Source organism: Podarcis melisellensis (assembly GCF_964234715.1).
Source record: "Podarcis melisellensis genome assembly, chromosome: 8".
NCBI lineage: Eukaryota > Metazoa > Chordata > Lepidosauria > Squamata > Lacertidae > Podarcis > Podarcis melisellensis.
The window spans coordinates 66601312-66743997 of NC_138540.1; the positions used below are offsets into that span (position 1 = coordinate 66601312).

The window sequence follows — 142686 nt, forward strand, 5'->3', positions numbered from 1 at the left end:
GTGCCCATCCCAATTATCACTGTGCAATGCGATCCTATGCACGTTTATTTGGAGGCAAATCCCATATAGTTCAATGGGAATTTGCTCCAGGTAAGTGGATATGATTGCATCTTTTAGCTGATGGGTAATCTACCAATATAAACCAATCTAAGCTTGCTGTCCTGCTGATTTATTTAGATGTATGGCTCTGCTAAGGATCAGGGGAGGCAAAGATCGGAGTCGCTACATAAACGCTGTTGTGTGTGTTGAAGCAGCAAAAGCTAAATCGTTATTTGGTGACCTTTCCATGACTTTAGTTTCTCCACCACTACTTCTGCTGTGAAATTAACGGGGGAAGTGGGGGGTGGGGGGAGAATGCGCTTTAACAAAACAATTGCTGTTAGCATCATACCCAAGAGGTATTATATCGTCCCAAAAGGATTATAAAGGTGGAGCGAGATGGGGTGCAAAATGCTGGTTTTCTGCCAAAAATGGAAACCCATATCCAGTTCCTCCGCTTCTCCCTAAGTATTTGGTTCTTGAATCTTTTAGGCTGCCACACTGTCACATCACTGCGGAGGAACAGACGACTTAATGGTGTCCACATTATAGTGTTATAGGTTTGTGGGGGCCAGACCACTGTTGTTGTTGTTGTTTAGTCATTTAGTCATGTCCGACTCTTCGTGACCCCCTGGACCAGAGCACACCAGGCACTCCTGTCTTCCACTGCCTCCCGCAGTTTGGTCAGACTCATGGTGGTAGCTTCGAGAACACTGTCCAACCATCTCATACTCTGTCGTCCCCTTCTCCTTGTGCCCTCAATCTTTCCCAACATCAGGGTCTTTTCCAGGGAGTCTTCTCTTCTCACGAGGTGGCCAACGTACTGGAGCCTCAGCTTCAGGATCTGTCCTTCCAGTGAGCACTCAGGGCTGATTTCCTTCAGAATGGAAAGGTTTGATCTTCTACCATCCCCAAATTCAAAAATCCCTGACCTTAGTGGCTGGGGCTGATGGGAGCTGGGGGCCAATAGCGTTTTGCCTTTTTAGTTTAGAGAAAAGGTGAGTAAGAGAGGACACGAGAGAGGTGTATAAAATTAGACTTGGCTTGGAGAAAGTGCATAGAGATTTTTATTCTTATTCTTCTCCCCCCATAGCACGATAACTAGTGGACATTCAATGAAGCTGAATGTTGGAAGATTCGGGGCAGATAAAAGAAAGGACCTCTTCACACATAATTAAGCGATGGAAGTCGCTTCTGCAGGGTGCATAATGCCTACCAAATTGCATGGCTTTCAAAGAGGATTAGACAAATTCATGGAGGATAAGCCTATTGATGGCTACTAGCCATGATGGCAATGCCCTGCCTGCCCAGTCGGAGGCAGTAATGCTGGTGAATACCAGTTGCTGGAAACCACAGGAGGGGAAAGAGAAGGTCTTGTGTTTGGCTCCTGCTTGCATCTGGTTGGCCACTGGGAGAAAAGAATGGGGCACCGGGGCACTGAGAGAACTAGATGGCGCATTGGCCTGATCCCGCTGGCTCTTCTTATGTCTCTCAACATTGGGAGAGGCACAGGTTTTCCAGCGCTGCTCTAAAAAGTAAACTGCAGGCCCAGGAGTGGAAGAGTCCAGCCTATCCTAGGCACCCGCAGCCAAGGAAGGTGCACATCCGAGAGTTAATTCTTTATTGACAAAAGCATGCTCCTGCAGTGCTCCAGATATGCACACATACACACTTCTAAAGGTGAAGGAACCCCTGACCATTAGGTCCAGTCGTGGACTACTCTGTGGTTGCAGCGCTCATCTCGCTTTACTGGCTGAGGGAGCCGGCGTACAGCTTCCGGGTCATGTGGCCAGCAGGACTAAGTCGCTTCTGGCGAACCAGAGCAGCGCATGGAAACGCCATTTACCTTCCCGCTGGAGCAGTATACCTATTTATCTACTTGCACTTTGACGTGCTTTTGAACTGCTAGGTTGGCAGGAGCAGGGACCGAGCAAAGGGAGCTCACCCCATCACAGGGATTTGAAAGATTCCATCAACAGTGTCTCTGAAAAATTTTACACATCACTTGGGAAGACAGGCGAACTAATATCAGTGTACTAGAAGAGGCAAAGATCACCAGTTTTGAAGCAATGATTCTTCAACATGAACTTCATTGGACTGGTCATGTTGTGCGGTAGCCTGATGATCGTCTTCCAAAGCAACTACTCTATTCTGAACTTAAAAATGTAAAGTGTAATGCTGGTGGTCAACAAAAGAGGTTTAAAGACTGTCTCAAGGCAAATCTTAAAAAATGTAGTATAAACACTGACAACTGGGAAACACTGGCCTGCAAGCACTCCAGTTGGAGAACAGTCTTTACCAAAGGTGCCATGGGCTTTGAAGACACTCAAACTCAGGACGAAAGGCAGAAATGTGCTAAGAGGAAGGCACGCTTGGCAAATCCACACCATGATCAACTCCCACCTGGAAACCAATGTCCCCATTGTGGAAGGATGTGTGGATCCAGAATTGGCCTCCACAGTCACTTACGGACTCATTGTTGAAACCATGTTTATGGAAGACAATCTTACTTGGCTACAAGTGATCGCCAAAGAAGAAAGAGAAGAAGCAGCAACGTCGACTGTTGGCTACTAGGGGTGGGCAGATCTGTCCATTCTGATTCTCTCAAGTTTCTGACTTTTCCCATCTTAAATTCCCTTCTGAAATACTTTGCTTTTTTTCCTTTTTTAAAAATACTCTCATGAAAATTCATCAGCATCTTAGTATGCCTTTCTCCTAATAAACACATTTTTTAAAATGCAGTTTTGACTACGGCACACATTTTTGCAAGCAATTGCCCCTAATACAAAGCATTTGTGTGTGCTATTTTCAATGTTGTTTGCATTTTTATGCATACTTTCATTTTCACCAAGGTCGTTTGCCTGAAGAACTGCTTTGCAAAATTCAGAGACGCTTACCATAAGTTTATAAAATCACTGTGTTTCAGTTCTTGCATTGTTTTGGAAAGCACAAATTAGCCAGCTTCACCTTTAAATGAGGGCCAGTTGAATTTCTTCCCTCATCTTTAGCTACAGTGGAATATTTCTTTCAAGGCTACCATTTGTGGTGTGTGTGTGTGTGTGTGTGTGTGTGTGTGTGGATGTGATGGGGGAGGGGGTCCCGTGGGCTCTAGGGAGAGCCTCTGTGGGCACATGTTAGTGACCCTTAGTGGTTCTGCCTCTTTCAACTGCAACGTGTATTACTCCGCGAGCTTCAAAATATAGTGATGAAGTTGCTGTGTTTGGGGCCCTCCCCTCCATTCTGCAGCCTGGGTTCCTGGGCTCTTGCCCCCAAGTCGTGCCCTGGTGGCACCCCTGGGAATGGGGAGGCAACTTTGGAAAGGGAAGACGTGCTAAAAATCATTTAGGGATCTAAGTCTTTTATGTTGAAATTAGCGGCAATTGGTGCCCAAATCAGAATGTACAAAAATAGAAATGATGTCATCAAAGTGTGCATATTTGTAGAGAGGGGGTCAATTGTGTGAGTAGCAGGTGATTGGAAACCTTCGAGATTGCTAAGGTGCAGAGTATTACATGTGGCTTTTTAATCTTCCCCAAAGTTGATTCAAGCATCTACACCTGCAGTTTGTCTCTTGAAAACACCTGTGTTCCAGCTCTTTAGCGACCCACGTCTCCTAATCTCAGATCAGATTCTTGGTGAGGCTGACATACTAAATGCAGCATAAAGACTCCTTCTCTCAGCTGCAGGCTTGAGCAAACTTATTTGCTGAGGGAAACAACTGTGTGCTGGGGGAGAGGGCAGCCCGGATTACGTGAGGGCTGTTTGTTCCCCATGCTTTTGTGAATGTGGGATTGTGTGTGACACCTGCTCATGTGTTTCCAAGATGCTCTTTTTTTTTTAGAAAAGTCAGCAAGCTTCTGGTCTTCATGAAGCTGAAGGGTTGTTTGAAAATATGCAGGGATGTGCGCGTGCGCACACACACACACACACGTTTATTCCTAGGCATTGTCACCTCTTTGGCCTGCAGAACTAGCGCTCCTTTTTCCTTCCTGACCTCTATTGCCACTTCATTGTTTACTGTAAGAAATTCAAAACCCTTTGGAAATTCAGACCCAATTGACCCAACTACTGTACAGTAATTATGTTTGACAGATACAGGCGAGGACCATTTCTTGTTGGGGTTCCCTTCCTGCCCCCCCCATGGAAGAACTTGCATAAGCGCACCCCACCCTGTTATGCCCCACCCACATTATGCCCACTTCCGGTTCCAAAAGGACCTGCATACTGGCGATCACATGCCAATTGGACGCACACAAAATGGTTGCCAGCTGTACAATTTTATGGGTTTTAGCCATACTTGGCAAGTTTTAACACATACAGATGAGACATATCAAAGCAAGTGATATAATAATGGTATAAGTTTGTGCAGGGCGGGGGGGGGAGGCTGCATGTTGAGACCCTTCTAACCCCTGGATCCAGAAAGTGTGAAATTGTAAGTCAGGCTAGATTCCTGGTGATGTGATCGCCTGGGTGATGGGCCATTAAGGCAACAAAGGAAAAGGGCTCTGTGTGAGACAGCAAACTTGTGGATGGCTGGAAGGACAAAGCCAGAATTGACATCGGAGTGATGTGAGTTAGAAGAAAAGCAGCAAATTGGAGAGTCCATTTGTATAAAAGGATGCAGCTATGGGGGAAGAAAGACCCTTTTGGGGTGCTGTGAACCCCTCAATAGTAAATAAGCCGTATATCATAAAGACACCATAGTCTCCACTGTGCCTCATTCCAGAAGGAAACACGAATCCTGGGTAAGTGCCTGGAATCTCACACCGCTCAAAGACTGCGGTGGTGTGCAACAATAATGATGTCACCTGTATCATGAGGCACTGGTGAGGCATATGTGCCATTTCCTCAGTTAATAACATTTGGAAGAATCCAAGGGGAATCTCAGGCTTGGGGAGACCAAATGTAATCCTCCAAGTCTCTTTAACTAGACCTCAAGGCTCTTCCAAGTCTGCACCCCCCTCAGGCCCTGCTTTGCATCTTCCTTGAGTGTTTTAGCCTGACTGCAATGTGTCCTTGAATTCTGATAATGCCTCTTGCTTGCTGGGATGGAGAATTGGAGATTGGGGTGTGGGTGTGTATGGAAGCTAGCTTACTAGACAAAAGCAAAAGTCGCATTCATTGCTGCACCTGCTTTGCTTCTGGCCCTGGCCACCACTGATATGTGGCCCCCAGAAAATTGCACAGAAGAGAATGTGGCCCCCTGGCAGAAAAGGCTTTCCCACTCTGGCTTAAATGTAGCATGCACACACAAACACGGTTAAAACAATGCAATAATCATCCAACCAATAGAAAATAAAAAGTTGAGTAGATTAAGAAAGAAATGTAAATGAGAAAGGATGGGTTTTAATGATTTATTTAACCAGGATAAAGAGACCTGGTGAGCCTGGAACTTTTTCATCCGTTTCACCGTATTTTTCCATCTATAAGACGCCCCCTATTTTGGGAGACTCTGATTTGGGGACTCCCCACTCTGCACTATCCATGTATGAGATGAGCCCAGATTTTGAACATAATTTTAGAACATTTAAAAAATAGTCTTATACATGGAAAAGTACGATAATTTTTTAAAAAAACTATTCAGTTGTTATGCTTTTTAATTGGCTTGTTTTATTGTATCTTCCAATACAGTGTATACATTAAAACACAGTGTTGCAATTCTCTGCAGTTCACATGGCCACCAACAGAGGCTTATCATGGGGGCCAGGGTGGGGGCAGAGAGGCCCTTCATGCAGTTTTAGCAAGCTGTGTGAAGTGTCTCGCCCCTCCTTTAAAGGGTTGTGGGGCTTGGGTTGAGCTTTGGGGGGATAGGTGAGGTGTAAAGGGAAGGAGGAGGGGCTGGTCAAGTGTGGGGAAAGAGGAATGAGGTACGTGGAATTTATGCCTGGGCAGTAGCCACTAGTATTTTAAATATGTGTGTTTTAATGTTTTAATGGAATTGTTTGTGTGTTTTAATTCTGTATATATTTTTATTATTTATCTATATTGATCTATATATTTAGTAAAAGTTAAACACCGCTTGATTGTAGAAACCTCAGAGGTTTACAAAAAGACAAAACAGTAAAAATCAAGAAAAAAATGCACAGCCCTATTTTAAAAGATACAAAATACTAAAAAAAAGAGGAAAAAAAATTGAAATTAACTCGACTTTCTAAGCATCTGGGTAGGCTTGCCCAAACAGGAACGTCTTTAACAGGCGCCGAAGAGAGTACAGGAAAGGCACCTCCTGGCTGATCTCCAAAGGCAGGGAGTTTCAAAGTGCAGGCTCTGCCACGCTAGACGATGGAGTCCTTACAGAGGCAGCCGACTGATTTTTATGCTTGGAAACGAAACGAATCCATCAACATCTGGAGACAGGGTATTTCAGCACAAGGAGCTGGGTCTGAAGAGGAGGGTGGAGAGAGAAATAGCAAAAGGAAGCAGGGTTTTTTAAAGAAAAAAAATATGTGGTTAGTGTTGAGAGTAGCCAGATGCAAACCAGGGTTGGGCTCTTGTACCACCTCAAACAGCTCTTTGGCATTCTACACAACTTTTAAAGTTCCTGGAGCCTTGCCCCCTTTTGCACCTGGCCACCCTATTTTGTGCTTCGTGAATGGAGAGGCCGCCGGCAGAGACGTCTGAAAGTAGGTGGGTCATATCCTCCCTCAGAAGGACTGGATTGACCGCAGGTTCCACTGAAAGAGAAGTCCCGAGCGAGCGCCACCCCAGCTCTCGCCGCTCCCTTCCGTCTCCGGAGTCTCAAAAAGCAACCCCGCCCCTTTCCCCTTCTTGCAGTAATACCCCTAACGCGCCAGGGGGCGCCCTCCTTTTAAGCCCGAAGAGCAGAGCACTGGTCGGCCCCGCCCGGGCGAACGAACGAGAGACCGGGCGAAACCACGAGGAGGTCCGTTCCCTGCTGAAAACTCTGACGCGAATTTATCAACAAAGAAATAACTTCTATTTAAAATTAAAACAGCAACCGATAACAAGCTGTAACTTTCCCTTCTCAATTCATTGGCATTCGCTCCTAAACGTGCTTCACCTCCCCGACCTACCACTTTAAAGCTCCCCCTACCCACCTTGGCATTATGGTACGCCCCGGCTTGTTCCCTTATAAAAAAAAATCAAAGAGGAGGCTTGGTTTGGGTGTGGTCATTTAAGAAATCTGGGTGGGTACGCAAATCGCGGAAGGTTATCAAGTGACTGACAGCACGGCCCGGCCAATGGCACTGGGGCTGGAAGACACCGGCCGGCCAATGGGGGCGCGGACCGGCGGCGGAGCAGGCGGGGCCGTCTTCAGTCAGCGCAGGCTGGGGCGGGGCGGGGAAGAGGAAAAGCTGTGGAATGGCGGCCGGCCGGGACAGGCCGCTTCGGTGCTGAGGAGTTCGGAGGGAGGCGCGGAGAAGGCGGCCGTGGGCGGGTAAGCCTCGCTCCGTGGCGGCGGGAGGGCGAGGCGCTGCCCTTTTCCGGGTGTCCGCTGGAGGGCATGGGCAGGAGCGGTTATTATGGGATGGGGCAGTTTTTTTGCCTTCGCCCTGTGGGAAGAGGCTGACACGGGAGAGACCGAGGAGCGGCGGAGGGTCGTGGCGCGGGCGGGGCCTTCGGGCTTTCTGAACAGGAAGGAGTGTGGCAAAGGTGGGTGGGGGATCCGCGGCCCTCCAGGTGCTGCCGGTCTACAACTCCCAGCATCCCTTCGCCTCGGCTGCGCTTGCTGGGGCTGATGGGAGTTGTAGTTCAACTTCATAGATGGCCGCAGGGTCCTCAGCCCCTGGTGCAGGAAGCGAGCTGGGATGGCTACCTCCTCCTCCTGCTGCTGCTGCCTTGGGTGTGTGTCTCGTCCCCTCTACCTTCTTCGTCAACGCCCTTCCTAGGCAGACCCATCTTTTTGTAGGACAAGTTGTTTCCCCCTTCACTACGAGCCACTGGTGTAACTTCTACTGATCGAAGTGGTTTTTATTCATCCCTTCGGCCAAAAGAAAGAAGGAGAGTTAGGGGGTTCCCAGAGTGGGTTACGAATCGCAGGATTAAGAGGGAAGTGGAAATAAGGAAATGTTTGAAAGTTTAGTTGGGTTCTGCTTTTAATAAGGGCTGCATCACCCACCGGTGGGGTGGGTGAGAGGGTTCCTTTCGAAAATGAGAAACGTTGGTCTAAGATGGTTTTTGTACTACAGAGCGTACAAGATGGTATACACACATGCACGCACGCTTCTAAACTGCAATAGCTTGCTCTCTTGATGAATTCTGAAGCAAAGCACTCTTTCTGTCATGCAGTCTTGCACTGCTTTCTAGGTGGAGGAGTTGGAGGTACAGATAGTATCAAGCAGATTACTTTGCTGCTGAAGCAAGAGATTGTTTTTTGAGAGGGCAATCCTGTATGTCCTTAAGCAAAAGTAAGTTCCATTGTAAGAACCAATGTGATGTAGTGGTTAGAGCAGCCTTTCTCAACCATGGGTCTCCAGATGTTGTTGGACTATAACTCCCATCATTCCTGACCACTGGGCCTGCTAGCTAGGAATGATAGGAGTTGTAGTCCAACAACACCTGAGGACCCAAAGTTGAGAAAGTCTGGATTAGAGTGTCAGTCTGCCACTGAGGTCCAAATCCTCATTCAGTCAGGATGCTCACTGAGTAATCCTGTTCCTGTTGCTATCTCTTAGCTTAACCTACCTGATACTAGGAATGTTGTCAAAGTAAAAAGGGAGAGAAATCATATATCCTGAGCTTCTTGAAGGAAGGGTGGGATAAAAATGAAATAAATCACAATATAACATTAATAGTTGTGCCCAGTACATTCTTGATCAATGTGTTTTGGATTGCAGCCTGAATTTATTGTCACCTGCCCAATGTAACATAGTAAAGCATTTTGCTTCTGTAATGTACATCACCGGCCTTGGCCCAGTATACCTGAAGGAGCATCTCTACCCCCATCGTTCAGCCCGGACACTGAGGTCCAGCTCCAAGGGCCTTCTGGAGGTCCCCTCACTGCAAGAAGTGAAGTTACAGGGAACCAGGCAGAGGGCCTTCTCAGTAGTGGCACCCGCCCTGTGGAGCACCCTCCCATCAGATATCAAATAAATAAACAACTATCTGACTTTTAGAAGACATCTGAAGGCAGCCCTGTTTAGGGAAGTTTTTAATGTTTGAAGTTTTATTCTGTTTTTAATGGTCTGTTGAAAGCCGCCCAGAGTGGCTGGGGAAACCCAGCCAGATGGGTGGGGTAGAGATAATAATTATTAATAATAATAATTACACTACCACCCATACAGGGCAGATGTAGGAAACTTTTGTCCTGCCAAAGGTTGCTGAACTACAGCTCCCCATCATCCTTGGCCATTGTCCATGTTTCCTGGGTATGATGGGAGTTACAGTTCACCATCTGCAGGGCTGAAGGATGCCTACACACCTCGTGTAGGAAATGCTGTTATATTAAAATGTAAAGTTGCTTTTTAATTGCACTTGGGGCATACTGGGTTGGCAGTGCAAACAATACAAAAGGGGAAAGTTCTGCAGCTGCAGAAAATTATTGCTCTCTTGGGAGCATAGGTATGAATGTACCCATTTGTGTGCTCCGCAACACAGCCCTTTTAGCTTATGGCAGGTTCTTGGGTTTGCCCCAAAGCAATGCATGTCCTTCTCCATCTCTTTCCACTTATCTGGTAAGCTTGTTTGGGGATTGGATTTCCTATCATTTCTTCCTTAGGGGTTCATCAGTTGCAAGTGATGGGGGAAACTGTTTATGAGTGAGGTGTTACAGTTAAATGTGTTGTGTGATAGGATGGATGTGGGTACTCTGGGACTGGAAGAAGGGCAGTGTGTTTTTGTGTTTATGATGGTGGAAGGTAGGACAACTGATATACTGTACAGTAGGTGGCACAGCTGGGTAAAGGCAATAAGAACAGGAAAGGGAATCCAGGAGGAATAAAGAGGACTTTGAATGCGGGTGGGACAGGCTTTTGACCATATTGAATGTGCGGCTGTTGGTGCAGGAGACAAAGTATGAAGCAAGTCTGCAAAGAGATGGAGACTGTCGTAGTCATTAAAAACAAAGATAGCTGTGTTCGTCTGTAAGGCGGAGGGGGGAACCAAATGCAAAAGCTAAAGTTGGGCAACTCCTTTTTTTTAAGTCCAGTACTTTTGGTTAGTCCCAATAAAGGTATTGCCCAGCTGTGGATTTTGTCATTTCAATTGTAGGACTCTTGGTAGGAGCATTGTAGATTAGGGAGTCTTTGTGGTTTATGTGGGGGAGGTGCCTAAATTGGGCCCTAGGATTAAGAAGTCCTGGTTTTTAAAGCTATAAAGTGTATGACAAATGCCGTAGGCATGGCTGGAGGTCTTGGGGTAGTGATCTATGTATTTGTAACCTTAAAGTGTCAGTGTGACATGGACAATGATACCTTTGAGAAAGGTGGTCATCCTGTAATAAGAATGGTATCCTTGCTCCTTATTTTAATTTCAGATTTATGCTCTGTTATAAAGGCAGTGGCTGGGCAGAGATAGAGGAATGTTTGCTTTGGGAGGCTTTTGGATTGTGAAATCCAGGGATACACTGAAAAGTGCACCTGCACTCGGTTGGAGTTGTCCAGGTACAAGACTGGATTTTGTAACGTTGCCACCAGCTTTGGGGCAATTGTGGCACTCAGTAGCAAGTAATGAGACTCTATGCATCTGCATCTACAAGTTTAGACTTTGGAAAGGGAAGGAAGTTGTGTGCCTGCGGTCTCTCTTCTTGTCCTCAACTTTCGCCAAGAAGATCAGAGCAGTACACATACAGTTTCCTGCATTTCATTCACACAGCAACCCTCTGATGTAGGATAGGCTGAGGAATTTGTGACAGGCCCAAGGTTGTACAGTGAGCAGTGTGACTGAGTGAGGATTTGAACCTGTTTCTCCTGATCCGAGTTCCATGCTTTGGCCATTAGGCTGGCAATGGCATGCTACAGTAGGGGTGCCAGTTCTGGAATGCAGGAATGTTTCCTTTATATGATGAAAGAATGATGAAGATCTCTTTAAGAAACAAAACAGGCCTTATTTCTCAAGGAAACCTGGTGGATATTATGATCGGCTTGCTCCTGAACAAACCAACAAAGTTTATTAGCATTTTTGTTTATGTGGTATCATTTTCTGTATGTACGTTGATGGAATTTGTTTCCGTGAAACTTGCTTTGCTTGTGAAAATCTCACCCTTTTTGTTGGCACATGCAGCCAGTTGCCCTTACTTGTAAAATCTATTATGGGTGGAATTGTTCTGGAATTTACTTGCATAGTAACCTTTTAAAATGCGTATCAGTTTTCACTGGTGTGCAGTATTGGCTGTGAAACAATTGTCTGCTACTTATTAATTGCCCTTCACAGGGAGCTGCATTTTGGGTGCTTTTCTATATAAAAATATGGAGATATATTGAATGCTCAGCTAATGTTTGCCTATGTATGTAAGTAGAACAGTGCATAGCATAAGATTGCTTCCTTTTGCCATCAATACTAATATTAGAAATGTCTGAATTCCTTATTTGCCCTAGTACTTTACTGTAAATATCGCTGGCAGCATTGCACCAGAACTGTCCTTGTTTTTAAGTTACCCCAAGATTCTTTGTTTACACAGCATTAATATCCTTTGCCTTTTTTCTATTTGTGTTATTTTATTTCTTAACGAGAGCCTTTTATAGAATCGTTCAATATAAATTTCCCAAGGACTGTGCAACATAAAACCACAACAATCCTATAACAAAAATACAGTGGTACCTCGGGTTACAGATGTTATGTGTTTGCGGGTTGCGCACCGTGCCGAACCCAGAAGTATCAGAACGGGTTACTTCCGGGTTTCGGCGCATGTGCAGAATTGCCAAATCACGCTTTGCACATGTGCAGAAGCGCCAAATCACGACCCACAGTGCACAGACGTGGTGCTGCGGGTTGCAAATGTGCCTCCCGCACTGATCACGTTCGCAAGCTGAGGTTCCACTGTACAGTTTAAACACACACACACAAATCAAAGCTAATAAATAAAATAGAAGTTTATGCGTTGCTACCCATTTGGAATACATGACTGAGCCATTCAAAAATAAATCCCATTTACCCACAAACATACCTTCCACAAACAGAAAAATAGGATTTGTCATGGTTCCCTCTTAAAGAAGGAAAAGAACTGGGGAACAGCTGGCCAGTGTCTGCATAGCATATCTGTGGAAATGAGTCATCTACAGACCAAATGGTCTCATACTAGTTTTATTAGAAATTCTATTTCAAGCCATATATAAAGTGTTTGTTATATTTAAGTTCTGAATGCTTTCTCCAATTATTAGTCTGCCAGAAGGTCTTGGTGCATAATAGATTCATCGCTTGAATTTGTGGTATACTTCTTGTGCAACTTTTCAAAACTGAGGCTGCAGTCTTATGCACACATACCTGTAAGTTCTGTTGACCTCAGTGAGTCTTAACTTCTGAGAGGATATATATTAGAGTGTCATGCCACTTTTAGGTTAATGTCATGTTGCATTGTATTCTGATAGGCATATGTTATACACTACCCTGAAATCCTTTCAATAAAGGATGGCATACAAGTGTTTTTAAACAGGTGGAACAACTGATTTATTCATCACACTTGACTAATCTCAATCTACTATGGTGTCACTCACATTGTTTATCTTGGAATCCCCAGTAGAAAGGAGTAGGGAGGAACACTGCTCGGGTTATTGGGTGTGGCCATGATTACTTAAGTGTAAAGGAGTGGAGAAGCTTTCCAAATCTAGAGTTGGGTGTCTTTATTGTTCTGTAATGAGAAATTCCAATTTACCTTTTAGCACAGCCTTTTAGATTTAGTTTAAAATTAAATACCTTTGAAATAAGCCTTCCTAAGAGGATGCGGGTGGCACTGTGGTCTAAACCACTGAATCTAGGACTTGCTGATCGGAAGGTTGGCGGTTCGAATCCCCGTGACGGGGCGAGTTCCCGTTGCTCGGTCCCAGCTCCTGCCAACCTAGCAGTTCGAAAGCACGTCACAGTGCAAGTAGATAAATGAAGTGAGCCAACTAACATTAAGAAAACTGAACCTGCCTATCCTTGGAATAAATACTTGTACCTCTTCAGGAAATCATGCTACAACATGAAAAGAAGCTGTAAGCGCAGTTTAAGAGGGGACTGACTATGGCTCTTAAGGGTAAAGGTAAAGGAGCCCTGGCAGTTAAGTCCAGTTGCAGAAAACTCTGGGGTTGCAGTGCTCATCTTGCTTTAGTGGCCGAGGGAGCCGACGTTTGTCTGCAGAGAGTTTTCCCAGGTCATGGGGCCAGCATGACTAAGCCGCTTCTGGCAAAACCAAAGCAGCGCACAGAAATGCCGTTTACCTTCCCGCCGGAGCGGTATCTATTTCTCACTATAAGTCATGGTTGATAACTTATTTTAAATGAGCAGTGTACCAATGCCTGCTGCTCCATCACACCCCCTGTGTTTCATCTCTAGTGCAAACAAGAGCAACAAGCCAAGACTTTTGGCTTGTCATTAATGTCCAAACACCAGCATTGTGTTTTATGCCTGTGTAACAAACCATGATCATGGTTTGTTCTTGGCTGGCGTGTTGTTACGTCCTGGTTTGGATGTCAGACTTCATGGCTTGTTACTTCTGCTTGCCCCAGGGGAAGAGCGAAGCAGAAGCAACTAGGCAAGCATGTACTATTACTCTGTTCATGCAAGGTAACCCGTTTAACCATAACTTATGGTGATGTGTGAACTAAGTTACCCCATCAGGAGGCAGACACTGGCTGTTAGTGCATTGCTTTATTTGTATTTGTATTTATATATCAGATTTGCGAATCCCAGTAGATGTTTTCTCTTTCTCGTGTTTTCAAGGCTTCTTATGTTTTGTTTTTGCTTGTATACAAAGTATATGCTGCTAAATCTCATGGTGCCTACTCAGTGCTTAATCAAACAAGAAAAGTTGAGTAGTGCCTAATGGATTGGTATTCCAGTTAATACAGGATTTGTCATAGCTTTAAAAAGCAGCTTAAAAATGTAAAACTGTGATGTGGCATGAATATCAAGTCCTCCTGCATTGCTACAGTCTTGGAAAAGCACACAACATGCTTATGTTACAATCGCATAGAGGTTTTTATATCTGCTTAACTGTTGTGGTTCCCCCAAATCTTAGAAATTATAGTTTGCTGATAGTGCTGCAGCCTTCTTCTCAATTTGGAAGTGGAGGTAGGAGGTATGAATCTCGCAGTTAAAGCATAGTGGTTGGGGATTATTCCCTCCTTGGCTCCAACCTGGAGCTGAGGTTAGGTCCCCTCTCACATTTGCCAAAGGGTAATGGGACACTTGTCTATGGTGATTGAAATTGTGGACTCCTGCTCTTACATCTCTCTTCCCCACCTGCACATTTAAAATGCTGAACTGGCACATGGTTTTATACATTTTAAAGAACCGCCGCCCCCCCCCCATTTTTTTTAGCACAGTGCTATTGGGTTAACAGAGTCCCTTAGACTGCACTTCCAACAGTACATCTGAAAAAATAATAGTAGGAATTTGCCATTGGAGGTTGTCTGCTTTTTTGTATGTCCTAGTCACCAGGATAGGTTTTCACTTACTTATTCCCTAGACACTGCCGCTTTCACAGATGATAAGGCTATTAAGGAGAAGCAGGGGTACAAGGATCCAGTTTTTCTCCTGGCATTCAATGTTCCTACTCAGGTTTTATTTTTATGTTCTTAATTCTCCCTACATTACTGAACTTTTGGATTCTGATCATCTGTTTATCTCTTTTTTCCCCCATGGGCCTGAATAAAGTCTGTGTGCAGTTTATTTTAGCCTTGTATCTACTATGATAGAAATAAATGTCTCCAAACAGATGACTCATAGAAGACAGAGTTGAGTTTTCTCTTGAGACATAGGCAAAAGGGGAGATGGGACTATTGTTCATTTAGCCTCACTTTGCAGCAAAGTTCCACATTCCCTGTAATAAGTATAGGATGTCAGGTATACAAGAAAATGCTGAACTAGTATTAAATGTCTATCTAGGATTAATAGACACTCTCATATTTGTTCTTCAGCTTGGTAGTAACCATTAGGTGTATTTTATTTTTTAGTTTCAGACTTGCTCAAAGTGAAGCTACTTAAAATGGAATTTAACTTAAGGATAGTAAGTGCAGTTAAGATGGTTTTGCTTCTGAGGCTGTTGTTCCCACTTGCTTTCTTGCATTCATTTTCTTTGATTCTCTGCATATAGTTTTGCAGGGGAAAACTTGATATTGTCCTTTGGCCTTCAAGCAGCTTTACAGTGAGATACTCCAAATTGCATCCATGGGCGAAAAACATTCCATGTGGGGCATGTTGCTATGGCTGCAACATGCGCAGAATGCAAGCAGTAGAGCCTAATTGGGAATGAGTGCTGGTACAGTGGTACCTCAGGTTAAGTACTTAATTCGTTCCGGAGGTCCGTTCTTAACCTGAAACTGTTCTTAACCTGGAGCACCACTTTAGTTAATGGAGCCTCACGCTGCCGGAGCACCATTTCTGTTCTCATCCTGAAGCAAAGTTCTTAACCCAAGGTATTATTTCTGGGTTACCAGAGTCTGTAACCTGAAGCATATGTAACCCGAGGTACCACTGTACTCTCAAGGTTCAACTAAAAAGACCTCTTAAAGTGGTGTAAGAGCAGAAGTGATAGTTCCCTTTTTGCACACATCTGCTTGTATATGCAACAGCTGGTTGCATATATAGCTACACACCTATAATATACGAGTTCGCTGGTGGGATTAGTCCCATAGCCCATTTAGGTTAGCACTGTAACTCAAATAAAGGCCTGTTGTAAGCCGTGTGAAACTCACAAGTAGGGGTATGGTGAAGGTAGCCATTTCTTATTTTTCTCTTGCCTTTGATAGTAAGAGGTACACTGTCTCTTGTCACACAATTTCCATTCTTAAGCCATAGTGAAAACCATAATTAGACCTAGCTTTCATGAATTTGTGTAATCCTTTTTAAATCACATAAATGCTAGAGGCCATCCTAACATTTTGTGCCAGTGAATTAAAGGTGGCTATGAGTTGAAACTGTCTGATTCTTTTCAGATATATCTTCTCCCCAATCATGAGGACTAGAATCATTCTTTGGGAAAAGTCTTGAGAGACTGAATATCTCAGAATGTCAAATCCTCTGCTACATTCTGTATTCTGTGAGGAGCATTTAAAGGTAAAAAGAATAAAGGTGACTCACAGCCCCGAGGATTTGACCTATTCTCTCTGACTAACCTAGCCAGTGACTTACAGCAGTAAAACATCTGAATCCTGTTCTGCTAATTCTAGCAGCTTCTGGGTCTGGTTCATTGGAGAAATCTTCTGAAGGCAACTTGCACAAAGGCTTAACTGTGCCTCTGAGAGTGCAAAAGCTGTCTGTTTCCCCAGAGAAATGCCCTTGACCTACCTATTTTACAAAGCAGCATTTAAAAAAAACCTTTGAAAAACCAGAACAGCATCAAGGGCATTTCTGTGAAACTTTGCTTTACGTAAGAGGCTTCAGTTAGCCCTCATTCCTGAGCAAGGCAGATATTATAAAGCCTTCACGATAAAAGGACATAGAATCTCAGGTTTACATTGGTGATGACCCTGGTGGTGTGTGTGTGTGTGTGTGTGTGTGTAAAACCACCTCTATTTTAAATTATTTCTGAAACAAATAAATTAAAATAAAACAACTAATTATAGCACTGGGGACAAGGAATGTGTATTTCCAGACTAAGAGCTTATATTAGTGGGTTACATAAACTGTTTTTGAATATATTGACATATAGGTCATTTGTGGCAATCTGCCTTCAATAGATGATAGAAAATATAACTATCAAGAAAGTGATCTACAGGCCTCTTGTAATCTCCTGGGTCTTTGCTGCTATATTGCTTATCAACAAATAGTCCCAGATATTACACAAAGCAGCATTGGGCGGATAGATACTTATTTTCACTGAGCAGCAAGCTGAGATTTGCAGTTGCTAAGGGTATATAACTTATAACCTTTAGGATAATAACTTTTGGTCTCATTGATTAAATCCAGTGATTTTCTATCTATGGGTGTGGTATGGTACCTTGTTCTCATAGTTCAGGCTTATGGCAAGTTCACCAGATATACTTGAACTACTTTTCCTTTTCAAACCTTCGCCAACACTGGCCAAATCTTACCACTGTGCATCACTTAAGTTCATCAGATTTATGATGCCATCGGTTTAAAAAGTGCTTTGTCTATCTTTAAGGCATGGAGATGTTTTCCAGGCCAGAGCCCCAAGTTTCTTTCTCTGGTTTCCACCACCCCCACTCCCTGTTCCCATAACGTAATGTCTCTTGTTTCTATTTCCCCCCCCCCCAGTGGTAAGAACCTAAATGGCATAAAAAAGTAGTAGCATTTTTAAAATATGCAGTATATCTGATTGATTTATCAAAAAGTTAAATCTCTCAAGTATTTTTAAGTTGTGGAAATTGCAAGAACTGAGACCTGGAAATACTGGTACCTAGGGAAATTTACTTATTAGCTAACACTTTATCATCCTGGAGGGTTTAAGTGAACCCAAAATATTTGCATTGGCTCTTGAAGTTGCTACTAAGGGTTAATTACAAATGAGAGATATTGGGGATGTAGCTGTAGCCAGATGCTTTCCCCCCATAGTTCCAGACTTTTAATTTGGTGTATAAATACAAATTTTGTTAAGAGCCGCCTTTGTCATTACCCACATCATTTCTTCAAAGGACATAAGAGGAGTCTGCTGGATAAAACCATCCAGTCCAGCATCCTGTTCTCACTGTGGCCAACCAGATACCTATGGGGAACGTGCAAGCAGGACTTGAGTACAGGAGCACTCTCCCGTCCTGCAATTTCCAGCAACTGGTATTTAGAAACATACTGCTTCTGACTATGGAGGCAGAACATAGCCGTCATGTCTAGTAATCATTGATAGTCTTCTGCACATATTTCTTATCCTTCTATAATAATCATAGTAATTTATTATTTATATGTCACCCATCTGACTGGGTTGCTCCAGCCACTCTTGGGTGGCTTCCAACAAATTAAAATACCAAACACAGTAGAACATCAAACATTAAAAACATCCCTATACAGGGCTGCCTTCAGATTTCTTCTGAAAGTGTGATAGTTGTTTATTTCCTTGACATCTGATGGGAGGTTGTTCTACTAGGTGGCATCTCTCTCTCTCATCTCTCTATCTATCTGTCTATCTATCATCTATATCACTGATCAATAGCTTCTTACTATCTCTGACAAGAAATAGGCATGGAAATGTAAGAAATGGGTATTGTGGAATTGGAGAAAAGCTCTATTTAGTCCTGCATTCTCTTTTCCACTGTGACTAATCAGTTGTTTTGGGGAAGCCTACAGTCGTGGAATCGGCAACAGTCTTCTCTAACTGTTGTTCCCAGCAAATGGTATAGAAATGTATATTGCCTCTTATTTTGGAGGTTCAATATGGTCATAGTGTATTTGATTTTTATATTGTACATTGATTTTGAGGTTTCTTGTTTGTATTATAGTTTATCTCTGTTTTGTACACTTTTTATATTCTTTGTTTGGTACTGGACCTCTAATTTGTACAGTGTTCTGAAATTCTGTTCTGTTTTTTCCCTTTTTTGAATATTTTATTAGTTGAATATAAGAACAACATATAATCAAATACAAGCAATCAAATACAGTTTTGAAATTTTGTTCTATTATATTTGATTTTTCTGTACATTGCTTTTGTGATTTTTTAAAAAATACAAAATAAATAAATTTTCTAAATAAAATCATGGCTATATGTCAAATGACCTATTTAATGACCTTTTAATGACCTATTGGCTACTGTCCATCTCTACCCATCTTGCCCGTGAATTCCATAAACTAATGGATGTGAGGGTACTTGTAGTTGCTTATTACTGCAATACTTTGAACTACCTCTCTATGTCCTCTCTGACATAAAGAACACCATCACTTCCAGTACATCCTACCCTTTTCTTCCTATGCAGCTTTTAACCAGGAATAAATGTTCCACTGACATTCTCCATTCCATCAGGCTTCTGATATTTTTACTTTATTGGTGGTCTCTTTTAGCATCAAGTGCTCTACCTCCTCAATCTTGCCTTGGTGGTTTCTAGTTGACTAACAGAATGCTTTAAGAACTGGTGGTAGTCAGTATATTTTAGCTCTTGCCTTTCTGTTACTCCTGGGTTTAGTGAACTATCCAGTTGCTTGGTTACACCAGAAATAACAACATCTGGACTACCAAGAAGCTGCTTAGGTTCTTGAATTCCTAGTTTTTTGTTTGCATTTGTTTGTTTGTTTGTTTGTTTTAAATAATCTTTTCCTCGGATGCAACTACTGTATTTAGCCACTAGTAAGCATGTCTGTATTTGTGCAACTAAATGTCTCACAAGCAAAGACTGGAGAAGAAGCCTAAGATGTTAATGAGGACAGGAGCTCAGATTGCAAACCCACTTTAGCGTAGCATGGTCACTGATGAGACCGGAAGGCGCCCCAAGATTTTTAACCTGGGTATTTTGTGAAGTTTTATCCTGTTCCCGTAACTTCTGTTTCTTAAACTGAATTTTATCCTGAGGGAGTGAAACATGAGTTTGAAGTATAGATTGCTAACAAAAAATATAATGTTTTCAGAGCTCAACTCCTTTTCTGCCTTGGTACCATTTGTATACAGGCATTCCTGGAACCCATGTATGTTAACGGAGTGTGTATAAGTCTGCCCCACCCAGTTATGCCTTCCCCCAGTTTCATCCCCTTTCTACCTTCTTCAGGGTTACACGTCAGTTGGACACGTGCAAAAATCTTTGCTGCCTGTATTCGTATTTGAAATGTTTGAGACAGTTTTGTTTTTTTGAAAAAAGTTGATTTCATCCAAAAAAATTATCTGTAAAAACATTTTAAGAAGATAAAATTGACTGCCATAAATTTTGTAATGTCAAAGGTTGACTTAATAATATGAATGCAGCCATGATTAATTTAAGATATTAAATCTATTCAGGCAAGAATGCGTGTACATATTGTAATGACTTCCTTTTCGTACAATTAAAGTAATTGGATTATATTTAATGAGCTATTTACATTTAATAATTAAGAAAAGACTTATCTTTCCAGTATTCCCTAAGTGCAACAAACGGAAGGGTGGGGGCATTCAGTACTGGGATATAATTAACAAGCCATAAGTTGAAACTGAAAGAGCTGCTGAGCTGCTGTGGAAAAGACTGCTTTATTCCTGTAATTTAGAATTGCTATTGAAAGAGCAGTGCATAATTTAGAATCTGCATTAAGGGAAAGCATTAAGGGAAAGAGAGCTGACTGCTTCTAGGGACTTTCTTGTATGATGCAATTTTGGGCACACATCCTGGAGAATGCCAACAGATAACCATTCCTAGCTAGATACAATGTGAGAGGAAGGAAATGTCTGTAAAGGGAAGATAAATTTTCTGCTTTTTCTGTAGGGAAGCAACCCTCTCTTTTGTAGTCTGGCTCTAGCACATGTAAATTTTAAGAGAGGAGAAGATGCAGGGTATTTCCCAGGTGAAGAATGCAGTATGCCAGCCAGGAGCAAATGAGAGTGAACTATCCTCAGATGTACTTTGATACTGGAGTAACTCCTTTTGTAAATAGGTGCATAAAGGTTCTGTCTACACTAGAGCTGGGCGATATATTGTCCCAAACCGGGTTAAAGGCTGTATTGTGATACTGGTTTCATAATTTTTGACCTGGTAATATATTTTGAATAGCAATGTGTGCTTGTGTGTGCTATGCAAAAATCGCAGTCCGGGAGAAACCATGACGCCAGCCAATGCCTCTACATAGCTCCATCCTTATTTCAGACATCAAGATATATTGGTATATCACAATGTTTAGCTGGTGATGAAAAAACAGGTAACGCCCAGCCTACTGTTCACCTCTACATATGAATTGAATTTATTATGGCCGTAGGCCCATACAGGTAAAAACAACACATAAGTAACAGCTTGTGCACGTGGGAAAAAAAACAGCCGCTAAAACACCACTATAACAATAAAATACTATAAGATAGAATGGCATACTACGCCTTAGTATCACCTCTACATAGTTCCACCCATATTTCAGACTTTGTAATATATCAATAAATTATGACGTTTAACTGGTATCACCCAGCCCTAGTCTACGCACACACAAACACACACACACACACACACACACACACACACAGATGCATGTATGCTAATAATTTGTGGAATATCTTTGGGCATGGAAGAAGAAACTAAGCAATTTACAAATGCTTTCTTGTCTAGTCACCTCAAGGTGTTTATTTGCCACAGGTAAGTGATGATTTACAAGTTTTCTTAATCTCTTTGCAACTGATGCTAGGATACTGCAAAAGCATAGGAGGGTTTTAAGGATGTGCCACCTATGGTACACCAGTTGTTTGTAGCTGCCCCATGTCATCGGAGTAGAGGTCATCCATTGTTGAGGAGGCTTGAAGTGTTCTCCCACCCCTTCACCTAGGAAAGTTCATGGCATAGTTTATTGCTGACCAGCGTAGAATCCTTTGTACGTCTTCTCAGCGATAAGCCATGTTGGTAAGTAGCCATGGAGTAATTGTTGCATCAATAACAGTTTGAATTCCCTGCTTGTATTTTTGGTGGTGTGGAATATGCTAGTGATGCAGTTTTCACAAATTAGGTGGGCAACTGAAACACACTGTAGAACAAGGAGTGTGGAACCCTTTTCAGCCCAAGGGCCACATTTCCTAATATGGATCTTCCGGAGGCTGCATGTTGTTGGTGGGCAGGACTAGAGGTGAAAGTTGTGGAGCAGTTCATGTGGCTCCTGCCTTTGTACCATAGGCTACATTCCAGCCAAACAAAAGTCAGAGGTTTCTGTACACACCACACCTCACCATCATCCATCCAAACAGTCAAGTAACATTATCACATGGATCAATTTTATCCAGCCAAAACCTATTAAGAAGGACATGGAGCAGGCCCAGTGAGGGGTGTAGTCTGCCATTGCCTAAGACACCTTCCAAGGACCAGATGGAGAGGCCTGGAGGTTTGCATTCAGTCCCTGGGCCTGAGCTTTCTTTCCCTTCTGTAATATATTTGCCAACTAGTCGGACTAGCATTAGGCCATACAAAGTGGCTTCAGTCTGTAGAATTGAATCAAAATCTCTCACTAATAACCTAGGGGGTAAACTAGGTTTCCTGTTTGAGGTTGCACCTCAAAATCTGGTTGCAATCACTGCACAACCAAAGGAGTCATAGATCACGCATGTAAACAGCCCCCAACTGCATTGTTTCACCTATTTGCAGAAAGTGTATGTGCCTCTGTGACCCACAAGAGCAAGACTAATCTGCTACTCACACAGTATTGTTATTAGCTTTGGGCAAGTGACTTACAGACTTAGAGGTGGTATAGGGTTAAGAAGAATCCCACAGTTTATATTGCCAAATCACCAACTTCTCTGGTTGTCTCCCTCTCCTGCCTATAATGAACTCACTGGCTGGTGATAGTGGTGATCTTTATTGGTCTTTATTATTGCAAATTAGAAATAAGTGAATTGGTATAGTTTGATTTTCTCATTAGTAAGACATTTGCTTCGGTTAGACTGGGGCATGCTGTATTTGCGAAACATGACCAGAAAACAGATAGACTCATTTTTAAAAAGCTGGTTAAAGAACATAAATAGCACTTTGGAGATGCAGAAGGTGCTGAAGGCATGTTCTCCTCCCTGCCTGTTTATTAGTGACAGTTGAAACATGCTGCACATGTGCACACTGCACCTTTTTATGTCCGAAAGATACCTGCTCTTAGAGCAGCTCTGTTAATTTATGGGCTTGAGTTAATATTTACCATCCACAGAAATGTGTGTACTAAAATGTCAGAATGGTGGGATGAGTGCCCCTTTCCAGAACACGTTCCTGGAGTCAAACTGGCATTGTGGCTTTGCAAAAGATGAATCTGAGAATGAATAAACCATTCTGTCATTCTTCATTTAAATGTGCATGCTTTTTTGAAACTTGCCGATATCCAAACATAACACATAAAGTAACAGTTAATCAACCCTTGACCAAGTCAGTCATTAGCTTGTTGACTTAAATTCCTGTGATACTCAACTTACTGGGATAGGATTTTTTCCATTGGAAGGAAATATTAGTTTTAATCTATTCCACGCTACTCACTCACTATAAATTATATAACCATTTATACAATGTGGGAAAGCTTTTGCCCCTTATCATTTCTCTTATCTATCATTTATTGCATACAGTTCTAATATTGAAGGTGCATAATGCCTTGGATGCTTGAATAGCTGAAACCAGCTTCCATGGTTGTAGCTCTATGTAGCAGGGATTGTACTGTTTATTGTAGAAAAACAAGCTGCAAGAATGAACATTGTGGAGTCATGCCATATTAAAGGGGCATGGGAGTGTGCCTTGAGTACATTCTAAGCCTCAAAATTATACAGCTTATAAAAATGGCACCTGTTGAACTAATAACTTGAAAGTTGGGATATAGAAGCTACCTGATGGAGTCTACCAATGTGCCAAATGATGACCTGCTCCATGTTTCCTAGCACAGTTGTGATTGATGGTACCAAAAAATAATTGTTAAAGCAGGTTTAAAGAGGCTACAACAAAAACTTTGCAAAACAAAACAACAAAAACACTATGCAACTTTGCATAGTGAAGATGATTTGCATGCAGAAATGGGTTGCTTAATCATTTACATTTCAATGCATTTGTTGGCCAGTTACTCTCCTCACTCCCAAAGGGCTCCTTCAGAATTTACATAAAGTATAAAGTTAGACAGTTGAGCTTACTGATCTTAGCCCCACACATTTTTTTTTCCTGTTGCAAGACAATGTTGGAAACGGACAGTTTAAATAAAGAAGAGCTGTTCTGGATGAAGATTTTCAGCTCCTCGAGAGAGGGAGGGACACCCAGCTCTTCCAAGACAAGCGAAGTCTGGATGCTGTCAATTGCTGTGTCGAAGGCCATATTTTCCCATGAGTACAGTTATCGGTAGCGCTCTGCCCATCACTTCATCTGCTTGCTGCAGTCTGTGATGGTCTCTCCAGGCAAAGTTTTCAGCGGTGAAGTTTTTCCAGCTGTTGTTCCAAAGGCTTTCTTCATGTCTTTGGACATTTTACCCTACAGGTACTAGAAATCTTGTCAGTTGGATGAGCGTTGGTTACTGCAGTTATCCAACTTTAATTGGTAACTTAGTATTTGAGGAATTAAACTTTTGTCTAGATATTTTCATTTGTGTATTAGTTTGCAGTGAGTAGCGCACGCACATACATTAACTGACCAAGTTTTGTTCAGGCAAGCATTTTTGTGAATCTCTTAAACAGATTAATATTTTCAATTTGTGGGTACCAGGATGAGGAATAGCCTAGGATTTTCTTAGTGCTGCATTTAAGCCGATTGAGCTGTGAGACTATTATTCTGCTCTGGGTTCCTCATGAGGAAAGAAATAAAACCTGTTACGAGGGTATAGTGAGGACCACACACGAGCTAACTTCCTTATGATTAGGAAATGTGAGAGGTCAGAGTTTTTGTTTTTTTATTTGTGGTGAATATCCAGGCCTCTTAGGGTTGTTGGGAGAAGAGGATCCTGTTCAAATCACTATAGCTGCCCTTTCCTACCAATTATTATTTGGCTGCTGGCTATAGCAGGGCAGCTATAGCCAGCAATGACAGATGAACCCATGATATTTGCGAAAGAATAAGTGCTCATTACAGGGAGAGAATAAGCGCTCATTACAGGCGGAAAGCAATAGCATGTGGCATCACGTGGTAGTTGCTTCATAATTATCACTCTAGTGCCGATTGCTGAGGCACCTCCCTTAGGTTGCCCTGTAATTCTAGTGCCCTGGATTTACAACATCCTTTTCTGTGAATATTGCTCTGGGCCCTCAGCAGAACTTTTTGCTGAACATCCTTTTTATTTTTTGGTCTCTGCATGTATTTCCAGTGTTGTTTTTATTACCTTTTCCCTGGCCTTTTGGAGTTTCGCAAGGCCAGACTTTCTGGCTTTTTCAAGGAGGAACTGCTACTGCTGAGAGACGCTTAAAGCTAGTTGTCTTTTTAGATGTTGGAAGGAAGAGTTGGCCTGTGTTGGCAGAATGAAACAGGACTTCTAGCTCTGTGGCCTGATGAGAATTTCAGATTTGATGATCCTTTTTCTCCCTTGCTTCCAAACCTGGTGTGTCTAATCCACCAGTGGGCATTCTCAAAAGCTATCCCTGAGGTTCTGCTTGGCTTTGCTGTTTGGGTTTGTAGGGTGTGTGTGTTGAGGGGGGGGGGAAATTTGCAACTACAGGCATCCCATTTACACGTGATCGACTTGAGTGTGACCGCGTATATGCGTGGAGCCAGGAAATAATGAAAGAATTCAATTCAAATCAGGAAATGGCATGAGAGAGCTGGAGAGTCCTTGTGGCTCATGAGGAGACTCTCCCCGAAGCCAGAAGAGGACATCAGTGAGGGTGGAGGAAGCCCTGAAGAAACCAGAGGAGCAGTGAGGCTTTGTTTACACTGTTCAACCTCCCTGTCTAACAGCTAGTATACGAGGTAGCGCAGCAGCAGCTGCTCTCTGATGTGTTCTCCAGCCTTCTGCCGGCCCCAGAGCTTCAATTCTAGTTGTGGATATTTTTGGATACAGAATTTATGGTACGGCAAAAAAAGAAAAAAGAAAAGTGGCAGAGAGGGCATTTAAAAGATGTTTAGGAGGTGCTCCCTGCTTTACATGATCTTCACTCATGTGCGTAGGACCCTGGAATGTAACCCCCAATGTAAGTGTGGGGGGGGAAGTCTCGTCTGTAGAAATGCTCCAGAAACGCTTGCCTTTGGTTCAGGGTCAGGTATCTGAGTTATTGCAAAAGTGCTCAGTTCCTAAAGATGCCAGACCTTTGGGGGGGATGGTTTGCTGCTAACAGACAGCCATTGTGGCTGTGCTAGCTTAAAGATGTTTCACACAGATGGTGTTTAGTAAAAGGTAATCTCTCACAGTAAAGAAGAAGTGAAATTGGTAAAGTCCATGTGTGGTTCCTCCCCACCCTTTTTGTCTTCACTCTCACCTTTAAGTATCAGTGCTAAAGCAGGCTCCCAATTTCCTCTGGCTTACTTGAAGTGGTTCTTACGGTTGTGTTGGGGAGGGTGGGGCATATGTTAGCTTCCTTCCTTTCTGTGTTCACAGCTTTAAAAAACAAAAACAAACACCCCCCCCCAACAGTTTGGTGCCAAAGGATTGCTGCCATGCGGTATCTTTTCTGGCAGGACATTTGTGATCTTTGGCACTGCGACTGTGTTGATCTGCTTTGTTTAGGGCAGTTCTCTAACTTTTTTCTCTGGGTCGCACTTTCAGAATATTTTTTTTAATTGATAGAAATGCAGTGGAAAACAAAAAGAAGCACCTCCTAGTTGTGCTTGTTTTGTAACATAGAACACAACTACAGCTCCACGTGGGCAAAATATTTCTGCATTGCTGGGAATTTGAGTAGATGACCCTTAGAGTCCCTTCCAACTCTGCAATTCTGTGATTCTGTAAAGCTTTATAACAGGCATAGGCAAACTTGGCCCTCCAAATGTTTTGGGACTACAATTCCCATCATCCCTGACCATTGGTCCTGTTAGCTAGGAATGATGGGAGTTGTAGTTCCAAAACATCTGGAGGGCGAGTTTGCCTATGCCTCCTTTATAATATGGTCATGGGATAGCCAGAAAGTAAAAAAAAAAACAATTCAGCTACATAAGAACATGAATCATTCTCAAAATACAATATTGATTGTCCTTGAATCTTCCCACCACAATTGCTATTCTCTCCTGCCACAGCCTGGTTTTGGGACACATTACCTGAGTACAAGCTTAGGTGTTTGGTGTTATGCAAGAGTGGCTTCTTCAGCTCATGTGGTAAGTTTGTCTGTATCATGTTTCGAGAGTGCTATAATTTATACTACCACAATCTTTATGAGAACCTATTTGGTAACGTTTTATTAAAATGTTAATGCTTGCATATGCACTATCATTGTTTTTATATGGGGTTTAATGTTTTTTATATTCTAGGTTGCTTTGGCGCACTGTCCTGTGCATGAAAAAAGGTTAATAAATATAAATAGATAAATAAGCAATATATTTAGCTGTACTTAGCATGTGGTTGCTAGTGCACTCTATGCAAGTGGGAGACTTCTGTCTCTGACATAGCTAATGTTCAGTGCTAGGAATAACCAGTAAGTTTTGTATGTGGGCCTTTTGGACCACATCTCAGCCATTTCTGTTTTCTGAAGCTTAAAATAACCACAACCCCACAGGATTATGTCAGCATTATGATTGCCACAGGTCAGGAAGGCTGCTATTGTCGGATCTCTGGTCAAGATACGTAACACAGGCAGAGTTCCTCCACCCTCATATTTTGAGGTTACAAAGTCATATGTTGGGAGGGTCCCACAGACACTCAGCAGTCCAAGTGGTTCTTTTCTTTACTATTGCCATGGAAGTCAGGCCTTTTCATAGCCTCATAGGTATGGAAGCAAGTGACTAATCTTGGAGTGCTTTTACATAGTCTTCTACAATTTCCACAGAACAAACCTGAGGTAAACTTTCAGAGAGCAAAACTTGTGAAGCAAAGATTTCATCTCTTTGTTCTGTTTCTATATGACTGGTGGATGATCTGTCTCCCTGCCCCCTTTTTTTGCTCTGTTGCTTGTGCTTGCACTTTTATTTCCTCTTCCTTCCTTTTTTTAAAAAAAATCCATTACAATCCACTCCTTCCCTTTTTGTCTTCCTTCTCACATTCTTGCTTAGGTATTTCTGATATGCCAAACTTGATTCTTAGGCTGATTCTTGAGTGTTCCATTTCTACCTCCTGTGATGGTGCGTGCAGCGTGCACTGTATTTTTCACTCTATAAGACGCACCAGACCATAAGACACACCTAGTTTTTGGAGGAGGAAAACAAGAAAAAAAAATATTCTGAATATCAGAAGCCAGAACAACAAGAGGGATCACTGCACAGCGAAAGCAGCAATCCCTCTTGCTGTTCTGGCTTCTGGGATAGCTGCTCAGCCTGCATTCGCTCCATAAGACGCACACACATTCCCCTTACTTTTTAGGAGGGAAAAAGTGAGTCTTATACAGCAAAAAATACGGCATTTCAAAGAATCACAGAATTGAAAGGGACTGTGAAGGTCATAGAGTCTAGCCCCCTGTTTTGCCCAATGTGGGGCTCAAATACATGACCCTGAGATTAAGAGTCTCATGCTCTACCAACAATTTTGCAGGAGTGACTAGATATCCCAGTGTGAGTGTGTGTTCATTAGTCTGGCACAGATTCTGGGGGAAAGGGTGTTCTGAAAGTTATCCTAGTCCATATCCCCTCTCCACCTCATCTGCTGTTAAATTTGATAAGATACATGGGCTTGTACCATGCCCATATTTTCCCCAGTGGGGCAATTTAGGATGGAAAATGGGCAGGAAGGAAAGCACCCCTTCCTCTAGAACTGCTATTCTGACCTAATTTACAGGCCTAACAGCTGTGTATTAAAATGTTACAAAAGGGTGGGGGCTTTATGGGGACTTGAGTCCTTCAGGAGATGGGTTTTGGGTTTTTTTGAGGCTTTGTGTTATGATTATGAGCAAAGAGTACTATTGGAAAACTCATGGACTTTAGAATATGTGGTTTTAATGCTTTAATAATCTTCTAGGTGGTGCATTTGCATGTGGTGTTTATGAATTGCATCACCATTAAACTGCTTAAATCAGTATGTGAGATTTTAAAACCTTAATAAACGTCAGTCAAACAATAATCAAATGTAATCACAGTAGATTCCAAATCACAATAAAAATGTAGAACGAAAAGGGTATCCCTTAAGGTGGAACAGGTATTTTTTAATTAGGCCTGTCACTTGATTAAATTTTAGTGGATGATGCATCCACCTTCTTACCAACTGATTAAATATATATGATAACAACAGCAATTGAGGTGACCTTTTCAGATCCTAAGTATGGTGTGAATTTTCATTTCTAATAGGAAAGGTCCTCTTTAGCGGCACAGAACATTAAATATCGTGTGTAGAAGTCTGTTTCCACCTTTGTGTGTTCATTTCTAATGTTTGTTATGTGGAAATTGACATGTTGTATCTTTGCTTTTGTACTGCAGTCCTGAATTCAGTGATAATTGGGTGAATTTTCCTTGTATTTGGAACATTAACATTGTGGTCACATGGGATGCAGCTTGGGGTGATGTCATATATCCACCTAAAGAATCGCCAGTGCATCTGAGTGACTTTAAACTGTTAGTATGCAGTATTCTGTAGTTGTCCTTGGCAGAACTGACATGAAGAAATCTGTTGCTCTGAGAGTGCCTTTGTACTTTACATAGCTAATCACATGTGGTCTTCCAGACTTTTCCTTTGGACCTCTGCAAGTTATGCTGCCTACTGCAGCGTTTGGAATCACTCCATTGTATGACATTGTGTATTGTCCTCCCACCCCGCCACCCCCAATACTGCAGCCAATGATGTGAGGGAAAACTCACTACATGATGATTGGCAAGTGATTCTCTATTTGCAGCATTTTGTGTAGTTCCGCCTTTCAACAGGAATAGAAAACTATTCTAATTGTAGTAATAAAAAGTCTGATGCTGCCCTTATGAAGAGTTAGAGTCAGATTCATGTTTAGCCAAGACAATGGTTGATTTTGAGCAAATTTTCTTTAGCCTCAGTTTTCCACCTCCGAAATAGGTTAAAGAGCTATGCTGCACACAAAAATGGACGAAAGACTTCAGTCATTTACAAAGTATACCAACCTTTCTGGCTATGAAAAATAGAAGTCTGTCCTTTTTATCATTTGTTGTGATTATGCATACAGCAAGCTGGCTGACCTCTACAGTATCCAAGCACAGGAAGACCCATTAAAAGGTGAATGTATTCCTGTCAAGTTTCGCTGGCGCTTCTTGGCTCACACTGTTAATTTCTTGAGATTTTTGTAACCTCATGTTACATATAAAACCTTGGATGCTGTTCTGTGCCCTCCAGATCTTGAACTCCTCTGCAGTGGCAGGTCAGATTTGGAAATTCAGATTTTTGACTTGGGAGGTAATTAGCAAAAGCTAATATCGGCTTCAGTCCCTTAACGCACTGATAGAAAAGCATCCAGGAATGACTCCTGGACCTCAGAGATAAGCTGCCAGCTGCCACAGAGACTATAAAAGGGTGGTTCAAAGTCAAGCACAAACAGCTGACTTTTAAAAATGATTCTTGGTTTGTTGCTGTTGGTGACAGGAAGTCATGTTCCCCAAGCTGTCAGCTTCCTGCTTTTATTTTTTCCATTCCATCCACAGCAGATCAGAGTCTTTGTCATAAGACAGCTGTCTCCTCCGGCGGAGCTGTTCACCATCTGACCTAGGAAGGGGTCCACCCTTTTCCTTCAAAGAAATGAGCAAATGAATTTCAGTGTACTCTATTTTCACTAGTTGGATATCTTTTTAATGCTTGTTTTTGTTCTCCAGTAGAGCTTAAATTTCTCAGAGAAATGCTCGCTTGAGAATGAATGACTTAGGCATATAGGCACTACAAATGGACTTTATATTTGCTAGAAACAGGATTATGTTTTTTGGTAATTAAGTGGAAAGGAGATATTGATGATCAGAATATTCTTATTGGGATGTGTGTATTTTATATTTTTATACTGGAATGCTGTAAAATGGGGGGATGCTTTCTTCAAGTGTCAGGTTAGCATAACTGCAGATTCTTTGATAGTATAACTTTTGGGAGAGCAGATCAGCACGATTCCCTGTCAAACCCTTTCAAACCTTGTACTTTAATTCCTAGAGCTCCAGTCTTTGTCAAGCTACCAGCTGCTGTATTCCTTTGTAAAACTACTAGTGTGCATGTATCTCTAAAACCATAGCTGCTTTAGTGGGAGAACCTTCCAACACAAGGGACTTGGGTGTGTGTGGGTGTGTGTGTGTGTGTGTGTGATGCAGACCTCAGACTGAGGAGCATTTGTTAGCAAGCTTCCTGGTCAGTTAAAAGTGCTTCCTGTTTTGTCCTGAGAGCCCAACTTGTCTGGTGTGATGGAAAATGTTTAACCCTTTCCCAACTGGACTTGGGTTGGTGCTTGTACTCCACACCCCTCCTGTTAGCCTTTAATAGTTTTGGCTAAATGTTTAGCAGTATTTGAAAGAAGTCAGCTAGATAGATTTGAACACATGGTTTGTGGGACAAATCACAGCAGCCCAGAGTGGGAAGCACCATACAGTGGCTGGCCCCAGCTTCTCTGTAGCAAGCCTTAAAACTGCAGGGTTTTTTATTTTAAAAGCCTAGTTCTGACAGGTGTGTGTGTGTGTTGTGTGTAGGGGGGGAGATGAAAGCAGTGATTTAGATAAAGCTGATTTCTGAGCAGGGAAACGAATGATGTGCTTCTGGTGATGCCAGCATCTGCGGCTGAGTAATCCTTTTCCTGTTTGCGGGATTTTTTTTCTCTTTTCAGAACGCCGCCTGAAGCTGGTCCACCATGCCATTAGTAACAAGGAACATCGAGCCAAGGCACCTGTGCCGTCAGACATTGCCTAGTGTTCGGAATGAGCTGGAATGCGTGACCAACATCACCCTGGCAAATGTCATTCGACAGCTGGGCAGCCTGAGTGAGTACCATGGCCAGCCTGCCTGCTGCCCTCAGGAGCTGCTAGGCTCTTGATTCAGCTGCCTTCTCTCTCTTCTTGTGTTCCTATTTCTCCCCCATCTGTCTTCCATGGGTAGTGCTAAAAGATCTTCCTATGAAACCTCCTTGAACCTTCTCTCTCCTCCTGGAATTTCTCCCTCCTCTACTCAACCAGTCTGTGTTGGAGAGGGATGAGCAAGGGATGACTGCAGCTGAAGCACAGCTGGAAGGAATACAAGACAGGCAGCCTCCATACAGAAGCGCTGGGCTAAGAACCTTCAATATGTTGAGCACATTATCAAGTGTCCCTCTCATTTGTTTTCAGTATTTAGTGTGCTAGTATTCCCTTTTATCAGATTCCTGTCATAATGCAGATGCAGCTACTTACTGATTTGAAGATTATGCATGTACCACATTGTATACTGAAATTCCCTCATGGAGACTATGAACCTGTCACTCTATTTGGTTTCTTCATGCTGTTTATTTCTGCGGATGATGAATACGTTTTGGCTTTTATTTAGCTGGCTTTGTAAAAGGGCAGGATTACTACATGGGCAGAGATTTAAAAAGAGAGAAATCGGCCACTTGGGTCTTTGTTACTCTTTAAAAATCATGATGGGATTGGAGTTGCATTAACTCTGTTTCTCTAGACTTTTTACTTTCTAAAATGCTTGCAAAGGGGTCCTCATATACTCTGTGAGGTAGATACTTGTTAGAGAGTGCCTGTTTAAAGCTATGTAGGGTTAAAGTTGAATAGCTGTGTGAATTGATTTAAATAAAGTTGTTTTTTAATGCACATATTTCCTGAACAAGCGTACCTGGTTGCAATTAGGCAATTAAAACAACTGATTTGCAACTTTTAGAGCTTTTTACAAGCAAAGAGCAAAATCAAAAGCTTTTTGGTCATGAAGATATAGGTCTTTTGCACTGAGAAGATATAGGTCTTTTGTTTGGTTTTCTCCATGTACATGCAAGGATACTAAGCAAGATCACTTACTTGATTACTTAATTGAACAAAATGGATCACATATGAGTAAACATTCATAAAATCAGCCTTTATGTATCCATATCTTTGTAGAAGCAAGGGCTAATACAATATGTATGCAGATGAGATAGAATCCTCCTCTTGTTAGGTGTCATCTGAACCTGCCTGTATCTGGGCTGCTGCTTTTTTCCTTTCCAGCATAAGAGAGACTGTTCAAAGAGGTAGGTTTGTGGGCTGCGTACCACTTTCTTTAATGTGGTTCCTTGTGGAGTTGCAAAATGTAGTGCGTCTGTTTCAACTGGTCCAGCATACCATGGCTGGAAAGCAACACAGCAAGCCCTCAACGTACACAGGGGTTACATTCCAGGGCTTGTGTCCAAAGCCAAAATCATGTATAGACAAAACACATTAGGTGCAATGGCAGGTGGGATTAATAAGAAGGATATTGACATGCTGGAATGCGTGAGGAGGAGGGCGACCAAGGTGCTAAATGGTCTGGAAGCCAAACCTTATGAGGAACAGTTTAGCTTGGAAAAGAGGAGACTAAGAGGAGATAGCCATCTTAAAATATCTATAGTGCTGTCACATGGAAGATGGAGCAAGCTTGTTTTCTCCTTCTCTAGAGGGTAGGACTCAAACCAATGGATTCAAGTTACAAAAAAAGGAGATTGTGACTAAGCACCAGGAAGAACTTTCTGACAGTAAGAGCTGTTTCACAGTGGAACGGACTCCCTCGGGAGGTTGTGGGCTCTCCTTCACTGGAGGTTTTTAAGCAGAGGTTGGATGGCCATCTGTCATGGATGCTCTAGTTGATTCCTGCATTGCAGGGGGTTGGACTAGATGACCTTTGGGTCACTTCCAACTGTACAATTCTGTGATTGCCGAAGTCTTTTATCCTGGATGCCTGCCCTCCTTCCCTTTTTAATCATTTTGCCAAGCATGTGAAGCTGAATGCACACAAGTTAAATGTGAGTAAGTTGCAGGCTGCATCCATAAAAGGGATGGCCTAGGAAGTCGGCAGACTCAGAAATCCCATCTCTGCTTCCCCAGGGAGAGGCCAGTTCCCTTGGGTGCACAAGCACCATGAGAAAATAAAATGTGTGTCAAATTCATTAGCAGGTGTTGCCATTTATCAAGGGTATGTGTGCTAAAATCAATGGGATGGCCAGGACTGCACCAGAATAAAGCACAGTTCCCACAGTACAGGGTTTCAAAAGAGCCATCAGATAATACTATTTGATAAAGAGTATATAGCAGTGCCTCTTTACTTGTGTGTTTTTCTAGACGCACATGCATAGACTCAGACTGTATATGAGTTGCACCAATAACTTAATGTGCAAATGTATAATACAGTATCAATGCACTCTTCTCTCTTTTCATGGTGAAACAGCTTGAAATGTAAGTGTGGCTATCCAACACTATAAATGGACTGGTTCAGTTCCATGAGAGTGGGAATAAATGTCCCTTCAAGCAGGTATGGGCAGAACATAGCTCTGTGGTTGAACACATGGCATTTAGAAAGTCCCAGGTTCAGTCACTGGCATCTCAATGTCAAGTGATCAGGTGGGAGATATTTGCCTGAAGCATTAAATTGCTGCTGCTTATCAGAGTACACAGCACAGGGCTAGAATTTATTTTGACTTTATGTAAGGCAGCTGTATCTTCGTATATACACAGAAACTGATTCCCTTGACAGAAGTCTAGTTGCAGTGCCGGCACCCCTTTTTGTGTGAGGGAATATACCATAAAAGCAAGTATTCCACAAAGCTGTTTAGGGGAACTCCTGCTCTTCATCCAGGTCTAACTAACAGTGAATATTGTTTAAACATCTTATGTGGTCTTGCTGACAATGAGAACCCACTGCTAGCAATACTAAAGAAAACAAATATTCTAAGTTATTTTGTTGTGCCCACAGCTTTTATGGGTGGGCTTTGAGGCTGGTATATCTCCGAAGTCTGGCATCTGTATACATTTTGTAGCTATTAGTAGCTGAGGCTTGATTGGTGGCGATGCTGAAACTGAATTGCTTTCCCAGAGTTTCTAGCAGCTGACTTGTAAGATTCCACTAGCTGGCTTCTGCTTTCAAGGCAGCATCACCTGTCTTGCTACCTTTGCTTCCACCTAAACGTATTGAAGTGTTTTTCATTTAAGACTATTTACAGTGGTCCTTCCGGTTGTGTAAACCTTGGGATCCGACCCGGAGCTCCGGAATGGATCCCGAGGTTTCAGCAACCGGAGGTGCCTGTTCTGCGCATGTACATGGTAGAGTGCTTCTGCGCATGCTTTCGCAACCTGAAGTTTACATTACCCGAGGGTACCATAAGCCGAGGTTCTGCTGTACTCACAAAAATGGTGAATTTTTGTACTTGTAGCCTGCCTTTCAGCCCTCTGGGACCTTCAGGGCTACTCACTAGATTTGACACTGCTTGGGGATGAGGATCTCTCTTCTTTAAATCCTTCCCTGATTTCCTTTGTGTTATACTTTAAGATTTACGTAATCCACTGTGCTTGCATGAGAAGTTGACCTGCAGAGCTAAACTGAATACTGAATGATTTACTTTGCTTTGTTGGCTTCTTAAATACACCAAACACTGGTTTAGGCTACTTGGGTACCAGTGGGAACTTCAAGTGTTCTGTAGTTTTGAATTTCATCTTTAAATTTTAAATTGCTTAACTTCAGGTTCCTTCCTTCAGAATACTTGTTGTAAGTGTCTAGTCTGGCAGGAACATTAACATCTCCCAACTCAAATTCGGAGGCATTGTTTTCAACCTTGAAAGCACCTTGCTTTTTTTGTGCTGCCACCTGCAAGTAATAAATGACTCTGTGCCTACTGTGAAAGAGAGCCGAGAGATGGGGAGTTTCTTTTGGCAGCATTTAATGAAGTGAGTCTTTTTGAGCTTTTAGAGGACAATGAAATGTAGCTGTCATTGTGTGTCTATCCAGTAGACCATCCTAGAAGCTAAAGAGATCACAGACCCACAAGATGAAGGCTAAATGCAACAATATCATCTGATTCATGGCTGCCCTCCTTCTTTATTACTTTATGGAAGTCTTTAAGTTTTCTGTTTCGCTTCCTTCCTTGTTTAATGATGCTGTGGAAGGGTCATGTTTAGCTAGATTGGTTTGTAGACTTTTCCCCTACATGATTTGCTTGTTACAAATGTCCCAATTAAGAGAGCAAAACGTGACTGTTTCCAGTCATTCCCTCCTGAGATAAGAGGACTAAAATATTTATGTATAAATACTTAGCACACCTATGCATGCACATATGATTTCTGGCACCCCTCTACCAATTGACATGTGGGGTACATAACTAAACTATAATGAAAAAGGAGCTTTTGCCAGATTGCTTTATGGCACACAGAGAGCAAGAAACTGTGCATTTAGAATTATAACATTCTGCTATTCTTTTTCAGGTAAATTTGCTGAAGACATATTTGGAGAGCTTTTTACTCAGGCAAACACCTTTGCCTTTCGTGTAAGCTCTCTAGTCGAGAGAGTTGACCGCCTTCAGATCAAAGTTACTCAGCTGGATCCCAAGGAGGAGGAAGGTAATGGTGCAAAATTGATACACTTTTAGGCCAACTACGCTAAATTGCAGCTGCGAAATGCTTGTGGACTTGGAATGAACCTGACACCTGCAGACTGTCAGAGTGTGGTCAGCTAACTTGCTCATCGCCCCATGGATGTGTGTGTCACTTGGTAGTAATGGCAAAAATGAGGACCTCTTGCTCCCCTGCTCTGCAGGTTTAGGAACACACATGCATAAGCCTGATACATCAGCAGGCACCTTTTTTTCCTTGTAGCTCCCTCCAAAGAGCTTCTGTCCTCTTCTCTTAAGTTGCACTGTTTAGTTGTTCCTGAAGGCCATGCAAGTTAGCTGCAGGGATTTTGAAGCAAGCTGAAATTGGAGGGCTTAATGAAGCAAAAATATAATCTGTAAGGATTCTGAGCTTTATTGGCCTCCAGAGATTTTTAGAAGGTGGTAGTTTTTGTCAATAACCATAATTCTCTGTTGTAATAAATATGTTCCAATACCTGGCTGCTATTTGACTGGTCATTAGACGAAAGAGGGGTTTTGGTTTTTTATGGGGGTGGGTGGAGGTGAACCGGTCAAAGGCCAATTCTACTTGGAAGTTTTTCTGAATGCATATAGATCTTCTCTTTGATTAAAGGGGGTTTGTCTCCCCCTCCCCATGTTCTGTTTTTGTGTGTATGTTTCTTTTCTTTTTTAAAAGGAAAGGGGATACTGTCTTGAAAGCTTTGTTGATGTGGCAGAAAGATCCCATGTTGTGACAGCAGAGAGTATTGAGAACTATAACTGGGCAAACATTGGCTTAGGTTGTGTTTGAAGTGGCTTTATTTTCCTTATTCTTTCATTTCTCTCCTCTTAGTGTCTCTGCAAGGTATTAACACCAGGAAAGCCTTCAAAAGCTCCACAACTCAGGACCAAAAGCTCTTTGACAGAGACTCTCTCCCTGTGCCTGTCCTTGAAACTTATGGCGTTTGTAATATGCCTCCACCTCTTAATATCCTCTCATCCTACAGGTAATGCAACTTATGCTTCTAGCTAAGTGGGGAGGCTGCCCATTCAGTTGAGAAGGGAATGGACCTGCTTTTAAAGGGCTTTCTTCTGTAAAGACTGTGGCGTGGTCCAGCTAACCCATAAGAAAACCCGCTGACTCACCAAGGGGCCAGCGGACCTTCTTTACAAAGGCTAAAATGTCTTGGCCTTTTTAGTTGAGAGAAAAGTTGATGAGAGTGGTGGGCAAAGACTACACAATACAGATTTGTAACATTAAGGAGATGGGGAAACTTTTTCTGCTACAGTACTAGAACACTCAGTTGAAATTAGGAACTGGTTTTGAAAAAAGAAGAAGCACTACTTCACACAGCATGCAGTTGACTTCTGCATCACTCCCACAGTAACTGGTGATGCCTTCTAGTCTTAGAAAACTGTTAAAAAGCGGTAAACAAATCTGTGTAATATAGGGCCCATCTGTGGTGGGTAGCTGTGATACGTAAATGCAACTCCCATGTTCAGAGCCTGCCTAGCCTGAGTATGCTGGAGATGTGCTGTGCATATGAGGCTCTAGAGCCAGCTAGCCAGTCACTGCTCAGCTAAGTGAGTCTTTGCTGCAATTCAGCAAGATGGTTCATAACATTGCCTTCTCTGCAGTGGAGGGATGTCTAATGCCATGAGCCTGCAGCCTGGATTTCCTTTAGCCAAACGGCTCAAGGGCCATATTTCTCCACCCGTAGCAGTAGCATAATTTCATGCTCCTTCTGCACACCCTTGCCAGATCAAGCATTTGACGGAACAGCATGTGCAAGGTGGAGAGTCAGAACAGGAGGGTTGCATGGTACATCCCTACCTTGCAAGTGCCCCTTCCAGTGGGAAATAAGAAGCTGCCCCTGCCAACGGAGGCCTTTTGCTTTCAAACGGAGGCTATGTCTGTCCATGAGGTCTACACCAGGCATGGGCAAGTGCTTACCTAGCAGCTCCCTATATTATTTCCTGATGTGTTTCCCAATGTGTTATGGGGAGAGGCTGCTATTTAGTGGTAGTGCTCACACTTTCCATGCAGCTGGACTCTGGCCTGAAACCACGGAGAACCACTGCCAGCCAGTGTGGAAAATATGGAGCTAGATGGCAGGGGTCTTATGTGGCCTGGAGGCCTCCATTCAGCTCTCCCTGCTACTGAGGTTATTTGTAACCTCCCTTTTGGGAATTTTGAGAATTGATGTGCTTTGAAAAACAGTTCAGTGCTTTGTGGTATAGATTTGTAGTCATAGCAGTAAATAAGTTCCTGTGGTGGCAAGCCTAGCATATAACTTTGGTGTTTGTTCATGCAAGCTCCTTTGTGTAATCTTGCTGTTCCTTTCTTACTCCCTTTGTGCAATTTGCAGTGCATACATTTGCACGTATTATTGCCTGAAGTGGGTGCAGACAGTTCTTCTGAAAAGTGTGATTGTCTGTTGGTCCTTTTGCATCTCCAGAGACTGATGCATCCTTGAGGAGAATGTGCCAGTGATACCAGACAGCTTTTCTTTGCTTGCCATCTAATTATGTCATGTCATCTTGTGAAGATAGTACACATGGTGCAATCGGAATGGGATCAGGGTTAAGAATACACATATTTACTCAGTCCCCATCAACAAATATCTTTTGAATAGGCAAAAAGTAATTACTGATAGCTGGAGGCAGCTGTCTTTGAGATGCGACTGCACCGCAGTGGAGGTGTGTGGCTGTGGGCTAGTGACTGAGAACCTGTTTCCTCTCCATGATCAGGGACTATGGGCTGTCCCATCCCCAGTTTAAACAGGTGTCTTCCTTCTTTCAGGAGCAGCCAGATGGGTGGAGTATAAATAATAAATTATTATTATTATTCCTTCTCAGCCTACTTATTAGAGCAGAGAATCTCTGCTCATCTTAGAGTGGGTGGGAAGAGTAGAGAAAGAAACCCACCTAATACTTAACACCAGTTTTAATATACTTCCAGGTGTGGCCTCTTCCACTTTTCCCCTCCTCTTCCTTGCTTGTCTTAGAAACCTAGAAGCTGTCAGCCCAAGTTTGGAGGACTTGCAGCCTCTTATCAGCCCCACACTTACTGAGCTGCAGCCTATCGTGTCTGATTGGACTACTTGTGAGAAAGCAACCAGTTTAGACTCTTTCCCACATGGGAGTCGTAGTCCAACAACATCTGAGAGGGTAACAGGTTCTCTAACCCTGATGAATACTGTGAAAAATTGCCTTCTGCACCTGGAAGGCACAGCAGATGCCCTGGCTAGTGCAGGATGGGATGGAAAGATTCAATCCTCTTCCACCTGCCCCAGACTGTTTTTAAAAGAGGTCGGGGGATGTTTTGGACCACAGCGTTTGCATCTGAAATTTGGTGCATCTTAGCTGGGCTTTAGGTAAACATTTGACTGTCTTGTGGTGAGTCAGAGTCTCTCTCTCTCTCTCTCTCTCTCTCTCTCTCTCTCTCTCTCTCTCTCTCTCTCTCTCTTCCACCCCCTCCTAGGGATGACGGCAAAGAAGCACTTAAATTCTATACAGATCCGTCATATTTCTTTGATCTTTGGAAGGAGAAAATGCTGCAGGACACGAAGGATATCATGAAAGAGAAGCGGAAGCATAGGGTAAGATGAAGGGTATCTTTTGCTCTTTGTGGGTTTTTTTATCCCTTAAACAGGGAAAGGCAAGATATAAGATATTGCCACTGTCTGAATCCAGGCAGCCCTTTTTTGAAGTGGACATGAACACACAACAGGGTTGGTTCTTTTTATTTCAGTTTAAGTAGATAAAGTGGAATCAAATCTGCATCATTGGGTGTTTGTGCTGCGACAAGTCATGCTATTTATTTACCTGTGGAGATAATATTTAGAGGCTCTTCACAAATTCCAGTGTGGTGTTAACATCTCTTCATTGAATATAGTGAGATTTGCATCAGAGTAAACACAAATACATAGGATTGGACTACAAGCTCTTTACTCTGAAGAAAAATCTGGCTTTTGTACTTATTTGTTGTAACTCATCAAGGCTATCTTTAACATTCTGGAAAATAATTAAGTGCATTAGGAACATTTTCCTCCCTTTCCTCTGCAGTGTGTCAATTGTGTTGGGATTGTGCTCAGATGAAGTTTTTCCAAAACTAACCCCTTTTCCCCTGATCTGAGGCCTGCAATCCCTGGGCAGGGCGGGGAATAAAGGGGAAGGACTGAAGCCCCACTTATTTACCAAAATGTCCATGGCAGAGTGGCAGGGTGGGGAGAGAAGGCAAATGGGCTCCAACACAATATGCTAAAAGGTGTTTTCTCTTAACCAAATTTTCACACTCCCTCTCCTTGATCTCTTCTGAGGCAAAGGGAGCCATGCTTCTCTTTTGCTTTTAAAGGAATTGTGGCTGTGCAGATTGTGGTTTTATGGCACGTGCATGAAGGTAAAGGTAAAGAGATCCCTGACTGTTAGGTCCAGTCACGGACATCTCTGGGGTTGCAGCTCTCATCTCGCTTTACTGGCCGAGGGAGCCGGCGTATAGCTTCCGGGTCATGTGGCCAGCATGACTAAGCCGCTTCTGGCGAACCAGAGCAGCACACAGAAACACTGTTTACCTTCCCACCGGAGTGGTACCTATTTATCTACTTGCACTTTGACATGCTTTTGAACTGCTAGGTTTGGCAGGAGCATGTGCATAGTTGCAGACAATTCAGTATAGAAGGAGTTTTTTGAAGGTAAGAAGTGAATGCTATTGGTCTCTTCCACCTGAGTTGCAGGTAGAGCCTTTTGGGAGCTGGGACACAAGGTTTGGCATATTAGTTGCTTCTATGTCCTATGAAGTCATGGGTGAGGGGCAGCACTTGGTCATCTTTGTGTCTTTTGTTCAACATCATTGCAGGTTATTGTGGTAACTCATAATCCTTTTTATATATTTTCTAGAAAGAAAAGAAGGATAATCCAAACAGAGGAAATGTGAACCCTCGGAAAATCAAAAGCCGGAAGGAAGAATGGGAGAAAATGAAAATGGGACAGGAGTTTGTTGAGTCGAGGGAAAAACTTGGACCAGGAGGGTAAGAGCTTATTCAGCAAATGGTCTGCTTGGTTGATCTGAATATGATCCACATAGCTCTGCTCTTCCTCTGGTTTAACATTTCAATGCTACTCTTATTGTGGCTTTTACATTCTACCAATAATCCATTTGGTGATGAGGTTTTATAACAAGTCCAGGAGTGAAACGTTTGTCATAAGTTTGCAACTTGCTGCATGTGTGTGGTGCTTAGGGGAGGTTACTTGAAATTGGCTGAGAGTCTTTAACAAAGTGTTTTCAGAATTTGATTATCCTTGGGCTGGCTTCAGTGCAAGCACAGCAGAAGTGCAAAAAACAAAAATGCAAGGAGCTTGAGGTTTCCATTTCTTGAATAGCAGCCCTGTGTCACATGGCAGCCCACGTGGAAACTGGAGGGGCTCTCTGGCTGCTTGTGATCTGGCACAGAGGTGGTCTGTTGCTCAAAGCAAAGTCAAGATTCGTATTGAGCATGACCCACCCATAGGCATGCCTGAAGCAGCTTTTCAGATCCTAGCCCAAGTCAGTTTTCTGTATCTCTGGTGCTGAAGTTCAAGAGCTTGGAAGCTGATTTCCCCACTTCTCAGATCTTCTCGATTTTGATAGCTGTCTGCAGGAGTCCTGTCTCATTCTGCTTTCACAAAACCCTCTCCCACTCCCAAATACTGCATGTTTATTGATTTGCATAATTCTGAAATGGGATAAAACGAAGAGGAAAATGAGCAGCTTTGTAATAGATGTTAAGTACGTGATAGTGGGTGCATGTAACTGCATGCTATACAGCCTGATGGATCGTCTTAAGGTAATAGCTGCTGAATTTGCATACTGGTGCTTGGAGCCATTGCAAGTGGTAATAGGGACTGAGGTAGCTGCTCCTGGTATGACTTACTGGAATTAAGGTCAGAGTGTGCTCTCCAAGCTGGCCATTCTTCATGAGGAACACAGCCATTTATAAGAAGAGCATTCTCTCTGCAGAATCCAAATTGAGGGTACTTTCTTCACCCAAACTTGGCCACAAGCTGTGTGTTCCTGTTTGGCCCCAGCTCATGACTGTAGAGGTGGCACTTCGGACATGGCATTCTGGCATTCAGAACAATTCCCAGCTGGTTAGCTTGGCAGCATTCTAGGCGGTAGCTTTCTACCCGGAGAGATAAGCACACAAGATGATTCTGGCTCTTTCTGATACTCTCTTAACAGAGAAGGGAGGGATTAGAAATGGAACCGTTTAGTAGCCTTTCTCCTTTTAGTTGAATCAGAGATTTAATGGAACTGTCCATTTCAAGGGTGAATGCCACAGCAGGTGGGGAGAAGATGGCAGGGACCAGGTTTAATGGCCACTTCCCCTATAAAAGAATGTGGCCTTCTGTTTTAGACCCATGTAGTATGAAGCTTCCACCCATTTTGCATTTTCCAAGCCTTCCTTTTAGGAAAAGAACACTCATTTTTCTTCCATACCACTTTCTTGTTTGTGGATTTTGCTTTTAGCTCTTCCCTTAGCTTCCACAGAATTGCATAATTGTAGTCTGAAGAACACCATTCCTGCCCTTTAAGTGAGTGGACTGGAAAGCTGTGTGCACTCAGGTTGTGGATACTTGTTTGTTCCTACTTCCTGTCCCTTAAAAACATTAAAAACATAGCTTGTCTAAAGCTGCTCCTAAAATTGCTAGCATTTCTGTTGCAAAAGAGAATCCTTTGGCTGTGCTGGAATGGAAGGATGATTGGCAAAGGTGTGCCCTTGCCTTGCCTCTTTTCCAGCAGTGCCTTCTGCTGGGCCCTGATCTCAAGGTTATTAGAAGGGAGCTGCCCACATTATCACACTTTTCAGAGTCCCTCAACATGTACCTGCTAGCGTCTGTTTTCCACACTGATGTGGTCTAGCAGTGAATTGTAAATGTCAATTAGATAACTTTAAAGGGTTTTCTTAATTGTTCAGGCAAGCAAGCGAAGCTTCAGTAACTGTGTATTTATGTCCATCACCTACAGCTGGTACCTGTCGGCTTGGAGACATATAGCAAATTTGTAAAAATAAATGGAGCCTATATCTGAATCGGGTGCAGCACTACAGACATAATGTTGGCCACACAAATGAGTGTTTGTGATTTGCCTGAGTTGGTGTGATCATGAGCAGGCTCCCAGGACTGCACTTCCCACCTTTGGCAGGAGGAGAAGGTTGTTTGTGTGAATTATTCACCAGTGCTTTATCTTAAAGCAGTTCCTATACTGGACACTTCACTATTTCTAACTGAATCCAATCTATATATGGCTAGATCACTTTCAAATGTGCAGGAAGGGACAGTTGGAGCTCCTAAAAATTGGTGGTCCTTTGGAGAAGACTTCCCAAATGTTCAGAACACACGTCGCAAATACATGTATGCACATATATTCCTTTCTAGCTTCTGCCTGAAAAAGTATGGAATATGCAGCCCCACCTCACTCTGATGCAATGAGAGCAATCTGGGGAGCTGGAGAGTCCCCTCTATACCAGTGTTAGAAACTGAGATGAATGGCACCTTTAAGATAGGTTATGGGTGCAACAACAGAATGTCTGTTGTTGTTGTTGTTGCTGTTGTTGTTTAGTTGTGTCCGACTCTTTGTGACCCCATGGACCAGAGCACGCCAGGCACTCCTGTCTTCCACTGCCACCTGTGGTTTGGTCAAACTCATGTTGGTAGCTTCGAGAACACTGTCCAACCACCTCGTTCTCTGTCATCCCCTTCTCCTTGTGCCCTCCATCTTTCCCAGCACCAGGGTCTTTTCCAGGGAGTCATCTCTTCTCATGAGGTGGCCAAAATATTGGAGGCTCAACTTCAGGATCTGTCTACCCCCTCTCTTCCAAATAAAAGCTTTATTTCAGTATTATATGCAATATCTCATTCTAATGAGTCAAATTTATATGTGGTGGTTTCCTTTTTTTAAAGCCACAATCTTTATTGAAATTTCAACAATACATAATGAAAACAAAATAGACGAATATGAAATGTTGACTAAGCAAAAGAACCTAACAGTGGGAATGTGCGTAAACACAGCTCATAGAACATGCAGTTGTAACAGTAGGGGCACAACTTGTATTTTAATTTTGTTTAATTAATAAACTCCATTATCTTGCTGCTTCACGTGTGCTCTCATAATGTTCCCCAGCTGCAGCTGCCCTGCCTTGCACACATTAGCAGGAGAGTCATTGGGATTGAAAGTCTTTTGACAGGGGCTGCTCTCTGACTCTTCATGGGCACACAGCACCACTCTGCTACTGAAAATGGTAGCCTCTTACTAGACTTTCAATCCAAATGATCCGGCAAGATGCTACAGTTTTCAGTACCAGAATGGTTCTAATCTTGATGGCATTGTTTGTATTTCTTCCTGACTTGAATGTTCTGGAAGTACTCTTTACTTTGGGTCCATTGAAGCCTTGGAAGGGAAGGGCTTTTATCTGATGTAGTCCATCTTGTCCTTTTGCTGATTTTTAGATACCCGTCTAATATGGTCTATCAGAATGGTAGCATTGGTTCCAATGAGAGTGTTGATGCCAACTACTACCCCCCGCCTCCGCAGCCAGATTCACCATCGCCTCCTTTGTTCACAGAGGATAGTCTTCCACCACCACCAATGGAATTTAGGTAAGCACCACTGAAGGACCACAATCAGTGGAATGAAAGAAGCAAGCTGTTGTTTTTTTCCCATTAAACAAGTGCTTCCAATAAGACCACAGTGAGCCTGTCATATAAACCCCATCCATGAAGCTTGTAGAGGTAGCTTGGGAGGAGAAGTGCCCATTGTTTTTTAAGCAATCCACAAAACACCTCACAAACAAGGGTGTTGCCCTGTGGTTTCTTGCCAGATACTTCTTAGGGTTGTGTTGCGCAGCATATTTGCCCTTCATGGAGGGATCAGATTTCCTCCATGTTAGGCTGCTATGTGCAACCCAAGTGTCTTGCCATGATTGTGCAAGTGACTGTCACCCACTGTGAATCCAGTTGGTGAGGAACAGCTGTAGTTACTCTCCAGACTGGGGAAGCGTTTTACTAAGAGGGAGAGTATACTACTCCTTAGGGGAGGTATGTGGAAGAGGGGGGGCGAGTTTAGGTGAGAATTCACATACAGTGGTACCTCGTCTAGCGTCCGCCTCGTCAAGCATCCGCGGCAAACCCAGAAGTACCAGAATGGGTTACTTCTGGGTTTGCCACTCATGCATACATAGAAGCACAAACCTCTCTGTGCGCGTGCACAGACTCGGCACTTTGTCCTGCATCCTTTTCCGCCAATGACCAGGCCTCTGGAATGGATCCCGGTCGCAAAACGAGGTACTACTGTATTTCTTTTCGTTACCACGAAATTGATGTCTCTCTCATCCTGACATCCTGACATTCCTATGCAATTATGTGTTAATGTGCCATATTCCTAAATCAAGTTCCGATGGGTTTCCTTCCCTCTTCAGGGTTGCTTTAAGAGTGCTTCCTGTAGCTTTCTTAGCTGGAAAATGCTATTGTGGAATGATGGGATTCCAAGGTACCAGCATTTGCTGGAGCTGGATTTAAAACAAACAAACAAACACACACACCCTGGCAACAAGAATTTTTAATCTTTTGAGCAAGCTGTGCTCAAATACTTTCACATGTGTGCATGTGTTGGAATACTTTCCAAAGTCAGCCGTTGGATGCTAAACAGAATATTGGAACATAACTCCCAAACTCCTGGATCTCTTAGCCAAGAGTGATCTAATAAATGAAGCAAGTTACTATCAGGAAAACCTGAGAAATAGCGCTTACCCTTTTTCAGTTTATGATATTTGCAAAACTCATGGGACATTTCCCCCCCCCCCCTGTCTCCTTCCCAAATCTCTACTTTCAACAGCTATCCAGCACAAAACCAGAGTGGTTCCGGAGGGCTGAGAAAACCCAGCCTAGTCAGCCCAAGCCACCCTCCACCAGCTCCGCCTATTGGCTCGCCACAGGGTGCCAGGCCAGGATTTGCACCACCTCCTGCACCGCCACCCCCGCCACCGATGATTGGTGTTCCTCCACCGCCTCCACTGTCAGGCTTTCCAACTGCAGGCATCCCACCTCCACCATCTCCACCCTCATTCCCACCTCACCCCGATTTTGCCGCCCCTCCTCCTCCACCACCTCCAGCAGCAGAATACGCTGCTGTGCCTCCACCACTGGTACCCCCGCCAACAGGAGGTGCACCGCCCCCTCCTCCGCCCCCGCCCCCTCCTGGTCCACCTCCATCGTCTTTTGGCGGCATGGATGGGCCAGAAACCCATCTTCCACAACCAGATTCGGGATCAGCCAAGGCCAAGTCTTCATTGCCTGCTGTTAGTGAGGCTAGGAGCGACTTGCTTTCTGCTATCCGTCAAGGTAAGTCTCTTCTCATTTTGCATATCCTAAGTTTTAATGCCTGAAACGAGACCAATGGATTGGGTACTTGCAGTCCTCCAGGTATTTTAGAGCGCCCATCAGCCTCAGCCAGCATGCCTAGTGGTCAGGGATTATGAGAGTTGTGGTCCTGCAATTCTGGACTAGACATTTTACTTGTGTGTGTGTATTTTGGTGGGGCTTACTGGAGCTGCTAGATGCCTAGTCATTTAGCAAATGTGTAGTGGGAGTACTTGCAACAAACAAACCTTCCTTTTTCACTCCAGTGGGGGCATCCTCTTTGAACCTTTGTAATTTAGCCTGTTTGTAACTGTCTATCACGTGTCCTAAGCTGAGAAAGCAGTGAAAGAGCCACACTTTTTTACTCTCATTTCCTTATTACTCATTTGAATTCTTCACTGCCAGTGATAGTTCCACCACCAAATTGGTTCAGACTATAGCTGTAGCGGAATAGTAGGACCAGTTGAAACTTTTAAAACTGCAAGTCGAAATAACTGCTGGTTTTTGTCTTTTCAAAGGGAGGCTGCTTGTTGCTGCTTTATCCCAATATGCTTTACTTCAACCTGAGATCCTTTGCCCTTGACATAATTAGTCTTCAATAAGCTTCCTGCGCCACAGTCTTCAGAGGATCATATATTAGGCCCCTGCTATGTCCTGCACCAGCAACATTTTAAAAAAACCCATCTCTCTTGAGATCTAGCTTGTTTTTGTTTGTTTGCTTTCAGTTGGCCCTAATAAAGGTATTTCATATTACTCCCATGTCTGCCCCTCCCCCGACACTGAGCAGCCCTTATGGGGCAGCCCCACAACATTACCAAAGACCACTGTTCCCTGGAAGGACCACCTCTAACCTTTTCTTTCCTCCCTTGATAGGATTCCAGCTCCGTAAAGTAGAAGAGGAGCGTGAACAAGAGAAGCGAGAAGTTGTGGGCAACGATGTGGCAACCATCCTCGCCCGTCGCATCGCAGTGGAATACAGCGATTCCGAGGATGATTCTTCAGAGTTTGATGAGGACGACTGGTCCGATTAAACACCAGCCCACCATTTGGGGGTGGGGGGAGTGGGTTTGAGAGAAAACTTATATAACTTCTGAGATTGCCAAAACCATTTCCCCCTTATTTTTCTCTCTCGTCCAGTAACCAAAGATCAATGTGCCCAACTTCCAAGTAACCACCGGCCTCTTTCCATTGTTGGGATTTGTGCCTCCTTCCAGCAAGAAGGAAACTGAAACTAACCCCAGATCTCCATATTCTCAGGGTCCTGATCAAAAAAATCTGCTCTCTTGGGGTTGGGAGATAATTTCGTAAAAACAAAACAAAAGAACATTGCCTGTCCTGTTGCAGTCAGTGTGTGTTGGTTAAGATGATGGGCATCTTGAAGGGCAATAAAACTTCCAGGCGATGCTCTTCCGCTTTACAGCTTTACAGTGTGCATTGGAAATACTCTGCAAGCAGCCAGTGATTTGCCTTATCCAGTCAAATCGGCAAATGGATTTGAATTTCTATTCCCAACCCATCCCATCAAAAATCTCCAGAATGCTCAATTCAAAATGTAAAGCCCAATGTTCATGAGAGTTGCACTATATACAGAACAGTTACTCCCCCCCAATTCCTGTTTTGACAGTCTGAGGTGTGACCCAGAGGTCATAGATCCTTTTTGCCCAGTTCCATATTGCCAAGCTGGTTTCACTAATGATAGAATTAGTGCCTGCTGCATGGGCAATAACTTTCTGCCATGTTCCCCAAATAGAAAGCAATAAGCACTGGGCATGATTTTGTATTGCAGACAATATAGCTGCATCATCTTGGTCTGTTGGGGGCCAAAAGTGGATCAGATTGGTTGCACATCCGTTTCAAAATTATGAGACTGTAACATCTTATATTAGAGGCTGAGCAGCAGCAATTTCAAGCCATTGGCCCAAGCTCTCTGTCTCTTCAGGCATCACATGGGGACTTTGAGGATTAAAAAGTTGGTCATCTCTCTACGCCTAGTCTGCTTCACTAGCTTGCGTTAATCCTTCAGCAGTTAGTTCCAAGGTCTGTAGCAGCAGCTTTAGATCCCCTTACCTCTTTTTAGACAGGTGCCTTTTTACATTAGCTTTTCTGGGTCAAGAGCTCTGGATACATTAGCTTCTCTGGGTCAGTTAGCTTCTTGGCCAAGAGCTGGTGTGCAGAAGGTCCTTAAATTTATCTGGGGATCCTGGTTACTGGAATAATGACAGCCACTCCCATAATGAGGGTGCTTGTTCTGGGTGCTAATTGGGAGCTCTCCTTTTTTTTAACCTGTTTGAAATTCTTTACCTTTCCCCATGCCTCTCCTTTTTCACACTGTGACATGCCTTGTAACAGCTTTCGTACACCAAAGGAAAGGTGTCATCTTGTTTCTTTCTGTCTCATGCTTCCAACCCTTTATTACATGTCCTTTTTTAAGGGTGTCTGATGCCAGAGCTTAGTGTTTTGTTTTAGCCAAGGGACCAAAGTATTAAAAGCAGGCACAAATTTGTTTCGGTCTGAGCTCAGAGTCCCAGCGAGGGAGTGGAGATAATTTGTATCTAAACTACACTATGAGGTTCCTTCAGACATTCCCTGATGGAAGGCTGGTGCTTTTTGCTTTTGGTGCAGAGCTGCTTTAAGCATATGTTTCCATTGTCTTGAGAAAAAGGAGACAATAGGCTCTTCACTGGTGGATTAGCACTCAATGTTAGAACACAGGATATTTGTATCATAAAAAGGCAGGGTGGAGACAGGGCGCTGCTTTCACATAGACCATGCATCCTGGAAGGTGCTGTGTCTGCTGTGATTTGGAACACTGAGTTTCTTGTTCAGGCACCAAGATCAGCAGCTGGCTTATAATGTCTGTTGTATAATGTGCCTTGCAGTTCTTCCCAGTCTTTGCTCTCAAAATCTATGCAACAGAACCTGCAGCTTTGCACTAGCGTAACTATTTAGAGATGGCATTTGTGTGTGTGGTGTTCTGTCTAAGGCAGTGTTGGCCAAACTTGGCCCTCCAGCTGTTTTGGGACTACAACTCCCATCATCCCTGACCACTGGTCCTGTTAGCTAGGGAACAAGTAATACTGTCTGCAAAGCCTAGTGTACACATTAAGGATCACTAAAAATTGACTGGTTATTCATGGACTTGCTACGCCCATTATTTTGTAATCAGGTCAGTTAGCATGGCAGTCCAGCCCATCCCACCCAGGGGAAGGTTGCACACTGCCTAGCAGCTTGAACCTAAGTTTGTAATTGAGTGAACAGAAATAGGAGTAGTGGCCATCCTTAATTGTGCAGAATAAACATGTGAACTTCTCAGCATGTGCTTGGACTTCTAAAGGTTTTATAGTGGTGGTGATAACTTTCTGCAGTCTTCAGATGTGGATATAACATATGCACAGAGCAATTCATTTTAAGAGTTGAAAAATAAGTTGCCTGTAACCAGTGCTATTTTTCTAGAAAAAGAGGTGCCGGAACTCACCATGAACACCTCCCTTGTTCTCTTATAATGCCAATGGTGCCCACCTGAGAGGTGCTGGAACTGAGTTCCAGTGAGTTCCAACTGAAAAAAAGTCATGCCTGTAACTCAGGTGCTCCCTGCTAAATCTGTGTCTGCTGTTGCTCTTTGAAATGGGCAGCATGATGCATTGGAGAATGACGTGCAACCAATGGGAGTTTAAGATGAACGGTTTAAAATAAGAGATTGTTTGCCCAGATTGTATCATTGAGGCTTGCGAACCTCTGGCTGCAGCCATGTAATAGGTGCTGTCAAAAGACTGAACAGCCTGCCCCATTTTTGCAGTTTAGTTTTGCAGTAGAAACAGGTATCAAGCTTTCTAAAACAAATCACACTGTCTCCTCTTGAAACATCTGCTAGTGTGTGCTGGTAACCAAAATGGAAACAAGATGTGTGTCCGGGATGGTTTCCATCAGTCAGTTGGCTTTTTAAAAAGCTATTTTGACTGTAGAATCACTTGTCTATCATGGGTGTTGTGCGGTTTCTGTTGATCGGTTTTTAACCCCTCCTTGAGGGTTCTTAAATTTTACTTAGCAGTCTTCTAAAGTAGAGTGATAGGGAACAGCCATTGTTCAGTTAAGTGAAAGGGGGGGGGAGCAGATTTCTTGAAAACCCTTATGCTTGATCCTTTTTAGGCCCCAGGACTCTTAAGCACATCCGCTAGAACTGTGGTACCCCCCCATTGCATTCTGCAGAAAGCTTGCCAGTTACTCTGCCCCCTTCTCTTTTACTTCACAGCACATTTGCCAGTCAGTCCTTTTTTCAAGCTCTTTTGGCCTTTGCTTTTAAAGTGCTCTTACTCTTCTTCCTTGGCTCCAATTTTCGACCACAGCCACCTGGGATGCAGAGTGTTCGGTCTTAACCCTCTCCTGCAGCCAATGAATTTCCCCTTCTTTCCTTGCTTCTCCATCACCGCTGACCAAATCCAAGGAGGAGGACCCTTGAATGTCCCAGAAGCCACAAGCAGCCTTTCAGCTCTCTAAAATGTGCCTCCTTTTGAACTACATGCTTGGGAAAAGGAGAGAGTGTCCTTTTTGACAAGCTGTTCATGCCTTCAGAGACTCTCAAGCTGTTCTGTGTTTGATTTTCCTTTGTATGTACCTTAAAAAAAAAATCTTTATAAAGTGTGGGGTGGGATAAGGGTCTGATTATATATATATTTTTTGTATTGCCGCTTTTAACACAATTCATTTTAAATGATTTTTTTAAAAAAAACTAACCAATTTCTTTTTGTTTCCTGTCTAGGATGATAGATGACTTTGATAAGTGCCTTATTTCGTATGTCACAAATATATTTATAAGAGTAATTATTTCATGTGTATTGCTAAGGGCTCACCTAAACAAAAGATGGAATGCTGAAAGAAACCACCTTTAATTCTCCCCCAGTTCACCCGGTGGATTTTACGGTAGAGAAACATCATTAGATGCGAATTGGTATCTGGGGTGGAAGCAGTTACGACTGGAGTTGTGTGATTCTTACTGGGGGCAAAATATTCCTATCAGACCAAGGGTTGGTTCACATGCTTCTGAGTGGTAGGCACAATGGTTGCTGCCATGTTTTCCCAGACGGATCATCATGTATATTTTCACATGCTTATTGAATAATGAGGCATGTGGTCAGACAACCATTTTTGTTGCTGTACATGCAAAACTTACTAGATGCCCAGAAACTGGCTGTTGCCATAGATCCAGTGGTTGTGTGAACTTGCCCTTGGGTGGCTCTAAGAAAATATTGTCTGATCTTACCAGAAAATGCTATTATGAGCCCACTGTTGTTCAACACTGAGGCCAGTAACGGCTCGATGGTGAGGTGCCACCTTGGGTGAGGAAGTTACCTTCAAACAGAATTTGGCCCTCCTTGTTCACCTGATTATTATTTCTGCTACAGTTCTTAATCCAGACTTTTTAAATAATTGCTTTTATAAACTCTTCCAGTCTTCTCTCTCTCTCTCTCTCTCTCTTTTCTTGAGGGACTTTTTGTAATGTACATGTGATTTTAAAAAAATACTTTTTACCATGTAAACTTTAAAGAAATGATAAATTCTTTCTAGCCAATCAAAAGTTGTGTTCATATTACTTGGAAGTGGAGGGGCGGATGATACGTTTGAGGTAGGAGAAGTGTAAGATGCTTTCTCCTTCATGCTCAGTCTGAGGATTGAAAAGGCTCTTAAACTGCTGTTGTGTCTATGCAAACTAAACCTAAAAAGGAGGTCACCTTCCTCAGCCTCCCTGTGCTCATAATGCCCCAAATAAAGAGCTAACCTTGTCATTTGTTTCCAGAAATTCTATCTGTCAAAGCAAAAATGGTCTTGCCAGATCAGATCAAGACTGTCACATCCAGCAGTTCATCTCCCAACAGTGGCCAGCCGGATACCTTGAAGTTCATGGGTAATAGCTGTGCCCTGTTTGCAATAAGAGTGCACTGCCTTCAGTCACAAAAGCTGTTTTTGGCTTTGTCATAGCTAATGCACATTGATAAGTCTATTTTCTGCACGTTTGTCTAATCCTCAACAAAAAAACAACCAACCCACATCAACCATATGTGTAGCAGAAATTCCACTTAGCCTGGTCGGTGTCTGTAAGATTGAGGGTGGTCCAAAGCTTATTTTAGGTGGATACACATAAAACGTCAGCTCATATTCAGGTTGTTTGTGCAACTCTGTTGAATCTGGGACTGGCACCTAGAAACAGACTTCAGTTATGCATGTTACCCTTAACACACACATCTCCCTAAAATATTTTTAAGAAGTCTGGAGTGAATCATGAAAGAGCCCTGGACTCTGCAAGGCAAACAGAGAGAATTCTGCATTTACAGAAGAGTATCCGTAGTGGTTTCCCAAGTCCAAAATACAACTGTTCATGTGCCTTCCTTGCCCTTGTCACTTTTCCTAACAAATCCTCGCTTGATTTTCTCTCTCCACCTGCTGCCCCAAAGTTTCAAATTCATTAGTTCAAGAAAAAATAGTGGTACAGAAGGATGCTATAGATGTGTTTTTGTTATGTTGTTGGGTTTTGCCAGGCAGTTTGGTGTCCTTGGCCTTCTGTATTAAGTATTTTGTCATGATTAGGCACTGGCCTCGCTTAATATTATTGTATCTTCCCCTCCCCCACCCCACCCCACCCCACAAAATAGTGGATTAAAAACAGTGACACAAAAATGGCAAAACTATTAAATCTATATAGCCATTGGCCATTTCAAATATCTAGAAGTTTAGAGAATGACTGCAAGGATAATAAGAGGTGCATTGAGACCAAGGTTTCAGTAGTGGGAAAAACTCTCACTTAAAAGGGAGTATAATTAGCTAGGCAAGATCTCCTTTCTTATTCTCAACTACTGGAGGGAGTCATCCCAGCAGCTTCTGATTTTCTCAGCCTGCACCAACTAAAGGCCACATAGCGCAAACATCTTTCTGTAATCTGAAGCAGGCATTGCTCAGCATGCCAAATTTCCTGTTGGATTGTGCATTTGTGTGGAAAAGCAGAGAGGGGAAATAATCATACTAAACAGCAAGCTCGTTCCCAGAAGACATCTGTTTGTAGAAGAAATACCAAAAATCCTTAGGAGAAGAAACCCCCAAGACAGGAAAAACCACCCAAACAGTTCACGTGGACTGAGTGTGCTGAGTAGCCATGGAATGCAGACCGGGAGAATGGGAATGGGGAAGGGAGCGAGAAGAAGGGGGAAATGGTTTATCCAGCAAAAGGCCAGGTCTGGAATCTTGAACAAGAGCACCCCACCATTTGTATCAAATATTTTTTAGAGTATTCAGTGTCCATGCTCACAGAAAGAAATTGGCCATTCATTTCAGGTTGCTGTAACACCATTTTCTATTTCCTTTTGCTGGAATTCTTCATCAGTATACTGCTAGGACCACCAGAGGAAGTGCCCCGGGCTGTATAGAATACGTGGTTGCACATGGCTCCCCCTAAAGAATGCTGGGAATTGTAGTTAAGTGTGGTGGAAGCTGCAGCTCTGCAAAGAATAAAGCCCAGTTCCCAATGTTCTTTGGGGGTGCCATGGCCTTTGTGCAGAGCCCGACCACCCATAAGGCAGGGTGAAGTGGCTGCCTTAGGCAGCGAAAGTGCCAAGAGGCAGCTCCCCCCTCCGCTTCTACCCCCGGCAGAATGCCCCCTCTCACCAGGAACATTCCAGCACACAGTGTTGCCACTTGTGTTCTCTGCCCCTGAAGCGGAGAAGACAAGCGTCAAGGCCTTATGGAACGCTCTCCCTCTTGCCGAGGGAGGGGTTCCAGCGGGCCACTTTGCCTCTCATCTTCCCCGCCCCTGGGGTGGCAAGGATGAGCGTTAAAGCATCGCAGAACGCTCCCCCTCTCGCCAAGTGTATCTGCCTATGTGTATCTGCGGTCATTAGTTAACAACTTAGGTTTAGTAAGGGCTGGCAGAACCAGCAATAATCAGAAGACTCACAGTGGTTTCAATCATAGAGAGAGTTTGGGCAGGCATCCACATGAATATTTCTGCCTCCATGCTTGTTTTCCTCACTAGAAGTGGATTGGACACTGCAATGTTGTTGTTTTCTGTCAACACAAATTTGGGGAGAGAAGTAAGAGGGAGGTTGATCGCTAAATGTGCAAGCTGCTTCTGGTGTTATCAGCTTGCAGGGAGATGCCCTGTGGTGCTCACATTTCAAACCCTAAGACTTTGGGCAGGGGTCATGAATAGGTGTACCGAAATATCTCAGTCCCTGGCCTGCCCCTTGATTCCAAAATGCACACAGTTGAGTCATTCCAAGCTTTTAAAAATAGTTGTTATGCTTCTCCTTGGCTTGCTGCTTAATTAAGGGGCTTAAGACATTTTGAGAACATTTGGGGAAAGAAGCAAGCCATCATGGTTTGAAAAAGAGTTGAGGAAAGAGTCTCAGTACAAGAAGCCAGGATGGTGTAGTGCAGAGGGCCAGACCCAGTAGGGAGGTCAGCGCTCCCAAGGGCCACTTTTGGGCCCCTGCCAATCATGACAGTTGATTGTAACATGAGACATGCCCCATGTAAGATTTCTTATGTGAACCTGGACCTACAAGTCATTCCAGAGATAAACCACTGGGCTAAATTCAAGGTTTTAAAGTCCTTTAAAAGCTTGGGATCAGAATACCTGAAAGATCATCTCACTGACTTGATCCCTGCTTCCTGCAGATGCCATCTTATCAAGAAATCTGTTCTGCACAATGTAGGAATTGGACTTCTAGTGTGGTGGCACCAGCCCTTTGGAATTCCCTCCCCTCTGTCTCTATTGTCTTTTTGGCACCTACTGAAGACCTACTTCTAACAAGCTCGTTTGCAGCCTGCATCTGTATTGGAATTTGGTTTTAGTTGTTTTGTCTCCTGTACGTTTGCTGCCCTGAGCTCCTTTGAGAGGAAGGGCAGGAAATAATAATAATAAAGATAGTAAATAATTTATAACCACCACCATCCCAAAAGAGAGAACAAGACCATGCTGAAAATGGGCAAAGGTTTGACTTTAGAAGTTGTGGGAAGAGTAAGGTGGGGAGGACTTGTGCAATGCTGGACCACCCTTGCTTCTGCCACTTAACTCCTTTCTTCTGGAGACCCTGAGGAGGAAGCCTCACATTTTTGTTCAGAGCTTCAGATCAGGCAACTGTTTGCTGAGGTGATGGTATCTGGTGGTGATATCGCAAAGTGAGCACTTTGCAGCAGAAAATGCAGGGGTTCACTCATTTGGAGGACCCCCCACCAATCCAGCAGTGCTGCTAGTATTTCACATTTAAGGTAAAGGGTAAAGGGAGCCTTGACCATTAGGTCCAGTTGTGGACGACTCTGGGGTTGCAGCACTCATCTTGCTTTATTGGCTGAGGGAGCTGGTGTACAGCTTCCAGGTCATGTGGCCAGCATGACTAAGCCGCTTCTGGCGAACAGAGCAGTGCACGGAAACGCCGTTTACCTTCCCGCTGGAGTGGTACCTATTTATAAACTTGCACTTTGATGTGCTTTCGAACTGCTAGGTTGGCAGGAGCTGGGACCAAGCAACAGGAGCTCACGACCTTCTGATTGGCAAGCCCTAGGCTCTGGTTTAACCCACACCCGTGCTTTAGTCATGTCCAAATAGGTGTCCAAACAAGATAAAAGTTACACCTTTCCATGTGGAAAAGGGGAGTAAGATGTTAAGACCACTGAGTGGGTATTTTCTCTTCCAGCTTGCAATTCTGCAACCATATGGGTTCACAAGATCCACTTCTGTTGGTTAGCACGTCACAGTATAGGCGTGCGAGAACATTTTCAAATACATGGGTTTTTAAAGTTAATGTATATTTCAGTTAGTTTTGATTGATTACTGCTGTTAATAGGAGCTGATTAGGATGGGTTGGTCTTCCCCTCCCCCCGTCCCTTTTCCATTTCCCCTTTTTTATTTGCAAAAAGAAGAATAAATGCTTTCCACATTTTGAAGGAAAAGTAATACAAATTGCCATGAAAACATGGTGGCAGTGCAAGACCATTAAGCCCTGAGTCTTAACATTCCTAACTCCCATTTCTGTGTACCTAACTCCTCTCTAATTAAGGAGGAAGATTGTAATCAGGAAATACTTCGTGGGGAGCAGTCAGGCACTGGGGTGCTTAGCGAAATCCTGCCCTCTGCGTATGCTTGGGGCTAGAAAGTAAGCTCATCTCAGCAGTGAGCTGCATTGGTTGACTTGGAGATGGTGGTGGTGACGGCTGCTCCTGCCAGGGGCAAATCCCAGCAAGCAGAAATATCACAGCTGCGGCTTCTCCCTCAGGAGTTTGCTGCTTTCCAAGCAGAGCTGCTAGCTGGCGTGTGAAATCATTAACCACGGAAACCTCGCTTTGCAGCCTCCCTTCTCTGAAAAATTAGAAAAGGGTAGCTCTTGTCAGTTGGCAAGGCAGGGAAAAGTTTTAAAGCCAGATCAGATTCTCCTCTTAACCTGGATTGATGAGTGACTGGTTGGTGGTTTCCACTGACCAAATCAAGCTTCAGTTTATTATTATTGTCTGTCTGTTTAACTGATGGGCAAAATCAGTGACATGGTTGAAAAACACTTTTGTTTATGGGCAAAAACTCTATATGGGTGTCTGATGATCCTAAGGTTACTAGATATGATTAGTTGCCATTTTAAATCCTGCAAACTGGACATCATAAAGCCATCCATCTTACATGCTGTTTATGTGTTAACGGCAACACTGCTCTGCTTTTCTGTCCTCTCTGCACCGATTGGCTAATAGTTGCCCATTGACTCATAACTTTTCTTTAATGCACAAAAACAGGCATGGTGGATGTTGTGGACTTTCAGATGCTGTTGGGTTGCAACTCCCATCAGCTTCAGACAGTATGACAATAATTAGGATGATGGAAGCTGTAATCAAGCAGTAACAAGGTTAGGTTCTCCATGCCTGTGCTAGAGCAGGGATGGAGCACCTTTTTCAGCCCAAAGGCTGCATTCCCTTTGTACAGTAGGCTAGTTTCTACATCCCTGCACCTCTGTCCGCCATCAAGAAGCATCATCAGAGTTCAATGACACATTCCAGCCAGGCAAAAACACAGGGGCGGGGGGAGGAAGCAGGATCAGTAAGGGGGGTGGCTAAGTGAGAGTTCCAAAGAGAGAAGGGCTGCTGGGCTTGAGGTTCTCCCCGCACTAAAGGAAAAATCCTTGTGCTTTGCCAGCCTGTCAGGGGGAGGTTGGAAGCCTGTCTTTCCCAGCCTTGTCAATTGTTTTTGATTCCATTGCACTTACTGGAGATACCCTTTTTTGGCCCATGTGAGCCCACAAAACAGCTATCCAAAGGATTCAAACAAGCACATCACTAAAGCAAATCCAGTCAATATGGGCTGAGCCACAATGGTTCAGGGTGTAGAGATTGCAAGAGGCAGGGCTTGTGGAAAAGGAATCTCGGAACGGCATTCCAAGATAAGCATCCCGTTTCCAACCAACTGAAGGCTGGTTTGAATTAAAGTACCGTAAGTTGTGGCACAGGTGGCAGGGTAGTTGCTCAGGTATCGCCAAGTCAGAGGAGATTCGTTGCGCTGAAAAGGGACAAAAGAGGGCACTGGCTGGCATAAAATGGGCATGTGTTCTTGAATATGTGAACATAGGAAGCTGTGGTTCCTGCATTGCAGGGAGGGGGTTGGAACAGATGGGCCTTTGGGTCCCTTCCTTTGGGTCCCACTTCTATGATTCTGTGCGGTACACAGAAACACAATACATCGCATAGTGGTAAAGACTGGTCTGTGCACTTGCCCAGTCTGCTGTACAGCTGCTACTAACAGTTGATGGGCAACTTCAGGGCCTCCTCTCTCTCCCTTCTTAGGGTTCTTTGCTCTGTGAACCAGCCTTGAACTGAACAATCTTTCAATCCAGGATTTTCTGTGGAAGGAGGTTGGTATAATATGACCGCCTAACTAAGTCAAAGGACGAGCGGCTACTGTTTTCCAGTACTCAAGGAGTTTTCCTATTGCAGTGAAGGACAGAAGATACCCGGAAGATCTTTTGGTCATAAATACGGCTTTCTGCCATGGAACAGATGCTTTTTTATTTTGTCGTTTTGGGGCTTATGGAGGGTACTTAGGATACACACAGCACAACTGTAGGCGTATCAGACTTACTAAGTTTAATGTGACTTATTGCCAGATATGTCTCTAGGACTGCAATTAAAAAGCTACCCTTTGGTATCTGCCAACATAGTTTGGTGTTGCATCACTTTTTAACAAACAGACACTATAAATAGCTGCTGAGGGGACCAATTAGGACCAATGCTGCCTGGTGTCCATTGGGAGTGGTGGGGTGGCAGGCAGGAAGACCCAACAGTAGGTGGCGCTAGAGGCAATGGCAGGCAGAGCTGCTGTTTGGTTGTAAGAAGATGGGCAGATAGGGACAGGCTGAAGTTGGTGAGGCAGTGCCCCACTTGCCCTTATTGACCGGCCTCCACTGATTAGGGGCATGTAGAGAAGGGTCAGAGCCCCAAATAAAAAGACTCTTCCCCCATGCCACCCCAAATCTGCTATCTGGCACTGGGCAGAAGCTGCTCTCAGCATTTCTGAGCCCCGCCACTGAATGAACTAAAAGGTTTAAATTGATTTAACCAGCTGATTAAACTAACAAATGCTTTTAGCCCTATTAAAAATTGATCGGCTCCCTAATGAGGGAATGCTCAAGGTGATTTACACAATTATTTAAAAACAATGAAACATTGCAATAGCCATTTAATACCAAAGCAGCCGCACAGAGAGCAGTTTAAAGAGTCTTTCCAAAGTGGCAGTTTTCAAAGCCTGCCCCAACTGTACGCCCCCCCCCCCAGCCACACACTTAAAGAGGGGGGGCAGTTGTGAGGAGCAGAAGCAAGAGCTGCAGGGGCCTCTAGTCAGATTGGCAGCAGACACTGTCTGCGCCACGGTAGGGGGGCAAACAAAGCGATCAACATGTGAGCCTCTCTGAGCCAAGGATGGGAAAGGTTTTTTTCCCAAATAACCTTCTGGGTAGCCTGAGGACCACATGCCAGCGGTGGGTGAAGCCAGAATGCAAATTCTACCTTCCTAAAGTAGGCCAATATTGACACATGCAAACACACCACTCTCTATCCTCCATCCAGACAAGCAAGAGGGTGTGTGGCCGGGGGGGGGCAGACTGAGGTGCCTAGAGGGCTGCATTTGACCTCCAGGCCTGAGGTTCTCCCTCCCCTGGGGACCCCTGACCGTTAGGTCCAGTCACGAACGATCCTGGTGTTGCGGTGCTCATCTTGCTTTACTGGCCGAGGGATCCTGCATACAGCTTCCAGGTTGTGTGGCCAGCATGACTAAGCCACTTCTGGCGAACCAGAGCAGCGCACAGAAATGCCGTTTACCTTCCCGCCGGAGCGGTACCTATTTATCTACTTGCACTTTGTGCTTTCGAACTGCTAGGTTGGCAGGAGCAGGGACTAAGCAACGGGAGCTCACCCTGTCGCGGGGATTCGAACCGCCAACCTTCTGATCAGCAAGCCCTAGGCTCTGTGGTTTAGACCACAGCGCCACCTGCGGTTCTCCTTCCCCTGGTGTAGGCCTCAGTTATTCTAATCTGCAATGAGCACAAAAAGCTTCTTTCATGAAGCTGGAGGTTTCAAAGGCTACTGCTCTGACTTCCTCGTGGCACCTGCTTACCTGGTCCAGGTACCCTGAAGGAGAGGCTCATTGCCCGCCAGCATTAACTTGTTCCCAAGCTCAACTGATTAGAGCCTGGTGCTGATAATGCCAAGGTTTCAGGCTCGATCCCCGTATGGGACAGCTGCATATTCCTGCATTGCGGGGGGTTGGACTAGATGACCCTCAGGGTCCCTTCCAACTCTAAAATGCTATCATTCTTCTCTGCTAGCTGTGATTTCTCAGGATGGAGCTCCTCACAGCTCCAACTGCCATGGGCTCTTGGAGTCAAGGAGAGTGTATGCATTTGTGTGTCCAGATGCTGCTTTTACAGGCGTCTGGCCTCCCAGGACCTGTTTAATTTTCTCCTTCCAAGGTGGTATTAGCAGCAACTGCGAGACAATGCTGCCGCCTTAACTCGGACAAGCGGGGACCGTCTATCCTCTCCGACGCTGACGTCATGCTCCTCCTTTCACCCCCTCCATCTTAATTCCCCCTCTGAGACGGAGGTGAGATGAGGTGCTGCCAGTGCCAATCAGCGTTAGCAGTGCAGGTCTGCCGCTGTCATCTCGGTAGCGTCGGCTGGGTGCAGTATTCAGCCATCCGCCGAGGACAAAGCAGTGGATGTTGCAAACCGTTAGGAGTGCGGGGTGGTTTTTCTGCGCAGGCTTCAAGATGTCCTGTTTATTGAGCATTGCTCCTGATTAGTTTGCAGGAAGATCAGGCATGGCAGGCTAATTAATGAGCGTTTATTCCGACTTGTTTGTGGAGTGGTTAGATTTTGTTTGTGTCAAAAGCAGGGGTTGTTCCCAGCACTTAACCTTATCACAGTAATTCTAGTTCCGTGGGCAGTGAGTTTGTTGCTGAAGACTTCCCAACCATCTCTGGCCACATACCCCTCATGCATTTAAAGCACATGACTTCCCTCCCAAGAATCCTGGGAACTGCAGTTTGCCTCTTTCAGAGCTACAATTCCCAGCACCCTTAACCAACCACGGTTCTCAGGATTATTTGCTAGAAACACATCTTTGCTATGGTATGTACATAATCTATAAACGCTGTTATGGGAATTGTAAGGTCTAAGATATAAAATAAATGTTCATAAATGTACCAGGCAAAAACATACATAAATATATAACCTACATGTCTGAAACAATACAGGAAAACATTCCTGAAACCATTTTGACTCTCCCAAATTGACCTCAAATGTTTCTCTGCAAGGAGGAAGGAAATGGGAAAAGCTTCCCATTGTATCTTTGCTCACAGGTCTTGTCTTAAGGGCGTATCTGTGTATGAATAGGGTGAGCCTGTGACCTGAATTCAGGAACTGAGTATTTACCAGAATGGCCAGGATGCCCAGGTAAAAACAATCAGTGACTATTATCAGGTATCCTGGCAGACAGATTTTTGCTGTAGACCACCCCTTCAGTGATGTATGAATGATGTACTGGGGGGTGACCTTGAGCTACAGAGTGGCAATTTCAAAAGTCTATACAGTGGTACCTCAGGTTAATTCGTTCCGGAAGTCCATTCTTAACCTGAAACTGTTCTTAACCCGAAGCACCACTTTAACTAATGGGGCCTCCCACTGCTGCCACGCCGCTGCAGCATGATATCTGTTCTCATCCTGAAGCAAAGTTCTTCACCCGAGGTACTATTTCTAGGTTAGCAGAGTCTGTAACCTTAAGCATATATAACCTGAAGCGTATGTAACCCAAGGTACCACTGTGTAAGAGCTTGCACACCAGTGTTCTGGGTTCCTCCTCCCTCCTGCATGGGGGCAGGGTGAGCGCCCTGTTGCAACAGTTAATAAAGATCAGGCTTACTAGCTGCTTTGCTCCTCAATATTCTCTGGTTAGCCTCTGTTATTTTCTCCTACCAGTAGAGAACCTACATAAGGATTCTCTATGGGCTCTTGGGTACCCCATAAGGGAAAAGGAGCAGTTTTTTTTAATAACAATGCACAACCTGAATTTCTGGGTGTGTAATTGAATCCCACCTGGATATAGCGGTGGTATCTGGAAATGTTCTGTGTTGGACTGCCATTTCAGTGACCCAACTTTTCCCTGTGTTGCTTCATGCCTCCCCAATCCCTTGCTATGTTGTGATTCTGCAGGCTTTTTTTTGTGTGGAAAGCCTACAAGCCAAGCTTTTAGAAATGGCTGACATTTTTACTGTTGACTCCACAGCTGGGTCAGAAGCAGAAAGGGCCTTTTAAGCCAGGAGTGGCTTTGTTCCTAGCCTCCCGTCCCCCATCCTCACTCCCCAACCTGTTTGCAAATAACTACAGGCTGCCACAGGAGGAAATGTGAACTCAAAGCTTCTGCTGCCTGGCAGTGTGTGAGGCTCAAACACTTAACAAAGGCCAGCTCCTACGTGCCGAAGGCTTAGAGCAGAGAGCTTTGTCAGATGCTGGGTCCACACAGATGGGCCAGAGCAATCTAGTGGCACAGCAATTAGGCAAGGCTGCATTTGCTCTCCTTCACTGCTTCCAGCACAAGCTCTCCCCTTCCGCCTTTCTTTTTTGGCAAATCAGGATTTTTTGGCTACCGAAGAGAGAGGCCGGATGTTACTCAAGCAGTTGCCAGATTCAGTTTAATCAGAGGACTATGTATACAAGGAAGATCTGACTGGGCCTAACATTTGCAACTGTGTTTACTGCTTGACCGTGGTCATAACAGTTATGGATGGCTTCTGTTGCTTCCCCTTTCCATTGGTGCAGATGGGAAAGTCGACCAATCATCTATCAAACACTCCAGATGTGGGCAAATGAAATATCCCTGTCCACCTCTCTCCACTTCCTGAACTGCCTCGCTGATATTAACAGGCAGAAGTACTGCCAGAAAGCTGACATGGAGGAGAAGGTACTGAGACTCAGTGCTGGGAGGCACCTCAAAGGTCATCTGTTATGACCTCCTGCCCAATGCAGGAAATCCACTACTGTGGGGTTGCCATATGTCCTCTTTTTCCAGGGCATGCCTTCTTTTCCATGAGTAGAGTTGCCATAGCGATCCATAGTTAAAAGTTGTTGTTGTTTAGTCGTTTAGTCGTGTCCGACTCTTCATGACCCCATGGACCAGAGCACGCCAGGCACCCCTGTGTTCCTCTGCCTCCCGCAGTTTGGTCAAACTCATGCTGGTAGCTTCATAGTTAAAAGTGGAAGTTGGCAAATCCGAAACCAGCATGATCAAGTATTCCAAAAGGACTGGAGTAAACTTAGACGATATTTGAAAGATTATTGTAAGCAATTAACATCACTAGCAGGGTTGTCTGAAGACTTGTAATGAGAAATTCTCTACCTTTCTATTTAAATTTTGAGTTATTTTGTAATGTATGTAATTAGAATTGGAAAATGTACAAAAATGCAATAATGAAAAGGTTAATTTTGAAAGCCATGAGGCAGGAGGGGAGGAAGTTGCCAGGCTCTAAAAAGCCAGGGTCATAAAGTGGAGTGTTATGATGTGAACGTATATTATCTGTCTGTCTGTCTGTCTGTCTGTCTGTCTGTCTGTCTATCTATCTATCTGCGCAAATGTGCTATTGTGATTAGTAGCCACGATGGGCCCAAGTCCCTTGATTTCAAAAGGCTTAGGGACAAACCACATTTCCTTGGGGTGGAGGGTGGGATATCATGCTGTTAGGCTCCTTCTGTTTTAATTAAAAAGAAAAGTAAGTTGGCTACATGAAGAAAGCCTCCTCTACAGGAAATTAATGTGATTGCCATCTTTTCCATAGGAAAGTACTGTTTCTTCTGCAGAGGTGTTTGGTTTCTAATCTCTCTCTGAACAGTTTGCTCCGATCTGGAGGTCTGGAGCCTATTCTGCGTGGAGCAGCTGCCTTAAAAGAACAGGAAGGACCGAACTTTCACAGCATAGGTACAGGATGAGGTCAGCGCTTCATCCCTCTCCTTGCAGGAAGGGCGATGTTTTCAGTAATCCCTCCTCCTCCTTTGGGTGATGCCCTGCGTTCCTAGTTGGTTTCTTTTTCGTAGGGTTGCCATATTCCCAAAAGTGAGAATCTGTTGATTCCCAAATATTTATCCCAAATATATTTAAGTTTTGGGGTTTGTTTTCAATTCTTAAAGCATTTTTTCCCCTTTAAAAATTGCCCTACTTGCCATACCTCTGGGTTTCCCTGGACATTTTGCCGATTCAGCGAAAATCCTCCCAGATGCCTTTTTAACAGTCTGATTCCCGGATGTGAATATGTGATATGGCAGTCCTATTTTAAGGGTGTTTTGGATATCCATGATGAGATACAAAATCAAATGCTGTTGTTAGTTTTAATAATTTTCAATATTTTAAATATGCTGCTGACTCTGCAATATTAGATTGCATGCCAAGATTAGTGCCACAAACTGGCAGGACTACGTGGAAAAGGAAGAGGAGGAAGATCCCAGCCAGGGGTTTAGCCAGGACTGGGACACACCAGGGCAAGCTGGGGGTGGGGAAGGAGATGTTAGTATAGGAAGTACTCACAGGGTGCCAGAGGAGGACGAGAGGATGGGGGTCGGTGCACAGAAATCAGAGCAGCAGGACCCATCACCAGAGCCAAAGGGGGCCCTGTTTCCACAAACACAGCAGGCTCTGAGGCGTAGGGAGCAGCGGGCAAGGTGCCCCAGGAGGCTGACGCAGGCAAGGGTCCACAGCCCAGCTCCCTAGCTGCCCAGGTGGGGCTCATTAGCTCTGGGAAGAACGGTGTGATTCCTCAGAAGGAGCAGGCTCAGAACAGGTGAAGGTCATCTGCCTCGTCAAGCCCAGATGCTGCAATCAGCATGCAAAGGGAGGCAGAGCTGATATGCTGTGTCTGCTCAACTGCCCATGTTGATGGACCTCGGCTTGGATATTCCTGGACCTCCATGGGACTGCACTTTGGGCTTGACACTGCACTGCATCCTGACTTCAGACTTGCATTGACACTGGACCTCCTTTCCTGACCTTCGGCCTTTCAGCTTGGGATCTTGGATTGTGGACTTTGCGGATGCTGATTTTGAACACTGTCTGGCTGCCAGGTAGGCCTGGGGGCTCAGGACAATTAGTGACTGAGTATAATCAGGTGGTTTCCTGGGACCACATATAGGCTGTGATTAGGTGTCAGGCTAGACAGAATCCTAGGCTCCATTGCAGTGGAATAGGGGTGAGGGGAAGAGTCAATGTATTTCATCTCTCTCCATTGAATCAGATTGCAGTGTTTTAGCTTACGCCCCCTCCTTGCCAGAGCAATGTTATACTGACACAGGAGCCGGTCTGAAATGTCACTCTAGAAGTAACTCTTTGTGTCCAAAGACAACAGAGTCTTACAGCATTGTGGACTAGAGCCCGTCTTCATCAGATGTAAGATAATATCTGTCTGCAAATTTCTTCTCTTGAGAACGTTTAACCTGCTCTTCAGCCGAAAAGGCTCCCAAAGCAACTAACCGACATTTGATTAAAACAAGAGAGGATTTTAATCTAAAAGATGCAACACAAAAGGGGATGGGGAGGGAAGAGGTGGGGGGGGGGACGGGACACAAATGCTTTAAGTTAAATAGTAGCTCTTATAATGGTCAGCTGCTATGGAAACAGTTCAGGGGCAGGAACAGCCCAGTGGAGCTGTTATTTTGATGAAGCTGCTTCTCATCACATGAGGCTGATGAATTTCCAAATCATCATACAGCTAAATCTTGTGCCATTGATGTCAATGACCTCTAAAGGGTCAAGTCTGTACCAAAGGTCCACATGTGTTAGCTTGGCTTACTTGTTGTTGTTTAGTCGTTTAGTCGTGTCTGACTCTTCGTGACCCCATGGACCAGAGCACACCAGGCACTCTTGTCTTCGACTGCCTCCCGCAGTTTGGTCAAACTCATGCTGGTAGCTTCAAGAACACTATCCAACCATCTCATCCTCTGTCGTCCCCTTCTCCTTGTGCCCTCCATTCTTTTCCAACATCAGGGTCTTTTCCAGGGAGTCTTCTCTTCTCATGATGTGGCCAAAGTACTGGAGCCTCAGCTTCACGATCTGTCCTTCCAGTGAGCACTCAGGGCTAATTTCCTTAAGAATGGATGTGTTTGATCTTCTTGCAGTCCATGGGACTCTCAAGAGTCTCCTCCAGCACCATAATTCAAAAGCATCAATTCTTTGGCGATCAGCCTTCTTTATGGTCCAGCTTTCACTTCCATACATCACTACTGGGAAAACCATGGCTTTAACTATACAGACCTTTGTTGGCAAGGTGATGTCTCTGCTTTTTAAGATGCTATCTAGGTTTGCCATCGCCTTTCTCCCAAGGAGCAGGCGTCTTTTAATTTCGTGGCTGCTGTCACCATCTGCAGTGATCATGGAGCCCAAGAAAGTAAAATCTCTCACTGCCTCCATTTCTTCCCCTTCTATTTGCCAGGAGGTGATGGGACCAGTGGATAGCCAACCATTATTTGTGATCACCACCAATTTGCTTCCCCCATATGCACAGGTGACTTGGGAGAGAGGCAGGGTCTTTTCTCATCTGAATGGGGTTGTGTGAAAGTAAGAAGCAGAAGGATTCTCTCCTACTGTTCAGAATGGGACTCCTGCAATTTCTTACCTCCTCAAAAAATGCAGTGGAAATAACACCTCTAGGGTGGTGGTAGGTCAAGTGTTCAGCTCACCAGTGGGTTGGGGGCACTTGGCTCCGATGTGCTGATTTGTGGATTGCTGGTCTATCAGAGTATGATCCAGTAGATCTGTTCAGGCTTTCAGGTGCAGTGGAAGACTCTTCCTTGTTTTTGCTGCAACACACTAACGTGACTAGGAGTTCCCAGGAAATGGTGGGCAATTTGGCTTTGCTCTGCTGGTTTTCCCACTCGGGACCAATGAACACAATCGGTCAAAGAGTGCCCTAACCCTATGCTCCCCTTTGCACAGTGGTGCAGCTAGGTCTGGCCAGGGCAACAAACTCTAGGGCTCCCCCACCCTGCAAGTGTCAGCACGGAGAGCAGCAAATGATCTGCAAATGATCTGCACTTGATCCAGCTTGGGCCTGTGCTGGGGCTGATCACCCCAGCTCCCTTTCTCCATCTTATATGGAATATTCTGTAGTTATGTAAATGGTTACAGATGCTCCTTTTCTTATTTTTCCTTTTAGAAATACATTGGCCTTTTCTACCAAAAAAGAAAGAAAGAAAGAAAAATGCTTATTTCTAAGACAAAGGGAGCTGTCGTTCCTCTAGCACGAGGATTGACACTTGTGCAATGGAACTCCCTGCTCTCCTCTTCCCCCTGCACATGCCCCCCTGCCCTCCCCAAACCTGCCCCAGAAGGTTGGGGGAAACTCCAGAACAGATTTGGGGGGGGGCACAGGGCAGGAGAAGCAGGGGAAGTTCCCTTACACACATGTAAATATTTGCATTGCTGGAACAAGTTACTCAGTGCTGCATTGGATATAATCCAGGTGGTTTTGTGTGGCCGAAGTAAACTGCCGTCACCACAATGCTATGATTTGAGAGAGTCTTAAATGAAAACGGCACATGCTCAAAGTATTTCTTTCCCCCCTCAGGGGTGAACAAGATCATAGCAGGGGTGAACAAGTAGTTGTGAAGCAGAGGTCCCATAACCTTTTGGATCTTGTGGGGATCTTTGCAAGCCAGAGGGACTGTTGTGGGCACCCCGCCACAACAAAGCACACCCCACTACCCGTTCTGTTAGCTCTAGTGGGATGTTAGTTTGAAGTCTTCAGTGGGAAGAAGCGTGGGGAGGGCCTCTGGGCGGTGCATGTGTGCCCGTGGGCACCACGTTGGCAACCCCAGATACTACTTGGGGAAGAGAAGGGCCATGTTAGTTGTGTGCTTCACAGCTTGAAGTAACACACATGGCTGTTCTTTAAAAGGGACCTTGTTCGTGGCCCATAAGACCATAAAATGAAGATCTGAATTTAACAACATGCCTTTGCATGTAATGCCTACATTCTCGGTGACAAGAATAGCTCTGTGCAGGAGGGTTGTGGCAATACTTTGCTGGTATTTGCTGTGACTCAACTCCCAGAGTTTCATATCCAAAATGAGTTTTTGCTCTCAAGGTGTTTTCAACCTGAAATGACTAAGCAGGCTGCTGTTTGTGGGTGCCAGGCAGGGGGAAGCAACAGGTTTAGGGGTGAGAACGCGCAGCATCGGCACAGGAGCCCTTTCAGTCTCTGCAGCTGGCCCTGGAGCAACATCTGCCATCTGCAAAACAACAACCACAACCCCCAAAAGCAGCAGGCAGCCACATGTATCACAAAATTATCTTTATTTCTCTGATGGCTGTAAACAAAAGTGTACAGTACTTCTCAACTCATACAGAGCCTTTTCTATAAGCTGCTCTGCAACACAGTAGTAAAAACATCAGATTTCCAAAAGTGCCTTGTTACATTAATTTCCTTGCCAGGATTTGTGCAAATTCAGAGGAGCAGGGGAGGAAATACAGTATATAGATCAGCTTGCCCCAGCCCCTTCCTGGATGTTACTCGACAAAAAACCCCTAGATGGCCAATGCTTAGGACAATGGGAGCTTTTGCCCAACAACATCCGGAGGGCACCAGGTTGAGAAAGGTTGATTTATAGACTATGTGATCCATGGTTTTCAATGTTGGCTGTTCTGTTTCCCCGTAGTCAGAAATGCCCCCCCCCTCTCCTGTGCATGACAGTTTCTAGTGCAATGACTGTGATCCTTAAATCACTTATTTTTGAGTATTACCTCTGAGGTTTCATGATAGCACAATCCTAGGCATGCCTACTTAGATGTAAGTCCCACTGGGTTCTGTGGGACTTGCTCCCTAGTAAATGTGTCTAGGATTGTAGCCTTAGCAACATATTAATCTCTTTCAACTCACATTGTTTATAGCTAATAGTTATACATTCCATTTGTTAATACTGGCTTTGCGAGACATGCAAAATAATCCTCCTCTCTCCCTTTTCCCCCACCTTCGTATTTTTATGTGCATTAAAACAGAACGAACACCAGAGGGCAGCAAAATACAGAACAGGGGAAAGTCTATTTTGTTTCTAAAAGCTGGAAAATACAAATAAATAATGTGTACATTTATTTTAGAAGCTGGCGAATTCCGGGTCTCTCTCTTCTTCCATCAGTTGGGTGGGGTGGGAGAAATAAAAGATGGAGAAGGGGATACAATGGAATTTGTTTAAATGTAGAAAAATATTTTCTGAAGATCTGAGGTAATTAAGGCTGTAGGAACTCAAAAAGCAAGGTCAAAAGGTCTTGAGGTTTCTTTCCCTTTAAGAAAATAATGCATTACAAAGATCTCAAACAAACAACTGACATCAGATTTTGAACATGTAACTAACACACAGACACACACACACACGCAAACACACAGACACACACACCAATCTGTCCGAAACACGTTTGTGTTTTTTTTTAATGTATGGATTAAAAAAATAAATGATATATATTTCTCTCTTCTTTCCCTAAGTGAAAAATAAATAAAAAGATAAAACGGCAAGTTCACTCACATAAGGGAAAGGACATTGGGAAGGGGAGAAAGGAAGGAGAGGGAAAGGATTTTTGCGAATTAGTCTTTGAGCAGCGCAGGATCCTTAGGAGTGGGATGACTCAGACGTCACTGGGAGATCTGGACCGGAAAGGCATGGTGGAAGAAATGCAGCCGCAGCAGATAGTCCACAACACTTTTTGGATTTCTTGGTTCCTGAAGGCATAGATCACAGGGTTGATCATGGAATTGTAGGTAGCCGGGAGTATCGTCATATAGGTGTAGAGAGCTGGGTACGTGTAATCTCCGAGGAGGCAGTAAATGGCAAAGGGGAGCCAGCAGGAAGCAAAAGTCCCCAGGATGACAGCCAAGGTGGAGATGCCTTTCCTGGTGGTGACGTAGTGCGAAGTGGCCAAGAAGTGTCTCTGGAGGGCAATCTGCTGTGCATGCCTGCAGACGATCTTGCAGATCTGCACGTAGAGCTGCAACATCATGGCGAAGACCATGAAGAAGGAGATGGAGAGGATGATGAGGTTGTTCTTGGTCAGGGGTTTGACGATGCTGCAGGTGGAGTCGTCCTTCAGGCAGTTCCAGCCCATAACGGGCAGCAGTCCGAAGCAGATAGAGACCCCCCAGGTGATGATGAGCATGATGTACGTCCGGGTCACCGTCCTTTCCGAATAGTAGGTCAGCGCATTGTAGAGGGACAGGTACCGGTCTATGGTGATGGCCAGGAGGCTGCCCACGCTGGCGGTGAAGGAGCACACCAAGAGGCCCACCGTGATGAGGTTCACCACCTGGGACTGGATGCAGTAAACAAAGGCAAAGTGGAAGATGAGGCCCAAGCCGGCTAGCAGGTCTGCGGTGGCTAAGCTCCCGATCAGGAGGAACATCGGAGTCCGGAAGGCAGGGGTGTAGAAAATGATGGCCACCACAATGGCATTCTCGCAGGAGATGATGGTCCCGGAAACGCAAAGCACCACGTCCCAAGGATTCAAGGGAAGAGGAGGAGGAGCTTCAGAGAGATACAGGGAATTGCTGCTGCCATTGCTGGGCAGGAACCAGCCGGGCTGCTGGTCTTCAGTGGCATTGAGGCGCACCTCCTCTTTCATGCTGTCCTCTGATGACCTGCAGTGGCACAAAAACACCCACTTAGCGTCCTCTGAGACATGATGGAAATCGGCAGGCGTTTGTAAGTGTCTGGGGACCAGAGGGTGTGTGTGTGTGTGTGTGTTGATGGAGGTGGGTGGGGTTTTTAGAACCAACTCCAGCCTTTATGGTGCTGGGAATCAAGGCAGAGGCAAACAGGCTGCCTTTCAGTGCTGAAGTTTGCTGCTGGTGGTAGGAGTGCCCATTAAAATGCATCCCTGTTGCACGTGATGGCTGCATGCTTCTTATCTATGGTCTCTGGATGGGATATTTCTGGCAAGGGCCTGTCATTGTTTGCCATCGTTCTCCCCCCCCCCCCCCAGCCCTCCTTTCTTTTTTCTCAAATAAAGCCATCAAGATAAAGGATAGTAAACAAAATGCCACTATTGTTTCTGGTCAACGTACGCTTCCCCGGATTACATCATCACTGCGTACCTGGCAATAATCTTCCTTCCTTACTTACTTCACCCCCTCCCTTGCCCAAAACACACACAGACTGAGCTCTCTCAAATCACCGACTTTCCCCAAAGTTTACGCAAGACTCTATAATGGAAAACTGTAAGACGGCAATGATGCCTTACAGCACAACTCTTAGGCTGATTACAGTCTTTTGGCATCAAAAGCATCACTGGTGGATTTGTAAGGTCTGGCAGCAGCCTGCTCATCTCAGCCTTTGCCACGGAGCTGACATTGTTATTACATATGTCAAAGACCCGGTTTTGCTCCCTTTTCTTCTTTGCTTGTCTGTTGTACTAACCCCCAACACTTGAGTCTATTTGGTCATCATGCCATGTCGTGCCTAGTAAAATTCAGGCAGTTATCTATTAGAAATTATTTCCCCTAAATTCACACTGCAGAGCTACATTCTGGTTTGCTTCCTGGAGACAGGGCTACGGTGGGGAATGCTATATGTGGGTGAGAAAGTGAGACAGAGGTTTGGGTGCTTCTAAACCCCTTCCTCTCTTTTCCCCGGGGGAATAGGAATGCATGCACACCATACCCTTTACAGTGCCACAATTCCCAGCACCCTTAACAAACTACAGTTCCCAGGAGTCTATTTTGGGATGTCCTTTAAATGTATGGCATGTCTGCAACCCTGTCCAGGTCTACTCAGAAGTCAGTCTCATTTAGTTCACTGAGGCTTCCTCCCAGGTAAAAGCATAGAGGATTGCAGCTCTAAGGCTTAATTTTTAAATGGATTTTGGGGGGGAGGGGTCTCACCTTTTGCATTGGGAAAGGGGCTTTGATGCAGAGAAGCTGGTCTGTCCTGAGCGTGTCAAATACTGCGGAAAAGAGGAGGGCGGCGATGGTGGCGGCGGCACTTACCTCGGGTGATGTTCCAGAACAGGAGGCTGCACATTCAATCGGGATGGAGGGGAGGGGGGTCCGCTGCCTTGCGCGTCCGATTGGGTGGCTGCAGGACAAGGAATCCGCCTCTCTCAATGCAGATGCCCGCGGTCCTCCTATACCAGGAGGGCTGCGGACTTCAGGCTCCGTTGCAGCTGCAATCCGAAGAGCAGCGAGGCTGGCTGGCAGGCAGACTGGCAAGGAGAAGCGCCGAGTTATACTTGAACAAGCCCCCTTTTTGAGGGTGACTCACACTTCAGGCTTTGGGGCTGGGGCGGCTCCTCACTTCGCATGTCTTTCTCCCGGGTGACGTCAATGGGCGGCGGGAGCCAATCACCTGGCTGCAGAGGATAGGGGCGCGCGCGCGCCGTGTGGCATAGTAAAGCTGGAGAATTCCATTCATAAAAAAAGGGAATGTATGCAAAATAACAATAATAATAATAGACAGCACCGCTGGGGCTCTTGATGCGTAACCAGCAGGTGCCTTCCCCCTCCTCCCCCTCCTCCTCCTTCCGCCCACCCTGCCCTTCCAAAGTCCTCTACGGAAAAGGAATTGTGAAGGGAGGAGGAGGGGGGAGGAAGAGGGTCCCCAGCCCCAGGATTCCCCGACGGGGAGCAGCACTGTGGTCCAAGCAGGGCCGGATTTCAGTCTTTCAAATATCAGCAGTACCCTCTGCTGGCTCAAAATTCTGCACCTCCCACCCTCTCGGCATGTCCTCTGTTCAATTCACTACGTCATAGTTGTGGCACCCGCTAGGCTGGGTGCCCAGTGCTGTGGAACCAGTCATGCTGCCCTAAATCCGCCTCTGGTCCAAGGACATAATGGAGGGAAGAGCTGGTGGTGTGGCTGGTTTATGATGCTCCAGGTTAGGTCTCTACGAGGACGAGGCATGAATGGGACAAAACATTTCAAGCCTCAGGTCCGACTCGCCCATGAGGCAAGGTGAGGCAAGCGCCTCAGGCAGCAGAATCCACCAGGGCAGCCAGTCCAGCCTCCAAGAAATGCATTGCCTGCTGCCACAGTGACAGCAACAGTTGTGGAATAACTCCTTGGAGGCCAGATCTGCTGTCCTCTTGGCAGCCTCCCTCTTGGCGAATAGGAGGTGCTGCCTCTCTTCTTCCACCCTTGTTCGGGATGTAGATCAGTATATAGAAGAAGAAGAAGAGTTTGGATTTGATATCCCGCCTTTCACTCCCCTTCAGGAGTCTCAAAGCGGCTAACATTCTCCTTTCCCTTCCTCCCCCACAACAAACACTCTGTGAGGTGAGTGGGGCTGAGAGACTTCAAAGAAGTGTGACTGGCCCAAGGTCACCCAGCAGCTGCATGTGGAGGAGCGGAGATGCGAACCTGGTTCCCCAGATTACGAGACTACCGCTCTTAACCACTACACCACACTGGCTCTAAACCAATCCCTAAACCTCATGCCCAAGCAAATGTCCCTAAACCTCATGCCCAAGCAAATGTGGAAGTCAGATCATGGAGATTCCCTATCCTTTTATCTCCCACCGAGGGCATTTTGATTCATCTGTCACACTGAGCGTTGTCCCTCAAGTTGAGAGCATGAACATCTCTCCATGGGATGGTTTTACTGATCAAAGCTTTACCTCAATTTACTCTGTACTTAGATGCTGGATTTCTACCTGTGCTCCTTGTCTGAAGTCTTTGGGTATAATTCTGCATGAGCCTGTGTCACACAGGTAGGGAAATTGTGGCTCTCCAGATGCTGTTGGAACCACAACTTAAATTACCCCCAGCCAGCAAGGCCTCTTAGGTTGAGTTGTAGTCCAACCACCTCTGGAAGACCACCTCTGCTCTGTTGTGGGACATCGTGCCTGAGTTGATTTTAAAAGGTTTTCTGACCAAATCTGGCCTTCTGAATGAGCCTTAAGCAAGAACATAAGAGGAGCCTGCTAAATTAGGCCAACAGCCCATCTAATCCTGCACTGGAGGAGAGGGCTGCAGCTCAGTGGCAGAGCATCTGTCTTGCATGCTGAAGGTCCCAGGTTCCGTCTTCAGCATCTCCAGGTAGGGCTGGGAGAGGTTCCCTGCGTAAAACCCTGGAGAACCAATGTTTGTCAGTGTAGACACTACTGAGCTGGAGGAGCTTCATAGATGTTCTTCATCCTGTTTTCACAGCTGCCAACCAGCTACCTGTGGGAAACCCTTCATATCTGTGGACATGTAAGGATCTTATTCATCAGTCTTCATAGACTCTAAATTGGACAGGCAAACTCATTTTATTCCAGCACCGTTCATCCATTTGGAGGTCCATTTTTAAATAGCAGCAGCAAGGGCTTTGACTAATTTGGAATCAAGGCACTCTGGCTGATAACAGTGTTTTGCAGAGCTGCAATCACTGCCTGATTGTGAATCCCGGTCTCCAGGTAATTTGCTACAGAGTTGTATTCCCCTTCATTAGCCGCATTACATCATTGTGCGGCTAAAGGGAAACGTGCTTGAATCTACATTTTCAGCCTCTCTCTCTTGGGCTACTAAAGACAGTGAAATGGGATGGTGAAAAGCCTGTTGGAAATCCAAAACTCATTGGTCTGGGGAAACCTTCCTTAATCTGGTGTCTCCAAATGCTTTGAACTACAACTCCCGTAATTCCTGACCATCAGCCATGCAAGCTGGGGTTGATGGGAGTTGGAGTCCAAAACAGTTCAGGATGCTGCGATGTGATTACTGACAGGAGTGAAAACTTGCCAGCATATTACACCTCTGCTCAGTGATCTGAATTGGCTGCTGCTGGGTGAAATTCAAGGTTTCTCTATTACTATATACAGCCCTTAACAGTTTGGGACCTGTTCCCTTGAAGAATTGCTTTACCCCATATATGCCCACTTTGACTGGCAGAAGTGGCTCTTTCACACTTGCAAGTGTGGCAGCACATACACTGTGTAACTCCCAGCCTATTGATAGAAGGCAGGCATCTTTGCTGTACAGTTTTTGGCACCTCCTAAAAACTTTTTTGTTTATGCGTGCTTGCCCAGGTAAACTTAAATAACAAGTCTTGCTCAGGTATGTAAATCTGACATGTATGTTAACACTCCCCCCCCCTCGCCCCATGCATAAACCTTATAGAAAGCTCAGAGGGGTTTACAGAGGCCTTCCTTGTGATCATGCCTCAAGGATTAGATCTGTCTACTTCCTACTCTGCTGGCCATTTGCCCATCTCCCCTTCTTGGGCAAGGTTCTTGAGCGGATGGTCACAGAACCAGATCCAGGTGCTCTTGGAGGAAACTGATTTTCTAGATCCATTTCAATCAGGGTTTAGGCCCAGTTCTGGCACAGAAACTGCTTTGGTCACCATGATGACTCATTTTGGGAGAGAGAGACAGGGGAAATGTGTCCCTGTTAATTCTCCTCAACCTCTCAGTGGCTTTCCGTACCATCAACCATGGTATCCTTCTGGAGTTGGGGATGGGTGGCCCCACTTTGTGGTGGTTCTGGTCCTACATGGATGGTCATCTCCAGAGGGTGATGCTTGGGGAGTGCCTTTCATCCCCATGGAGTCCTCAGGGTTCAATTTTATCACCTATAATCTGTAACATCTATATGAAACTGCTGAGTGGGGTTATCCAGAGTTTTGGAGTGCGCTGTCAGCAATATGCTGATGACACACAGTTCCACTTCTCTTTTGCATCTACAGGTGAAGCAGTCAAAGTGCTGTACCATTGCCTTGCCTTGGTAATGGACTGGATGAGAGACAACAATGTGAAGCTCAGTTCAGTTAAGACTGAGGCGCTCTTAGTGGGTGGTTCCTTAGACTGCATGGGTGGCAGGTTGCCTGTTCTTGTTGGGGTTACACTCCATCTGAAGGAGCAGATATGTAGCTTGAGGGTACTCCTGGATCCTCTGCTGTTGCTTGAGACTCAAGTGGCCTCAGTGGTGTGGAGTGTCTTCCATCAGCTTTGGCTGGTGACCCAGCTGCCCTTATTTGGACAGAGATAGCCTAACTTCTGTTTTCTACGCTTTGCTAACCCCTGGGTTAGATTACTAAGGTAAAGGTAAAGGACCCCTGACAGTTAAGTCCAGTCGCGAATGACTCTGGTGTTGCGGCGCTCATCTCACTTGACTGGCTGACGGAGCCGACGTTTGTCCGAGGACAGTTTTTCCGGGTCATGTGGCCAGCATGACTAAGCCGCTTCTGGCGAAAGCAGAGCAGCACATGGAAATGCCATTTACCTTCCCGCTGGAAGGTTACCTATTTATCTACTTGCACTTTGATGTGCTTTCAAACTGCTAGGTTGGCAGGAGCTGGGACGAAACAATGGGAGCTCACCCCATCATGGGGATTTGAATCACCAACCTTCCAAGACAGTTTGGAAACTTCAGCTGGTGCAGAATTTGGCAGCCAGGCTGCTCACTAGGAAAAGACAGTTTGAGCATATTCCACTGAACCTGCCTTACTTTGCCATGTGATAAGGCTGCCTCTGGGGTCTGAGGCCCAGAAAGATCTGGGAGGGACCATTTCTTGGTGGTACATGCTTTGCATGCAGAATGGTCTCTGGTTCAGTCCCTCCCATCTCCATTTAAAGGAGCAGGTAGCAGTAGTGGGAAAGAACTCTGCCTGAAGCCCTGAAGATTTGTTGCCAGTCCAAGTAGACGAGGTATGAGGAATGTTTGGCTCTCTATGACATACCTGAATGACAATATCCATCAGTCCCAGCAAGCATGGCCAATAGCCAGGGATGGTAGGAGTTTTAGTTCAGCAACATCTGAAAGGCCTGAATTAGAAAATACTGAGCTAGATTGAGAAATTGATTGACCTGTTATTTGGAACTTCTTAGCTTAACCATATAATTTACTTTCATGACCTTTTAAGATACCCACCCCAGGACAGACTACCAGAGTCAATCTGACCTTAGGATAGACTTCCTTTCTACGTCACATAAATCATTGGTGTGTGCCAATTCCTCTCACTACAGACATCTCAAGCAGAGTGGAAGCTCGTGCTTCAGTGTGAATGGGGTGGACAATCATCAGTTTAAAATAACTCCTTTTCAGAACTTTTCCTGGGGGTGGAGGTGGGGAATATCTTTCAAAATAGAACATCCTAATTGAGATTATGATGCATCATCTGTCTCCATCTTTTTATTTTATATTTTTAACTAGTGACTCTACCGCTGAAGCGAATGAAATGCAATATATCTCCCTTTTCTTCAGCTGGTGCTTCTGCCAGCAGAATATCAAACAGCACCAGTTATATAATAGCCCACTGCACACCATACATGTGTAATTAGATCCCACCAGAGAAAGCAGGCAGGCAGTGGAAGGAACACCCTTTGAAGTATTTCGGGATGATGATCTTGAGTGCTCCCGTATGCATAATGGATTTTTAATTTTTTTTGGCCTTGAAATAAAACAAGGCGTTGGTCACTTGATCCCGTTGTAGGTGTCGCCTGTGGGTCTGTTTGCAAGGCTAACAACAAACTGCCCCAGGATCTTGATCACTGCTGAAGATTCAAGTTGCTCTGCGAGGGCTACAGAGCAGGGAGCTGTCTGTGGTGCTGAATATCCATTCTTTGACCCAGCAACTCTGAATGAAAGGCATTGCTAGCTCCAGGGCTCACCTTACCATCAAGCAAAATGAAGCCATTGCTTCAGCTGGCAGATTTCAGAGCGGGAGGCTTCTCTTCCTGCCCCATATTCATCTCTCCACAACCCATTTTTCCCTTCTTTTTTTTTTTGGAAGCTTCTCGTTATCTCTTGGATATTCAGCCTCTTGGCTTCCTAGGGAGAGTGAATTTGGATATCCTTGGGTTTTTTTTCTGAGTTATGGGGAAACTTGAAAGCTCCAGAACAGACCTGGGGATAAATGTGGCCCCCTCGTCTTCTCTTTCTGGCCCCCAGGACTCCTTTTGGGTGCTTTTTACATAGCTGGAATATGCCCTTGAAATCAGATCCTGCTTCCTGCTTGCCGGATGGAGGATAGGGAAGGGTTTGTGGGAGTGTGGAAAAAGCTAGCCTTCTGTTATGAAGGTAAAATCCACATTTGTTGCTCTGCCCACTTTTTTGACCCTGCCCACCACTGACATGTGACCCTCCGGCTGAAAAGGATTCCCTGCATGGGCGTAGTCAAGTGGAGGCACCCCCCATCTAGTAAAACAATAGAAATACTTAACTAACTGGCCAATCATGTGAGTTCTGCCCCAACAAAAGTCCTGCCTCCCCCAAGCAAGTCCTGCTCCCCTAACAAAAATCCTGGCTACGCCCATGATTCCCTACCCCTAATCTCCAAACCAATCACAGTGCCGAGGCAATTTATTCCCTGAAATTTGTAGCTGAAAAACAGCCTGAGTGATTTGGAAAATAGAGTAGGGAATCTCTTTTTGGAGAGGGGGAACAAGAAATGAGGTGAAGTCAAGGGAGCTTTGGAAAGGAAGTTACAGGGTGGGGCAGTGAAAATCAAGTTGGGAATCTGGACCAGCCTTTACGGCAGCTTTCTTGCAGCTGATTTAGCCCTGCAGTGTTTTGCTGGAAGTGCATAAGAGAGAAAGATGAGGGAAGAGTGCAAGATTTAGAGGGCGACTGTCTTTGCTTAGGAGTTTTAACATACACACTGCTCTTACTTGTTCTTCCCACGTCTTTCCTGCTAGCAGTGACCAGTTCACATATTTTCACATTCTAATATGGCTTGTTGGGAGTGAAGCACACTGAACCACACTTTATTTCCAAAATTTGGGAAATGCTGTCTCTTTAACCCCATTAAAGTCTAGGAGCACATTGTAAGGAATGCCGTCTGCCAATGGCTCTCAACATGAAACCGGATTTTTATTTATTTAAAATATTTGTAGTCTGCCTTTTGGGATAAAGCCCTCCCAAGGTGCCCTTGAACACATACATTAATAATAGAAAATGCTAATGCGTCAGGAACATAGGGAATCTGCCTTATGGTGAGTCAGAACACTGGTCCATCTAGCTGTGCACTTTATACACTGGCTGGAAGTGGCTTTTCCAGGATGTCAAATGGGGGTCTTCCCAGCTATACCTGGAGATGCTGAGGACTGAGTCTGGAACCTTCTGCATGCAAAATGGATATTCTACCACTGACTGAAGAGCCTTCTTCCCCTCTGGTCTCCCTCCACCTCACTGTTGCCTTCTCTGTTCTCTTGTTTCATATAACTGTAGAGTTGGAAGGGACCACAAGGGTCATCTAGTCCTACCCCTGCAATGCAGGAATATTTTGCACAACATGGTATTCGAACCCACAACCCTGAGATGAAGAGTCTCGTGCTCTGCCTACTGAGCTATCCCAGGCAAAGGATGGCATAGAGGGAAAGAGTGGAGGACAGAAATCATAGAAGATGCCGTTCTCAATTTTTCACAAAAAGGAAATTAAGAAGGTGAGTGATGCTGCAGGGATTCACTTCATCAGTCACCGTGCACTTCTGATCCCCCCCTTTAATTTTCTTTAAAGCAACAATGCCAGTAAAGCAGCAAAAGCAGCCTTTTCTGATACAAGGTGAGTTGAGGATACCGGGTGAAGCCAGGTCAAAACAATAAAAGGAAATACAGCAAAAGAAATCAAGGAAGGGTGATTGTAAGGTTGTACCTCCAGATAAAGGCTGTGCACACATCACCAGCCTAAAATTGAGCAAGGTCATGTGTTCATATCCCCCACCCCTCTGCATTTCAAATTACATTTGCACATTAATCATTCATTCATTGGATGTATACACCACCTTTCTGCCAAGGCACTCAAGGCGGTTTACAATCTTAAAAGAATAAAATAAATGCATTATATAAAATGAAGACTGACTGTGGAGTGTCTCATGGCTTTCTTTGGAAAAAGGTCAATGGAAGCTAACCATGACATCACACTGACTCTCAATAATGAAAAAGAACAGCTTGCAGGAGCTTATGGGAATGGGAGTCCAAAACAGCAGGAGGGCACAAGGCTGGGCCAGAATCATGTGCTCATGTACAGTATAACATGCTCTGGGCCCCAGATATGGCAAGGGGGCTGAAGTAATCCAACACACACTGGTGACTTGGACCCAGATCTTCCTGGTCTGAGTCCAACATTGGTATTTGCTAAACTGTGTCACGCTAGCTCTCATGCTGGCACACAGGGCAACGCTATGTAACTGTCAGTCCGACACCCTCAATGGGAAGCCGAGCAGCTCTCCTCCAGACTGATTTGTATGGTGACGCTGCTGCACGCCCTCCCTCTCTCTCACATACACACACATTATAAAAGAACAGAGAGTGCTCTGGTTCAGGGTGTCCTTGACCCTCTTTGTGCATTGTCATGGTGCTATTGAGCTCAAGTCACAATACGCTCTTTGCACAGACTTGGCTGAGTGTCTGGAATCTACACAGCATGTACGAAGCAGGCGAGCTGGCTCTGCAAACACCATCTCATTAATCTGCATGAAGCTGAAGCAAAGCCTTTTGGTGACGGCTGCATCTCAGACCATCCCGCCATCACTAGGGCTGTCATGTGTGTGTGTGTGCTTTGACACAAATTATGGGGAAAGGGCAGGGAGTTAACCGCAAGATCTTCAGGTGTTTCTGCACCAATGCTGCAAGCATGGAGGCAGAGCATAGCCATTATGGCTAGTAGCAGTCGATGCTCTTGTCCTCCATGATCTTCTTTTGAAGCCAGTGTTGTTGAACTTCATCTCCTGTTGTCCCTGACCATTGGCCATGCTAGCTATGGCTAATAAAAGCAAGCTCCGACAGCATATGGAGGGCACCATGTTGGCTACCGCTGCAATTGTTCAAACAGGCAGTAACTAGAGTGTGGATCGCTGTGGCTTCGTCCAGGAACAGCCATAGCTGGAAATAGGCAAGCCGCACCACGGAAGTCCCTTGTGCTGCCACTGACAAGGTGAGCTGTAGATCAGCCTTTACCAACCTGGTGCTGCTCATGCAAAACAGAAAAGTACAGGTAAATGTGCTTCATCTGCATAATATATCCAGTTGCAAAAGTGGAGTTTTACCCATTGTTTCAAGCCTTTGCAGGACGACGCATTCTATTCCTATGCGGGAAACAGTTGCCCGTTTCTTTAACTCGCAACCTACCACCAAGCCAGATTAATTAAAGACTTTTGAGCGAAGAGAATCCGGTGCTTTATTTTCCCCCTTTACATCTCTTAACAAGTGTTTTGCTTCTTAAAATAGTAATGCCAACTTGCACCTGCAATTAAGTTGCTTCCCTTTTTGAGCCAGGCAGCTGATACTAATTGCTGAAACTTTCCAGGTGTTCATGTTTCTTCCTTTCCATTTTCTTTCTCATGAGGGATGCCCTGTATTCAACAACATCAGAGCTTAACGGGGAAACCTCCGCTAATATTATGTGGGATGCTTGTCTGAGAGAGACTTGCAGAAGGCCACACGGAGAGCTTTATGTCCGAGAGAGGATTTGAACCCTGCTCTCCCTAATCCAAATTCCACACTCTGCCAACCACATTGCTCTTGATTTTAAAAATTGCTTTATTGTTGACTGTCTTTGCTGTGGTTAATTGCCTTGGGTGCTTTGTGTCAGAAGGTGGGTATAAACTGAAATCAATCAATCACACCAGATATCATAGAATAAAGAAAACTGTAAACTGGATCATTCCTTTAATAGTTATAAATCAGGGACGGGGAACCTGTGACCTTGCAAATGTTGTTGGATTCCAGCTTTGATCAGCCTCCAGGCAAAGGCAACCTCGGCCCTTCAGATGTTTTGGGACTACAATTCCCACCATCCCTGACCACTGGTCCTGTTAGCTAGGGATCATGGGAGTTGTAGTCCCAAAACATCTGGAGGGCCGAGCTTGCCTATGCCTGCTCTTATCCCATACCTAGCGAGCATGGGTTTGAGTGGTTTTCCACTTGCCTCGCTCCTGTCCCAGGGAAAACCCACTCTTTAGTGCTGAATTGGAGCAAACGTCAATCCAGAGAAAACCCAAATTGCCATTTGCTCCACTTGAGCACTATAGAGTAATTTTCCCTGGAGAAAAGCAGAGGGACAAGAGGAAATCGGAATGAGCCCTCTGTCAGCATGGCCTGTGGTTGGGGATGATGGGAATTGTAGTCTAGCAAAGTCATAGGTTCTCCATCCCTAATCTTCAGCGGGAATCCCTGACACCACAATAAGACTGGGCTCCCTTCTTTGCATGTGGAAGGGAGATAGGGTTGCTGGTGCCAAGCTGTGCGTCTCACGTGAAATGTACACCAGGGATCAGCAGCAGCATTTAGTACATGCTGCTTTAGCTGTGCAGAAACACCCTTAACCAGCACAATGCAATGCTGGAGAAGGATTCACAGCAGGAACTGGATTAAGACCGTGTGGGTGTACATGAGGCATTGCATTGGCCTTGGCTTCCCTCATTTTGATTGCACCCCTCTCCAAATGAATGAGTTTCTCCCACCCACATTACTCCACACATCCGCTGGCCAGCAGCAGAGCAGAGCAGAGGCTGCTTGCAGCTTGTTAGTGCTGCTGGGGAAATCTGGCTTGGACCTAATGGCCTGTGAGTGGATGTCTGGGGGGGAGAAAGCAACAGGCTGTATATGTGAGCACAAATGCATGCACAGAGGCAAGTCTAAGAGAGTGCCTAAATGCTCAGGGAAGCACTCAGGGCTTATGACAGTGGGGCTGATGTGCCATTTTATGAATCAACATGTGTAGGCTGTACTGAATTGGTGACTCAGCGCACTGCAGATACATTCGCTTCGCTTCTCTTTCTCCTCCCCCCCCCCCAATGTTCTTGAGAGCACAATAGCTTTTGGACACCGTCAATTCCTGGTACTTTTGGTTCATTACCTGTCTTAACCTTTCCTGGATGCATTTGGGCATATTTCCCTCCCTCAGAAGAAGGGAGGGAGGCAGGAAGGGACTGAAGTTGATGTTTTCGATAGTCAGTGAGAATTCTTCCCCTCCTGCATAACCTCAGATGTGTCATTTAAGATACAAGGTGAGAGCTGAATTTTCTCCTGGGGGGGGGGGGCCCAGTTGCTTCTGCTACAGAATTGCCTGCTTTATTTCAAGGTAGGCTCCCTGTATGATACCAGGATGATTCCTAAGGTGGTCAAGGAAATTTCCTTATGTAAGCAGCAGAATCATTCATGCGATACAGACTGCTTTGGACTGTGTTGCTTCAGGCGCAAGCCGGTGCACCTGTGTGTGCCATGCTTTTGAATTCTCTCCTTGGGGTGGTGGGGAACCCTTCCTATGGAGAACATGCTAGCCTGTCAGGATGAAAGCCAGCCTATGAAATCCCTGACATGCTGGTTTCCTTTGTCCTGGGAATTTTCCTCTGCTCCCCAAGGAGGCATGCTCTACCTTGTCCTGCAGATGTTGTACCATCCAGCCCATGGAAATCAGTACCATATGATTTTGAGGCACCTGCATCTTGGTTCTTAGATGACATGTTGACCAAGCGAAGCAAGGCAAAGTTCAGTTTCCATTTAGGCAAAGTAAAGTGCTAGTTCCCAGGATGGCAAAAAAGCAAAGCTCAAGTTATAGGTAGCACACTGGATAGAGCTTCGTATGTTGCTCAGTCTCACAAGCCGGTTTGAATCGTGCTTCCACCTCATAGAAACTCAAGCAGAGCTTCAGCTTAGTCTGTTAGGAGCAGCTTCTTCCACTCACAGGGGCCTTGCTGGATTGCAACAGCTTTTGGCTCCGACAACATGGGGGAGACTGTGCCACCCCCACCCACATGTGCAAAACCTGGCTTTCCATGAATCATTGCTAATAGCACCCCCTTTTTTCTCCGCAGCCCAGTTCTGGTGACACAGTCCTGATTACAGTCACAGTCTGGTAATCATACCTCAGCAGCAGTGTTCAGTGTTGTTCTTTGTCAGGTATGAGTAACCTGTGCCTCTCCTGGGCTGCAGCTCCCATCACCCCTGACCATTGGCCATGCTGGGCTAATAGCAAGTGGAGTCCAGCATCATTTGCAGGGTCACAAGTTTCCCATCCCTGAAATATAATGTGAAAGTGCTGGAAATTTTAGACGGGGTGTTCCTAGTCGCCCAACCTCAAAGGCAGAAGGAATAACTATTTAATCATGGAATAGTCAATGCCGTGCCTACCATGCATTGCTGGGCTATAACTCTCATTTCCCCCAACTGCTGGCCTTGCTGACTGGGCCAAGGATGGGAGTCATAGTTCAACAACATCTGGAAGGCACCACACAAGCTGCTAGCCATGATGACCACGCTCTGCCTCCATGGTCAGAGGCAGTAATGCTTCTGAATGCCGCAGGAAGGCAGAGGGCTCTTGGGCTCAACTCCTGCCTGTGTGCTTCCCCACAGGCACCTGGTTGGCCACTGTGAGAGCAGGATGCTGGACTAGATGGGCCACTGGCCTGATCCAGCAGGTTCTTCTTAGGTTCTTAGTCCTGATTTAACCAGTTGACATCTGGGGTGTAGATAATATGCCCCTCTCTGCAGTAACAAACTGATGCTAAAATGTTCAAGGTAGTGAGCCAGTGTGGTGTAGTGGTTAAGAGCAGTAGACTCGTAATCTGGTGAACCAGGTTCGCTTCTCCTCTCCTCCACATGCAGCTGCTGGGTGACCTTGGGCTAGTCACGCTCCTCTGAAGTCTCTCAGCCCCCTTCACCTCACAGAGTGTTTTTTTGTGGGGGAGGAAGGGAAAGGAGAATGTTAGCTGCTTTGAGACTCCTTCGGGAAGTGATAAAGCGAGATATCAAATCCAAACTACTACTACTACTCCTCCTCCTCCTCCTCCTCCTCCTCCTCTTCTTCTTCTTCTTCTTCTTCTTCTTCTTCTTCTTCTTCTTCTTCTTCTTCATGTAAACATAACTTTGAGGGAGCCTATGTGACCCCTGGAATAATTCAAGGGGAACAGGACTGTTAACTGCAATTTGATTTGATGACTACTACTACTACGTCTCAGTGTCCCATTGCACCAGAAGCAGTTGAGTCCTGCTGGCCACATGAACTGGAAAGCTGTCTGTGAACAAACGCCGGCTCCCTCAGCCTGAAAGTGAGATGAGCGCCGCACCCCCATAGTCACCTTTGGCTGGACTTAACTGTTCAGGGGTTCTTTGCCTTTGCCTTTACTACTACTACTAATAAAACAGAACCTCCAGGTATGGAAGCAGGGACAGAGTAGGAGAAGACCACCATCTTCATCACGCCCTATTTGAGAGTACCCATAGGCATCAAGTTGGCTGCTTTTGGAATAGAGATTCATCTAGCTGGGCTTTTAAGTCTCAGCCAGCCAGCCAGCCAGCCAATAAATCCTACGTGCTTAATTAAACTGCTGTGTGGGCTACTGAGAAGGATGGGCAGGCTGATAACCTCTCAGCCCTACTGCCCTCACTGTGGGCTCTTTGTTTTTCACCTGTGCATCTTCCCCTTTAATTGCTTGCCTAATCCCCCCGCTTTTCCTTGTGGCCTGTTTTGGCATTGATCTGATCTGATTTGATTCTGGAGGAGATTGCGTGAGCCGGACTGTCTGTCAACCTCCGTAAGCCCTTGAGACCTTGGGGTCCTCATGGTTTATCGAAAGGCTGCTTTGCCGAGGTCTGATCGGCCTGGAGACTTATGTGCGGTTTCATAGCAACAGAGGGAAATAGCTGTGGAGAGGCTGGCGTGCGTATGTGAGAGACAGAGAGAGGGTCAGAGGGGGCTGCCTGGAATTATTGTCAGTGATGTGTTTGATTTAAGTTTTGAATCCTGCTAAAAAATCCAACCTGGGAAGCCTGTAAGCAGAGCATGAATGCAACAGCAACTCTCCTCACCTGTGATTCCCAGAAACTGCTATATATAAGAGACTCAAGGCCTCTGACAGTAGAGGAAGAACATCGCTGTCATGGCTAGTAGCCTTATCTTTCCCAGATTGGCCTGCTCCTCTTTTAAAGCCATCTCAGTTTGTGGTCCTCACAGCATCTTGTGGCAGCGAGTTCCATGTTTACTGTACTCTGTTTGAAAAAGTTCTTTCTTTGGTCTGTGCTGAGTCTTCCACCATTCAACTTCAGTGGATGGCCCCGGGGTTATTATAATGAGGGGAGTCAGGTGGAAACTAGGAATGCTCTATGGTGGAAGAATGTATCTGTGTGCATTAAAATACTCTGTTCGTTCAGCCCAAACACTGAGGTCCAGCTCTGAGGGCCTTCTGGTGGTTCCCTCACTGTGAGAAGTGAGGTTACAGGGAACCAGGCAGACGGCCTTCTCTGTAGTGGTGCCTGCCTTGTGGAACGCCCTTCCATCAGACGTCAAGGAAATACACAACGATCTGACTTTTAGAAGACATCTGAAGGCAGCCCTCTTTAGGGAAGTTTTTAAGTTTGATGTTTTATTGTGTTTTTAATATCCTGTGGGAAGCTGCCCAGAGTGGCTAGGGAGGCCCGGCCAAATGGGTGGGGTATATTATTATTATTATTATTATTATTATTATTATTATTATTATTATTATTATTATTATTATATTATTATTATTATTATTATTATTATTATTATTATTATTATTATTTTATTATTATTCACTTAAATAAAGCAAGCGGAGACCAGAGGGAAAAACCTGGCAGTCCTTCACTGAACAAAGGGAACACAAGAGCATATATAACTTGGGGAGAAAGAAGCAGAGGTGCTTTGCCTAATTGGGAAAGGCCTTGTTGAGAAAGGTTCAACCAAACTTCCAGAGGAAAGCTGCCTCAGAGTGGCAAAACAAAACAGAGCACGTACTGCCTCTTTGAGGATCTTGCCACTCTTTGGTTGCTAAGCAACACTGCTGCCACCTGCTTGGCCAGTGGATTTACTGACAACTGTGTTAACCCCTAAGTGACAAACTGAATGATCCCTGCTGTTGCCCTTCCAGAAGGTTTGTATATACCATTCCACCTTGCTACACCCCATCTTTCACTGGCTACCATGGTTTTGCTGGTGTTGCTTGCCTGAGAAGCCAGTCCTGCAGGGCTAAGGATGTGGGCTTAGGTGCCCTAGAAGAAACATGTGTCTCTGTCATTGACTCTTTGATTTGTGGGGGATGCAAAAGATGTCTCAAAGGTAATCTCCAAAGTAAATTTGCCAGTTCCGGCCATGCACCCACTGCCCGGTGAATCACTGCACAGGGATGGCTCACTGTATGCTATTTAGTGATATAATCCCATAATCATAAGAGTTGGAAGGTGCCTCAGAGGTCATCTAGTAAGACCATCTGCTCAGTGCAGGATCCGCAATGCAGGATGCAACTACAGCAGGGGCCACCCATGTAGCACCTATGGATGCTATGGCACTCTTGAAGTCTTCCCTTGGCACCTACAAAGTCTCTGAGCTTACACACACACACACACACACACACACACACACTGCCCCCTTGGTTATGAAGTGGTGAGGATGGGAACCTTTTTCATCTTTGAAAATCGCATAGAGCTGAAGGAGGACATTGGAAGAGAGCCACACTTTGCCACTTCCTCACTCAGCTTCATGTGCATTTGATGGCTCAGATTAATTCCACGGGACCTGGCCCTTGGGGAAGTGAAGTGTGTGCATGCAACACTTTCTCTCTGGTCTCTTGGGGCGCAGGGTGGGTGATCTGCGGAAGCAGAAAGAAAACTGACCAGAGAAGGTGGTGTCCATGTCACTCACTGACGAATGGCCTCAGGTGCTTGGCAACCGCTGAAGGAAACAGCATCCACGGCAGATGGTGTCCCAGCCTTGGACTAAATCCCTCCAGTGAAGGAGAGTACACTACATGTACACTAAATGTTGGCTGGCTCAGGGAAAAGTTTATGGAAGTGCAAGCAGCCCAATGAGGACCGAGCATGCTTGGCAACCACAGAATGCTGTCTACCTGGGGTGGTGGAATGGAAAGCTTAGGGAAAGGGCACGGCTTGCTGGCTGGCATCTTGAACAGGAGCCTCCACACTCAGGTCCCATCCATATCCATTTAAAGCACATGGCTTTACCAAAAATTAGCTGTCATTCCTTCATTGCAGTGGGTTGGACTAATGATCCTACAATTCTGATACTATATAGTTTGGATCTATAGTATTTGTAGCAGGTCATAGGTAAAGGTAAAGAGACCCCTGACCATTAGGTTCAGTCGTGACCGTGCTTTATTGGCCAAGGGAGCCGGTGTACAGCTTCTGGGTCATGTGGCCAGCATGACTAAGCTGCTTCTGGCGAACCAGAGCAGTGCACAGAAACGCCATTTACCTTCCCACCGGAGCGGTACCTATTTATCTACTTGCACTTTGACGTGCTTTCAAACTGCTAGGTTGGCAGGAGCAGGGACCGAGCAACGGGAGCTCACCCTGTTGCGGGGATTCAAACCACCAACCTTCTGATCGGCAAGCCCTAGGCTCTGTGGTTTAACCCACAGCCCACCCGCGTCCCTGTAGCAGGTCATAGAAGCATAGAATTGTATAGTTGGAGGGGACCCTGAGGGTCATCTAGTCCAACCCCCTGCAATGCAGGAATCTCAGCTAAAGCATCCATGACAAATGGCCATCCAACCTCTGCCTAAAAACCTCCAAGGATGGAGACGGTTCCACGATCGAACAGTTCTTACCAGATTCCACAGTGGGTTATTTTCTGAGCTTCAGCAAAAGTGAGGGAGCCCCTCTCCACCACCACTGCCTCCCGTCCTGCTTTCCTTGATTCTTGCAGGTGACCCCCAGATCGAAAGATGCTGATGCATGTGTCCGCTCACGAATGCTCACAATTGTGTGTGTACCCAGAAACAGGTCCTCTGCTTCTCAAGGAACCTTCTTGCCATTAGCCTTGAAAGGCTTCCATCCTTGAGGGAGTCGTCATTAGCCGTGGTAATTTCCAGAGCTCATAAAACAAGGAGTAAAAAGAAAGTGTGCGAGTGACGGAGAGGGGGGGGAGGAGGAGGAAACCCATTAAAGTGATTATTAATATTCCAGGCACCTATGCAGAGAAGCTGCAGAGTGTTTACGCTGCGATCCCTCGGCGCAGGATGAGGTGTCAGCTACACAGCGCAGGAGGGTGTTGTGGTCTCCAAAGGTTCTGCACTGCTAGGCTTACAATTCATCCCCTCAGACGCACAAATGTTTCATTCAGAACTGCAGCAAAAAGGAATCAATACTGTCATCTTTGAACACTGCAACTTCTGTAGGCATTCTGTAGGCATTTTAATTGCCCCCTCTCTCCCCAAACCTGGTAGACCCAGATAGCATCACCCTAGCATCTATCACACATGCTAGGGACATTGCCTTTCCCCCTCACCTGCCTGGGTTCCTGTGCCATTAGCAGCTTGCAAAACAGGTAGGCATTCAGCAGGTGAAGTGCACCTTCAAAGCAGCATCTGTTGAATTCTTACCACCTCCATGCCAGGAAAGATAAAGAGAGATGAGTCCTTTGGATTGCACAGGTTGCTCAGATTTCTTAAACAACAACAACAACAACCAACCCAACACCCCAAATTTATATACAACTGTAAAGAAAAATTCAGGTTGAGACCAGGCTCTACAATCCACACAATGGACAAAGATGTGGAATGCAGTGCTTAGGAATTCCCTCCCCTACCTAGCTGGATGGAACCAGCACTAGGAACAACTTGTGTGACAGCCGCACCTTACATTTAAAGCACATGGCTTCCCCCAAAGAATCCTGGGAGTTATAGTTTGTTAAGGGTGCTGGGAATTGTAGTTCTGTGAGGGGGTAAACTCAAGTTCCCATTATTCTTTGAGGGGAAGCTACCGCTGTTGAAGTCATATAAATGTAGTTTAAATAAACAGTGTGGATGTATCCATAGGAAGCTCCCTTGAAGCAGGTCCAACTTTCCATGTTGCCTGGTTGCATAGTTTACTCTGACCGGCAGCAATTCTCTGAGTAGGAGTTCTTTCCCATCCTGTGGTACCAGGGGTCTTTTAACTGGAGATGCCAGAGGCCATCTTGTAGCTCCTTGAAGACAGATATGCCTGTAGAGTTCTATGCATGCCAAGTTCTAAGCATGAAGGGTTTTGCCCAAAACTTACTAATGAACCCATGAAGGTCAGAGTACGCAATCCCTATCAAACCACTTCCACAAATTCTTAAACATCTGAGAAGGGATCTCTCTCATCACATCTACACCATACATTTAGACCACATGGCTTCCCAAAAGTACCCTCTGGTAACTTTAGTTTACAACCCGCATAGTGCTAGAGTTCCCAGCACCCTTACTAAACTACAGCTTTAAATGTGTGTTGGGTGTGTGTTCAGGGTACAGTGTGGGTGCTCTTCCCTTGTTCCATAGGGCACCCCCTGCTGGGTGAAGCAAGGATTGCTGCAATGGGTGGGACCTTCACTGAATTGTTCTTTCATCTATCCCTTCCTTGAAAAAGTGCTGGCCACTCAGTTGTGGTGCTTTGCTTAGAAAAAGGCATGTGTGTGCCTGAAAGACTCCCCCTGGTGACTTATGGTCACATGGATCCCTTCTCCCCCATCCCAGATGTGTGGCAGTGTTCATCAGCACATGCTCAGAGGGACTCTTTTTATAATTCACGACGGCCAGTCTTCTCAGTGCTGAGCCCTAGTGTTTCCAAGCACACTTCACAGAGGGGCTTAGCTTGAATGGAAACCCCCTTAGGTCACGCTCACCGCATGCCTGGCCTCCCAAAGACCACCCGCTCTCCCCCCCCCCGCTGCCTCTTCTCCTTGAGTCAGACTGCAAAGCAAAATTAGACGTGGCTCATTCTCCAGGGCCCAGTCAGCTGCCGCCTTTGATTAGGATTCTACGCACCGCCTCCCTTTCCCCACCTCTGATGAGCTGTCAGAGCAGAGTTGGCAGCAGGGAAGCATCACTGTGGTGGCATTGTTGTTGTTGCTGCCGCTGCTGCAGCAGTGGATTTTTCCTTTCCCGGGGATGAACGTCACCAAGCGAGGGTGTGGGGACCCCGTCACAGCATCCCTCCTTGCTGTTTTGGCTCTCGCACCGATTCCTAACCCAGCAGTAACAGCCCACTCATTAGGCCTACCAATTCAGCTCCGCTGCTGCTGCAGTCGCCAGAAGCCAGGTAGCTCCCCCATTCAAACCCAGAAGATTTGCTAGCAATGTCTTATACTCAGCCAGACCGCTTGCCCTTTTCAGCTCAGGGCTGTTGGCACTAACTGGCAGCAACTGCAGGGTTGGGGGCAGGGTTCACGCCCAACCCTACCTGGAGATCATAGAATTGTTGAGTTGGGATCCTGTGGACTATCTAGTCCAGCCCCCTGCAATGCGGGAATATGCAGCTGTCTCATACCATTTTGAGGAAGGGGGGGGGGGGAATCCTGTTTCCAAATAGGCATTTGTTCAAGCAGGACATCTGTAGCCAGTCTAAATAAGAAAGGGCATGCTGGTTTTCCATAAATTTGGAGCTCAGAGGTTAAACTTGGAAAGGAAATTTCTCCTGCAGGTTTTACTTAGCTAAAGCACAAACAACAACAACAACATATTATTATTTATACCCCGCCCATCTGGCTGGTTTTCCCCAGCCACTCTGGGCGGCTTCCAACAAAGTATTAAAATACAGTGGTCTGTTAAACATTAAAAGCTTCCCTAAAGAGGGCTGCCTTCAGATGTCTTCTACAAGTCTGGTAGTAGTTTCTCTCTTTGACATCTGGTGGGAGGGTGTTCCACAGGGCGGGTGCCACTACCGAGAAGGCCCTCTGGCTGGTTTCCTGTAACTTGGCTTCTCGCAGTGAGGGAACTGCCAGAAGGCCCTCGGCACTGGACCTTATATGTTTACAGCTCCAGTTCATTTGCTTCACATGTTCATTATGGTTATTTCCACAAAGGTGCTCCTCCTCCCATTTCTAGAGTCCTGACTCAGTTGCTGAATCTTCCATTGTGAGCCATGATAATCTGCTCAGGAAATTCCCATTCTCAGAAGGTGGTGGACTCTCCTTCCTTGCAGGTTTTTGTGATACAGGTTGGATGCTCATCTGTCCTGGATTCTTTAGCTGTGATTCCTGAATTGCAGGAGGTTGGACCAGATAACACTTGTTAACTCATTCAACTATATTTTATGCTGGGGTGGGGACTGAGTAGAAGGGAAGGAATCGCCAGATTCTGAAGAGAGCCATTGTGGTATAATGGTTAGAATGCTGGACTAGGACCTGGGAGACCAGAGTTCCAAACCCCACTCAGCCAGGAAGCTCACATTGGGCCAGCCACCATCTCTCAGCCTGACCCACCTCGCAGGACTGTTGTGATGATAAAATTGGGAGAGAGCCATATATGCCACCTCAAGCTCCTTGGAGGGAAGCTGTGGTGTAGATGTCATCATAATACAGAAAAATAAAAAAGTTGAGTGGCAACTTGGACTGATCAGGTGATGAGCCTGAGATTTGCCAGACCATATTAGGAGCTGATGGATTGGTGTGCAGCACCCCTATGTGGTGAACCACTGAACTGCATGTGGCAGCCTTCTTAGTGAAATACCTTAAGCCCCTGTAACAATCCATCTGGATCTCCATTGAATTCTGCTCTTTTTCTGCATGGCATGTTGATACTTATATTATCTCTTTTCCCTTTCCTTTGGATTTTATAATACATCACATATTATATACTATATGTGTATGTTCTTCCATGCAAGTCTCTTGGAGACCAGTTAGGTGACAAGCTACAAATAAGTTTAATAAATAACACTACAAAATAGATAAAAGATACCGAATCAACACAAACAGCCCTGCATCGTCCAGCCTTTGCCAACCTGGCGCTTTGGAAGAACAGCTCCCATCAGCCCCAGCTGGAGGGTGCAAAGTTGGAAAAGGCTGCCCTAGTCGGTGCATCCACTTCCATGCTAGCACACCTTCCTCCTCCTCCTCCTCCTCCTCCTCTTCCTCCTCCTCTCCCCCCACCCATGTGTCAGATCATGCATGGAAATACCCATGCAATCAAAACAGAAGCTGCCAATGCAGCACTGGGAAAAGGCCCCCAGGGAGCAACTTCAAGGCAGTGCCAGCTGCGCCACAAGTAACCTGTTATTAACCCAGGGAAAATAGGAAGCTGCCTTATACCGAATCAGACCATTGGTCCATCTCACTCAATATTGTCTACACTGACTGAGCTCTCTAGGGTTTCTGGCAGGCCCTGCTTAGAGGTGCTGGGGCTTGGGACGTTCTGCATGCAAGGCAGAACAACCAAATAATAAATGCAGGTATCTGAATGTGCTTAAATGTTACTTCAGTGGATGCCCTCTTTGCAGTTGGGGCCTATATGTACTCATGCTGGATGGCCACTTCAGATCCACCCTGTGACATGTGAACCTAAGAATCTGCCTTGTACCAAGTCAGGCTATTGGTCCATCTATCTCAGCATTCTCCATACTGACTGGCAACATCTCTCCAGAGTTTTGGATAGAAGTTTTTTCCAGCCCTCACTGGAGATGCCAGGGATTAAACCGGTGACTTTCTGCATTCAAATCAGATGCTCTGCCACTGAGATATAGTCCTTCCCCTGTTCCCACACACCACAGGAATCATGGAAAGTGGCTTTATGCCAAGTCGGACTAGCTAAGTATTGTCTATGCCAGGGGTTGGCAACCTTCGGCCCGCAGCCCGCCAGGCCTCCCCATTTGATATCAGGTGTGAGATGACGAAGGGTAAGGCAGGCGCTGCAATGGAACCACCAGGAGGTGGGGTCACAAAGGATCCTTCACCCTGGAACAAAGTGTGCTTTCAACTACCCATTGGAAGCCGATGGTGCGGTAGGTGCACACTTTGCACAAGGAGAAGGAAGTGGTTTGATGGAACTGCTTCTCTCTCCCAGTCTGCTTATATACCACCAGGGGGTGGGGGAGATAAAGGAAATAATTCTTTCTCCCCACCCCCGCAGCTGCCGCTCCTGCTCCTGGTGTAAACAAGAGAAGAAAGCCTAGATTTTTAAAACACTGGCTTTCTTCTCTTCCTCCTCCAGGGCAGGAGAGCCGCAAGCAGAGAAATCTTTCTCAGCTTCATTCCCTAAGGGATTTTGACAGGTAGCTGCCAATTTTGGCCCTTCAGGCTGATCTTGATAAGGATCTTGTCTGTGTAGCTGAAAAAAGATTCCCCACCCTTGGTCTACACTGGCTGGCAGTGGCTCTCCAGGGTGTTAAGCACAGAAAGATTTCTCGTACCACCCCTACTTGATTTTCCTTTCAGGTAGGTATCCGTGTTGGTCTGACGCAGTCAAAATACATTAAAAAATTAAAGAATTGTCCAGCAGCACCTTAGAGACCAACTAATTTTGTTCTGGGTATAAGCTTTCGTGTGCATGCACACTTCTTCAGATACACTGAAACAGAAGTCACCAGACCCTTATATAAAGTGGGAGGGTGGGGTGGAGTTTTTCTCAGAAGGGTAGTAAGAGATGGGTGATTGACTCAAAGGGTATGGTAAACCTGTTGATTGTTAACGACTGCAATTAGTCCTACAGGAAAAAGCAATGGATAGTATGCAGATGACCAAAAATAGCTTTAACATATGTAATGAGACAAGAATCCAATATCTCTATTCAGACCAGGTCTCTCCATAGTTTTCAGTTTAGTAATAAATTGTAATTCAGCAACTTCTCTTTAAAGTCTAGAATTTCAGAAATAGACTTGTCACAACTTATTACTAAACTGAAAACTATAGAGAGACCTGGTCTTGAATTTTTTTAATTTTTAAAAATTGATTTTCCTTCTCTCTCTTTCTTCCCCGATAAGGAGGTTGCTGGGGGTTAAACAACAGACTTTCTGTACACAGGGCACTGAACCATGGTCCTTCCCAGCTTATATGGTCGTCAGAGGTCTCTGCAGGCCCCTCTTCCAAGCCATACCCCTCATCTGCTTTTCTTGGTGTGTTTGCTTAACTGGTCCTTGAATTCTGATAATGCCTCTTCCTCACCTGGATGGAGGAAAGAGAGGGGTGTGTGGTAGAAACTAGGCTACTGTGCACATGTAGAATTGGCACCCATCTCTCCGCCCACTTTTGCTTCTGCCACTGCCACCAGCCCCTTGGGAGGTTACCCAGAAGGCCTGAGGAAACGTTTCCCACCGCTGAGGTAACCTAAGCTCACCTGATCACACACTTTTGGAGATAACTGGAAAACAACACTGCTGTTATTTATTTCTTTATGTGTTGAAATAATATTTTAAGAGGAGAGTTAAAACCCTGCTCCCCTTAACCCAGAACTATGAGACAAATAAAAATCTCCAGAAAACTCAACACTTGCACACACAAGGCATTATTTTGGCCTGGATTTTCAAAAGTGCTTCCCCAATTCTGGAAGTCGTGTTGCCATAGTAACAGTCTCTTGAGTGATTTATGGCTCCCCTGCGAAATGTTTTGGATATAGCAGGCCAACCAAAGGCAGGCTGAGACAATCCAACAGGAGAATACTAGGTGTGGGGGGTATTCAGTCATTTAAATGGCAAACCTATCTCATCTGCACTTTCCAAAACAATATGACAACCAAAACACAGCCGTGCTTTGAAATTTGTACTTAAATGAATTTTGCAAAGCAGCTCTCTGGGCAAGTAAACAAAGAGACGAGGCACAGAGTTGGATCTGGCTGGACTAAGTTTCCAATAATGTTGCTAATTCCCGCCCCCATAACTGGAGTCCAGAAAATATGTGCCCACAGGCTGCTCCACCATATGTGCCAATAAGTCCCTATGGCTCCACAGTGCCTCCGAAATTACTTACTCCTTGAGTTTTGAATATGTGCTATTTGCACAGGTGTGAGGAACCATCTATGAGCAATCTTCATAGCATGCAATTTTCTGCAAGTTGATAGAATAGTTTCAAAGAACAGGGTTTATTCCACCAGCTCCGGCTTTCATGCATCCAGGGACCATTCAGAAATTCATTGTGTGCCTCTCATGGTCATGCAGAAGGAAACTTTATCTACTTCAGTGGCCGTTCTCCAGCATTCCTGTTAGTGCCTCCTCCAGCCTTTGCTCTACAGCTGTTTTGAACTACCACATTGGGGTAGGCTGATTGGGTGTGCATGACTACTTGCCTGTGAGTTGGATCTGGGCTAAAACTTCATCCGTGGCTCTTTTCCCAATTGCTCAAACTCTGTAAGGTAGGCCAGTACACAATACTGTATGTACTAACTTGCCTGCTGACTTTGTCCTAGTAATCCACTAGGGGGCGATTTTAGCTAATGTTATTCTCAACTTGCATTCTTACAGGTTTTCCCAATTTAAGCATTTGTCTGGTGCTATTTTATGCATTCACTTTGCAGGTATGTGTGTTAAAGTTGCTAGGAAATGCTTATAGGCCAGCATGCATGATTAGAAGAGAGAGTTTATTTCTTCAGGCAGTTGTATGTGTTTACTTATTGTGATTGCACACAACACATGGCATTCTCCTAAATAAAACTGAGTAAGTTGAATGGATCAAATCCCTAGGCTCTTTGTGCCCTGGGTCTTGACAGGGGACAATGGGCATCAATGGAAAATTTGACTATCCCTTTCAAGCCTACAGCCACACCACCCTGGATGCACCCAATCCCGTCCGATCTCGGAAGTTAAGCAGGGTCGGGCCTGGTTAGTACTTGGATGGGAGACTATCTCTTTCAAAATCTGACACAGGTTCCCATACCAAGCATTTTTCTCTAGCTGAAAAGGGTCCCTGAACTCTGATAGTGCCTCTTACTTGTCCAGATGGAGGACAGAGAGGTGCAGGCAGGAGGGTGTAGAAACTAGCCTATGGCACAAAAAGGTAGTTTTTCAGTCCGCTTTTGCTTCTGGCCCCACCCACAACTGGCATGTGGCCCCTGGAAGGTTGTTCAGGTGGGAGTGTGGCCCTCCGGATGAAAAAGGTTTCCCACCCCTGTGGCCCTGCCCTTAACTGGCCTGCTGTCCTCAGGTGTGGTGGAAGATAATGTGACAGCTGTCCTTAAAGATCTGCAGTGGCTGCCTGTTTGCTACACAGGCTGATTTAAAGTGCTGGCTTTGATCTATAAAGCTCTATACCAGGCGTCAGCAAACTTTTTCAGCAGGGGGCTGGTCCACTGTCCCTCAGACCTTGTGGGTTGACTGTATTTTGGGGTAAAAAATGAACAAATTCCTATGCCCCACAAATAACCCCGAGATACATTTTAAATAAACACACACATTCTACTCATGTAAAAACACGCTGATTCCCAGACGGTCCGCGGGCCGGATTTAGAAGGCAATTGGGCCGGATCCAGCCCCCAGGCCTTAGTTTGCCTACCCATGCTCTATACTGCTTTGGCCCCAAGTACTTGAAGGATTGCATCCCTTCCTTCTGGCTGACCCATGCTGTAAGATCTGTGGAGGAGACCCTGCTCATAGTTCCACCTACAGCTACAGTCCACGGTGCGACTACATGCAGCAGGGCCTTTTAAGTTGCTGCACCCCAAGTGTGTAATCCCCTCCCCACAGGAATGCAGCTGTCTTAAACATTAGCTGTGTTATGTGCTGGATCAAGACACAGTTGTTTCTGGAGGCCTGACCTGATGCTTGTGGTGACATGGAGGTTCTTTTTAAAAACATGTATATTTTTTTACAGTTGTGGCACCGGTATTATAGCCTCATCTGTATTGGCTTTTGAAGGCATCTCTATTGACACAGTCATTCCCCTGATCACTCAGTGTCTTGTTTTAATTGCTGTGTTGTTTCAGTTGGATTGCTTTAGTTCATACTTTAATTATGGGTGTCTATATTTCAGTGTTTTATGATACTGCTATACTGCATATTTCCCAGTATGGATTTTTATATTTCAGTATTGTGCAATTTATTCTTATGCTTTGTGAACTGCATAGAAGCCTATTTTGGCATTAAGCAGTATAGAAATATAATAATAAGGGTGGCGCTGTGGGTTAAACCACAGAGCCTAGGACTTGCCGATGCGAAGGTCGGCGGTTTGAATCCCCGCGACGGGGTGAGCTCCCGTTGCTCGGTCCCTTTTCCTGCCAACCTAGCAGTTCGAAAGCACGTCAAAGTGCAAGTAGATAAATAGGTACCACTCCGGCGGGAAGGTACAGTGTTTCCGTGCGCTGCTCTGGTTCGCCAGAAGCGACTTAGTCATGCTGGCCACATGACCTGGAAGCTGTACACCAGCTCCCTCGGCCAATAAAGTGAGATGAGAGCCGCAACCTCAGAGTGGGCCACGACTGGTCCTAATGGTCAGGGGTCCCTTTACCTTTTTAAATATAATAATAGTAATATGAAGATGGGTGATGCAAAACCCATAGCGTTGTTAGTTAATTAATTAATATATACCACTTACATGCCAAAATTACTTCCGAAGCCAGCAACTGGATCCTTTCTGATTTTTATAATTTTAACTTTCGCTATTCGTATTTTATTTACATTGTTGCTTTTATCACCTTTGCATCGATGTGTGCATCTCATGAATGCTTTTCTGTAGCACTCTTTGGGTTAAAAGGCAGGACAAAAAAATAATGACATTTCCCCTAATTACTGCAGGTAGCAAAACCTCCAGGGCAGGCCTGTGATCATGTGCAGAGTGGGTGGGGGAGAAAAACACACTGCACGCGCGCATGGACACCTTTTTATTCATCATTACCGTATAAAACTTCCAGGGTGGAGCCTGCTTCTTAATTGCAGCAGCTCAAATTAAGCGGGCGAGCTCTTCGTTTTGGCGAAGGCTCTTTGGGTTCCGCTTACGCACGGCGGCTCCTCAGCATAAGAAACGGACGCGCGCCGCGGCGTGCGAGGGCGGCGAGGACCCGCCCCTCTCCGGCGGGGGCGGAGCTGCTATAGAGCCCCGCCGGCGCACCTGCCTGCCCCACCCCCTTGAATTCCTCCCTCGGTCCCCGCCCGTGCGCGCCTCTGCTCGCCGACTCGCCGCCTCCTCCTCTTGCTGCTGCTGCTCGGCTGCGTCCCCGGGAGCCCCGATCACTTTACAGGCGATCATTGTTCCCAAAGTGAAAAACAAGCGCCACTCTGAGCTGGGCGCTCGCTGCTGGCGCTGCTGCTTGCTCCGGAGAGGATCCAGACATGCCTCCTGCTGCGGCCCGCGCCTGGCACCTGCGGGCGGCGCTCCTCTGCGCCCTGATTTGCGCGCACGGCGGGGTCCCCAGCCAGGCAGGTGGGTGAGATCCGGCGTGGGTTTGTCTGTCCCCCCCCCTCGCCCTTCCTAAGCCCCATTTCATTCCACCCCAGCCCCCTCCACTGGGGGAGGTCTCTCTCGCTCTCGGAAGGGGGGCTGCGTGCGCGCGGGAAGTTTTGGAGCTCTCGCTTTCCCCCAGGTGGGCTGGATCGTGGGCCAACGGCCGGTTCCTCCGAGCCACTCAGGACCTAGCGGTAGGCGGGCGAGTTTGCTTCCTGGGACAGGGTTGGACCAACCCGACCATCGCTCCGCGAGAGACTCGACGTTACTTGCGGCTCTTTAGTGGGTAATAAGGCGTTGCTGTACTTTGATCCACGAGGAGCCTCTCCGGGAAAGGACTTGGAAGTTCTCTCCTTGGTTCATTTCTTAACCAGAGAGCAGCGCCTGCTCTTCTGAATTGCCGTTGCACGCGTGTTCGTTGGACTCCAACTCCCAGCAGCCCCAGTACGGCCGGGATGGTGGGAGTCCAGCAAAAGCTTGAGGGCCACAAGTTTTTTCATCTCTGCTTTTAGAAGAAGTCACTCTCATGTTGGCGTTCATGCTGTGTATATAGGCCATCATTTTGGTTTTATCCTTAATCTTGAACTTTGGAGGAATTCAGAGCAACATTCCTGCCGTTGTCCCCATTAATCCTCACAACAATCTTTTGAGGTGGGTTCGACTGCTGTATGTGTGTGTCTCTGAGAGAGAGAGAGGGACCCAAGCGCACTGAGTGGAGCCACTCTAGGTTTGAAACCAGCTTTCTCTTCTCAAAGTTTGATGCTTGATATAGGCCAAATGTATAGCCAGTGTGCAAATGGATGTTTAGCATTTGATTTAAGAGAAGCTTGGCACACAGGAATTGCTCATCCACAGACCTGGATAATTCATAGAATAGATATCCCTTTCTGTCACATTGGAATGAAAATATAGGCCTGCTATGTGGCAGGTGTGGAAACAGGCAAATTCCACGCTAGAGATCATTCCTGAAAGAATTGGAAATTAATAAGCTGATATCGTAATGCAAAGTACAATTCTTGCCACTTCTCGCCTCAAAAATGATCTTGTAGAGTTGGGAAATGTTTAGGAAAGGGCAACCAAAATGCTCAAGCAACTCCCCTATGAAGAAAGGTTGCAGTGTTTGCGTGTTTTTCAGTTTTGAGAAAAAGCAAGTAAGAGGCAACATAATAGGAATGTATAAAATTAGACATGGCGTGGAGAAGGTAGGTAGGGAAAAAGCTCCGTCCCTTTACAACTTGTGAATTCGTAGACATCCAGTGAAGCTGAATGTTGGAAGATACAGGACAGATAAAAGAAAATGCTACACAAAGTGAATAGTTAAACTGTGGAGTTTGTTCCCACAGGAGGCAATTATGGCCACCAACTTAGATGGCTTTAAAAGAGGATTATACAAATAAACGGGGGATACGGCTATCCATGGCTACTACACGTATTTGCTATGTTCTGCCTCCATGGTTCTGGATGTTGCTAGAAACCACTGAGTGGGGGCAGAGATTTCGCCTGTGCTCAGGTTTTGTTTGTGGGCTTCCCATAAGCTCCTGGTTAGCCCCTGCTGAGCCATGTGGGCCAATGGCCTGATCCAACCGACTCTTCTTATGTTGATGCAGGGCTTCTTAAACTTGCACATTCTTCTGCTAGTCACCCCAGTGCTAATTCAGGTGCAGGCTGGGATGCTGTCTGGGATGCTGAGTGGGCCCGAGCCTTGAGTAGTAGTAGGATGAAAAACAGGACAGGCCTTCTGCTCCTTTAGTAGATGTGTAGAAGAGGAAATCTGAGCAGATGTAGCTTTGTCATACAGGTTGCATTTGCAGAAATGTCATCATCTGCTTATTAAAAGTTCAGAAGCCCTATCCACCTTTGCACTTGGACACTCTGTGAAGGCATGCAACCACACAGAAAACTGTATGTGAGCCCAGCCACTGGTCAAATGGGTGTGTAATTTAAGGGAGTGGCTGTAGAAGGTGCCATGTTCAATCCCCAGCATCTCCAGGTAGGGCTGGGAATGCCACCCCCCTGCCTGAATCCCTGGAGAAGCCGCACACTGCCAGCCAGCATAGTAGGTCCTGAACAAGGTAATAAGAAGGAATCAGTAATAAGAGAATTTCCTGTGTTCCTAATTCAGCTAAGATCTGCCATCCAGCCATGTTCCTCTTTGGAGGGAAAGGGTTATGGGGAACGTCAGGCATTCATTTGTACATATGAATGTCTGATTTGCATCTATACTCACTTAACCTGGTAATAAGTGGAACACATTTGCATGAAACAGCCTGCTCTTAGCTTTGTGTAGGACAGTGCAGCTGTGAGTGTTTGAACTGCTTCCAAAAGCAGACTAATGGAGAGAAATTAATGTTTTCATCAGAGGCCTTTCTCTGGGTGCTGCACCTGAGGGAGGTGTACAAGGTGGTCTTTTCAGTGGTGGCCCCTGCCTGTGGAATGTTCTACCCAGGGAAACCTATCCAGTACTGTCTCTGTTAATCTTTATGCAGCAGACTGAATCTAGAAAGCTCTGAGAAATAGAAATAACTTTGCCTGTTGATAAAATAGACCACAAGGTATGTTCAAGGCCAACTTCCTTGCAGAGTATGTTACACAACTGGGGAGCCACCACTAAGTAGGCCCTCTTCAGAGTTTCCTCCACAGAAGATGCATGTTAGCATTATTTAGCTCTCATCCCTCTCAGTGTTCAATCTAGGGCATTTATTGCTTTTTAGTAATGTTGTAACCTGAGAAAAAAGAGCTCAAACAGTTGCTTTTCTCCTACTCTGGGTGGTTTTTCAGTCTGCTTTGCATGCAGAAGGTCCCAAGTTCAATCCTTAGCATCCCCAGTTAGGGCTTAGAATGTCCCCCATCTGAAACCATGGAGAGGTGCTTCCAGTCAGTGTAGGCAATACTAAGTTGGCTATGCCAATGGTTTGGCTGGATATATGGAAACCTCCTATGTTCCTTTGTTTGTATGAACAACCTAACATGCAGTGACCTCTCTGGTTGACATGTGCTCTGCAAACCTGTCACTTAAGGTTTTCCAGGATGCCTGTTGGCTGAGGAAGTGAATCAACACTTTATCTATGTGTCCTCTCTCACTATGGATCTGTACCACTGAGCCCTAGGTGTAACCTTGGCACCGAGCCTTTGCCAAGTTGCTGTTGCCTAATTAATGTTGTGAAGTTGTTGTTAGGGTGCCAGTGACAGTTGGATGCATTGTAAGTGTAATCTGAGTCCTTGGGGTTGGGACGGGAAAGGAGAGATGGTAAATAAATGACCTCTCAAAGAAGCAGAAAAGGCTTTAAAGCAAAGGACGACAAGTGTTGTACAAGTGTTTTAAAAATGCCCCGCCCTCCCAAGATCCCTTGGGCTCATCCCGAGAAAATTACCCCAGAAAAACAAAAGGCTCCCTGATTCTTCAAGGGGTGGGCCTCGTCTCAGTGGTAGAGCATCTGCTTTGCATGCAGAAGGTCCCAGATCTGCTTTGCATGCAGAAGGTCCCTGCCATCTCCCTCCCTGTAAACCTGGGGAGCCATTGCCATTCATGTGTAGACAGGACTGTACTAAATGAACAACTGGTCTGATGACTCCGTATAAGGCAGCAAACTACTGTATATTCCTTTTGGAATGCCTTGATGTTTGAGTTGACAAGGCCTTTGCCCTAATTTTCCCCCAAAAGCTCTTTGTAACGTGCTAAGATCTGTACAATCCTTTGCACCCATCTTTTCAGGGCCCCTTCAAGGAAGGTGCTGCTGTTCCCGTTTTGCAGAGGGGACCCATAGAAAATGGTTTGTCCCAGGTCACCCAGGGAAACCCAAGTCTACATTTCTGTGTGTTCTTTTTCCCCAGTGAGTTCCATTCAGTTGTCAGGCTGACTTTAGTAAGCAAGGATAGATTGGGGTGCAAGTTTCCTAGTTCAGTCCTTTCCCCACTATACTGCATGGAACACCTGTCTGGCACTTTTAACACCTGTATAGAAGTGGGGTGTCTCTGTTCAGCAGCTAGGGTAAGCACAAGTCATTTAACAACTACAGCAAAAGGGGTGGTCTCTCCTGGATCTTTTGCTATTCGACTTTACTTCCTTACATATGTGTCATTCCTCTGTGCTTGACTTGATTAGAAAGCAGCAAACTGTTACAGTTTGTTTTTAAAATGTGCAACCTGCTTTTCACAGGTGCCTTAAAATGACTTACAAAGAAGACAAAAGACAACGTACAAAATATAAAGCATAGATTGAAACATCTGTAGGAGGGGAGAACATCAGAGCTGCACTCCTGAAATAAAACCATTTTGGCGTCTGAAACTTCGCCAGGGCAGTGCCTGCCTGGTTTCTACTGGGACGGTGATCCAGAGATTTGGGCCCACTGTCCTGAAGGCTCATGTTGACATGAGTCGTGACTCTGCACCATTGGGAGCCACTAATAGTGCTGCCCCAGATGATAGTGGTGATTGGCCTGGGACATACTGGGCAAGACAGTCCTAAAGGTATCCTGAGCCTAAGCTGTTCAGGGCTTGCACTTCTTCAAGAACCTTGAACCTTGCTCAGTAGAAGACGGGAAGCCAGTGCAGGTCTTTTAGCACAGGTGTCATACATCGGCTGTAGTCTCTTCCCATCTCCAGACCAGATCCGAGGGCAGCCCCACACAGAACACATTGTGGTAATTCAGCCTTGAGGTTGTCAGTGCCTGAACTAATGTAGTCGGGTCTAAGCCAAGAGCCCAGCTCCTGCGGGGAACTGCAGGAGATTGTGGCAAGTGCAGGTTGCTAATGACCCAAGCGCAACTCAGGTGAAAAACTGCACTCCCTGGATGTCCCCCTTCTATGCAGGTATTAAAACTGCCAGAACTGGTTCTCCCTTAATAATGCATCTAGTCACTTGTTCTCTCAGGGTATCTGAATGTTCCATGCAGAAAGCAAGGCTCTGCTTTGAACTGGCATTTAATTGAGTGGAGATCTGTGACACTGCTGAGACCCTTGTCTCACTGCCGACTCGCAAGTCTCTTTCTCCCTCCTTGGTTTTGTAAGTAGCTGCATAGGAGAGACTAGCACAGCACAGGGCTATTTTAACTTTCAGCTGCAAGCATGCATGTATGGTCAATCAGCATCAGGGATCAACTTCTTTGAGCATCTCCCATGCTCCTTCCTTGCAGACCACCCACTGCTAACTCCCAGAGCCCCCTAACTGTGTCCTCCTTAATAAATTTTATTTACTTTGCAACATTTACACGCTGCCTGACTGTAATAAAACCTCCAAGCGGTTTGCAAAAATAAATTAAAAACATCAAGATGATCAAAACATGTATTTAAGGACATTCCAAAGCCGATTTGAATCAAGCAAAAATAGATTAAAACACATGTCACCACCCTAGATATCTGGATAGGCTTGCCTAAACAAACACAAGCAAGTGCTGAAAAGAGGCCAGCAAAGGTACCTGCCTGATGTCAATAGGCAGGGAGTCCCAATGTGTCGGTGATGCCATGCTAAAAAATCAACTTCTCACAAGTGCAGAAGGTGTATGGCACCTGTAAGAGTAGCAGTTTCACAGATCGCGGTCGGCATACATGGGGTAAGGCAATTCTGCAAGTGAACTCCTTGCAGGGATGGAGCATGCTTGACCATCCATCCAAATGTTGTTGGGACTCCATCTCTCGCCTACCTGACCCTTGGCTATATGCTGGTGTGAGTTGGGAGTGCAACATCCTCTCTGTGCTACCTCTTTCCCTCTCCAATTGAGGGAGTGGCAGCAGGGACAAAGGAAAGGAGTACCAGGTTCTGTTGCCTCACCCTCTCCTTTGGAAGCAGAGAGGGAGAGGAGAGCAAGGGTGTGGGTGGCAGCAGCAGCAGTAGCAGCAAAGAGGAAGAGGTAGCCCCCTTGAAGGCATCATGTCTGAAAGACTGGAGCCAACGCTGACCTGCCTGCCCCCATAAGAGCTGTTTCAATGCCCACAGTTAGTGATATGCCTCTGGTAGTGGGAGGAAACAATTGTGGGATAATTCCAGTTGCCCCAACGGAGCCATGATGATGTGAGTTTTCATTGATGGTAGGATGCAAGTCAATGTCTCTTCAATGGAGGCTAGTCCATTAGGGTCAATGAGGCACTGCCCCATCAACATATTCTCCCTTCAGCCAGCCTCTTGCCTGCCTTCTTCCTTACAACCATTCCATGGGGGTGGCACTCTGTGTTGGCCTTGTAAACTCAGGAGGGAGGAGGGTGTGGGAAATACTTCTCAATGGCTTTGGTGCCACCTGCTGCTGTTCTCTGTGCCTTCTGGCTTACCTGTCCCAGTGGGGACCCCTATTATTTATTAAATTTGTATACTACCTTTCGTCTGCAGATCTCAGGGCGGTGCACAGCAAGGATCCGGGGCAGTCAACATATTGCATTCCAAATAAATAAAACTCCCATCATTTCTTGCTATTAGCCACATTGTGGGGGTGGAGGTGGCTGATAGGAGTTGTCGTTCCCAACAACGGATGGAGGGCACTACCTTGGCTACCTTGAGAGTGAAATTGGAAGGTGCAACTCACCTTACTTGGAGCCAAAAGGCACATTCTGTAGACTCTTGCATTCCTTTGGTCTTTGCTCTTTCTGTGGATAGCACAGAGTCTCATCCAACTCTATAGATGAATGGTGGTGTTTGCTGAAAGTTTTGCAAGAGGTGCAAAGACCAGGCGACCAAGGAAGGTGCTGGGGTTCTTGCATGGTTTTCTATTTTTTACCAGCTGTGCAAGAAGAGGAAATTTCAGCGTGCGGGCAGTTTGCCCTGCAAGGTGATGAGAAACTGCCCTAACCAAAATTATTCTGCACACCTTTCAAAGGTACAAGGGCCTTGTCCTCTTATACCAAGTGAGACCATTGGTCCGTCTAGCTTGGTTTTGTCTACTGAACAGTGACTTCAGAGTTTCAGGAAGGGGACATCCCTAGCCCTATCTGGAGATGCCAGGGATTGAACTTGGGACCTTCTGCATGCAAGGCAGATGTTCTTCCACTGAGCTATGGCCCTTCCCCCATGCTTGCAAAGAAGTCCTGCAGCTCTCTCTGATGCCCGTTTTACCTCACTCTGATTTGAATAGGGTTTGCTTCCAAGTGCCTGCACGGAATTGCAGCCTCGTGGATGCCCATAACTGCCCACAGTCCTGCAGATGGGAAAGTGGGAATAACTTTCGTTAACGCTTTCCCTCACAGTGATTTGCTTATTCTGGGGGTTACTGTTTGAGGCCCCATCTGTAGTGTGGCTGAAACAGATTGAGAGAGATTTTGAAACAGCCGGTGCGCTCTCTACATACGCGCTCACACACACACACACACTCCACCCCCCCATGCCTCTTGCTGTCCGATAAAGCATGCCAGGATTCAGAGGAGTCAAGTAAAGCGTCTGATTTGTGAGCATCTTTCCTTTTGCCACGATAAAAATAACTCGACTTGTCGAAACCTGCCAGAAATCTGGAGAGCAAAGTCCCGCTTCCTGATTGGCTACAGTACCAATCCCTCACTGCTAGGCAAAGCTCTGTAGTCAGAATCCCGTATCCATGGCAATAGGCCCCGTCAGCTTTTGAACTTTTCCACCGTGGAAAGGTAATTGGTTAACTTGTATATTCGCATGAGCAGAAAAGACTCACGCTGACTTGAACACCTATCCATTGCTTGTTGACAAGTCAGCTCCAAGTGAGTGGGTGTCACCTGCTTACCGTTGCCTCTCAGTTCCAAATTCTTTCCTGTCCTGTGTGTGCCGACTCAGAAGTAAGCCCTGTGGGAGCAGGCTGATTGGCAGATTTCTTAGATACATCTCACCAGTGTGATTTTTTTAAAGGATATTTGGAGGGTTGGGGCAGCGCAATTTGACCTCTTCAGACCCCTCCTGCTCGCACAGAACTGCCACATTTTCAGCTCAGAGCAAGAGGTCATCTGGGCTCAAATCCCCGCTCGGTCATGAAGCTGTCACTGGGTGGCCCTGGGCCAGTCGTCCAGTCTCTGCCTCGCCTTGTAGGGTTGTTGTGGGGATTAAATGGGGAGGGGGAAGAGAGCTACATACAGCATCATGAGACCCTTGGAGGAAAGGTGGGATATAAATGTAATAAAGAAATAAAATGTGGTTGCATTCAAGGATAGGCAATACATTCTCTCATATTTAACCTTATGCCCAGAATATCCTTTAACTAACTGCTGTGTGGCTGATGTGTAAATTTCCACATATCAACAAAAGTATTCATCAAACAGAGAAGAAAGGCAGCAGGGTCTTGGAGAGGAGAACACACGAAGGCTGTGTTGTTCCCTGGCAACTGGTATTTAGAGAGATGGAGCCTCAGGTGGTAGAGACTTCATACAGCCGTGGTGACCAGTGGCCTTAATCTCCAGTGAATTTATCTTAAAGGGACCCCTGACCATTAGGTCCAGTCGTGACTGACTCTGGGGTTGCGGCGCTCATCTCGCTTTATTGGCCGAGGGAGCCAGCATACAGCTTCCGGGTCATGTGGCCAGCATGACTAAACCGCTTCTGGCGAAACAGAGCAGCGCACGGAAATGCCGTTTACCTTCCCGCCAGAGGTACCTATTTATCTACTTGCACTTTGACGTGCTTTCGAACTGCTAGGTTGGCAGGAGCAGGGACCGAGCAACGGGAGCTCACCCCGTCACGGGGATCTGAACCACCGACCTTCTGATCGGCAAGTCCTAGGCTCTGTGGTTTAACCCACAGCACCACCTGCGTCCCTGAATTTATCTTGCCCCCTTTTAAAAGCTGTTAGGCTGGCTGGTCCCAAATCACCCAGTGAGCTTCATGGCTAAGTTGGGATTTTGGCCCTGGTCCTGGTAAAACGCTGTTTAACATATGGCTAAAAAAACCAAACCCTCGAGCACCTGAGGTTTGATTAGAACAAGGACTTGTGCCCTAGTTGTCAAAATCCAATTCCCATCAGCCCCCGTCAGCAAGGTGGTTGGGAATGATGGGAATAAGAATCCAACAACAACTGCAGGGCCCTAACAAAAATTCAGCATCCTCAGAAACTGACCTCTTTTATTGCCTTCCCCAAACTAGTTCCAAACCTTGCTTTCTTTCGTATGTAAAATTATCATAGCATATTTTTATGACCGGGAGAGAAACTTGCCAGTATAAATCCTCTTTTGAATCTTGTTCTATTGGCATGCTGAAGCATAATCTCTGATGGGGGAGGGAAAAGAATTCTCTAGGTAGATTTCATAAAACAAAGCTACAGATTTGCTATTAATAAGCTGTGACTCATGGTTTTTTTTCTAGTTCGTTTTTTCTTTTTAAAAAATTGAGTGTCAGCAAGTGGATGTGGGGCGAGGGAGGGGGCTCCCATAAAGAGATGGCATTCCATGGTAATAGGATTTAGGATTAATGTATGTCATGGTAGATGGAAGGAATGTGGGTGGGGGAGTTTAACCATTCGTTCTTTCCCATCATCCTCCATCTATTCTAGTATAGGAGTCGCAAGTTTTAACTAAAGGAAACCATTGTTAGGACCAATGAGGCTAGATGTTAAGCAAGAAATCTGTAACTCTGATAGCAAGGGGAGAACCACGTATGCCACCTTGAGTTCTTTGGAGAGGAGGTGGGATATAAATTAAATAAATGAAGTGTTTATAACTGAACTATGAGTTGGTTATCTTAAAATGATTTCATTGTTTACGTGTTGCTTTTCGCAGGATTCTTTGAATGAGAACCTGGGTTGAAGGGTGGTCAAAAAATATAATTTAGGATTATAATTAAAAATGGGTACAGAGTGGAAGACCGACAAGGGTTTGGAAGCAGATATTAAAATCCTGAGCCTGCAGATTGCGCCAGCCCTAAGCTGAAATGGAGAAGTGTTGTGTGGGCTTTAATTAGATTCGGTCATGCTTGATGCAAAGTCGTATTGGGTTTCACCAAAGGCTACAGGCACTTTTGGCCACACTTGGAAGGGAAGGTTACACTGACGTAGCTGGGATCATAGTTCCTCTTGCAGCTAAGCTGCATTTGTGGCTGTGTGTGTGTGTGTGTAAAGTTTCTTGCTTGGAAGCTTTTTGAAAATTGTTTTAAATATGACAAGTGGGCCCTTTTATGGAAGGATAATAGAAATAGTTTGCTCTTGGCTGTATAACTGCTTTGCCCCATAATTCACTGCTGCTGCTTATCATGGTCAACTTAAAGGAAACAGCTGTCAAAAAAGAGAGACAGTGTGGTTTAGCAGTTAAGAGTGTTGCACTTGGCAGATCAGGGTTTAAATCCCCTCTTAGCTACAAAGCTCACCGAGTGATCTTGAGACAGTCATGAGGGCTGCCACTCAGTGGTAGAGCATCTGCAGTGTGTGCAGAAAGTCCCAGGTTGAACCCCTGGCATCTCAGGTGGGGCGGAGAATGTCCCCAGTTTGAAATCCTGGAGAGCTTCTACCACTCAGTTTAGCCAATACTGAGCTAGATGGACCAATGGTCTCACTCGGTATAAGGCAGCATGTTGGGGTAGCCAACATGATGTCTTCTAAACGTTGTTGGACAACAGTTCCCATCATCTCTCCCTGTTGGTTATGCTGTCGGAGACTGATGGGAGCTGGGAGTCTATCAATATCTGGAGGGCACTTTTTTGGCTTCCCCTATCTTAGCCTGGGACGCGGGTGGCGCTGTGGGTAAAACCTCAGTGCCTAGGACTTGCCGATCGTATGGTCGGCGGTTCGAATCCCTGCGGTGGGGTGAGCTCCTGTCTTTCGGTCCCAGCTCCTGCCCACCTAGCAGTTCGAAAGCACCCCTAAGTGCAAGTAGATAAATAGGTACTGCTTTATAGTGGGAAGGTAAACGGCGTTTCCGTGTGCTGCGCTGGTGCTGGCTCAGATGCAGCTTGTCACGCTGGCCACGTGACCCGGAAGTGTCTTCGGACAGCGCTGGCTCCCGGCCTCTAGAGTGAGATGAGTGCACAACCCTAGAGTCGGACACGACTGGCCCGTACGGGCAGGGGTACCTTTACCTTTATCTTAGCCTAGCCTAGCCTAGCTTGTGAGGGTTGCTGTTGTTAAAATTTGTATACTGCCCTATACTCAAAGGTCTCAGGGAAGTTACAACGTAAAATCACAATATAAAATCACAAAATGCATAATCGAAACAAAAACAACCCACTAAGATACAAGGGGCTGGGAAAGAGAACTATGCCTGGCACTGTCAGCTCCCTGGAGGAAAGTTGGGATATTGGTGTAGTAATAAAGCAATAGATAAAATAAAAGCAGGTCTATATGACTTAGCCTGTGTGAAGCAGATAACTTTTCAAAAGTTTGCAAATGGTATTAGAGACCCATCGAGTTTTCAGTGATGGGAGGTTTCCACACTTTGAAGTGTTTTGAATCCTTTTCTTCTTCTTTTTTGCAATAGAGGTTGCCAGCTTTTGGGTGGCCCTACACACCACTCTGTCTGGCCCTTGGAACTATCCCAGGCCATGCCCCTCACTGGCCCTGCTTCCCAGCCTCTTTGAGTGCTTTTGCTTGTCTGGAATGTGTCCTTGAACTCTGATAGCACCTCCTGCTTGACTGGAGGGAGGGTAGAGAGGGGTGTGTGCATTCATTGCTCCACCCCCTTTTGCCTTTGGCCCTGCCCAACACTTGCACGTGGCCCCTGAGAGGCTGCCCCAGGAGGGAATGGGGCCCTTGGTCTGCAAATGACTCCCTACTCCTGGTGTAAGGAAAGTCAGGTCACCAACAGTTTCTGATCTTCTCGTGTTCAACCGAAAGCCTTCGTCTCCCGAAGGCCAGCTGACTTATTGAGCATGGAGTGCAGAGGCAGAAATGTAATCCAACATTTATGGGTTTAATAAAAGTTGAATAAGCTTCCATGCGCTGCAGCCTTATCTGTGCTCCAGCATGCAGAGACTCTTGGCAGTTCCGCCACTGGCAGGTCAGCATCGATACATAAAACAGGCGAGTTTGGTGAGAGCTCATTCCGCATGTGTTGTGCATACAGGCAGCTCTTCTGGGTACGGTACATTCAGTGCAATCTCCTCCAGATACCTGGGTACTCTTCTAGCATGTTGCCACAGCTGTAATAGGCAGCAGCTTTAAAAATATTTCTGTATTTATAGATGATAATAGAATTCACAGTGTCTTGATATCAAAACTGATGGCGTTGGTGGTGATTTGTACAGCACCTAGCATTTTAGAAACATGGCACAGATGTTTTCCAGACTACAGCAGTCCCTGCCTGCCTGGGGGCTCACAGTCGGTTAGACCGGGTACTAAAGGGGGAAAGCAAGCAAAAATTTAAGTGCTAAAGTTCCAAAAAATTATGTGATTGTTTTTCTCATGGCTGGCTGGAATGGCTGCTGAGCAAACAGCATTTGGTGCCTGGTTGGCTGGTGGTTTGGGCCTCAGTTAAGAGATATTATTATTTTTTCCATTAAGTGGCATATGCATTTTATGAATACAGTGGTACCTTGGGTTACAAACACCTCAGGTTAGAAACACTTCAGGTTACAGACTCTGCTAACCCTGAAGTAGTACCTTGGGTTAAGAACTTTACCTCAGGATGAGAACAGAAATTGTGCAGCGGTGGCACAGCGGTAGTGGGAGGCCCCATTAGCTAAAGTGGTACGTCAGATTAAGAATGGTTTCAGGTTAAGATCTGCAGAACGAATTAAGTACATAACAAGAGGTACCACTCACATGAAATCAAATCAAACCATGATAGCTAAATAAAACTTCCATGTTCAGAGGCAGGATAGCACAGTATCAGATACCAGAGGATTCCATCTCTGAATCCTTTAATATATCTACGCTTGTGTGTGTGTGTATACAGTGTGTGTGTGTGTGTGTGTGTCTTTACAGTTTTTCTAATAGTGGGGGCTGTAGCATACAGGACCACAGGCAAAATGTGGGGCAAAGACTCCAGAAACCAACAGGCCGTTGGGTATCTATACAACCCAGACCACATAGTGCTCCGCTTCCTGTTTTTTGTTTTCTCTTGCAGCCTGCTCCAAAGTGGCAATGCAGGATTCATACTTGCCTGAAAACTCAGCCTGTTCCTTTTTTGCTGTTTTGCAGGAGAATGCAAAGAATTGGAGTCATGTGACAAGTGCATTGAAGGAGATGCTACTCTGAACATCACGAACTGCGTGTGGATGCACTGCCGAGAGTCTGAGGAGAAGCCAGGTGAGCTGCGACAGGTGGAGGCGGGGATGTTTGCCAAAAACTCAGTTCATACACCTTGCAAAGAATGGCCCAATTCTACACGGTCTCTGCAAAGTGGAACATACGTGCCTAAAGTAATTCCATTTCCCTGCCTTATCCTCCCAGTGCTTTGAGTTTTTGTAATGGCTTTCCTCTTCTCCCCCAGATGGTTGAAGAATTCCATCGTTGTGTGTGTGCTACATAATGCTGCCAGGTCCAATGATTTGCTCACCTAGCTCAGTATTGTCTGCTCTGACTTACCATCACTTGCCACCTCTTTTCAGTGGATGATGCATGTGCTCTGCCATTGCACTGTGGCTACTTCTTCAGCTCAATATTGTCTACTCTGATAAGAGAAACATGGAAGAGAAGAAATGGCTTGGGAGTAAGGGGCAGGCAGTTGGAGAGCTAGAGAGGATGGGTGCAGGTCATCAAGTAGAGCAGGAAGTGCGTCAAGTTCTTCCAGCACCTGAACGTCTCTTCATCCATGGAGTGGAAATGCTGTGTATATATCCAAAAGTGAAAATTGAAGTTGTTGAGTGCCCCCCAAATCATTTTGGGGCTTTTCTTTGATTTTTAAAGATTTTTTTTTTAACTAGCTCAACTTGTCGTACATCCGGGTTTTCTAGGACATTTTGCCAATTCAGCAAAAATCCGCCTGGACGCCATTTTGCAAAGTGATTCCCGGATGTGTCTGGGAGAACCCAGACGTCTGGCAGCCCTAAATATGTACATCTCATGCATCACTGAAACCAAGACAGTGTAATTTCCAGGTAGTCACCCATCCAGGCACTGACCAGACCCAAACCTGCTTAGCTGGTGGCTTTGTGGACCTTCAGACCATACCCTAGGACCAGGCCTTGCATGCAGAAGGTCTCAAGGTTCAATCCCTACCATTCGGTTCAATCCCTACCATTCGGCACCAACCAGATGATGGGAAAGACCCATGAGACTTGGATAGACAATACTGGACTAGATGGAGAAATAGCCTGACCAATAGCCTGACCGCTTCCCTTTGTTCCTCTGAGCAGTCTGCAAGGGCCACCCCACCTTACACATTACCAAGATGTGAGGAAGCCACAAAATGGTGCATCCAACCCTTTACTGTCTTCTCTGGCTGGTTCTGGCTCTCCAATGGGGCCACTGGCCCCTTCTCACTGAAGGTGCCAGAATCTCTGGCGCATATGCCTTCTCCAAGGACCACTTAGTCCCTGACTTGCTGGATGTGCAAGAGGCAATATGTCTCTGAATAAAAGTCACTGGGAATCACAAGTAGGGAAAGGATGCCTTAGGCCTGATCCGGCATCCTTTACATGGCCTTCTGCCTTCTGCTTGTCTTGCTTGAAAGCAAAAAGCAAAGGACCTTGCTACTTTAAGGTCTATTCCCTGGCTGATACTTGGAAATTCCTCCTTCCATTTTGCTGGGAGTTTGTGGCTACCCCCTGAGTGGAATCGCCTCAAGCTCTGCATCTGTGTCGGTTTGTGTACTTCGTTTGTTGCCATGACTGCCATCCCCAGGGGGATAGATAGATGGGAGCCACAAAGATACAGCCTTCTGCTCTCTGCTGGTTCAGAAACAAACTCCCATCTCACAACGTTGTCCTGGAAGCTCCTGCCGAAGTGCTTATCTTTGTATGGAGAAGGAACAGGGGGTGGTGTCTTGCCCCTTTCCTCGCTGCTACCTGGCCCTTTTGTCCACTTCATCAGGTGTGCAGACTACCTGGAGCCCTACTTGCTACAGCAGGTGGAAGAAGGGCAAGGCGAAAGATGTGAACTGGGATGGGAGAGATTTGGTTAGGAACGTAGCAACCTGCCTTATGCTCAGTCAGACCATTGGTCCATCCACCTCAACATTGTCCACACTGACCGGCAGCTGTTCTCCGGGATCCCAGACTGTGTTCTTTCCCAGACTGAGATGCTAAGGAAAGAACCCCAGGGCCTTCTGCATGCAGATCAGACTCTCAGCCATTGAGCTACGGCTGCTTCCCAATACAAGAAGCTGCCTTATACTGAGTCAGACCTTTGGTCCATGTAGCTCATACAGTCCCAGGAAGTATAGCCAATGGTGGGCGGGGGCGGTGCCCCCTGGGTGCCATCTCTAAGGGGGGTGGCAAGAAGGCACCCTGCGAGGGGCTTGCCCCACCTCCCTTGGGCGCAGCAGCGCAAGCTGCCAAAATCGCGCAGCCATCGTGTGCGGAGGATCCTCCACTTGTGACTGCAACAGCGGTGGAGGGATCCCACTGCTGTCCATATGGCACTTGAGCAGCGCCGTCGGCAAACTGCCCCACAGCGCATGCGCAATACCGCTCTATACTGTGCATGCTACGTACGGGGCACGCACATGCGCAGTATGTAGCAGCGGCACGCATGCGTCACACGTACGCCACAAGCACATGTGCCTCCAGGCTGTTTGCCGCGCACCCCCCACTGGGTGCTGGTTAGCCTTCCTTCACCCCTGTCTGGAGGGCCAAAGGTTCCCCACCCCTGATCTCAGGTGAAGGGGTTTTGGACAGCAGTTCCATCTCACACCCAGCAAACTCTAGAGTGGTTCCTTCTTTCAGGAAAGGTTTGGGTTGTCAAGATTTCCTCTGGTGCTAATTCCCCACTCCACATTCTTCACTATCTAGTTAATACAAGTTACAGGTAGGTAGCCGTGTTGGTCTGCCGTAGTCGAAACAAAATAAAAAAATTCCTTTCAGTAGCACTTAGAGACGAACTAAGTTTGTTACTGTATTGGTATGAGCTTTCGTGAATCCGAAGAAGTGTGCATGCACACGAAAGCTCATACCAATAACAAACTTAGTTCATCTCTAAGGCGCTACTAGTTAATACAACTGTGTATCCCTGTATAGGGAAGTTTTTAATGTTTGATGTTTTATCATACTTTTATATTTGTTGGAAGCCGCCCAGAGTGGCTGGAGCAATCCTGTGTTAAATCATGCTTGCTGTTGACTGCAGCATCCCTTTCCAGGTATGCTTCCCTCTTGCCATCACAATTGTGTGGTGAGGAGGGCAGCAGGGTGATGCCTACTTAGCTCCCCACACCATCTCTTGCACCTGCATCAGCCCCATCTTCCACACCCTTTGGGGAGGGGGAAGATCAGATAACCTGAGCCTGCTCTACGCAAGCAGGATTCTAAATCGCGCCCGGAGCCTAAGGTCCCATCTGCACCGTGCATTTGAAGCATTCTTAGACCAAGTTAACAGTCCTGGAGTCATGTTAAGAGTGCTTAGAATTGTAGGTCTTGTAACAAGCTGCAGTTCCTGGGATTCTTTGGAGGAAGCCATACAGTGTGGGTATGACCATGGAGGGTAGCCAACATGGCAGCTTCCAAGCATTGTTGGACTGCAACTCCCATCAGCCCCAGCCAGCATGGCCAGTGTTCAGGGATGGTGGGAGTTGTAGTTCAGCAACATCTGGAGGACCTCTCATTGGCTAGCAATCTATGTGTGACTCCTCTCTCCAGACCTTCACCCAACGTTCAGGGGTGGGAGGGGAGACAGCAGACATGGCACATGATGCCAGTCATGTGATGTGAACCCCAAAATAAGGCTTTTACTTTGTTTCTGGTTGTGTAGCCCTGTATAAAACTGGAGGAAATGTGTGTTTGTTTGGAGACATGCAGGATTTTCAGTGTGACTTGGTTTCTATCCTCAGGTTCCGGCACCTGTGTTGTGAAGGGAGAGCCAGCCAAGGAGAAGTGTCACTTTTACAATGTCACTTCCAGGTGTGAAGGTAATGCTTTTCTGCCCAACCACTGATCACTATCCTGTCCTTTAGGCCTCATCATCTGCCTCAGGACCTTTGCCTCTGCCTGTTCATTCTGCAACCTGGTCACCAGGACCTCCTCAAACATTTTTGTCGCTTCTGACTCTTGATACAGAAGCAAGAAAGAACTAGGGAGACGTCCTGTTCTGGGTGGGGTGGCACTTCCTCCCTGAAGGATCAGAAAAGTAGCTTGGGGGGGGGAGACTCCCTGGTCTGGAGGGCCACAGGTTCTTTATCTCTGACATATAGGACACTTTCACATGACCAGCTGGAGGAGTCCTCTTCAAACCATTTGCCCATCTGATCCAATATAGGCTGCCCTTACTTACATCTTATCAGGCATCTTTATGGAATTTCTTGCTATAAGGTACATAAGGGTTCATTCCTAGCTATTGATGTTAACAGCTGTTTATGTCTATTTATTCATGTTCTACAGCTGTCTAAATAAAAACAGCACTAAATAAATAAATAGTTAAATCACAAAAAGCAGATGCATTTAAAACAGAACTGAAACAATACAAAATATTCGCTCGTGGCAAACATACATTTATCCAGCTATGAAAGCTTGTCCTACCTTGTTCTGTAGTGTCCAGAAAGTACAGACATTGGGAGCCGTTTGTATCTTGACACAGGCAAGACGGTTTCCATTAAGATCTAGGTCTGTCCTGTGGGGCAGTAGATAACAAATCTTTGTCTTCTTCCCTTCAGGTATTTGAATGACTACTTTTTAATTAGTTTGCTCTAATCTACTTTATATAAATGTAGTGTGGCTTTTCTTGTCACCGAGTGTGCATAACCCTGAGTGTGCTTCTCGAATGTGATGATCTGCTTGGATAATGCAATGTGTGGTAGGGAAATTTTCTTGTAGGAAAGAGGTGTGGGTTGACCTCCCCCCCCTCACCCCTCTGCTAATGATGGTTCTTTTCTTAGCATCCGAAACAACCACCAAGCAACCTCCACAGCCAACCACCAAAGAGCCTCCAAAGCCAGCCACTAAGGAGCATGAGATCATCACACTTGGTAAGTGTGAGTCTCCTTATCTTTTGCGCATTGGAGAAGGGGAGGGTTTGAATGTTGGTGAGGTAGTGCTAGAGCATCTCCAAGTGGGGAATGCAGAGCGGCTTCTTGGTGGTCATATGTGCTCCAGGTGCTGTTTTCCTTAGCAGGCCCTTCTGTTGTGGTAAACACTTGTCACTCGGGGAACAGGACCAAAGCTTACCTTGAGACGTGAGAGCAAACATGGCTGATTGCATCGCCACCTTACCCAAGTAGAACTAGGATCTTTCCTATTTTCCTAAACCCAGAGTCTCAGTGTGAGGGCAAAGTGTGCTTCTCCAACAATTTGGACTTTTAGAAGACATCTGAAGGCAGCCCTGTTTAGGAAAGGTTTTAGTATTTGATTAATTATTGTATTTTAATACTTTGTTGGAGTGGCTGGGGAAACTATTATTATTATTATTATTATTATTATTATTATTATTAGGATTCAGGCCAGATTCTGCTTAGAATTTAGCTCCAGATCTTCCCACCTACAAGCCCACAACATGTTCCCAATCCTACACGGAGGCTCATTCAGACCTTACCTTTGAAAAATGACTGTGCTTTTAGCAGCAATTTAGAAGAGAGCAAGACTTCCCACCACTATTTCAGGTGAAAATTAAGGGGCTTTAATAAAATAAAACAGATCCTTTTGCTATTGCCAAGAGGCCTGGCAAGCTCTTGCTGTACAGCATTGCTGGTTTGGATGAGAAAGCTTAACAAGGCAGGCCAAAGGAACGGAAAGGGAAAAGCTAGCTAATAAAGAAGTGAAGGAGAGATGGATGTATGTGTTCTCAGAGAGAATGAATCTTCCTGCCGAAAAGAAGAGCAAGAATTGAAGAGCTTTGGGCTAATTAAAGTGAGTAACTCTATCCTGAATCCTTGTGAATTATTGATCCAGCGCAGGCTCCCGACGGGAAGTTGTATGCACTCATTTATCTCTGCGTGAGCGAAGGCTCCTGTTTTTCGGCTTCCACACCAGTCTTGCCCACACTGTGTTTAACTGCTTCCTCTGTTCCCTTGCAAAGTGCACCCCTTCAGTAGCAATGCTGCAGCATTGCGTGGCTGCTTTTGTGATGGAGATGCAAAACATGGGTAGTGAATGCACAGTCCATGGAACGAAGGGTTAAGTTCTAGCAGCTAAGCCTTTGCAATACAACCTGTACATGAGCTGACTAGCGTGGCATGGTGGAAGACAAAAAAAGAAGAAGCTTGCAACAAAATGATGCTTTTCGATCCTTACATCTTGTAAAGTGAGGTGTAAGGTTGGCCAGGAGGTGCCATTTCAGACACTGCCCGCCCAGTCACCTAATCTCTTTCACCATCAGGAAAGCTTGAACTGTTCCTTAAGGGGATTTTTGACTGTGAGCCATTAACATTGCTAGGGGGAGTTTTTGGCGAAAGCAGGAATTTTAGGCTGCAGAGGCTGTTGGAATTTCTGTGCAACAGATCATCATAAGACTTGCAGGGGGCTTGGTACCCCCTGTACGCTGCAGGAAATTCTGGAGATAACCAAGAGTATGTACCACTTTGGCAAGACAGTGCACAGGCAAAAAGATTCTCAGCCGGCATACCAGATGGAGCTGGTAGACAGCCACCCTGGATACAGAATTAACCTGCACCTCCATGGACAGCTGTGAGTCCGAAATGACTCCCAGGCTGCGCACCTGGTCCTTCAAAGGCACAGTTACTCCTTTCAGGACCAGGGAGTCCCCCATACCTGCCAGCCTCCTGCCCCACCAAAACAGTACTTCCTTCTTGTCAGGATTCAGCCTCAATCCGTTAGACACCATCCATCCTCCAAACGCCTCCAGACAGTAATAGTAACACCTTGAGCTTGGCAAATCAACAACTAGCACAGATCTCTGAGCAGAGGTGTTATATGGTCTGTGGCCAAGCCTCCATACAGGTCTTCGTCAGCTCAAACTTGAGAGCTCTCTTTAAAGTTAGTACAGTACTGATAACCTTACTCCAGGACTGCTCTCCATTGTGCACACAGGTCCATCTTCACTGTGCTGGAGGGGCTGCTGTGTAGTTGGTACATAGAAGCACATGTGGGACTGCTCAGAGGTGGCTGAATTTTTGAATAAGTTGTTAGCTGGGGGGGGGGGTTATGACGGAACTAATCATTACTCCATCTTTGGAACCTGTATATGAAAACAAAATCTTGTTGTCATTTTGTGTATTGTATACAGCCTTGTGGCATTTTTATGAAAAGTGCAGCCTATAAATGCTTAAATATTATTGTATAAGCGATTCAATACAAAATACACGCTTCCCCCTCCCCCCCCAAAAAAATCCCCCAGTTAATGGACTGGTAGGAAAGTCAAGAATATGATCTCTCAGTTGTAAACTCTTTTAAGAACATGCAAGTCAAACCAGCATTGTCTTCACTGATTGGCAGTGGCTCTCTAGTATTTTTTGTGCAGGGGTGTCTTCTGCATACGAAGCATATACTCTTCCCACATTGAGCTACAGCCTTTTCCCCTTTTGCCAAGTACCTTCACAACCCCCTTGCTCTTGCTCTGTCTCCCCCTAGGTACAACGGCCAGCCTTCCGCTAACTGACTCCCCGGAGTTCCACCCGCCAGGATTTGACTCTGCCAGCTTCATCGGGGGAATCATCCTGGTGCTCAGCCTCCAAGCCGTTGTATTTTTCGTGGTGAAATTCCTCAAGGCAAAGGACAGCACCTATCAGACACTGTAAGTTCCCTACAAGCAGCTGGGAGCGGGGGGTGGGGGTGGGGGTGGTGGTGGTGGTGGAAATGTGCTGTCCTCTGAGAAGCAGAGAGGGAGATGGTCTGTCCGTAAGAACATTCTGATCTTCATTTTGGGGTTGTTTCCAAAGCAATTGCTTTGTTTAGTCTGTGGCATCTTCAAAGACTGACAGCTTTATTATGGCATGAGCTTGGTGCACAAAAGCGCCTGCCCTAATATGTTTGATGGTCTTTAAGATGCCTCAGGGCCTTTTGTTGTTTTTCATTTGGTGCCCAAGCTATAATAGTTTAGACCAGGGTCACATCAACCCTGTACATTTAAAGTGCTCTTATGCTCCTTTGTCATGGCTTCCCCCCAAGAATCCTGGGAAGTGTAGTTTATTAAGGGTGCTGAGAGTTGCTAGGAACTAACAGAACTCATTTTTTGAGTGGTTTTACTGTCAACCACTCTTGTTAGGGAACTTAGGAAATTAGAGCTCCTACCTCTGAGCACCTTTAACAAATGACTGTTCCCAGGATGCTTTGAGACATGGAGCAGCCATGACTATAAAAGTGGTATTATGGTGTGGATGTGGCCCAGGGCAGTTAAGAAACTATATTCATTAAAAAAAAATAAGACAATGGGGTGGTGTTAGTGGGAAAGTTATTGAAACTGACTACTCACACATGAAGACCAAGAGCATCCATTGGGATGCAAAGCCTGCCTTCATGATGGTCGGCCATCTTGTATCACACAATAACTTTCTGTGTGTTTTCAAAATGGCTGTTCAGGCTGTGAGTTTCAGCTCTTTTGCTGTCTTCATTTCTCCACCCCACCCCCCAGTTTGTCTTCTGTGCGTTTTCAGGGGATAAAGCACGGCAGATCAGCTCTTATATCCCTCTAAACACAGAAATAGAGGGATCTTATGCTTGACAACCTTCCTCCCCTCTTCCCCACCTTCGCATTATTCCTGTGTCCTTGCACTCAGTTTTTCCCTTCGTTGCTGCTGTGCAATTCTCACATACATGCTACTGACTGTGTTCAAGGACTGGCAGTTCGACATGCCACTGAGCTCAGCACTCTTTGTGCCGAGGAAGGGGCTGGTCCAGCCTGCTCACAACACATAACTTTTGGTGAAGGCTCATTTATTTCCTCAACACAGATATTTGCAGTCTTCTCATATCCAACCCCATGACTGGCTGTCTGCAGTTCTGGGTTTCTCTGCCGTCTTCCTCCTTTGTTCTGCTTTCTCTCCCTCTACCCCCTGGCCACAAAACTGTGACTCACTTTAAATGAGGACTCTGGATCTTTAAGAAGGGCAGCAAAGCAAAGCTTTGAAATTTTAATTATTATTTAAAAATCTTTCTCACATTCATTGTGGTTGTGTTGTGATTACGGCTCTCTTTAGATGTTCCAAAGTGGCAGCAGGTAGGGGTGTTCACATGTTACATTGTGTTCACCATACCTGTGAACACAAATAGTTCAGCTGCACACTTGTACAGTTATTCACATGTAACATTCAACGAGTGTACAGTCTATGTACGCAGTAGCTGAGCTGTTTTACGCAAACACATGTGCCTGTGTAGAAACAGCTTGTACTTGTGTTTAGTGTAATGTGTGAACATGCCTTAAAACACTGATGTGGCTACTTTCACACACCTAGGGTCCCTGTTTTTATTATCTTTCTCATTCCTCTGGGTTGCTATTTTCATTGTCCTCCAATTTATGGAAGCCAACCGTCTGCAGCAGGGAATGGTTTCTCTCTGAAACAAAGAATAGCTCTGCTGGATTACACCAGTGGCCCATCTAGTCCAGCATTCTGTTCTCACTGTGGCCAACCAGACTTCCTTACGGAAGTCTGCAAACAGGGCCTGAGCGCAACAGAGCCCTCCCCACTTGCGGTTACCAGCCGCTGGCAATCGGAGGCATGCTGCCTCCATCAGTGGAGGTACAACACTTTTTGAAAAGCGTGCTTGAGCTTGGCTCCTTTGGGAGGAAGGGTAGGCTTCAAAAATTGGTATAAAAACCAATTGCAAAACACGCAGAGAAAATTAAATTATAAAATAAAAATAAAGGAAATAAATATAGTAATAGCCCTCCAATCTAGAACTCTCCTAATCCACATCAAGGCCTCACACCAGAATGGGGCCTTGTGCTATTTCCTAGCAACACCTTCCCACAAGCTGATATTTCCCTGTGAGGTTGGTGCTGTTTACTGTAAGCAGCACTTTCAGAGGGCAAATAGCTGGAGGGGGAGAGAGTGAAAGTGTCGTCTGTGGCGAACCAAGCCCAGGTGAGAGTACATCTTTGGGACTGATGCTTTATCCATATAACGAGAGGCCAGTTTGAGCATACTTTGCTAAATTGCGAAAGCTATAACTTGTGGTTTGCCCTGCTCAGAGTGGGTTATACTTTTGTCGGCAGGTGGTGAACAAAATCCTAGCCAAATAGCTCTACATCCCTGCTGTGTGTAACCTTTGGTCAGTGTTAAAGGAAATTTCAAATGTTCTGTGAGGGACTCTCCTCCTCGCATGCGCCCAACAATATTTCTGGGTTTCTCATCTGTATCTTCTGCTGCCATCTCTGTCTCTGACAGATCCTTTCAGAGAATCACCAGCTGGGTTCTCCTCCTCTCAATCTGTCCTTGATTTTCTTTCTTTCTTTCCTCCCACCCACCTCTCATAGGAGAGTGTGGGATCAAAAGATCTCTTGAAGCCTGCTTCACACAATGATGCTTTCTCCTACACAGGTACTCCACTGACATAGTCATGCGTGGATTATGGCATGAGCATCATCTTTTGCTTCAGTTGTGTGTGCAAGGAAGCCAGTTGGGCAGGGCCTGTTATGGAGTGAAGTGACTGCCTCAGGTGGCAGGTGCTTGGGGGCTGGCAGTGGGTGATGACGAGGGGTTGAGAGGCCAGAGCTGTGTCTGCAATGCAGCCTGGCCTGCACGCCCAGCTAGCCTGCTGTCCTGTGGTACGCTGGACAAGTCACCAGTGTTGACTTCAGTCGAAAGTCCAGTTGGCTTCTGAACATGGAATGAGGGTGGTGGTACCATATTGGTCTTTGCCTTGGAGGGCAGCAGTAACTGCACACACACACACTATACTCTTAAAGCACATGACTCTCCCCCCCCCCCCCAATAATCCTGCAAACTGTAGTTTGTTAGGGGTGCTGGAAAGTGCAGCTTAGTGAGGGGTAAACTACAGTCCCCAGGATTCTTTGGGGGAAGCGGTGTGCTTTAAATGTATGGTGTGTACACAGCCGCTGTCTTCAGCCTTGAAGTTGGATATATGTAAAGAAAAATACCTCTGTGTAGAAAAGGGCGCTCAAACTTCCCTCAGCAAACTTGGCTGGGTCTTAGTTGAATCTTTTTGCCCCAGTGTTGGATCTCTTCTCAGTCAAGGTTCAGTTTAAACAGTGGGCCAGCTAGGAACACATTATTGGGGGCCATGGAGGAAGAATTTGAGGCAAGATAAGACAGTTGTATCCCTTTGCCCAAAGCCTTGGACTGTATTTTCAGTTTTTTAAATAAAAAAGCTGTGCGAGCCCAAGCCTGCCAATGTTCCAGCTTTTAAAACATCCTTGGGCAGCTGGCTCCCTTCCAAAGCCAGTTTGGCAAAATCACTCCAGAAGCCTTGCTATTGAGGGCTTAACTTCCTTGATGATTGCAGCCATGCGTGATCCCCAAATTTTGACTGTGGGTGCGTTTGCTCATGCTGATTCCTGCCCTAAATCGTAATTGTTCAGGCACCTTGAGAGAGGGGTTTGTTTGGCATTCCAGCACTGGGGAAAGCTGCCGCTATTGGAGGTGGCTGGGATGTCAACCAGACAGTGATCGCTGCTGTTTTTTGTTTGCAGCATCCCTCTCACTCTCTTATTTCTGTTTGTGTAACAAATTGCTTAGCCCTAGGTTGATTCTATTCCCAATAGAACATTGGGCTCATTCAGGCTATCTTTTGCCCCATACTTTCCAGGCAAAGGCCTGTGCTTTAAAGCTTTGTGTCCTGGTGGGTTCCCCCCCCCCCCCGTCGCTTTTCCCAAGAAAACCCACGTTTTACAGCTGAATCAGAGCAGATGGCAATTTGCAGAAAACCGAGCTATTCAGTGTTGAAATGCAGGTTTTCTCAGGGATAGCATTGGGACAAACAAACAAGCACACTGAAGAAGTGTGCATGCACACGAAAGCTCATACCAAGAACTAACTTAGTTGGTCTTTAAGGTGCTACTGGAAGGAATTTTTTTTGTTTAAACAAGCAAACATTCAGACATGGGGCTGTAAAGCCCAGAACCGTGCCTAGTAACACGGCACAAAAGGTAGTTTGGATGAACCCATTGCTCCTGTCATTTTTCAGAACTCTCTGAAAGGCAGGTGCATCTCCCCTCCTGACACAAAAACAAATAGTGGTGCATTTATGAGGAGGACTGCCCTTGCTGAAAATTCAGAGTTCTTTAAAGGGAACAGAAGCTCTGCCCTTCTGGGGGTAACCCCCATCTTAATCTGGATCATAAAGTACAAATCTCTTAACACCTTATTCTCTCTTAACTTGGTCCATGCTATTTCTCTGTTCTTAACTGTACCCCTGTCCTTGGCTCCAAACTAAAGCTTATAATTTTGCCGTAGCTCTATTATGTCCATTCCTCTCCAGACCCCGTTAACCAGAGCACTAATGCTACCCAAGGGGAACCTTCTATTTATTTGGCGTATCAGTGACTCTCTACCAGAAATGTGTGTATTGGGCGTGTTTAAAGGGGCATTGTGCTTTGATATTGTCTCTAACGTCATGTCCCCAATTGCCATCTCCCCACCCCCCTTTTTTTTGTATCTCCCTTGCACGCTGCCTGTCGTCAGAGAGGACAACCAGCAGTAGGTGTAGCTGTGTGTGAAAGAACAGTGGGAAGTAATGGGCTGTCTCTGGAACCAGGAAAACCTACGAACCTTCTCTTAGACCCACTCCCTTCGTGGGGCTCTTTCCTCAGAGCCAAGAAAGGCTATTATGGGCCTGTTTTTATGCATTCAGCAGCATCAAATGATCTTGATTTTCCTGGACCATAGAACCTTAGCCTGCTGCGAGGAGCTTGCATGTTTGATTGTTCCTCCTTGCACATAGAAATGTAGCATGTCTTCAGAGAAAGCTACCTTGAAATCCCTGGCCTTTTAGTTTTTCATGTGCCAGTGATATTATATATATATATATATGCAGGAATATTCAAATGTGCATCCTTCTCTTCCATGCTGAAGTGGTACAGGCCAGGGAAATCGTTAACTCCTGGCTTCCGCTGAAGGCATAAAACTGTCTCTGGGGATCCTGCTTACATTTTGCTTTTCCCTTTTCCTGCATTCAGCAGAGGGATGGATGGAGAACAGGGACTGCTTTGAACTGAATACTGTTAACTTTCTGATTGATTGTGTGTGTAACGGGAATGTGCAAACAACCAGCTCTTGTTTGCTTTTGAAACTATGGGCCTTCCATAGGGCAGGGATGAGCAGTGGAGATGAGCTATTCAGAGCTGACCAGAGTTTGTCTCTCTCCCTCCTCTGCCCTCCCTTATTTTTTTGACTAAGAGCATGACCACATGTTACATTTGCCACGAGAGAGCAGCTGAATCTCAAAGGTTTTTCTACCAACTGGCGGAGAAACCGGGGGACACAGAAACTGCACACTGAGTGGCGTAGGATCTACTTGCTTGCTAGCATAGCCAATAAGAAAAGAGAGATGGGGAGACGGGAGGGGGAAATTGGGTCAGGAGATAAAAACGACCAAACAGCAGCTCCACTTTCATCTGTGTGTGCAAATTCTAACTCCTCCAGCCCTTTTCCTTAGGCTGAAAACAACGCATCACGTTAATTATGTAGTGTGCAGGTACTTCTTGAGGTTTTTTAAATGAATGCCTAGTGCAGGAGGTTGGGGAAGTTGCTACAGAGAATATAGTTTGCAGGGACTGTGGTCAAATCCTTCCCTCTCCCACCAGTGGAGGCTGGTCTGTGAGGGCAAATGGGGCACTGCCCCACCAGCCTCTGTGTGCCCTCAGCCTGGCTCCACCTGCCTGTCTTAGTACTTAACAAGCGGTCCAGGGAGTACCCTGAGACTGTCAGCCTCCTCCTTAGTCTCAGTATCGCCTTGTAGAAATGAGCAGGGAGGAGGGTTGCAACAAAACTAGAATCGGTTTGCTCCACCTGTCCCTGGCTCTACCTGCTGTTGGTCACCCTACCAGGCTGCTTGCATGCTATACCTTAAATTTAGGGAAGTGTGACCAGTTCGGTTCAGTGGAACTGGTTGCAGAGCCTTGGGGGGCAGTGCAAGATTATTTAGACTGGTGCGTGAGAGGCGTGGGGGCACCACATTTTGGCACCTCACAGGGCACGGCTGAGATTTGAGACCCCAAGGTATGCCACTGCTTTAAAGCACATTTGAAGTGCCTCCCACTCCAATAATTCTGAACGCTGTGGTTGGTTTGTGAGGTTGCTGCGAATTGTAGCCCTGTGAGGGGTAAACTGCAGTACCCAGAATTCTTTGAGGAAGTTGATGTGCTTTGAATGTGCTGTATACTGTCCAAGCAGCCCCGTTCCTAACAGGAACCAGTCACCACTATCACCCACTGAGGCCCCCATGAAACTCCTCTCCCCTCCCCAGCAACACACACAAAAGCATCGAGGGAAAAGCTCCCATTGCCCTAGTAAGTTTCCCCTGTTAACTGTTGCACATGTGTTCAGAAGCATGCAGACTGCTAGATCTGTGGGTGAATTCTGATAGGCCAGCAAGGGTTTTTGATTCCCAATTGTCTTAACAACAGCACCACCTTAAAAGGTCTCCTCACTTAAAAAAAAAAGAAAATAAAAAGTGTTGCTGAAATTTTGGGGTGGAGTGGGAACCAACCAGAAGTGGATTTTTTTCTGTGAAGGAAATTGTGAGCTCACTTCTGGTACTGATCACATCTGCTCAGAGGCGCCCTGTTAATTCTTAGGCTTGGGTACACATCACACATTTAAAGCACATTCCCCCCACCCCAAATTCTGGGAACTGTATTATACCGCCTCACAGAACTACAGTTCCCAGCATATTTAACTACACTTCGGTTGGGGGTGGGTGGGTATTGTGCTTTTAATGCATGGTATGTATGACGACATTTTGCATCTCAGTTTACACCTTAGGGGTCTAAGTAAGTAAGTAAATCAGCCTGAAGTCTGCCCACCCTGGGATTAGTTTATTCCTGTAGTGGCGAAACTTTAAGGAGCTCTCACGTGGCAAGTGTATTATGTGGGGGGTGTCCCAGTACATCCTGCTCAGAATCAAGGCCTCTTCTCCCTGTGCTTGTCCTATGGCTTCCCTGTGGTGTGGCTGAGAAAGTAAAGGATCGAAAATGTGAAGCTGTGGAGTCACCATGGCGACTACTGGATTCTATTCCCAGCTGGCTTTCCATCTCTTTTCCCTTTCCTTTCCCTCCCTTGTTTTTTGTAGCTGTTCAATTGAGAAATAGCTGTTCTCAGAGGGGGGCAAAGCAAAGACTTTGACGCCCTTAGTTAAAGTGTGGTATTATTATGCCCTGTTGCTTTTAGTTCTTTTCTCCTCCCCACCCCAAGAAAAGCTTTAAAAAGTGGCTTTAAAAAGTACACACCAGGAAAGAATAAATCGTGGATTGTAGTTGGTGGTATTCCTACTCAGAGTAGTCCTATTAACATTTATGAGCATGACTAACGTAGCTCCATTGGCTTTAATGGGTCTTCTTTGAGTGTAACTTTGTTGGATGCAACTCCATGTTTTTACACTTATGGGAACTTGATTTCATTAACAGTGGGCTCATGGGCCTTATTTCCTTGCACATACTAAGAGGGGCTTTTAAAGTTTTTATTTATGTATGTATTTATTTAAATAATTCCTATACCGCTTCACATTTGCAAAGGAAACAATCTCTTAGCAGTTTTGTAACCTGCCTTCAATAATCAAGTAGAACCTTACAAACTATCAAGCAGTACAAAAGAGAATCAGACACAATTACGGTACAATGCTGATCCACATTTAAAGAAGCATAATAACAAGAAAACAAAATATTATCCTAAACATTTAAAAAAACTTTACACATTTAAAAAAACAAATACAAAAATAAGTGCCTCCAGGTGATTAGCTGGGTGTAACATCCTGATTCTTGAAGAGTTCTTCCCATGCGCCCTTTTGCACCTTCAAATCTTATGCCTTGCTGTGGCATAAATTGATAGCCTAATTAGCCATCATTTGTAAGCCGCCACCACAAGCTCATTCATAGGTGGAAGCAGATCGTTTGGGCTGCAATCCTGGGTATACTTAAGTGCTATCTGCACCATAGATTTGAAGCACCATCACACCACTATAAATGGTCATGGCTTCCTCTGACAATACAGTTCCCATAGTGGTTTAACAATCAACCCCTCTTCCCAGGGAACTCTGGGAATTGTAGTTCTGTGAGGGGAATAGGGGGTCTCCCAACAACTCTCAGCTCCCTTAACAAACTACACTTCCCATAATTCTTATGGGAGGGAGAAGCGGTATGATACATTTAAAGCAGTATCATATTTAAAGCATTATCATGCAGATTGGCCCTGTATGTCCATCTAGACGAGTATTGTCTACTCTTGACTGGCAGTGACTCTCCAGGGTTCTGGGCAGAGGTCTTCTCCATCGCTACTGACCTGGTTCTTTAAACTGGAGATGGAATCTGGGGCCTTCTGCATTCAAATCAGGTGTTCTGCCACTGAGCTTCAGTACTTCCCTGGGATCTATGGTTGCTTTTTGTAATCCAGCCTGATACTTGCAGACCCTTATAGCAACCTCTGCTCTCAGAATCTCCCAACAGCAGAAATGGGGTTCCTTCCCCTATCATTTAAGTAACTGGCTGCTACTGGGACTCAGGAGTTGAGCACTGTGTCATTGTGAGGAGAGTAATCTCAATCAGAACCGATCAGTGTCAGCAGCCATTTTAGGTTTCCTTGGGAATCTGCTTAGCAACAACATTTCCAAACCACTGGCAGGTCTGCTGCCAGGATGGGAGATTTTTAAAGTTTGAGTTGATATTTATTTTTGTATTTGATTTGATATTTGTATCCCACTTTTCTAAGAGCATTGTGGAACTCAAAGCGGCTCACCGTAATAGTAGCATTAAAAACGGACAAACATTAGTACGTATAATCAAAAAGCACAATGAGGTAGCCCATAAAACAATTAATAGCAATCGGCACAAACTCACAGTGATTCAAAAAATCAGGAATGTCTGCTGCTGTCATCTTCCTTTTCCTCCTCCTCGCTCCCAAATCTCAGTGGTGCAGTTAGGTATTGTTAGACTTTGCTCTTATTCTCCCCATCTCTTTGCACAGTAACATAGGTTATGTCAAAATATGGTAAGCCAGCTTTTCTGTATCTGATGTCTCCTTAAAACCCTTCCTTGGTGGCGACACTGCCAAGTCCAAAAGCCTGCAGACCCATAGCAAAGGAATTATGGGGGTGCTCTCTAACTAGCTGCTTTCTCTACTCCCACCAGCTGAGGAATGAATTCTGTGTGTTCTTGCTGTGCCTTTTGTGTGTTTCCGTGTGACTTTAGTAGTCCTGGAGCCTTCCTTGGCAAGTGGTGGGCGGGGGGGGGGGGGGGAAGAGAGAGGGAGACTAGCCGAGTGTTGTATGCCACCTGGGGCACAGACTTGTGATCCTGACTTCTTCATTAAAGCTTGTGGGAGTTTGATTTCTCCAGGGCTCCAGTAGTGGTGTTGCTTGCGGTCTTCCTTCTGCAGTGTGACCTGTTTGCAGGGAGCACAACCTGAGGCTTGGGTCTCCCTTGGTGAGAAATCCCTACCCCAAAACAGTCATGCATTTTTCCAAGAGTAGCCTAAGATGAGCAGTGCATGGGGGGGGGGGAATCCTGCCTTGGGCAAAACCTGGTTCTCCCACAAGCAACAAACTGAAAGCTGTTGCAAAAAAGGTGGATCTGGGGCAGCTGGGGAGCCACTTGATAGTGGTTTAATAAATTAACCCTATTTGCGCCTGGAAATGCAAGGAGCAGGTTGATTGGCTGGCTGCAACCTCAAGCCTATTAGCGTGGGGGGGGGGCTACAGGGGCAATTGCCCTGGGCACAAAATTGTTAGGGTGTAAAATTTCAGCCTCAATACAGCTGGTAGGCACACCCTGGTATGTGTGACTTGTCATTCTCACCCTCTTAGGTGAATGAACCAGTAGCCTGTTGGCCATTATTGTGCACAGCATGCAATAGCACAAGGACCTATACTTGCTTCTGCTTAGATCCCTTGCTGCACTAATCAGTTATTTCCCATTAGTGAACACATCTGAAGTCTTAACATTCTTTAACTTGTGCACTGTTCAGGCTGGGGGAGGTGTTTAATAGGTGGAAAGAACAGGAGTAACAAAGAGCCCCACTTTAAGCAAGACCAATTTCCCCCCGTGGTGGTGTGCTTGTGCAGTCCCACAGATGCAAATAAAAGCCACTGAATTTGACCTCCCAGAAAAATAGTCTGTTTTTAAAAGAGAGAGAAAAGCAAGTAGGTTTCTTCATTTGCTTGAAAACATATGATGCTGCAGTCTTGGAAGCCTGGGGAATTGCAAACTTAAGTTTCCAGTGATTTGTGAGGTGGGGGGCTGCAGCACCCTGGCCCTTCCTCATTATAGCAAAGTTCAAATAAGTTAGGTAGAATCAGGCAGGTTTGCAAAATTATGCAGGTCAGTGTGTAGTATTTCGAGTCTTAGCACAATACTGTTTGTTGTGTGTTCGTGTGGTTTTGTTTTTTAAAAACCAAGGCAGAGAACACACCATCCCAAGTGATAGCACAGATGTTACAGGAGGAACAGGGAGCTGTTGCCCTCCAGAATATGTTGCTGGACTACGACTCCATCATCTCTGACCGCTGACTGTGCTTCCTGGGGCTGATGGAGTCTAGCCATATCTGAAGGGCCTAAGTTGTCCTTCCCTGAGTGATAAGGTGTAATCTGTGTGAATACCCCAGGAGTGGGTCTTGCTCTTCCCCTTCCTGGAGTGTATCTGTCCACCCACGAAACGGCATTTGCACTGTGAGAAGTGTCTAAACAAACACTGGACATTTACAGGATTTGGTCCTCCATGTGGGGGTGGAAACAGTGTCTTATTCTCAAGAGATGTCTCAACAGCAGGAGTGTCACCTCAGGTTTTCGTTTTGCTTTTCAGATGATGGGCTGGGAGAAAGGGGATAAGATTTATTGCAAAATGCAATGATCTCCTCTTGGATACTTTTTTAGCTGTCCCGAACAACAAGAACCCACAAACAAACCATAGAATTAATGATAATTTGTTCTGATTACCGTTTTTCATACCACAGAATACCTCAAAATCTCTTTGCTTATAAGGAATTTTTATATAATGTCTAAAATGGGCTGGGCGGGGGGGAGAAAGTGTGATTTTCATCAAAGCACACACACAGAGACTGTTCTGAATCACGGTTCAACCATTCTGGGACTGAACTCTGGACATCGCCTTTGAAAGTACCCAGTTCCTTTCACTCATGTTCATGAGAGTTACTAATTCTTAAATTAGATTTATACCCCATATCTCAGCCAAGATGGCTGAAATAAGCCCATGATAAAAATCCATTGTAATTATAGTCTCTGATGCGGCATTGCTGATCTCCCTCCACAGGTCTCTGCATATCTGTCTTGTAAGACCCTGTATTATATGGGTGGGTTTTTTTGTTAGTTTCCATTGCAGGTTTGGCTGGCCATTAGACACCCCCATGAGTACAAATTTTAACATTAGAACTGGTCTGAGGCTTTAACACTGTAATAATATGCATCAGGAGCACAACCTGTTGCCCCGCCCCCTCCCAATGTTGTTGGACTCTGCCCCCATCAGCTCCTACAAGGGATGGTGGGAGCTGGAGTCAGAGAGCAGCTAAAGGGGTGCTGGTTCCTGGGCCTGATAAACATCTGTTCAGAAATTAAGGCTGCAATGCTATACCCAGTTACCCAGGAGAGAACCCTGCTGAATTCAGAGATTCAGCGCATTCCTAACCATACCTCTTCAGAAGTGTGTTCTATTGAAATCAGCAGGGAACATCTTGGTAGACATGCTTAGGGTCGCTCTGCAAGTAGGTGAGTATAGAACTGCTGCCTGACAACAGTCTTTTGCATGTCTACTCAGAAGTAAGTCGCCTGGGAATAAGCTGCACTGAACACTGTTGGATGGAGCTAGTATGAACTGTGCTGCAAACTTAACTTTTCCTCACTTTTCAGAAACAAGGGGAAAGTGCCTCTTGTAACTTGAGAATGGCCAGCTTAGAGCTGAGATGGTCTTGTTCCCAACAATTTAATTCTTCTCTTCTGCAAAATTGAGTATCTAATTTGGTGCCCAAATGCCTCATATCTTGGATATTACTATGTATTGATTATTTTATTTGATGTTTCATATTTAACAGCATTCAGGGAGTGACATGCAATGGCACGGCACCTGATGTGGTGTATGTTTGATAAGATGCAATGGTGCATAGGTTCTGGTAATAGAGAGCCGTTCACATTTCATGATGCCTGCCTGCCTGCCTAACTAGGGCACAGGGAGCAAGGTGCTAAGAAGTCTGGGTTGCTCTAATTCTGCAATTAAAACCCCTAAATTTTCAAATTAAAGAGGTCTGCAAATAAAGATGTGAATGGTGAAGCTGGCAGTGCCGACACGTGCATGTCATGAAATCCAGCCATTCACAAATTACACAAGTTGCACCTTCCTGGTTTACCAGGTGAAGTTGTTTCCAGCGTTGATGAAAGCAAGGGAGAAGTCGCTGTTAGAGATCTGCCATTTTGGCTGAGCTAGGTGCTCCCCCTGCTGTCTGTTCTCTTGCCTGGTGAAGTGTTTTCCCCACCCCCCTGTGTCCCCCCCTTCTCATTTGTTCCATCACATTAGGATCTGATGGCTGATCTCCAGGGAGCTGCCTTGATAAGCGTTTCTCTTGCGGGAGGAGTTGCTGGAGAAGAGGAGGCTGACTGTGGCTGCATTAGGAGCCAGGACTCTTTCCCCCCCCCTCTCTCTCTCTTCTTCAAATGGAGCTGCTGAAGTGGGAGATCTGCTCCAGACCTAAACAGCCTATTGTCACGATGGGTGATGCTTGGCTCAGATACCTGGACCCTTTAGACTTGCTGCGGAAATAGTATAAATATATACATGAGATACTAGCAAGCTCAAGCTGCAGGGATCTGCTTTGTATGTAACTGTGTGAGGTTAAGGACAGCTTCAAATGACTGTGGGGTTTTCTTTCTATTTTCCCCCCTTCTGTGCAACCTGCTTTTGGTTGATTATCCTTATTCTAAGCCCACATGGATCCTGTTTCAGTACCTGCCGGTCCTGTATATTTGTTCTTAAATGCTGCACCAAAAGTGGAACGTCCAGTGGAACTTGGGGCTACTTCACCCGTGTGACTTCTTTCTCCCTCCACCCAATATTGTTTAAGGCAGATCACTTTAAAAGGTCAGAGTCTTATGCAGATGTCAAGACACTTGAGTCACGATGTTAGCTTCTTGCACAAGAAAGTTGGGGTGGGTCTCCTTCACACTCGTTCTTGCGAGTGAGTTTCCAGTAGGGGAGTTGCATCGAAGCAGCTGACTTGTTAACGCCGAACCCAACCGATGTTGGACTTCATTGGAAGTTGCCTGTCCATTAAAGAGTGGATCCTTCTAAGAGTCCAGTTCTCAGCTGCCTCCCTGGAAAAATAAAGAACACCCCTTACTGTGGAATGGCAGCAAACACAACGGGAGAAGACGCCTCTAAAATAAAACAAAATATTTGTGGAACGCATTTTGTGTTTTTGTTATTGAACAGTTCGTACTTCTACGCATTTGGGGATAACTTTGATTATAGCCACAATGTTGTAACCTGCCCTTCTTTCATCTAGTGCCATTGATATTTCGGACTCCCATCATCCCCAGCGAACATGGCTGATGGTCAGTGATTTTGGGAATTTTAGTTCAACAACGTCTGGACAGCACCAAGCTTGTGGAATTCTGCTGTAATATTTGTCAGCTACTGATTTTATAACATTATTCTGCTGGAAAATTTGTTTACTTGAAATATTTCTAAGCGGCTTTTCTGGGCAGCTTGCAAGAGTGAAAATTTATGCATAATGTAAAAAAGAAAAAAAACCTTCCACACACATATCTTCTTTGTTTCCCCAACTGTCCAAGATAAAAACCAATACATGTACTCATTAAACAACTCTTCACAGCACTCCTAGCCCAGAGTCCAAGGCAGGCAGGACTTTATCACCGTCCTAGTAACAACTACTTAATATTACTCTAGCTAAAGCTATTGAACCTGGGAGCTTCATATCGGATGATATGGAGGCAATGTGTTCTTGTTGCACGAGTTCATTAGTTGTGTTTGGCAGAGCTGAGCAAAGAATGTATGTGCTGGACCCTCCCCCCGAGAAGCAGAGGCACAGTGAAATATAGCAACTTGTTTCTTATTTCCTTTAAAGAAAAGGCTGTGCTCAGAGTTGTTTACCTTGATTATTTATTTGCAGTCTTCAGCCATAATGGCTCTCAAAGCGGTTTCAGGATAATAAAATCAGATTTATAGGTGGTCCCCGCCGTTCTCGCTGTGATGCATCCCTGGAAATATATGCAAGCACTGGAAAAGGTACATTTCTAAAACAGCATGATGGCTCTGGTCTGAGAGAGTACCAGAGGGGAGAGGTTAGACCTTAGCAGCAGGGATGGATTTTGCAGGGTGGTGGGGTTGAGGTGCCCATTAGTAGGCTCTGTCGAGCTTTCACAGGGAGGGAGCAGCAGCAGCATCCTGAATGCTGGGAGGTTGAGAGCCACTGTTTAAATTTTCCATAGTGCCCTGAATTGATACTTTAGGATATGTATGTTTTTCTCTATACATATATGCATCCTGAGCACTAACACTCCAACAGATCTTGCATCCCCATTAGGTTTCCAGGGGGGTCACCAAAGTCACAACTCTGTTTCTCCACGCAGAACAGTTTCAGCTTCTCTGTGTCTTTTAAATGCAAACTGGATCAGATTTGTCTCTCATCCCCAGTGCTATTTTTCTAGAAAAAGAGGTGCCAGAGCTCACCAGGAACACCTCCCTCATTCTCTTAGAATGGCAATGGTGCCTTACCTGAGAGGTGCCGGAACTGAGTTCCTGTGAGTTTCCCCTGGAAAAAAAGCTCTGCTCCTTCCTAACAGAAGCCCACATATGCACATACTCATTAGTAGGGATGGGATTCGCAATCACAGACTGACGTGACAAGTCCCCCCCCCCCCCGCAATTCCCTAGGACAAACACTATTCATTTTGCAAAATGGTTCATAAAAACTCAAACAGGGAACCTTTGGACTGTTCTTATCACCTAATTGGCTTTGATTCTTCGAAAAATTATGAGCCCTGTAAATGTAAAGCTTCTCATTACCCATTAACACCATCCATTTGTATGCCCCCAGAGGTATTGAATTTTATCTTGAGTTGTGCACAATGTGAAGTCATCAAAACGCAACGTCCATTTCAGTTAGTTTTTACAGAATCATACCCAGCTTTTTTAAAGTGTGTATTTGGGTAGAGGAAGTTACTTGGGTGTTGTTTCTGTGAGTGTATCTATCTATCATCTATCGATATATTATTTATATATTATTTGCCACAAGAAGACTGGGAAAGAATCAAAGTGAAACAAATCACTTGCACGTTTTGCTAGGAAGTAACCAGGATTGAACTGGATAGAATTAACTGCAGAATAAACATGCATTGGATCAGGATAAATGTTCTCCATTTCTAATTCATTCTCTCTTCTCCTCACCCCACGCTCTCTTTCCTTCCCCCCTTCCCTCCTTTTCTCTTTCTTCCCTTCCCTGCACTTGGAGGCCAAGCCCCCATGGTGTTCTCTTGGACTTACTGCTACGTATAGCTGCCATAGCAAACCTCATCCTCTCTCTTCCTCTCCAAACCTGCTTTTAATAGTCGCCACTCCATGATTTAGAATAGATTCACAGGGTGGTGTTTGCCCACAAGTGATATAGAAGTCAATGGGTATGGCTTGAGACACTCAGACTAACACAGAAGTCTTGACTTTCCAGGCCAGGGTATGCATTGTATTCATGAATTCTGTGTCTTTAAAAATATGCTATTTGCTCAATATAGAAAAGAAACACGAGCCTCTCCCCCCCAAAAAAATCCAGTAACATTTACATTTTAGGTGAAAATATTTACTGCCTGTCCTCCCCAATGTTAAAAAAGGCTCTGGGTTGTTTCCTCTTTCATGTGAGAAATAAATGAAAAAATCACATGATGAACTGAGGGCGAGAAATGAGAACCCTTGTGCAATTAAGGAATGACCTCTGTTTTCTTTATAAAGCTAGGCTTGAACCAGTAAGCTTTACGACCTCCCTCCGCCCCCAAGTGAACAATCCTGTCCTCATGCACTGGAGAGACAAAACAGATAAGAAACACGAGAACAAATGTTAATGGCTCCTTTAGCACCTCCATAAAACAGAGTTCAAGGGAATACACAGTTCGAGAAACAGTTGCAACATTATAATGCCATCTTCTAAACAGCTGCCCTTCAGTTTTGGTTTTTTTGGATTTTGTGTGTGTGTGTGTGTGTGCTGCAAAAAAATCTCCTGTGAAAATGCCAGCAGTCACTCAAAACCTGATCGGCTCATGAACATGCAAACAAGGAAAAGCTCAGTATCAAATTTGCCTTTTCTGAATGTTGTTTTCACCCCTACTCGTTAGGCAAATAGAAGGGGAAAGTCTTCTGCACAAAGTGAAGTTGTGCGTGCTACAGTTTCCTTCAAAGGAAGAAAGAGACTATTGATTTGAAGTCTGGCACATGTTATGCTGTTTGGGTGAGGCAAAACATGACCTCTTCACCACCTCTACACATACCCTCTGGGAAATTAATAGCCAATAATAGTTCTTTATTGCTGCTTTCTTGACTTGGAACCATGTTGGGAAATCTTCCCAATATAAGCCACCTGGAGTATCATTGGTCCCAACGAGTATATAAGGAGAGCAGGACAGGGAGACAGTGAATTGCACAGAGGAACAAGGAAGCCATGCATCTGGAGCTGTGTTGCAGGGTTTTTGCAGTCTTGCTCTGTTTTCCCACCTGGATGGAGGCAACTGGTGATTCCAACAAATGCGCAGGTAAGAGATTTTAATTTCTTGCCAGTAACTAAAGCCATTTTATACCATGTCAGGCCAATGGTCCTGCCAGCTCCATATTGGCAGCTCTCCATGATTCATATGGAGGGCGGGAGGAGAGTCTTCCCCAGTTGTACTCGGAGATGCCATGGTTGAGCCTGGGACCTTCTGCATGAAAAGCATGTGTTCCACAAATGAACCATGGCCTCTTCCACCCTTGGAGAATGCTGAACATCATACAAAGCTCATGATGGGAGGAGTGGTTTCTACATTTTTGTGAGTCGTTTCTACATACTTAAAGGTCGGCATATCCCTGGGTACACAGAAATATATATGCCTGTAAATTATTGTTTTTAAAAGCAAAACACCAAATGGTTTGAGGACCTTTGAACTTCTGAAAGCATTCAGGTGTCAGATGAGATTTTGTGGGAGGTGGAGACGGAAGAGAGAACTGGTGTGCTCAAGCCCTTAATAGTTTCTGGTAGATAAACTAGGGTTGGAGGAATGTGAGCTGAGAGGCTAAATAATTCAGCTCCCAGAATTATTTCAGGAGGATGAAAGGGGGGCATATTTTCCAGCTGTTCAGAACACCCACCCCAAGATATATAGCAATAGGTTTCAATCCTGAGTCCTAGAAAGGAAGGCATTGGAGCCTGGGAAAGGGGAAAGATGACTGTTTCCCTTTCCTGAAATCTATCTCTCTCTCTCTCTCTCTCTCTCTCTCTCTCTCTCTCTATATATATATATATATATATATATATATATACACACACACATCACACACACACACAATGGCTATAAGGTTTTCTGAAGCCCTGAGCAAAAGCATTCCTCTTAACAGGTGGGGATACACTGCAACATTTTGTTTCAGGTACCACCTGATATTTATAGCTACCTTTTTTCAAAAAAAAAAGTTGAGTTTTTCTTTCCCACTTGATTTCCATCCCCCTCTGTGGAGTTGTGCTGTCCTTTGAACTGTGACACTGGTGCAGTGCCGACTACTAGTAGGCAAAGGGAGGTGACTGCCTCAAACAACAGATGTTAGGGCAATGGAAGCACCTGCCTGGCTGCATTCCCCATGTCCCGCTGGTTGAAACTTTCTCCTGTGATAGAGTTGTCAGTGTCACATGGCCTGTCCTATACCCCTATACTGTATACTAAGCAGCCAGTCCTGGATTGTGGTACTCTGCATAATGCCCAGGGGTGTAAGTTTTTACTGAACATAGCAGGGGTAAGGAACTCCTGGTCCGTGGGGCAATTTTGGCCCAGCACAGGTCCCAGTCTGGCCCGTGGAGCCGTTTTCCCCGAACCATACCCACCTGGGCCAAAATGTAACATCAGGTGTGGAGCAGGTAGGGATGCAGCTGGCACGGCTGCACATGCAAGTTCCCCATGGATAGCACAGCTGATCCTTGCAGAGAGAAAGCTTGCTCGCTGCTTGTCAGCTGATGGGCGGTGACTTCAAGCCTGCTGCATCAGGGAGGAACTGGATTGTGCAGCTGATACCTACAGAAATGGAAGTGTTGAGCATATAGGGACGGCCAAGTTCCTTGACCTGTGGTTCCCAATGACAGAATATCATGGTGACCTGAAAATGGGCGGTTCAAGGACACATTCCAGCCAGGCATAAAAGAAGGTGTGTAGCTTGTTGAAGACTGATGAGGGCCAGAAAAGAGAGGTCTCGGGGGCCACATGTGAGCCTCCCCATCGTTGAAACAGGGTCTAATTTCAGGTGGACAGTGACATTAGCACAGAGGGTGAAATACTACATTTCCTATCTTTTCCCACAGAAGTGAAGATTGTGGGTCTTTCGGGTGATGAGCAGCTTTGCCTTCCTGAAGGGATGTCCAGGGTTTCCTGGAGCGGCAGGAACCCCTGAGAATCCTGGGAGCTGTAGTTTGTTAATGGTGCTGAGAGTTGTTAAGAGACCCCAATTCTCCTCACAGAGCTGCCATTTCCAGAGTTCCCTGAGAAGAGGCATTGATTGTTAAACCACTTTGGGGTTTCTAACTCTGTGAGGGGAGTAGGATCTGCCCCACCTCTTAAAAACAAACATTCCAGATCCTAGATATGCCATGAACAGAAATAAAGAGAAGCATGGCAATCTTCAGTGTAGCAAAGCCAGGGATTGATTTTGGATGGCAGGTGTGAAACTTGATACCTGCAGCACTTGTTGGGAGGAACTTAGCCTGTAGACTCCCTTCCGCCTACCAGCTGACCTCATGGCTACAACATCAACCTAAGTTTTGTACACTTTCCCCACCCCCCTATTTCCCTCAACTCTCTACCCCACCCTTTATGGGTGATATCTGGAGAACTGGAAAGCGTGCCACAAATTTGTGATGTTTGGTGAGTCCTAATCAAGGTATTGCCCAATTGTGGGTTTGGGATTCATTTCGCCTTCAGTGTATTGTTACGATTTGCTTAGTAACAACTTTGTTTTCTCTAAATATCAGGTGATCGAGGAGATCTTTTGGCCCTCTGCCAATCCGGTGAGTTTCTTTCTTGCTTCTCTTGGGAAATGCACCCTCTGCCATCTAGTGGCTCAACTTTATAATAATCCTCAAACTCTAATAATATAAAATCGCAAGGATGTTGTCGCTTTGCAGTTCAGTTTGCCCCAGACAGGTGGCGCTGAGAACTACAGTGTGACGAGCTACTGGGCAGGTGGACCAACGGACAGAGATGCAGGTCAAGGTAATGTGAGGAGGAGAGGCAGGTGGGCAGCTCAGGCGATTAACCCAGGTGAAGCAAAGGGGAGGGATCTGGAGAACAGAGATGACGGTGGGCAGCCCAGGGAAGTGGCCCAGGTGAGGAAAGGATGAAGGAGGACAGAGATGCAGGCAAGCCAGCAGGGGGCCCAGGTGAGTTGCAGAGACCTGGTGAGGTCCAAGGTTTTCTTTTGTGAGGTGCAAAGGGAGGGAGGAGGGGTTGGCCAAGGAAGGAAGGGGTTGTTGTTTAGTCGTATCCGACTCTTTGTGACCCCATGGACCAGAGCACGCCAGGCACTCCTGTCTTCCACTGCCTCCTGCAGTTTGGTCAAACTCATGCTGGTAGCTTCGTAAACACTGTCCAACCATCTCGTCCTCTGTCGTCCCCCTCTCCTTGTGCCCTCAATCTTTCCCAACATCAGGGTCTTTTCCAGGGAGTCTTCTCTTCTCATGAGGTGGCCAAAGTATTGGAGCCTCAGCTTCAGGATCTGTCCTTCCAGTGAACACTCAGGGCTGATTTCCTTAAGAATGGATAGGGTTCATATTTTTGCTGTCCATGGGACTCTCAAGAGTCTTCTCCAACACCATAATTCAAAAGCATCAATTCTTCAGTGATCAGCCTTCTTTATGGTCCAGCTCTCACTTCCATACAGTGGCGTAGCGTGGGTTGTCAGCGCCCGGGGCAAGGCAAGTAATTTGCGCCCCCTAACCCGTGGATTTGCGCCCCCTAACCCCCAGATGTTGCGCCCGGTGCGGCTGGCCCCCCCTGCACCCCCCACGCTACGCCACTGATTTAAATATACCTTTGTTAAGAAACCGGAGGCCTTCCTCTTGGGCATTGTCGGCCAGAAAGTGTTAAAAAAGGACAGAAGTTTCTTTATGTATGCGACAACAGCAGCAAGAATACTTATTGCAAAGTATTGGAAGACACAAGACTTGCCCACACTGGAAGAGTGGCAGACGCAATTGATGGACTATATGGAATTGGCTGAAATGACTGGCAGAATCCGAGACTTGGGAGAAGAAACAATGGAAGAGGACTGGAAGAAGTTTAAGGACTATTTACAAAAACATTATAAGTTGTATGAATGTTAAGTATTTGCACGATTTAGAAAATATCAGTTCCAGCAAATAGACTTTGTAAAATAGAAAATTAAGTTATAAGTAAGAAAAGGTCGAAATTTAAGGCAACACTACGTTTAATTTTAAGGTATGAGCAATTGATAAAAATTGTTTTAAATTTAGAAGTATAATATTTGGAAAGTACAAAATAAGGTATGAAACAAGGTAATAATTTGCTGACATTCTTATTATAAATAATGCAGGGTAAGGAGATGTGAGGAAGTCCAATCAGTTATATAAGAAAAGTTGTACTGAATGGTTGGTTATATTTTTCTCTTTTTTCTTTTTTATTTCTTTCTTTCTATATGGCTCTTTGGTATTTTGGTTCTGGCTTTTTGGTGTAGGGATCTTGTATTATGTATTTGAAAATTTAATAAAATATTTATAAATAAATGAATATTTTTATGGGTGTGGACAATGAGGAGCGTTTCTTATGCTTAATATCTGCAACACATTGAGTGCTCGTCCAGAAAAGTTGAGACTCACCCTCCAGTGCTATGCTCATGAGGCGCTTTCCTTCTCGTTGCTTAGGACTCCGTAGCAGCGGGGGAACCGCCAAAAAAGCCCCTTCGGGCGCACGGGAGGAGCGAGCCGCCCGCTTTCCCGCCCTCGCCGGCCTCCTGGGGCGCACGCAGCGCTCGCGCCCTCCGCAGCCCGCCCAAACGCGCGCCAATGCCGGGCGACGCGCCCCCTCCGGGAAGCGCGACGTAGGCGCCGCTCCTGCACCCGACGGCCTTTTCTGCAGGGCTTCTAGCTGCAAGCGAGTGTGCGCGCAGAAGGCGGCGCCTGGGCTGGGGAGCGCGCAGCCTCGTCCTTTCCTTCGCAGCCAGCACTGTGAGAGAGAGAGTGAGCCACCAGGACCAGGTAGGGGCAGAGAGCTCCGAGTGCGCCCCCAAAAATGTTGCGCCCGGTGCGGCTGGCACCCCTTGCACCCCCCACGCTACGCCACTGCTTCCATACATCACATAGTACACAAAGACAACAGTGTACTATATAATGATCCACAAACTGCCCCCAAATACCTACGCCATGGGTAGTCAACATGGTGCCACCAGGGATGATGGGAATTGTAGTCCAGCAGCATCTGAAGGGCACCACGTTGCCTACCCTAATTGCTTATGTGACAGTAGTTCCTCAGGACTGCCACAATAAGGAAGCGAGCCCATTGTGAGCTCTTCAAAGCCTCCCACAATTCTCCTTTCTTCAAAGGCATATGCGGACTTTGAAATCCCCCAGCTTTTCTTCCTTCCTTTCATTCATTCATTATATATGGTTTAACATTCCCTTTTCGTGGTACGAAACTCGACTGAGCTGCTGATAAAATCCCAACATCATTAGGCAAAGCAGGGGCTGCTTCTAAATGCTTCAAAAGCCCCAGTGAATGAAGTTTCACACGCCTTATAAATGTAGAAGTGTTATAAAACGTGGAGATAAAAGGATGTCTCTTTTACCCAAGGGCCAGTTTAAAAATGTGGAGTAAAATTTGTAATCTGCATTAGCGACCTGTAGGAACACTTCTAGGCTAAAAGCAGACAGACTAAACAAGATCACTCTCACAAACACAAATAGCAAAATGAGAAACCCAGCTTTGGTGTGGACATTTTATAGTCTACAATGTGAAAAAGGTGAGCTTTAAACTGTGTCGTAAGCAACAGTAATATTACATTAAACCAGAAGCTCCCAAACCCTTTTGTCCACTGCCCCCTTGGTTCCCCAGTGCTCCCTACCCCACCCTATCAAAATATTTATTCAGAATATTTTTGGACAGCCCAATAGGGAAGATAATAACATAATAAAATTCACAACAGTCCCAATTAATTGCACATTCATTCAAAATCCAATTAAAACCAATTAGTTAGATAAAACCAATGAACTTGATCCAGTGATACCAGCTTTTCAAAATCTCATTCACACTTCCAGCACTCCCCACCCTAGGTAATCCGCCCCCCCATCCCCCCAGGGGTGGTACCACCCTCTTTGGGAA

At 45.5% G+C, this 142686-nt stretch overlaps 4 protein-coding genes and 1 long non-coding RNA gene across 8 annotated transcripts in view; 3 read left to right on the forward strand and 2 right to left on the reverse strand.

Annotated features, from left to right (window-relative positions):
• The first annotated feature begins 7322 nt into the window (after positions 1-7322).
• On the forward strand, positions 7323-51300 carry WASF2 (WASP family member 2). 2 transcript variants are annotated; one of them, XM_081920719.1, is made up of 9 exons: positions 7323-7438; positions 31493-31646; positions 36066-36200; positions 37044-37197; positions 39675-39792; positions 41090-41220; positions 44678-44827; positions 46062-46567; positions 47459-51300. In XM_081920719.1, exons 2-9 carry the CDS (start codon positions 31517-31519, stop codon positions 47614-47616), a joined length of 1482 nt encoding a protein of 493 aa, XP_081776845.1. In that variant the 5' UTR covers positions 7323-7438; positions 31493-31516; the 3' UTR covers positions 47617-51300. The 2 variants fall into 2 exon arrangements, with proteins under 2 accessions (XP_081776845.1, XP_081776846.1); XM_081920720.1 differs by lacking the exon at positions 7323-7438 and adding an exon at positions 8284-8408.
• Positions 51301-68412: 17112 nt separating this feature from the next.
• On the reverse strand, positions 68413-72488 carry GPR3 (G protein-coupled receptor 3). Of its 2 annotated transcripts, none has more exons than XM_081920835.1 (2): positions 72108-72488; positions 68413-70760 (listed from the first exon to the last, which is right to left on the reverse strand). In XM_081920835.1, the coding sequence occupies exon 2, from the start codon at positions 70742-70744 to the stop codon at positions 69755-69757; it is 990 nt and encodes a 329-aa protein (XP_081776961.1). In that variant the 5' UTR covers positions 70745-70760; positions 72108-72488; the 3' UTR covers positions 68413-69754. The 2 variants fall into 2 exon arrangements, with proteins under 2 accessions (XP_081776961.1, XP_081776962.1); XM_081920836.1 differs by lacking the exon at positions 72108-72488 and adding an exon at positions 72003-72095.
• Positions 72489-98789: 26301 nt separating this feature from the next.
• CD164L2 (CD164 molecule like 2) lies at positions 98790-133522 on the forward strand. 2 transcript variants are annotated; one of them, XM_081921012.1, is made up of 6 exons: positions 98790-99082; positions 112105-112212; positions 115889-115966; positions 116930-117019; positions 119577-119739; positions 124586-126012. In XM_081921012.1, exons 1-6 carry the CDS (start codon positions 98992-98994, stop codon positions 124602-124604), a joined length of 549 nt encoding a protein of 182 aa, XP_081777138.1. In that variant the 5' UTR covers positions 98790-98991; the 3' UTR covers positions 124605-126012. The 2 variants fall into 2 exon arrangements, with proteins under 2 accessions (XP_081777138.1, XP_081777139.1); XM_081921013.1 differs by lacking the exon at positions 124586-126012 and adding an exon at positions 132635-133522 and having other exon boundaries at positions 98795-99082.
• LOC309375372 lies at positions 117048-123889 on the reverse strand. The gene is made up of 3 exons (XR_014170871.1): positions 120418-123889; positions 119003-119184; positions 117048-117372 (listed from the first exon to the last, which is right to left on the reverse strand). It is a non-coding gene; the product is annotated as an uncharacterized lncRNA (long non-coding RNA).
• Positions 133523-136462: 2940 nt separating the features above from the next.
• The window catches only part of LOC309375273 (ficolin-2-like), a 10810-nt gene continuing 4586 nt past the window's right edge, over positions 136463-142686 (forward strand). The window contains exons 1-2 of the mRNA XM_081920927.1: positions 136463-136872; positions 139326-139361. Coding sequence (XP_081777053.1) covers positions 136782-136872; positions 139326-139361 — 127 coding nt within the window. The 5' untranslated portion in view covers positions 136463-136781. The remainder of the gene's footprint in view (positions 136873-139325; positions 139362-142686) is intronic.

Bases quoted from the DNA above. Each gene is read 5' to 3' on its own strand.
- WASF2 (XM_081920719.1), top strand. From the start codon at position 31,517: ATGCCATTAGTAACAAGGAACATCGAGCCAAGGCACCTGTGCCGTCAG. The intron at 31,647-36,065 runs GTGAGTACCATG...ATTCTTTTTCAG, and splicing joins TCGACAGCTGGGCAGCCTGA to GTAAATTTGCTGAAGACATA. The intron at 36,201-37,043 runs GTAATGGTGCAA...CTCTCCTCTTAG, and splicing joins GGATCCCAAGGAGGAGGAAG to TGTCTCTGCAAGGTATTAAC.
- GPR3 (XM_081920835.1), bottom strand. From the start codon at position 70,744: ATGAAAGAGGAGGTGCGCCTCAATGCCACTGAAGACCAGCAGCCCGGC.
- CD164L2 (XM_081921012.1), top strand. From the start codon at position 98,992: ATGCCTCCTGCTGCGGCCCGCGCCTGGCACCTGCGGGCGGCGCTCCTC. The intron at 99,083-112,104 runs GTGGGTGAGATC...GCTGTTTTGCAG, and splicing joins CGGGGTCCCCAGCCAGGCAG to GAGAATGCAAAGAATTGGAG. The intron at 112,213-115,888 runs GTGAGCTGCGAC...TTCTATCCTCAG, and splicing joins AGAGTCTGAGGAGAAGCCAG to GTTCCGGCACCTGTGTTGTG.